The sequence below is a fragment of the Tinamus guttatus genome, unplaced genomic scaffold, assembly GCF_059628265.1.
Source record: "Tinamus guttatus ecotype Peru unplaced genomic scaffold, ASM5962826v1 Tinamus_guttatus_pri_ptg000242l, whole genome shotgun sequence".
Lineage (NCBI taxonomy): Eukaryota > Metazoa > Chordata > Aves > Tinamiformes > Tinamidae > Tinamus > Tinamus guttatus.
This window is the reverse complement of record NW_028288776.1, coordinates 4,476,268-4,598,163: the sequence shown is the minus strand read 5'-3', so window position 1 is coordinate 4,598,163 and position 121,896 is coordinate 4,476,268. Positions and strand designations below refer to the sequence as shown.

The 121,896-nt window shown below is 38.2% G+C and overlaps 4 protein-coding genes and 1 long non-coding RNA gene across 13 annotated transcripts; 3 read left to right on the top strand and 2 right to left on the bottom strand.

The window, feature by feature from the left end:
* The first annotated feature begins 590 nt into the window (after positions 1-590).
* On the top strand, positions 591-15,235 carry NEXN (nexilin F-actin binding protein). 5 transcript variants are annotated; one of them, XM_010226621.2, is made up of 13 exons: positions 591-675; positions 1,971-2,162; positions 2,302-2,383; positions 2,470-2,618; positions 3,895-3,936; positions 5,013-5,207; positions 5,287-5,460; positions 7,201-7,386; positions 10,841-11,038; positions 12,345-12,566; positions 14,133-14,318; positions 14,687-15,047; positions 15,158-15,235. In XM_010226621.2, exons 1-13 carry the CDS (start codon positions 649-651, stop codon positions 15,169-15,171), a joined length of 2,028 nt encoding a protein of 675 aa, XP_010224923.2. In that variant the 5' UTR covers positions 591-648; the 3' UTR covers positions 15,172-15,235. The 5 variants fall into 5 exon arrangements, with proteins under 5 accessions (XP_010224923.2, XP_088382207.1, XP_088382206.1 ...); XM_088526081.1 differs by lacking the exon at positions 1,971-2,162; XM_088526080.1 differs by lacking the exon at positions 3,895-3,936.
* On the bottom strand, positions 6,201-17,408 carry LOC148594476 (uncharacterized). Its single transcript, XR_015913463.1, has 2 exons — positions 16,572-17,408; positions 6,201-6,703 (listed from the first exon to the last, which is right to left on the bottom strand). It is a non-coding gene; the product is annotated as an uncharacterized LOC148594476 (long non-coding RNA).
* Positions 17,409-18,237: 829 nt separating this feature from the next.
* FUBP1 (far upstream element binding protein 1) lies at positions 18,238-39,543 on the bottom strand. Of its 5 annotated transcripts, XR_015913462.1 has the most exons (22): positions 39,307-39,542; positions 38,213-38,303; positions 37,130-37,192; positions 36,273-36,311; positions 35,870-35,909; positions 34,948-34,997; positions 34,783-34,854; positions 34,477-34,534; positions 32,463-32,625; positions 32,286-32,384; positions 32,098-32,199; positions 31,328-31,430; positions 31,142-31,242; positions 30,824-30,965; positions 29,523-29,683; positions 29,091-29,245; positions 28,901-28,980; positions 26,883-27,011; positions 26,363-26,437; positions 21,536-21,681; positions 19,882-21,161; positions 18,238-18,987 (listed from the first exon to the last, which is right to left on the bottom strand). XR_015913462.1 is itself a non-coding variant. In XM_088526084.1 (21 exons), exons 1-21 carry the CDS (start codon positions 39,418-39,420, stop codon positions 21,153-21,155), a joined length of 1,944 nt encoding a protein of 647 aa, XP_088382210.1. In that variant the 5' UTR covers positions 39,421-39,543; the 3' UTR covers positions 18,238-21,152. The 5 variants fall into 5 exon arrangements, 4 of the variants coding, with proteins under 4 accessions (XP_088382210.1, XP_088382208.1, XP_088382212.1 ...); XM_088526084.1 differs by having other exon boundaries at positions 18,238-21,161; positions 32,146-32,199; positions 39,307-39,543; XM_088526082.1 differs by having other exon boundaries at positions 18,238-21,161.
* A 359-nt stretch (positions 39,544-39,902) lies between these two features.
* On the top strand, positions 39,903-59,158 carry DNAJB4 (DnaJ heat shock protein family (Hsp40) member B4). Its single transcript, XM_088526089.1, has 4 exons — positions 39,903-39,944; positions 54,567-54,852; positions 57,204-57,778; positions 58,584-59,158. The coding sequence occupies exons 2-4, from the start codon at positions 54,642-54,644 to the stop codon at positions 58,815-58,817; spliced, it is 1,020 nt and encodes a 339-aa protein (XP_088382215.1). The 5' UTR covers positions 39,903-39,944; positions 54,567-54,641; the 3' UTR covers positions 58,818-59,158.
* A 6,866-nt stretch (positions 59,159-66,024) lies between these two features.
* GIPC2 (GIPC PDZ domain containing family member 2) lies at positions 66,025-88,561 on the top strand. The gene is made up of 6 exons (XM_088526092.1): positions 66,025-66,276; positions 74,337-74,522; positions 76,969-77,149; positions 78,794-78,903; positions 79,767-79,848; positions 88,318-88,561. Exons 1-6 carry the CDS (start codon positions 66,025-66,027, stop codon positions 88,470-88,472), a joined length of 966 nt encoding a protein of 321 aa, XP_088382218.1. The 3' UTR covers positions 88,473-88,561.
* Positions 88,562-121,896: the final 33,335 nt, after the last annotated feature.

Here is a 121,896-nt window from a genome sequence, read left to right as displayed (position 1 = left end):
ATTATTTGGTGTCCATTTGCTGGCTGAAGGACACTTACTGGAGCCACCAGTCTCGCTGTGAAGCAAGAGGGACATTCCCAGGAGCAGGAATTCCGGTTGCAGCTCTGCAGTGGTGGCAGCTGCCCCCACTACGGAGACACCCATCCTCTGTGCAGGGTGCGAAGGCTCCGAGGGAGCTTTGGCCTGGGTGCAGCGACAAGAGCTCCCCGGCCGGAGCGGCGTGGCCGGCAGCGCAGCACGTTCCTTGCTGCTGGCTGAAGCTTTGAGAAAAACAGTTTCGTAACCCTCTGCGTGGGTCAGCCGGTGCCTGGCCCCAAAGGCTGTTATGTGCCTTTTTTTTATTTTTTATTTTTTTTTAATGAAAATTAAAACCCGGTAGCTAGGTCTATTATAGAGGAACATGAATAGTGAATTGTAAGCTAGTCCTTTTAATTATTGTTCCATATTTAGAACCTAATTTCATGTCCTGGCAAGAGCCTCAAAGGACCAAATGAAATTGTGATACGCTCACTTCAGCTTATACAAACTTGCTTGCAGGAAGATGATTAAAGCAGCGGTTAGGAAAATAGTATAACCATGACTGTTTCTTACAGGTAAAAACTGGAAGCAATCTTAAATAGACCACGTGAAGATTGCAGTGCAGTAGCCATGAATGACATTGCGCAGAAGACTGAGGTATGTACTGATTATTTTAAAATAACGAGCATAGTGCCATGATTTACAAATGATGCTTGCAAAAAGACAAAGGGCTATTACAGACCCTGGTAAGGGACAGGCAGTTCTGCTGCAAGTCCAGCTGGCGAGCACAGGAAGGCCATTAGCAGAAGGACCCAGGAAAGGGCTGAGAATGTACCCTGTTGTTTTAAGAGGACAGGCACTTGAAAGGGACTTAAGGAAGTTCATCTGCTTTGATGGAATGTGTGAAATATGTTTTAAGGTTATTAAAAGATACGGAGGGGGAAGGCAAAACAAAATTAACAGTATGTTAAGAAAAATATTAAAAAAGGGACAGAGAAAATTCAGAGCAATGTTTTCCTCTAACTAGAAAATTTAAATAATGAGCTACTTAAAGTATTTCTCTTACCTAAAGATCCAATGAACAACAGGAACAAATGGAAATGCATTTTTATACCATCTACTCTTTGTTCAGGTAGAAAAAACGAAATAGGGAATGTTTTCAGCCAATTTTCTCAGTGTAACTATGCTGTATTTCTATAGTGACTACAGTAAAAAGGGACAAAAACCGAAGTACTTCTGAAAAGTGGGTATCTCCCTTATTACTTGGAACCAATACACACAGCTTCAGTATCGGCAAAGAACTATCCATTAGCTTCATCAACATGGGATTCCTGAGGGTGCAGCAATCTTGATACGTTAGATCGTATCACTGGACCTATGAAGTTCCCTAAATATTAAAAAGAGTATGGAAAGTATTTAAAGTTTTAAATGAAATAGTATCATTTAAAAAAAAAATTCAAGAGTTGCAGAAGAAAATAGACATACGTTACATTCGTCTTTATACTTATTTTAACCATGGGGCTACTGGCTCTTCTGTTTTTGTTTTCAATGCTTATGATTCCAAATATATATACACACACACACATTATACAATATAATTTTTAAAGCTGGAGAAATTAAGTATACGTGCACTTAGTTAATAGACTTAGTTACTGAGTTGTCTGTTACAATTACATAAAACCCTAAGTTTAAGGTTCAAAGGTTTTTTGAGGGGGGTTGATTTGTTTTTTATTGCTGTTTTATTGCAGTGTTTATTGCTGTTTAATTATGAATAAATACAGTGAAATATATTGAGATGCTTGATGGGTGATGGCTAGTGGCACAAACTTCATATCCCAAATGCACTTCTGTTTTATATTCTTATTGTCTTTCTAATCCAGTCTATAAAAATGTCTGTCCATCTGTTTCAACTTTTTTTTTCTTATCTTCATTTCTTCTTTATCTTCACCAAGATTCTGCTTTCCTCATCTAAACCAGTCCAAAAATCCTATGTGCCCAAGCTTCACAAGGGTGATGTAAAGGATAAATTTGAAGCTATGCAGAAAGCAAGGGAAGAAAGAAATCAAAGGCGATCTAGAGATGAAAAGCAAAGAAGAAAAGAACAATATGTTAGAGAGAGAGAATGGAACAGGAGGAAGCAGGAGGTCATTTTCTTTGCAAATATTTTGTTATATTAATATTAAATGTTATGTGTGACAATTTTTCAAATTATTTTAAGACTGTAATAGTGGAGTTTTATCTAAGGGTATAAAGATAGCTCACTTTTTGTATTTAATTAACTAGATGAAGGAACTACTTGCATCTGATGAAGACGATGATGCAAAATCATCTAAAATAGAAAAAGGTTATGTTCCAAAGCTCATAGGTAAGAGAGGAACAACTTTAAAAGACACACAACTCACTAGTTAAGTATTTGATCTAAATATTGAATTGTGCATTTCATATTCAAAGGAACTGTTAAAGGCAAATTTGAAGAAATGGAAAAGCAAAGGCAAGAAGAAGAACGGAAAAGAACGGAAGAGGAACGAAAACGCAGAATTGAACAAGATATGATTGAGAAAAGGAAAATTCAAAGAGAATTGGCAAAAAAAGCCCAGGAGGTATGTCTGTCTGATCAAAACAGTAAGGACATAATTATAAACTATAAAACGCGTACAAAGTTAATAGTGATCAGCAGTTTTAACTGGTTAGTCTTAGGTTTCTGATTGTAATGGTATACAAGGGATATGCTGGATGGAAGCATGGAAGAAAGTAAAGATAATTACTTAGAGTAACAATTTTTTAAAATACTGACCTTGAGTTATATATGAAACCAGGCAGGCATAAACCAGGCAGGAATGTGAATAGGGTAGAATGTCATATGCATAGAAGAGTTTATAGAATTCAATAAACTAATCTGAAATTATGTATTTATTTATTGTACTGTACCCACTCTTATTTTGGGCATTTTGTTGGTTTTAAGTTGGCAAATACAGTTCACTAATAGACGAACTGAGGCAAGTAAACAGAAATGCGAAAAAGGCATAAATACACAAAAGAAGATGCTAATTCCATTAAAATCGCAAAGCTAGTCTTTTATTCTTTCATCACTTTAGGAATTGTTACATATGTTTGTGAACAGGCTCACACTTTTGTTGACGACAATGAAGTAAATTGCATTTGTAGAATTCTGTATTCATACATCATATTAAATTCCTTCTGTAATTTTCTTCAGTATTGCAAATTCTGCAGTGAGAGTAAACATCTAAAGACAGTCTAGAACCATACAAATATTACAAGAGATAGCAGTACTTAATCTAGATTTGCTTTTGTTTTAAGAGGAGTCATTTTTCCACAACGATTTGAATAATATTTTCTACTTAACATGGTTATACATTTAATCTATTTTGAAAGACAGAAATATCTAGCATATAGAATTTTACTAAGTATGTTAGTTTTAGTATCTCAATATATCAGTTAATTTCTAATATTAAAAGATATACAGCTACAGGTTTTTTGCAGGGAGTTAAGTCAAAGACAGACAACATTGCTTGGATCAGAAACAGTGATTTTGCTTTAACTTTTTACACAGTTATGGAATGTTCACATGAAGAACAGACACCTAAATTACTTTCCTCAGTTTAGCCCCAAAGCATTAGGTGGGCTTGGGGGGGGGTGCTTTCAAGTATGATGTTTTGGTGTCAGGCCCCCCAGCTGTCCACCCATTAGCTACTCTCTATCAGGAGTTCAAACATACTGCAAAGGTTCAATCATAAAAATCTCTTGTCAATGTGTTTCATACATATCACTGATACAAAATGAATTTCCATTTTTATGTTTGCAAATCTAAGGCAAAGAGCCAAAGTAATGTAATCATATGAAATTCTCATTTAATAGATTGATGACTTAAACAATACGGGAACTGAATCAGGAGAAGAGGTAATCAGATTTTTTTAAAGAAACGCTCACCTACATTTTTATTCACTTTGTTTTATTGTGGTCACATGGGCTGGGGAAAAACGGGCACACGAATTTTTAATATTCCACCAAGGAGCTAAGAACTTTCTACAGCATACAAGATGTGTGTTTGAGGTCAACGTATTGAAAGTTAAAAGTGTCTAGAGTGTTAATGTGTGGCCAGGAGACATCCCAAACTTAAATATACAGAGCCACCAGAATAATTTATCAGTGCCATTTGGCCTCACTCTGAAGCTTCTAGGTTTGAAAAGTGTTATTCTAAAGCTCTTTGCCTTAAGCTTGAAATTAAAAGAGGATTCTGTCAATATGCAGAGTTTTGAACATCTTAGTCAACTGCTTAGACAACTCTTTATTTCTTCCTTCCTTTTATTGAAAATTAATTTAACAGAGGGGTTTGGGCTTTAAGACTTGCAAGTAAAAGTTTTATTTCAGAAAAGCCAAGCCCAAGGCCCCGCTGTCTTTCACTGACACAAGATAATCATGTTTCTACTGAAGTTTTCAGGGAAAAAAATCATGTTAAATTTATTTGACAGTATCCTTCATCATGGTATTGTGAAAAACTTGAGTGAAGTTTATTATGGCATTAATAGTTTCAAAGCAGCAAAATGCTTCAAAAAGTTGTTTGTTCAACAAACTACATATTCTCTGTCAAAGTATAGGCTTATTCTAATATAGCGTATCCTTTATAGAATACATATAGGACTGGAAGTTGAATATAGCTACAGTTGTTATGTATTCACAGTTTCACCTCTTCTCCAAACTACAAATATTTTTGTACAGAAGTTAAGGAGTTTGCTGGCAATCATGTTTAAAATATAACTCCTTCTTGATGATCTTCAGATAACACATGAAAACTAGTGATTGTCACAGGCAGATGAGTTTTATTCTTATCATTAATACCCAATACAAGTAATTCTGTTGGAAGCTTTGGTGCACACAGGTGAAAGTGGCAACTTCAGTAGAAAGGAGTTTGTCTAGAAGTCCTCTAGAAGGAGTTTGTCTAAAGTATCATAAATATACATAATCTTTTTGGACAGGAGGGGGATGATTCACTGCTGGTTACAGTAGTGCCTGTAAAGCCCACCAAAATACCTGGAAAGATGAAAATAAACCTTGAGAACACAGGAAAAGAAAGAGCGGAACAAACACAGAGAGATGATGAAGAAAAGAAGCTAAACTATGAGAGACACAAACAACCCCTTAAAGAAGCCAAGTGCCTTTCATTTGTCATGGTAAACTATTCATCTAAAAATTCTAAAGAAAAAAAAAATGTCCTATTCAAAATGTAACTATTTCCTTCGTGCTACACAGAGTGAGAACACAGATAATGAAACACAAGAGCCTCTTTCTCCTGGTAAGCTGAAAGTAACATTTGAAGAACTTGAAAGACAGAGACAGGCAAATCAAAGGCGGCAAGCAGAGGAAGAGGCAAGACAGCGTTTGGAAGAGGAAAAACGTGCCTTTGAAGAAGCCAGACTGCAAATGGTAAATAGCCGTTTTGTTCATGTCCTTACAGAATTTCACAGAAGAAGGAATTTCACCTTTACCTTCTTTCCTCTATCTGGTTATTCTTATAATTAATTCTTATTTCAATCTGTCACAGAGTTTGAAAATTGTATTATCGCTGATTTTAAAATACATGCTTTTGGCCGTAGTTCTAATTTAACAACCATATGGGTATAATGTAGACAATCTTTTAGTCAAACCAGGAAACCTCCTTTTGTATTACATGCAAAACTGCCTCCATATATTTTTTAGCATGTCAGAATTATTTTGTCAACTATAAATGTACCTCTATGGTTTGTTCTTTGATCACATTAGATTAATAATTAGTATTAATACTACCATAAGATGCACTAGAAAGTTTAGCTGTTTTTATTTCATCACATCTATATTTTCAAAATATTTGGAAGTTCTGTATTTAACATCAGTACAGTCCTAATCATTAAGTCCTTTATTATTTCACATATAAGAAAGGTTAATGAGTTTTGGAGTTCCATGTCTTGGGAAATATTTAAAAATTCTCTTTCTAGGGCTTTGTTAAACTTTAACTTTAAAAAAAGAGTAGCTTAATTATGAGTGAACAGTCCTAGACAAACAGCTCAAGATGACATTCAAGATGACAATATATAACATTAAAAAAATATAATATTCTAAAAAAGGAAACAAAAAGCAACAAAAATCCTACCCCCAAAAAAGAAAGAACTTTAAAATTCTAGTTGAAGTTTTGCTCCCATCTCCAGCCGTTATCTATATGTACCTATTTATCAAGCAACAGAAAACAAGATGAATTTATGAATTCTATATATAAGGAAACAAAACCAAGTTCCCCTCTTCTAGTCTCTATACCATGCAGTATCAGCTGATACCAGTGGTTGTCACAGTTTGGAGTTAAAAGTTTTCTTACATGAACAGTTTTAGCAGTTCAATTCTTTCAATGCCTTCTCCTCCTATGCATTCCAAATTCATGGTTTCTGTAATTCCCTTGTGTGCCCAACATACCAGTCCCAAGGTTGCTTGCAGGATGCAGAAATGTGGAGTACCAATATCAGTCAATTTCCTCCATTGACAAATTATCTGAGCTGCTTCCAAGGATGGTGCTTTCATTTTTTCCTGATTGCAGTTTACAAATCACAGGCTTCTCCTAGTAGATAGTGTCTACTGGAGACAAGCCACAGTGAAGAGACTGGCACATCCCCCTTCCCTTTCTTCAGTGATGATTAAAGGCCTAAGAAAAGAAGCAAAATAGTTTCTTATTAGTCCAGATGGCATTTAACTAATTTAGCTTTTCTATAAAACTCTACAGCCTTTTTTTTTTCCAATTCATAAGTGCAACAGGGAAAAAAACATACAAAGACTCCACAATAAAGGTTTACAAAAGTGATGTAAAGAAAGTAAATAGAGACTGATCATTCAGTCAATGATCCAACTTTGAAACCATGAAATAGATATTGTTTAGCCTTTTTCTGATAATTCTTTGTACCTTCAACCAGCATTAAAAAAACACAGAGGTTTTGTATTGGATTCTGAACTATATTTGTCCAGCAAGTTGCTCCTCCCTCCCACTAAAATCAAGGCGCAAAGATTTATTATAGGAAGCAAATTATTTTCCCCCAGAAGAAAAAAATACTAATACAAGAGCAGAGTGGAATTCACAGAATATGTAACTAGTAGAGAGAACTGCTATATTTAGAGAGGGCTTTTCTATTTTTTTCCCCTCTAAAGATAAATGAAAGTGCCGATGAAGAATCTGAATATTCTGTTAAGGAATTCCGCCCTGGTAAACTCAAGCTCAGTTTTGAGGAGATGGAAAGACAGAGGAGAGAAGAAGAAAAGAGGAAAGCAGAAGAAGAAGCAAGACGACGCATAGAAGAGGAGAAAAGAGCATTTGCTGAAGCAAGGAAGAATATGGTACAGTATTTAGTTTAGGATTTTACTTGAGTCTCCATCCTGAAATAGACAAAAAAGGCTCTGGGAAAAGACGCAGTTCAGAATGTGTATTAATTCTTCCATTAATTAAACTTACTAACAGTTGTTGGAGATTAAATCAAGTTAGTATGCCAAAATGTACCACAGAATACCCATTCTCATAACAGCACTAGAAAGGATATTAAATAAATTGTTTCCATCTAAGCTTTCTGCTGGATGAAACAAATTTGGAAAACAAAATGTTTTCCCAAGGAGGTTTCTTTGTGTTTTGTTTAGTTTCTTAGCTTTAGCTCCGTTTTCACTTCTTCAGATTAATCACCCTACTTTGAAGTGTGCCCACCAATACCAGCCAAGGCCAAAATAATGCTGTAGTGGAAAGGTTCTCCCTGAAAGTACAAACTCTGTAGTCATCTGTAGCCTATTAGGAAGTAAACTATTGAGAAGGCTGAACTCACCTAATTGATTATTATGTTTCATTGCTGGGTTAGGTAAGCATAAAAAGGCATCAGTTTGCTTTGAATTTGCAGTTAAGACAATTCTTGATAAGGTATTTTAGTCTGCAAATGATTAACATCTACAGATCCCTATGATTATTCTTTTTTATTTTCTTTAACTTTTTATTGTATTTTTCATATTGTATTTTTCATGCTTATTCCAACAGCTTCAAGTTTTAGCAGACTTTCGGGAATTAGCTAGACTATTATTTGTGGATGTTAGATTGGACAAATACCAGTTAAAACTAACTATTGTCAGTTTCAAGATTGAGTGCAAGACATCCCCCACAAAGCTGCAGAGCCACCTGCCTGCCTCGTGGTCTCTTTCTACACTTCTGCCTGTGGTTTGATTCAGAAAGACCCAACAGCAGATGATAATTTTATTTTCTTCCAAATTGAAAGTAATACCTGTAGCACATTAAGTGAAAGATATACACTGCTAACAGTGCTCCCTCTGGCTGAAGCTAGCCCAAAGACAATGCTTCTCCTCACCAGGTCTACTCAAACTGCTAGGCAAATTTATACTTGATATTGCACAGTAAGGGGTGGTTTGTGATCCATCTACACCTCCAAAAACACAGGAAAGAAAGCAGAAGCTTAGACCTCTAGGAAAAAAAGCAATCACTACTGCCCAGCACCTGTCATTAGTCTTTACGAAAAGTCAAAGTACCCACGTTCTGTCTTCTGCTTTGTGCTGCCTTCCTGCAAATCCCTTCTCCCTTACCTAGCACGAGCCTAAGGATCCAAGCAAGAAAGCTCTCCCTGATTAAACAGGATTTAATCCATTAGCTGCAGCATGGAGTCTGTAACTGAACTATTCACAACAGACAGTGAAGATGTTTAATAATGCAAAAAGTTACCTGAGCCCTATGCTGTCAGCATGTTCATTCCTGCTGGTTATCATTCCTGACTGAGCCCTGCACTCTATTTCCTGAACTGGAGACAGCAAGCCCAAGCCTCTCCTCCTCTCATCATTCCCCACATCTGCACAGATGTGCTGCTCAGTATTTTCAGAGTACCCCTGACATCTCTTCCAGAACCAGTACAGCTCAAATATAAAACACTCTATTCCCATTTAAGGACATAGTTTTTAGAAGCTTTTGCATATTATATATAAAATTTTGAAACTATACACACAGAAGTGACAATACTACTACTAGAAACAAAAAACACTTTCACATTTTTTGAAATTATCTCCCTACTTCATGGTTTCTTCTGCAACACACCCAGTTCTCACCAACTCCATTATTGTTATAACAGAGCATTCATCTAAGCACCAGTCAGTGTCTTTCTGTTAAAGATACTACATGAAGAAACCTGTCTTAGTATGAACAAAAATCCATTCTTCTTTTTATCAACCCCTATTTGTCCACTGAAAAATTGATCCATGGTGCTACAAAAAACAAATAAAAAAACCCCAACCAAACTATTATAGAACTGCTTCCCACTGCCCTCTATTACTGGATTGCAGAAAAAAATCCACAAAAATACATGATATTCTTCACAAAATACAGCTAAAATATTCTGAACCGTTCAGTGAACTAACCCTGAGAGTTACGCACCTTACGATTCCACTCATTTTTCCCCCTTTGCTTTTAGACAGCAAGAGGTTGACTGACTTTAAGAGCTTACTAACAGTGATTCAAAAACTAAGGGCAGAACAGAGACACGTGCTTATCCCATGCACATTTTTTTTTTAAAAAAAAAAGCTTAAAAATGTGTGCATTAGTCAAGTCTAGATTCCTGCTTCTCCTTATCAGTTAGGTTGTACATCTTTCTGGGGTGATAACCATACCGACTAATGTATCAACAGCAAAAAAAATTAATATTTCTTTACTGATTTAGCTATAGTTAGCCTCTGAAAAATCAGGTATGCATGTCCTATATTCATTAAAGAAAATACTTTACTCATCCCACTTCCTGACAATCCCAGCAAATATTTTTTTATTGTGCAAAACAAATGGAGAATGGAAGGAATGGTGGAGCTGAACTTCAGCTCTAAGTTTAACTACTCCAGGGGAAGCAGTGAAGGAAGATGTGGTGACTAACAGGAGGAAAGAGATTGGTCCAAAAACCTGGAAGAACCATGGAGAGGGGAGGAAAAACAAAACAACAACAACCCATTGTGAGGCAAAGTTGCCCTACTAGAGAGCAGACAAAACAGCAAACAAAACAGCCCTGAACAGCAGTGAAAAGTGAAGGTTACCCAAGCGCTGTGCAGCAGTACACAGGGAACTGCAAAGTGAGCACAAAGAATCATTTAAAATACTATTTGTGTATTTTCTACTCCTTTATAAAGCAAGTCAAAAATTTATCTCGAATGAAAGTCTTGCTCACTTAATCATTTTAGGATGTACTTGATAAATATAAAGTATTCCCAAGAGTAGTTAAGGCACATTTGATGCAGGCTTTTCAATGCTACTGATATAACAGTGCCAAAAAACATGATCGCTCAGTTCTAAATAAATATCTGGCCTCATTGCACATAGTAAGCAGCAAACCACAGTTTTATGCTGTAGCCTTGAGGAAAAGGAAGGGAGAGAGAAGGAAAACTTTGCTCCTACGTCCTACAAAACAAGCTGGCTACATAATTTGGTATATTCAGCTTTTGTATAAGTCAAGTTTCCTGTAGGCAATTTTTCCATTATGCTTATTGGGAATACTAACTTATCAGAGTTCAAAAAAAAAGGAACAGGACGCAGCTTACCTAGAGAAGATGACACGTTTGTATTGCAGTGTTAGCAGCAATGACGTGTTCTTATACAGGCATTTTAGCTAATGACAGTCTGAAGTAAACAGCAGTGAATTGCTTCAGGTCCCAAAGCTCCATTTAGAGGACCTCTCACCTGGTTAGCTTTACATATGGGAAATGCCTGAGGCTTGCTATGATTTTATCCCAAGTACCTGCAGACTGCATCATTAATTATCTACATTTCCAGCAGGTGCTGGATGATGAATCACCAGAAATGTTTAAAACAGTTTCTCAAGAATCTCTCATCCCTGGTAAACTGGAAATTAATTTTGAGGCGTTGCTGAGACAAAAAATGGAAGAAGAGAAGAGACGCACAGAAGAAGAGCGCAGGCAAAAGTTAGAAATGGAAAAGCAAGAATTTCAACAGCTGAGAGAGGAAATGGGAGAGGTCTGTACAACAGAAATGTTAAGTGTCCTCAGAATAAAAATGTAATGGTTCAAAGTTTGATTACAATGAAAAATTCCTTGTAGAGTAATTTTTATCAGAACTTTGATTCTTACTTGAAAAGCATGAAAGAAGAATGAAAAACATATCAAGTATAAGATTCTTAATGACTACTCCACTAGGAAAGTATACTTCATTCCTTACCAACCTTTAAGTGAAAACACAAAATGTCAGATTTGTAATTTTACCTTTTTTTTTTTTACTGTGAATTCTGCAAATTCTGCTGTATTACTAAAATGGTTATTTACAGGTTTTAGATAATACAAATATCTAGTTCATCCCAAATCAGAAGCAATATTCTAATCTTTGTTATTTTTCCAACTTTTTTTCAGGGAAATGTAGTGTTAAGTAATTATAAAGCATTACAGTGGCCCCAAGTTTTGGCCAGTCACTGTATCAAGGGTATGGAGACTGTCCCGGTGGATTTTAAGAATCACATACGATTTGCTTCACATACCAAAGGGCTAAAACATCACATTCATGAACTTCATACTTCAATTTGATTTGTTCGCAAGTGGCAAGTCTAAAAATATTATTCGCTTTTTATATTAATTCTGAACACTCTTCTCTCTTTTTAGAGAGGCTAGTATGAGTAATAAGGGCTCCAGCTTGTGAACTTTTCAAGTAAATTTTGCATTACATCCGGGAGAAGAAGGGAAAGACAGGGACATCCTACCAAATGTATATCCATCTGCCAGTCAGAGGTAATAAATGAAAAGAGGGAAGAGAGTTAAGTATCAACAGTTAGAGCATCAGATCTGGTTCAACTACAGGAACTGTCATTTCAGTTTCCCAGCGATAGCATCCTGAAACCTCTTTGCATTAAAAACAAACCCAAGTCCCACCACAGTAACAACTAGGTTTGTGTTCACTGGAACAGCTCTGCATGTATATTGTGTTGCTAAATATCTGATTTTCCAAGGCTGAAATCTTGAATAAAGGCTTCACTAAAGCAACACCCGAGAAGTGCTTTTACTGAAGGCAAGGGATTTTGAAGTCTGTGTCTAGTTTAGAAACAAGGAATTTGGAAGATTTAGGGTGGAGAGAAGAAAGAAAGAAAGAAAGAAAAAAAAAGAGAGAGAAAAAAGAAAAAAGAAAAAGCAGAGGGGAAAGATCCTCGCTGAGAGATTCAGAATACCTCCAAGCTAAGAATTAAGTATATTAAGCTACACTTATTTGTGGTAGTAAAAACACATAGTGTAAATAACCTGGACATTTTTGATCTTCACATTTTGTAATTTCTCTACAGTTAGAAGAAGAGTCTGAAACTTTTGAACTAAGCAAAGAATATGAAGAATTAATGAAGTTAAAAAGAAGTGGCTCCATTCAGGCAAAGAATTTAAAAAGCAAATTTGAAAAAATAGGACAATTGTCTCAAGAAGAAATACAGAAAAAGATTGAAGAAGAGCGAGCCAAGAGAAGAGCAATGGATGAAGAAATAAGAGAAAGGGAAGCAGAAAAATTCCAAGAGGTAAGCGCTGTTCTGTGCACATGACACTCAACAGAGCCTTGTGATCACAAAGATCATCCTCCTCCGTTGCAAGAGGGAACTTGGCTAGGAGACTGGTGACCCAGGGTGAGTGACTAATGCTACTTCTTTAGCAGCCTGCTCTGTCTCCAAAAGGATTCTCCCCCTAATTTCCTATTCCCTCCTTGAACACATGAGACAAATCTCACCTCAGTGTTCCGCAGGGATAGGAGCATCCCTTTATTACCAGTCATCTGCTTACGAATCTTTTCTGCTTCAGGTCCTCAATTCAGTCTCGTAACAACTTCAACCTGCCAGGCCACCAGACTGCAGCAGCCATGTTAGAGAGCTTATGTGCTATTAACGGGCACAGAAATTGCTTGTCCTTCTAAACTCACTCATTCTCCACTGAGCGAGTGAATTAAAAGCAGAACAGCACTACCACTTACAGATGAAGCCCTTGCCCTTTTTAAGGTCAGAGAGAGGATCTTTAACTTGCTTCCCCAGGGCACAGCAGGGAAGTAGGACTGCTATCCACACTTTTGATAGGAATCCTTCTCTATCCTCTCAGAAGGGGAAAGCAGGAGGTGGAGCTTTCCCTTTAACAGGTAAGACAGCACCATCCTCTGCAACCTAAACCACGACTCTTGAAGGAAAGCTCATGTGTCCACATGGCAGTACAGGAAACTCCTAACAGGGATAACTCCTATCCAACCCTCACTTAGAGCCATATCCATACCACGCCAGCACTTCTGTAGGCTGCAAGTCTATGCTTTATTTTGATATTTTAATTTAGTGACCAGCACTGCAACTGTGCTTCTATATAAGATCAACCTGCATCTCGGTAGTAAGATACTAAGGAAGCAGGAAGCAGAATTCTTCCTGGCACAGGAAAAGGGAGCACTGAAGCATGTCTGCCCCCACACACTCCCTACCCACTTTGTAGGATTAGCAGTAGAGGGAAGAAAAAGGAAAAGAAAGCAAACCTAAGAGAATTAGCACCCTTTTTTTGAAACAATAAATCACACAGCATGCATGCAGCTCAATTCATTACTTAGTCCTTTTTCAACAGTCTTGCAAGAAGTGGCAAGTTCTTTAAAAAAACTCAAATGTTGTTTTCTTAGTTTATTAATTAAATTTTCTTTTTACCATAATCTCTTCTGTATTTAAAGTTCCAACTGAATCCAAAATCAAAAGGTACTTCTACAGTGGCATGATTGTTAACCACTGATACACTGCAATCAGAGTGGGACATTCCAGAAACATGTCTGAATTTGCAGTTTAGGATTTTATGCAGTTCCAGCATTTCTTGAATCCAGTTTTCAGAGTCAGTCATGAAATGAGGTGTTGTAAGGTAATCCTTCTTCAGAGACTAAGGTTCATCCTTCCTTGATATGTCTCGGCATCGCACAACTCACGATAGACATTAGGAGACTTGATTTTAAACGAACCTGACATGAAATCAACCTCTGAAAATCAGCTCCATTGAATAAGAACTACTTTCCAACTCAACTAGTTTGTAAATTCCTGTAAATTTTAAGATAATAAAAAGCCTTTCTTCTTTGCAAGGATGATGAAGTAGATGTGAGACCAGCCAAGAAATCTGAGGCTCCGTTTACTCATAAAGTAAACATGAAGGCCCGTTTTGAGCAAATGGCAAGAGCCAGAGAAGAGGAAGAACAGAGAAGAATCGAAGAGCAAAAATTACTACGCATGCAGTTTGAACAAAAAGAGATTGATGCTGCACTACAGAAGGTATAGATTGCAGAGTACCTTTTGTTCATAGCTGGGTGTCGGTTAACTTAGTGAAATAGATGTTTAAATCACCTAAATGAACACTGAAGGCGACAATGCCAGAGGCATTGTGAAAGTCTGAAAAACATATATATATATATATATATATATCTTCACGCCCATATTTGTCCCTAGATTCTGGCCTCATTAAAATCCATTTTTCCAAAGAATTTACTGCCTGTTCCATTTCTAGATTCAATTCCTGGTTATCCAGTGAGCTTAGGCACAGCACCTGCCCTCTCAAACACCAGAGTGTTTCTGCAACCAGATACATATCGCTGTTCTTTATGTTGCTACTTCAAATATTTTAAACCAAATTATTTTAACAGAAAAGAGAAGAGGAAGAGGAGGAGGAAGGAAGCATTATTAATGGTTCTACTTGCGAAGATGAGGAGGATCAAGCTCGATCTGGAGCTCCCTGGTTCAAGAGGCCACTGAAAAACACGTCAGTGGTTGATGGCGAACCAGTGAGATTCACTGTTAAAGTGACCGGGGAGCCCAAACCCGAAGTCACCTGGTGGTTTGAGGGGGAAATGCTGCAGGACTCTGAGGACTATCAGTACATTGAAAGAGGAGAAACCTATTGCCTTTACCTGCCAGAAACCTTCCCAGAAGATGAAGGGGAATATATGTGTAAAGCAGTCAACAACAGAGGCACATCTGCTAGCACCTGTATTCTCACCATTGAAAGTAAGAGCTAATATTTTACTTTGCTTAACAATTCTCAAGTACTCTTCTTCCATCCTTCCTATTTTGAATATAATTGATTAATCTTTTTCTTAACCCTTTTTATTTTCTAGCTGATGACTACTAATGCTCTGCTTTAGCTGGAACCTTTCTTCCTCTCAAATCTTTCTTATTGCATCATCTCTCTTTCTCTGATGGGGCCAACTAAAGAAAAAGCAGGGAAATACATTGATTTGCCATTTCCTGCACCAGATAAATCCGCGAGCTATGCAAGTGTCTAGGGTTCCTTGCTCAAATGAAATTTAGTATTGAAGGCTAAAAACAAGAAATCAATGCAGTAAAAATCAGTAAAGAAAAAAAGACACCTGAATTATCACAGTGCTCCCACATTTGAAGACCAACTATTGTGTAATAGTGTAAATCTAAATAAACAATCAGGAAACTTATGTTGTAGTCCAAAATGCTGGTATATTCTGCATGAACACTAAATATTTGAGCCAGAAGCACTGAACTGAAAAGGAAATACTTATCGGTGGAATTTAAAAAGTGTATTATTTCTAAACAATAAAAGATTATGTAACTGCTTATGTTTGCTGTTTTGTTTCAAATAGTATTAATTTTTTAATCCAGACTTACACTTAAATCGCAAATCCAAAAGTAAATACAATCTCTGTAAGACTTGCAGTAATCTTCAGAGTATGAGAATTTGCTTATTAAAAAGTCAATTTTCCATTGCTAAAATGCACATCAACAGTAGGCTACACAGTATAGGCCAATCATAGCAAATTTAATAGTAAGTTTCAAACTAAAACTACTAAAAACAAATAAACAAACAAAAGCCTAGTGTTTCAACCTTCCTCTCTCTCGTTGCAGTATATTTATTGCTGCATCTCCAAACTCTGTCTGTCCAAGCTTGCAATACTATTTTTCTCCAAGTTCTAATACCATCATGCCTAGTATCTAAATGGTTCAGCATAGGCTTCTGTCAGACCTTTTACTAAAAAATATCAAAATTTTGAACTGAAGAACAGATGTAGAGCATTAACATGAGCCAGGGGAAGTTGCAGATAATACACACTCACTCCAAAAAATGATTTAAGAGGTTTTACATAACTCAGTCTGCTGACTGCTCCTTGTACAAAGTTACCTTATATATTTTTTCTTTTGCCTCAATAAAGTAGTTGCAGATTCTGAAACATCCTGAAAAAACTCCCTGATAAGCTGTATGCTATTTGAGTGAATATTTTTAATAGCAGTATTAAGAATATGTTTAACTTCATGTGGGTGATGTTCATCTCACAAAACATTAATTGCTGCTATATTCAGTTTTTCTGAAGCTGCAATTTCAAGTTAGTGAGGGCAGGGGTAGGAGCATAAAAGAGACAAAAGCATTGCTATTATTATCCATTGGTTTACATTTATTGAGAAAAACCATACAAAAAAACATTATACAGTTAACGTGTACCCATATTACATACAATACCAACGCAAGCTCAAAACCACATTTTCGTAAAGCATTCAATTTACCTCAAGTCCAAGCTGCATCTCCCTAAGACACTGTTCCCATCACAGTTGCCTTTTAAAGCCAATCTTCTTTTTACACACCGGTAGTTTCTGCAGAGAACACTTTTCTCAGGACGAAAATGCATTGCACATGCACGCAAGAGAAATATTTGTGCAGACATAAGATTTTTATAAGATATCACTAGGGAAGAGGGAATCCTGTCAGTTTTATCCTTTCTGAAAGGCTCAGATCCCCCTTCCTCCCACTATGTCCAGAAAAAAAAGCAAAATAAAAAGCTTTTAGCACGCATGCAATGAAAAACTTAGAAGCTACTTTTGTAGGGAATAGGGGAGAAACAGTTTCTATCATCCAATCCAACAAACCGCTAGTAAAAAGATGAGATATTTGAAGAGAGACTGTGCAGTGAATAATGATATTGTCTGCCTGAACAACTTCAAATACATGGCATATGATCATGCTAGATAAAAGATTATCCACCTGGCATTTTATTTCATGTCCTGTCTTAAAGCATATGATGCAGGAACTGGCATGAAAAACATGTTTCCTACTTTGAACATTATGCTTCCCTTTTAAAGTTTTGTACTCTTCGCATTCTACTATTTGTGGGACTCAAGGGAAGAAAAAACAGGAAAAGTTTAGAGACACCTCTGGGCAAGATCATTACACTTCCAAGAAAGTCCATTTTTTCTTACTGAATCAGGAGAGCTCCAGTAACATTTTCTGTTCTCCCAAGAGCTGAGAGTTTGGGGACAGAGTAGAAAAAACAAACACTATGCTCAGTACAAAGCAGCATGCCTGGAGCCCCCGCAGTGAGCAGCCTGGAAGTTGGTCTACCTCAAATGCTAAGCTCATCTCAAGCCTTCTACACACTCACAGTATTCTAGCAAACTGGCTTTTGCTTCTCTATTTCCTCCCACTGGCTAAATTTACAAGTAAAAGGCTGTTAAGATATTTTAGGAACAACAGTTGTAGAAAAGGCAGCATGTAAAAAAATAAATGAACAAATGACTCACCCCAACACTAAATTCACAGTATCAAAATCCAAATGGTACACGCCTAACTTGTCAAAAATGAATCTGAATGATATATTAAGCTACAAATCATCAAGTATGAAGTGGCTCGAGAAACTGAAGTACTTCAAAAATTCAATATATCGAGCTTAACTGTTTAGAAGAATATAAATTAGAATAGATGGTTTATATTATTAAATCACAGTTAAAAAAGCTTAACAGATTATGGAACATTTATGGTCAAACAAATAGTACTTTAAAGAATGAAAAGTGATCAAAACAAAAATTATACCCTACACCAGTATGTATGGGATACATTTCAAATCTGTTATGTTTTTGCCAATTTTACCTTCCACATGGAGCCCTTCTATGGTCCATGCTCATCGGCTCACCAATGGCAAACACTCAAGGGATTCCTCTTACTGGCAGTAACTATCTCAGGACCTGATTCTATGAGCTATGATTTGGTGCTTGCAGCATCTTCAGCACTGTGTGTGAAAATGAAGGCAGTATTTTTGAATATTTTTCTTTCATGTACATAAAAGCAGGACTTTTTTTGAAAGAGAAGCAGCATATTCTATGAAACAGAATAATCAACAGAAAGATTGAATAGATGCTGCTTTACTTTAAGCTAAAAATAAAAAACTGTACCAGACCATCTATAAGACATACAAACACTTTTAAACTGGCAAAATATACAGCAATTCAGTTAAAAATATCAAGAAACAGGAAATGCTGACTGCTATATAGATATTAAAATATTACTTGCTGTACTGTTAACATTTAATTGGTGCACATGCTTTTTCAAATAAAACATACTAATCTGCAAAGTTCTAGAATCTATTTTCCTACCAAGTATGAATAAACAAACAAAATTATCTAAAGATTCCACTAACACACTATAACTGTAAGACAAGTCATCAAGTTCAGTGATAATGAGTTATATTCTCTATACTTAGGCCTTACTTGCTGACAGGGAATAGTGCCCTACTATATAAGAAAACATTTCTGAAGGCTGTTGACGTTTCTAACCAACGTAATTCCTACATATTTTTAACTTTTTTGATTCTTTAATTGCAACAAGTAGCTATGTGAGAAAAAAGTAACAAAAAATCACTTATTTTGATTAAGTTTAATTACTTCAACCTACTCAACTTTTCTAAAAAAGATACATATTTACCTAGAAATATCAACAGTTGTTTAAAAACTTAAGACTTTCCACTGAAATGGAACCGTGAGTAACAATGCATTTGGGGAAAGCAGCTGATTGCTTTTCAATACACAACCACAAAGATCTCACAGGGACAACATTAATGTACTGAAATATATTAATTTATATACTTCCTTAGGTTGTGCTTACCTGTTGCTTTTTTGCAGCAGAACCTAAGGTGGAAGGTCTGGGAAGGCACTGTGAAGTATAAATAATTGCACTGTTTGCAATTAATAAGATTTTATACTTTAAATGAATCAAAATCAACAGCCTCCATTTCGTGAATGATAAAGAATCCAATGAATTTAAATTCTGCTCAGTTTAGTACATAATATATGCACCATTCTACAAGATTATCTACAGAATACCATGCAAAATATCTGAACTATTAAACTTCATACCCTATACTCAAGATAGCAAATACCATTCTAGCCTTGTTTAGAACTACCAGAATAATTTCTAATTTTAAAAGGGATAAAAATAATTCCTTCTTTCTACATCTACAGCACAATACATACATTGCTAATTACCTGGATAAAACTACTTTAAATTTTCAACCTTAACTTTTTGTTCTCTGTGTAGCCACACTAAAAAAAAGTTAATTCTCAAAGCAACAAAATGATATTCCAAAAGGTAAAGCAAGTAACAGTTAGAAAGTTATTTTTAAAAAAACATGCCTACAGCACTACACATCTGCAAACTAACTGAAGACAAACAAGTCCTGTCTGACAAGTGGTTCCAAGAGACTTCAATGTAACCATACACATACTTAAACAAACTGATTACAGCTCTGTCTCAGGTGTCCTAATGAACAAAAGACTATTACTCAGATAAACAGAAACATGATTTTCTTTAGCTATTGCTAAACGTTTCAAGAATACTTACCCACAAAGCTCACATTATGTGTGTAAATATATACATATGTATATATGGCACACCTATGTTTCTGAATTAAGAAGCAATTATGAGTTCTAAGATAACCAGCACTGTATTCCAACATAATATTCACACAAGTATGGCATTTTCATTATGTGGAACATTGACAAAAAGATACTGTTGCAGTTCATCAATTTGTCATTCTGATGTACTTACAGTGCAATGCTCCTTGAAGGAACAATCAAGGATGATACACAGCACAGTCCTCCTCACCCCTATAGAGCTAGTTCTATACTGGCTGGATCAAACCTGCACTTCAACAGACAATGGCAAGACAGACTGTATTGCATGTAGTCTAATATATGCAAAGAGCCAATAAATATGCAAAGAGCAAACATAGTCTTTCAAGAGAATCAGATTTTTAGTATGAGCATTAGGGCAATAAGAAGGTTCAAGTATATAAAAAAAAGTCATTTGATTCAAAGACTGGACTTGAATATTTACAAAACCGAAGTTATCTGTTCTGCAGGAAGTTCTCAACTGCTCCCCAACACTCAAACAAAACAGCGTTTCAAGAACAGATGCAATTTTTTTTAGACTGCTATGCATACCACATTGACCGTTCTGCACTGAATTGTGAAGTGAACTACTTAAACTGAAGGCTTAAGCACAAACACTTAAAATAAGATTTATAACTAGTTTGAAAAAATCCTTAAAAATAGTTAGCAGGAACAGTTTTGAAGTCAAATATTCAATGAAGAACAAAAATAAACTATTATAGGAGCTGTACAAGTCTCAAATAGTGGTTATGTATAAAAGGAAATTTCACTGTTAATGCAATGGAAGTATGCCAAAAGATCACCTTCTTAAACACATGCAGCTTTTAATCAAATAGAAAGAAAATTAAGATTACTGGTGCTAGGCAGCAAAATACAATGAATGAAAGAGATCTTCCATCTACAACTATTCTGCAAGAGGGGAGAAACATGCTAACGACAAGTTTTTAAACCCAGCAAGACTTCAAGTAGGGGGAGGGAAAAACAAAACCAAAAAACCTCACTTGTGTACAGGTACCTTAATTCGGCATTGCAAATCAATCCTATAATTCTTTACATACCCACATATCCAACTTACCGACACAGGAGGTTTCATATTATTTATTGTAAAGCACAAAACAGGCATTTTAAAAGTGATAAAGTATACATTGAAAAAGTACATTTATATCACAAAGCATTGACCACATAATAATTGCAAATACATTTGCTGGAATGTGTACATCTACACTAATACTAAAAACAAACCATTTTTCATTTCTACACAGAAATATTACCTCCTATCAGTAGTGATAGATATTTTGTACATTTTCAAAAACACTATTTTTTAACCAAACAAAATTAAGATCTTCATCAAGGCGTCTGCATCCATACATTTAACAAAGGTTTTTTTCCCCCACACAATGAAGCAAATACTGTATTGTCCACTTCTTATTATTGGCCCTGTGCAGAAGAGATACATAAGAGATACACAAAAAGTTAAAGAAAATCCTTTAAACCGAGCTAACTCAGGAGTGAAGCCTTTAAGAAAGAAAAATTGGTTAATGTAAATGGTGGTGGCTTCTTGCATGGTTTTCAAAACCCTGGGAGGAGAAAGTTTTTCTTTTAAAAAAAGAAAAAAAAACAAAATCACCAAACGTATGGACAGAACTCAAGTTACCAGGTAAAGCAAGTCATTTATTAATTATTCTGATAGCTAGTTTGCTAGGAAATAAAAAAAATGCATACTCCAAAGGTAACAAAGCAGGAGACATGCAAAAAATATCCGTAATCACTGAAACAGAAGCCAGCCAAGAAGTACTGAATCAAGGGTGTACCTGTGGTGCGGGGGGGTGCTGCGGCATTCCCTGTGGGCTCGTCTGCGCGTAGTAGGCTGCCTGCTGCCTGTAGTACTCGGCCCAGGCCGCGCTGTAATCGGGCTGGCCGCCCGGCGGGGCCCCAGCGGGCGCAGGAACCGCTTGACCTACAAGGAATTACAGTTCAACAGTACAGCATTCTTGCTGCAATAGACACGAGAACACTTGAAAATAATCCCACCGCTGACAAAGGCTACCTTGCGTTTTGTAACCCCTCTCCTAAGATTTTGAATAATCTTGTGACTACCCTTTTTTTTTGTCTAAGCACTATTTTAATGTAGTGATTCCCATGTAAGGAAAACCTGAAGGTGCAGGTGTTTCCACCTTCTTGAATCATGCTGCAGAGCAAAAGTCTTTGAGTGGGCTGGTCTAACCAACTTGGAACAAACAATTAGACTAAAATACAGATCACCAAGGGAGATCACTTTTGGTCTCCTCTCTAGAAGGACTTTACCCTTATTGTACAGGCTGTATTTCATAATTACCAGATGCCAATTTATTAATTCTCAGAATTTTGACATCCTTAACGCAAATCCTGGATTAATGCAGATTATGTTTCGTTTGATTAATGATTCACTCTACCATAGAAGACAGTCCTGCAACTTCTTCTTCCAAACCTTACTCAAGTTCCAAAGCCTCTAGGAGCAATAGTACACATACATTCAACTATAGACTTAAAATCGATAATCTTTCCAACAAAATCAAATTGCAACATAAAAACTTCACAGAAATGCCAGTCTCTAATGTATCCAAAAGAATATTGTAGCCAACACTTCAAATCTCAGCCATGCTATTTGCCCATGGAAGCCTTGACCCAGACATCTTTGCTTCTTTTAATCCAATCCAGAATCACTAACACCTCCTTGGTGAATTCTTACGGCAAAGCTGCTTTGCCAGTTAGCACAGCAAAGGATCCCCATGACTATTAACAGCCCTACATCTGCAGACTTGAATACATCCAGACAGAAGGGTTTAAAACAAAGCTACTATATAAGCAGCTACTTAACATTCCAAAAAAAGACACTGCAATACTGAGATGCTGTAATCAAAGCTTTGCTTCTGTTTCTGAGCAGAGCTGAGGGCTGTTTTCAATCTTAGAGTGAAACCACATCACCTTGGAAAAATGAGTAGTCGTCAGCACTTATTCAGACCCAAGCCCACTGAGGAACCTCACAGGAACATCAGTATCAAAACATCCTGCTAAACTGCTTAAGATAACAGATGGAAGCATTTTTAATGACCTTCTACACAGAAAATTCAGCTATTCACATTCTTACATGCATTTTCCCAATCATCTCTAAAATCACTTATGAACAAAGGGTCTGAACATTTGGCAAAGTACTATCCGGAATGCATCCAGAACAGAATCTTCCATTTTCCAACCACAGCTGCAATTTACAGTTAGGTTTTCCATTCACTTTTTCTGTAGATACCATTTGATTAAAAACAAAGACTTCTCCATCACTTTGTGGGTTACATAGTACAGCATCTGTTATCACAGAAGAACTAATTCAGATTTTCTCAAATCTTAAGAGCTGAAACCACACAATGAATGTGGCAGGATTTACACTTCCAGTCAATAATTTAAAAAAAAAAAAAAGGTCTTTAATAGCATTATCAATTATCCCAGGGCACACTTTTTGCAAGTCTATGGAATGATGAGATCACAATTCCATTTATAAATGTGTAGCTCTGCTGACATAAGTTATGACAAAGTTAGGGCTTTTTCTGTACATTATGACACGGCATTTAAGAGCTAAATCCAAGGTAGAGCTAAAATTTGAGTAATACATCAAATGTAGAAAATTGGATGGCTACTGAACTCCTTTCTCAAAGAGATTTAGGAAAAATTTAAGTAGCTGTTCTGTTCCCCTATGTAGCACTACAAGCAATTCTGAGCCTGCGCGTGCAGTTCCGCAGCTTGCACAAAACTGCCTCTCAGCACTCAGGACTGCACTGAGACAGCGCGTGCTCGTCAGCAGCCGTGTTTACCGGCCAGGCCTTATTGAACAAGACTATAAACTACAAATATGGCAATACAAGAAACACAGAATACTTCCCAAGACAGAAAATGCCATATGCGTCTACAAGCTCCTGCATTTCTCACTCAAGAGTGGTGAATCTAGCAAGTAGAAAGCTTTTCCTTTCACTTCCACTATTTTACTATGGAAGTCTTGAATTAAAAGTGTCAATCTCACATATTTTAGAAAGATTAAGTGTTAAAGATACCAACTCCTATGATGACATGCAGATCATTTACTCAAATCTGCCTGTATTTAGTGGAAACTGTTAACTTTGGGAGCTCTGTAGGCTCCAATTATGCAAATCTATTTCAACTCTTGTAAGGGGAAAGAAAAATAGTACGTCTGCAGTTGAGGATAACAGCATCTACATATCTTCAAAAGTTAAATTGAAAGCGGTGCTCGTATTAGCTGTTAATAGTGAAGGGAGATTTAAAGCATTTTCTGTTAATTTATGGAACATCACACACAGAGTTCGGGTCACCTCCAAGATTCGCAAGCGCTAAGTTTGACTGTGTGAAAGCAATTTCTTTTTTCTTTTTTTTTAAAAAAACAACTTATTTAGTATTGAAGCAATACTTCCAGGAAAAAAAAAAAAAAACACTGAAAAGGAGGCACTCTGGAGAACAGTATTTTAGCATTCTAGAATCAAGAGAAATGCATGCATTTTTACCTATAGTTGTAGGATTTTTTATGTTTTTGATGGGCTATTTAGTAGTGCTTTAGCATTCTGGGGTCGTTCATACTGAACAGTCAAAATTTTACTTATTAAAAAAAAATATCAAGTGTCAATTGCAGTATCACAGCAACTCACCCAACATGGTTCTGACCTTGCTATATGGAATACCAAGGCTAGTTTTCTTCAGCAGCAAATATAAAACTACTTGGGCTTTGGAAACTGAGGGAGTTCAGCTCTTTGAAAGAGCATAGATTATTTTACAAACAAGTGAGAAAAGTCCCAAATACTGTTGAAGAATGTCCTGCAACTCCTCCCTTTCCCTTTCTGCAATGAGAAGAGCACTGCAGCATTGCAAAAAAAAAAAAAAAAAAAATGCAAATAATGCAAATTGCATCCAAGAGCCTGAAGACCACAACAATTTGCTGGGAATTCCTTCCCATTTGTCACCTCTTCTACTTCTTAACACTGTTAAGACAGGGAAAAAGCACCACCTAGAGCTGATTTAAAACTAAATGGGGAAATCTTTGCATTTCATGCTTACTTCTTCCCCGCTTTAAGCGCATCTTTCATCTCAAAATTTTTAGCATTCTGAAGCAGCAGAAAGTTCTCATGCTTGACATATTCAAGTTATAAGGTCCAAACATCATGAGATCTCCTTCCATAGGAAGGACCCAATTTAATCTAGAAGAAAATCTAAGATCAGAACTGCTTTTCTCTTTTCACTGATTTGCGCTCTGGGGTTTTACCTATCTTACATTTTAAGAGCAACTCCTTACATTGCTCATTGTCTGCCCTTTTTTGGCTCATATTCCTTTGGGGGCTTAATCTTCAAAATTCCATCTCAGGCACATAACCTGAGAAAACACTGGCTGATATAACCAGACTTTTCTTTCCAGGAGTGACAAATCAGAGTCCCTATCAACAAATGTAATCATCCTTAAAAAGTCCTAATACTTAGTGTTCAAGAATGCAAACTTATCTATCAGAGGCATTTAATAGTGTTGTCAACAAGGACGAGAATAATGAAAAAGACCATCACACTTCTGTTGAAATTTTCACAGTCGTATGTCAGAAATAATTCTTGAAATATTTTTTTCTGTTTCATTTTTATCACTTCTGCTATGCTAAAACAACAAATAAAGTCAATGTGTCTGGTCTGTAATCAACTCCATTAAATGCTCGAAACAGGAATAAAACTTGCTATTCTGCTACTTCTGCTTCTTAATGTAACAAGATAGAAAGGAGGAGCAGGTAGAAGGCAAAAAGGAAGAAAAACAAACAAACAAACAGATGCTTTGTGCCTGCTTAGACAGATACCAGAAAAGGCTCAAGTATATAAAAACCCACTGGCCTTCAGTATACCAACATAAACCACCCATATTTATGGGAGGTGGACAATATGATCAAAATATTGACCTGCAAGGAATTCTGATTTAAAAGATAAATAGCACCTTTGACCAATGCACGGAGACCATATCATTCTTTTCTTATTCAGTAAGTCATAAAACAGTTAACATGCATGCAGATATATTTCATTTGTAAAGTTAGTTCAAGCAATAAACATACTCAAAAAGCTAGCAGCAATATATAAATTATGATTTAAATGTTCTGAAACATTGCAAAGGACACGAAATAAATGGAATGTACTCATGACACTGGAACAACATGACCATATAAAGCCAAAGTTAAAATAACTGTGTGAAGAGCATTAGGTTACACAAATGCCAAACAATGAAACAAGCTTCATAAGAAAGCAGACCAAAATTGAACTCCAAAACTTAAAAATATACTTTATAAAAGCATGCAAATGGAAAGCTCTAAATGTACTATCTCCCAGGGATCAAGTGAAGGTGCTTCACACATACCAACTCATTTTTATCTACAAGGTATTTTTCCAAATCTGATCTCTAATACCCAAGAGTGCCTTAGTCTACAATTCCTACGAAGTTTGGTTTTCAAATTTCAGAGCTTCTAGCACTAGAATTCAAAAGACGGATGGATGCAGCACTTTATCTTATAAGAATCTGAAATTAGATATGCAAGTCTCCTCTAACAACTTTGCAACGACAGATAAACGTGCACACATACCCATTTTCTTGTAGTACTCTTCCCACGCCTTCGTATAGTCAACCTGCCCTGCTGGTGCTGGATTTGGCTGATCTCCTGAATTACATATAATAATTAAAAATAAATGAAAATCCCACCACACTAAAAGAAATCACAAAAATTCATTGTGCTTTCAGAATTTAGGAAGTGTGTACCACTTACAGCAGAAAACAGCTACTGGAAGTTTAGGTTTAGGCCTTACTCAGACAGAAAAGTTATAGTAGTACAACTAAAGCAATCATTTAAAGTAATGCAACTGTTTAAACAGGTAACAATTCATAAAAGTATGGCTCATTCTACTTTTACCTATACCTGCAGTAAGTAGAAGTTATTAATTCAGATAATGCAATCTCATTCAGGGAAACATCTGTTTGGAATTGCACTAAAAGCAGCGTTGACAACAGTAAGCAAGGGTTTTCCCCAAAGCAAAAAATAGCTACCAACACATAACACAATAATAAAGAAGGACCTTGTCCCTGCAGCAGTAAGAAATCTGTTTTACCTTGTCCGTTAGTTTGGGTTGTAGCTGGTCCACCAGGAGGGGCTGCAGGCGGTGGCTGTGCTTGTTGCTGATAGTAGTGAGCATAGTAAGCTGCCCACGCGGCTGAATTGGGATCTGTACCTGGCTTACCTGTGAAGTGAAACAAACATTTATAAAGCAATAGGGACAGAAAAGTTGATTTTAATTAGCGGTGTTCTAAGTGCTCCCATTTACCTCAAACAAACAAACAAACATCTAAGATAAGTAAGAAGTTCAACCTTGTAAAGTAGTATCTTCTTTGCCTAACGAACTATCAAGTTTGTACTGTATTCTCTTTTAAAATATTATATATTAAAAAGAGATAAAATTCTTTATAGAATCTTTACTACAACAGCATCTTTTATTAAATAAAGGTAATGAGCAGGAAGAGATTTTAAAATTTAAATGTTCATTTTACTGAATGACAGTAACAATGAATCATTCCAGCACCAAAAGTTTGAAGTTTCACTTTTTGTAATCTCAGACTAATACCACTGACAATCACAGGCATCCCCAATGACCTCTTTCTGAAATAGAGGAACACAGACCACACAAGGGATTTGCCATGTATGTCACTTAAGTTTTAGGATAATGGTAAAATACAGAAACGCATAGTATCTTAAGAATGATTCCCACCCATGACTAAGACCTTATTGTTCATTTACAGCTTTTTAGTCCAACATATGATGATTAGCAACACTTCTATGAGGAGAAAAAAAAAAAAAAAAAGAGATAAAATCAGACTTACTAGGTTCAATGAAAAATAAGGGGAAGACTAGAACAGCTACAAATGATACACTTGTTGGGAAGTTAATCTCCCAGCAGAACAACACAGAGGTGGACTACATTAACAAATGAAAATGTACTTTTATTTTATTAGAGAAAATAAAGTTCTATAACAAGATCTGCATTCCTAAATAATGACGATTTGGATCATCACAAACTGATGATTTGGATGGATAACATGGATGAAGAAAACCAACTAAACAAAATATAAAAGTGAAGGATTGGCAAACTGAAGAAATAATCCACCGGAAAAGGCATGGGGGGTGGGGGGGCGGGACACAGGGGTGAGGGAAGTAGGGGACTAGCAGAGCCCACACTTTTTTTTTCCCCTCTCTCTCTCTAGAGAGAGAGGGAACAGACTACTACTTCATGAAACACTACCAGACAAGCTGGATGTGATATACAATATAGATTATAATATCAATATATTAAGAGCAACGTTAACTAGCAGTGTTTTTTTTCCTTATAATAGTATTGTCACTGCAAGCAGTGTGTTTAAGAAAAAAACAAAACCAACAACAACAACAAAAAAACCACCACCAAAAAAAAAAACCACCCACCCACTATCAAGGGATAACTATCAAGTCAGAGATACTTCCACAAGGGACAAGCAGTTACATACCTAACTGAACATTTTTCTTACTGAACACAATGCAAAGCAAGAGAAACCACATCTACTGAACACCTTGGGATAAACAGAAAACACTATCTTTGCTCATTGCCAAAACGCAATGATTCTAAACAGCCTCATCTAACATAAAACTACCTCACCAACTAACACAAAACTCTTCTAAGGTTACCTGCACATATGAAAGCTACTGCCCTAAAAGTGCACACAGCTGCGATTCATTAAAAATCTCAAAAGAAAATCTGACTTGCAGTTACTAGCTCTGCTTTCAAGTGATAAGATCCAGGCGTGATTCAGAAAGAAAACATCTCTGAAAAAAAGTGTACAAGCACGCTTTGTTTTTACTGAAACGTGCAAGTCTTCTGTACCGAACTTATTCATTTGATACTAGCCAAAAAACAAACCAATTCCAACTGCATAGGGAAAAATGAATTAAGATTTATAAGAGGGAGATACATCAGAAAATCTGAAGCAAAAACAGATATCAGTATTTACCATATCTAATAGATCTTGATATGGTAAAGTGCTGAGAGGCAGAAAATTGCAGATTATATTCATGCTTGAGTATAACTGAACCGTTTCTTACCTGGATCTGGCGGATTTGGTGGCTGCCAGTGTGGATAAGCATTTCCCCATCCTTGTGGAGCATATGGGGCTGGAGGACCACTATTAAACAAAAAGATAAAAACAAAAATAAAACCAATGCACAGTGAACACCCATCACAGGATTATCCTAAAACAGACAAGCAAACAACAACAAAAGAAGCAATACTTACTGAGGTGCAGGACCAGGAGGCCCTGGATTGTAAGGAGCAGGGTTATATGGTCCCATAGGAGCACCAGGGCCTGGGGGTCCAGGAGGCCCATGCGGCCCAGGAACAACTCCATGGGGTCCGTGAGGAACTGGTGGACCCAGGGGATTAACTGGACCCTGCAACAATCCAGGATAATTTCAGTGTTGTCAAATACTTTCATCATCCATAACAAAATGGCTATTTTCCAGAATGCAGCATTAAGAAATAAATCAAATAACTTTTTAAAAAAATAGCATGCATTTTTTCTTACTATAAGTTTTTTGCTGCTTTTATAATATCAATTAAAAAATGCACATTAATGCACATCAATTTATTACCTGATGAAATAATTCAGAAGTAAAGTGTCCTCACTTCTGTTCTCATTATAGTAAGAGTATAGAGTTGTATACTCACTCCAATCTTTTCCTCTATAAGTTGTCGTGCGTAATCTATTTGCTGGGGTGTTCCACGGATAGTAAACATCTTCATGTTTGGATCTGCATTAGGTGGAGGATTTCTCTGAAGTTCTATTCTAGCACCAGATTGCTGGCTTATACTTTTGATAGTTTCACCACCTACAATAAAATATACAGCTTTTATCACTTAGTAAAACAAAACTACTAAGACTGAAATCAGATAAAATGAACCACATGGAAACTGGAAGATACATAAGTGTCCTATTTTTATGAGTCATAAAAGAACATCCTAATAATAACAACTTTCCCTTTAGTGTCGCTAGAAGCTTGTTTACAATAAACCATTAAAAATATTTTAAAGATGATTTTCTTATTCAGAAAGACACACAAAGAATTCCTTCCAATGCTGTCTGATTTTTTCCATTCATGGAAAAATGTGAAATTAGACATGAAGAGCAACCAGTACCTGCAGCTCTCAAAAATACCACCTTAAGGACTAAACTCCCTAGAAAAGAGCAATTAAGCACAGATGACCAAAATACTTGAAACTGATCAGCCTAAGGTTCTTTTTTTGCAATGCATTTCAACTCAAAAGATCAACTTCCTAAACTAGCTTCTCTTCTCACAGGTTTCTGAGAAGTTACATGTATCATTAGTAGACATAAAGTTCATAAACAGAGGTCATCGGCTCTTTTAAAAATCCACCTTCCAGGCCAAGAACTGAACTATGACAGTCTATTTGCTGTGCCTGGAAAACACATTACAAACAGAATATTAAGATAACTCAAACATTTCATTAGGAGCATCTAATGATGAAATTCTTTGATAAGTTAACTATTTTGATCACACAAGGAAAAGGAATAGCATTTCACTGTAAGAGATCTTCACTGGAATATGTAAAAAATAGTTAAGAGATAAAAACAGAATCAATAACACTAATATAATTAAATAATACCAAATGCAAGTTATTTATAATACATGACATTTAAGAAACTACCAAACACTACAAGGTAACTTAGTATTTATTACTTTTAAGTACATGAGTTATATAAATTGAGTGGTTCTTGATTTTTAACTACAAAGGTGTAAGCTTTGGGGAGGAAAATATTTCCTAACAGAAAGACTACTAGGAGTGTTATGATTTAACTGGATTATGTTCCTCTGCCTTATATGAAACTCTTCACAAAGGCTTCTCTTAGGCAAACAGACAGGCTAGAGAGATATTTCAAGCGGAGAAGCTTAAACCTTTTCAAATACGAGCATATACACACACACACACACATATATAAGATATATTGCCTTTGCCAATGATTAATCCAGTTTTGCCAGTAGGAACAATAAAATTGAATTCCTGCAATCCACCAGGAGGCCCCATGTTCCAGTTGCCTTGACCTCTACCCCTTCCTCGACCACCAGGTCCTGGTCCACCAGGGTTACCAGCCTGAAAACAAAAAAAAACCCCAAAAGTTAGATATTATATGCTTACTTATGCACCTTAAATATTTTTATATACATATATATATATGTATATACACACACACAATTTTAGCTATATACTTTCAGTTATACACTTATTTGATAAAGTTTTAAGTTTTTCTAAAAGTAGGCATTACCCACCTGAACACTTCGAAGGAGATCTGTAATAATTTCTGCAGCATGTTGACATCTATCTGGAGGCCCCGTAATCTGGGCTATTCTATCTGGAGTTGTTCCATCATCTGAAATCAAAACAATCTTATTCCAGTACATGTCAACCAGTAAAATTTTTACCAATATACAGAAGCATATGGGCATATTACCAACCTGGTTTAAATTGGATCCTAACACCAGCGTCATTCTGTATCTTTTTTATCATCTCTCCATTTCTTCCAATTACAATACCTACAGCAAAGCGTGGTATTGGAACCTTGAAGAGAACAAATTGTTTCAAAATGTCAACAATGCCAGCACTCCTACCAAATTCACAAAAATCAAAGGTCACATAGTAGAATTTAGGCTTTTTTGAAGTGTGAACTTTTTAAGATCTGCAGTAAAAAAAAAAAGAAAAAAAATCACAACCTTATAAATACTAGTGGAAAACATCAAAAGAAAGGAGGGTGCTACAAAGGGCAAGTTTTCACCATGGCAACAATTCCAGTGGGTACCATGTTTCTCATGGTCAACAAACAACTTCTGGAAGGCCTAAAACAGACAGTATAGCAGATCAAAGTTCCAGCCTCACCTCGATTGAATGGTTGTGATCTCATGACTTTCCTAAGAGGTGGAACAAAAGATCTTGCTGCAGTGGCCAAGATCCAAGCTCTATAAGGTCATCCATCATTATGTAATCAAAAAAACTTACTTGCTTCCTTATAAAAAGAAGCTCCCAGCTAGCCAAAGTTGTTCAAAACGGCTGGTAACGTAAAATGAATGACACACACCATTTAAAAGCGCAATTCAACATCGATTAAAGTAATACTTGCAACACAACCATTTCTGAAATCTGGTTAACAACTTTCAATGGTATTGACCAGCTTAACACTTTAACATTAACATATCAAAAGACAGTGAACAAGTTTTTCAACCATGCTTACGTCTATCCCTTCATTTCCTCCTATTCTTGACCCATATTCGTTGCGCACCTCTCTAAAGCCACCTTGATCACGAATTAGCTCCAGCACCATTTCCTTGGCTTGCTAAAAGAAAAATGAAATTTCATTTAAGTATCAAAGTACTTAAGTAAAAAAAAAAGAAAAGTCTGCATGGTGGAAAGACGCCTTACTTGAACTTTATAAGGATCTCCAGTTATCCTAAGGGGCTTGTCTGCACCAGTATTCTGTGGACCATCTTGAATCATGACCATTTTGACACCTGCTCGCTCCTGTTTAACAAAGTGGAGGTCAATACCCACTCAAATCCAGATCTAGTATTATCATGTGTTTCAAAAAAATAGCTATACCTGTAATTGCTTAATTGTCTCTCCACCTTTCCCAATAACTAATCCTGCTTTACTTGCTGGAATCATTATTTCTTGGACTGCATTCCCAGGTCCATCACCATGATGAAAGCCAGGTGCAGGTCGTCCCTTTTCAACTATCTGATCAAGTAATCTTTTTGCTGATCTGTCAAGAAATATATACAGTCATGAATACAGTGATTCGTAAAAATCCTGCTTACCTACGCTTGTTCTGCTTGGGGAAAAAAACAAACAAAATAAATCCACTTTTTTCATTATCTTAATAGTTTTATTCACTTAACAGTTAATTGAGAAATGTATGAGGTGCTGTATCATATGCTTCAGTGCACTCTGTCCAGTTTCCCTAAATATCTTTAAAGAAAGAATAATCTTGGATACGATTATGTGAAACTCTCTACAGAAGTCGTTTTACCTCTTTATACCAGGTCTCTTTCCAATGTGTATTATTCCAGTGTCTAAATAGTTAACAAATTCAACAGCTTGTTTTACAATTGGGATATTACCTCTTCCCTCGCCATCTGTTTTTGCCTTACCTTTAAAATCACTATCTTCTAAATAAGGAATCTAATATTTTCATTATTAGGGAACAAAGAAGAAAGAGAAACAATATGTTGAAAGGTGAAAGCATCACAACATTTTTATTCTCTGCAATGAAATCATGTGAAAACCTCACATTCGTCAACTATAACCTCTCCCAGGCATTGTCATCAATCTCACTCATTTGCTTTACTTCCTGATATCCCCTACAACGTAAATGGCCTGATGCCGATTTATTTGTTCTAAATAAGGAAGGATTAAGTTACTTCCATCATCATATTCTAATGTATCAAACAGTATCTCCCTCTATGCTGAAGCAGGTTGAAAAGAAGTACCTAAAAATTAATGTACAGCATATATTGCTCTGCAAGAAAAATAAATATTTCAAATAGAAACTGTTTTTTAACTGTTTGCTGCTAAAGTGAAACACACCACCTTGGTCAGATAAAATATCAAGGTCCACAAAACAAAGACCTTTGTCACATGTAAGCATCCACATAAGAACATAAAAAGACAGGCCTCTGTGAAAATTCAAATCCGTTCAAAAATGTAGGCAGATTAAATATTCTTCTCTCTCAGACTCAATCAGTCTGAATCAGGAACTTCTTTAAAAAGATCAAAATCTAACTGTAGAGTATTTCCAAGAGAATGTAGCAAATGGTAGACCTAAAATGAGTACAGTTCTTTATGAAATGTTATTTTATAGATGAGCAAAAATAGTGTAAGACAAACTTAGCTTTAACACCAAGTATGGAGACAGCTGCTGCTTGATTCACCATGTACTTATAAGCATTACCAGAATAACGGCCAATAACAGGTATGTATTTATCTCTTACATAGATCAGTCACAATTTGAGCAAAATCACAAGCAAAATCATTTGTTAAAAACTCTTCCATCCAACATGTGGTCAGAATAAGCTATTATTAGAAAGAATATTCCTACAAAGAAATAACTTCTTGAACAGGAGCTCACTTAGCTGTAATATAAGTGGTGACTGGCACCTGTCCTCCCGAAGGGAGATTTGTAGCTACAGGCCATATCTAAAAAAAAAAAAAATGAAGTGGGAGCAGCTAACAGAGAAGGAACTAGCAAGCCTACTACACTCACTAGAAAAAACAAAGGCATAGCAGCAAAACAACAATAATGCATTTTAATCTCAGACTAAAATCAGTGCACCAAACAATCTATAACAGGATGCAATCTTGGAAAAAAGTTTAAATCTGGTAATTAAATCCATATTTTTGTCTTGCAATTACATGTATCATGAGGGATTTGACAGCAGCTTCGGGTCCCAGTTTGGTATGTATGAATTTAGTTGTCACTAGATTGCCTCTAAACAGAAGTAAAATAGGGGAAATGCTATATTTACATTCTTCTTCCTCCCTCCCCACCAATCAGAAAAAGAAAAGAGGAGTATTACACAGTTAAGGAAGAATACACAGAGTTTGTTTTACTTACTGAACAGACTCTGGTGTTCCAGTTAGCATACAAGATCTTTCAGGCAGGCCTCCACTATCTAAGAAGGTTGTAAAATAAAACTGATTTAACAGTAGTATTAAGGCAGAAAGAGATTATGAAACCAAATATGATACACGAATTATTGGAAAATAGGAAAAGAATCATTGTATCACAACACTTCTTTGGACAGTAATAATTGCAATTAGCACAAAACATTCAAATATACCTTAAACGAAGATACAAATAATAAGAGACAAGGATCAACCTTCTGAATCTGCTACCAACAAGTATACCAGAAATAGTTACCAGGCGCGATCTGTATTTTACATCCAGACTCTTGTTGTATGCGTGAGATCTGTTCTCCACCTCTGCCAATTACTTGAAGAAAGAAAACAGAGAAGATATTTTTTGTATTAATAGCACTTGCTAACATCCCTCACCATACTGCAGCACTAGATTCATACTACTTACTAAATCCAACCATTCCATCTGGAACTTTGTACTCCTCTGTCATCACAGACCTGCACAGGTTAAATGCAAAAGGAAACAATAACCATTCAAAGACAAAACTAGCTTTGTATTTAGATATATCTTCCAGTTAACACAGAAAAAAGTTAACTGCCTCCCCCAAGGCAGCGCAATTGACTCTCACTAATTTTAGGAGCCTTATGCAAACAAGGCTTTCACTGAAACTAGGCTATTTTTCAAGGTAAGACACAAGCTAAAAAAGTGAAAAAATACTATTAGTAATAGAAATTGGGATATGGCCATTTAAGAGTTTAAATCATGGTATGAATGGATAAATATTTTCCTTCATGCTTTTTATTACTGTGAGGGCTGAGAAGGCCAGTGTAGTATTAAAATATTTCAGCTGTGGCTCACTGAAGTATACCGAAAGTATAAACAGATATCAGTATTTCATTTATCAAAATTAGGCTAAGGATTGGAAGATTTTCTGCATTTGGCTCTTCATGGAAGAAACAAGTGGAGGAAAAAGTTGCATAGATGTAGCTGACAGAACAGTAAGCTGTGCTTAATTTGCCCCCCCGCCTTTAAAAAAAAAAAAAAATCTGCTACATTTCTTTCTTATTTTCACTTCAGACCTGCTCTCAGCTTTTGTTTATGGTAGCTATGCTCAAATACTGAAAGAGCAACACATTTTTCTGTATGGTACAGGCTGCTAAAGAAGGCAAGAGAGCATGATATGAACATTTCTTTCACATGTTCGACTTGTGGCTGCTGAGGCTAAATAGCAACATACTGCTATACGTCTATAAATATAAAACATCCCTCTAATGCAGCAACATTGGTCTGCCATCAGAATACGTTGAGTTGTTTTTCTTACTAAAAAGGAATGTGGTATATGAAGTGTAGTACAGATGCAGACTCTTACCTTTGTTGTTGATGCATTGGTGGTAGCTGATTTCCGAAAGCTACAAGCAAATATTTTTAAGATTAAACTCAAACAGAATTATTCATAATCAAGTCTTTTTTGGGTTAATAATAAATCGTATCTACTTTGGTAGAAGTTGCTTTTTTAAGAAGTGTTATCACATGGTATAAAAACACAATTAAAAAGATTCTCGACTATGGCTAACATAAAATTCTATCAGTTTTAGAAAGCAGACCCAAACTACTTCAAGAAACTAAGAGATAAACGAGTCATTCTTTTGATTTCACCGATCCAATACCACCTACCAGGTTACTATTTCAAATTCTTGTTCTGAAAGTTTTATGCTTGTTTAGGCTTACTAGCAAAAAAAAAAAAAAAAAAAAAAAAAAAAAAAAATACTTACAGTCATTCTGAGGAGCAACTTTCTTAGCATCTGGTTGATCTGCAAAATTAAGATTTTTTTAAACGTTTGCCAAGAAATTCAAGAAGTGTTTACACCTTTTAGTGTGAACTGTAACTTTCCAGTGCATTTTAGTCCCCCTTTTTTTATTTTTTTTTCCTCAATTTCAGGAAGCTGATCATCTGAATAAAAGAAAGAATCTCACGAACACTCAGCATTTGGTTAGTATCGTTGAAAAGATGTTAGGTTCTTCCACATATCTATTAAGCAGTTTAATAAAAGGCACTTTTCAGAACACGCTGTAGATTGCTCATAGGTGTCCAGTCACTGAAACTTAACTATGACAATGAATAAAGTTCATCTCTGTTGGCTGCTCAAGCTAATGATGCTTCTATAGTAAAAAAAAATAATAATAAAAAATCAAATCCATATGAAACTTAACATTGATTTAAAGAAAAAAGCTTTCTGACAACGACCAGAAATCTAGATCAAACATCTAAAAAATACAACAATATCACATAGCAATGTAATCTCACTCTGAACATTGATATGAGATCCCTATCCAAATATCAAGCATTTCATAGCATAAAACTTCAAAAAAAAAGCAGATTCAAAGCAACTACATCACTACCATCCAAATCCTTTTGTACAAATAAAAGGCACAATTAACCTATATCTGAGAAGATACACTTCAGATGCTTTCTTCCCACCCCAAAATAAAGGTTATATGAATCACCATAATTTATGTGCAGCAAAAAGTCAGACACATATTCCAAGATATATTTGTGTCAATCCAGAAAGATTCACTAGTTTATTTCATGTTTACATACTAAACACAGGTAATAAATAAAAATTCCTGCCTTTAAAAGGAGAGGGCATTCCCTCCCAGTGTGTTGTACTGCTCGGACTTGTCCAAGAGCCATCTACACATAAAATAAAAAGAATACATTACATATATCATCTGAAGCATCATTAGCTCATTTTTTTGTATATTAAAAACCTCACCGTTAATAGAAAAAACTTCATTATGGGACACAACAACTCCTGATATAAAGCCTTAGTTACAATCTGTAGACTGAGTTTCAATCCTCTTAAAGGAAGAAAAAAAAAAAAAAGCATTCCTCTTACGTCACACCTACGAGAACATTTAAACAAGCTCAGATTTCTCTCCACAATTTAGTCAAGACTTTGAGTCTATATTAAACATATCAAACCCTGTTAAGTTCAAACTAACTAACAGAAAGAGACGCACACATTTCAAGAGGAAACTTTACTGCATTACAAAGCAAATCCAAAAAGCTGCAACAAGTTGGGATATTTAAGTATGATCTTGTTCACACACGCTCTATGCTTAAATATTAGTGAGCAAAAACACCTACAAGATAGAAAATCTACTTTCCTGTCTTTTTTTAAAGTCCTATGCTTTTACAATGAAATGCATTAACATGTTTATTTGCATCTGTGCAGTAACAAAGCATATGAAACAAACCAATTTTGAGAAGTGACCACTTCCTGCTTTAATTGTAACCTACGAGCTGTAATCAGCCCTATACAACAAAGGGCTGTAATGACATAACCTGCATAAAAGGCATTGCCCAATTATGAATTTATCCACCCATGCCCCTGGCACATCTTTTCCTCCTTACTGCATTAAAATTGGTTTAAAACATTTTAAAATGGGCTTAGATTCACTTCAGATTACAGTTACACAGCAAAACGGCTTAAAAGAATTTTCCTCTTTTAACAGAAAATGAAAGAGCATGTTGCGATCTACAAAGGGAACAAAATGCTTTTATCCTGTGCTTTGAAAAAATAAAACAAAAACAACAACAAAAAAACACCTGCAATCTTTCTGGCACTGTAGCCAAGACATAACAACAAAAAAAAAAGACAAAAAAAAAAAAAAGGCACACAGAAAACAAGCAACAGTAACGAAGGCATACCTCCGTCCTCAAGAGGTCTTTTCTGTCCTCCATAACCGTAGTCATTTGAATTCATTGATGTGCCAGCATCTCCTCCAATTTTTGCTGCAATCTAAACATAAGCAGAAGCTGTGAGAACAAATTCATTCAGGCAGTCCTTATTTACTTCAGATCTTTTGGACAATATCAGTGTTTGAGACAACGTGCATATTAACGCACATTACTACCGCTCAAAAGAGGTAAATAAATTTTTAAAAGAAAGGTAAATAAAAGGTTGCTGCTAAAAACAGTCCCATGAACAGCCATGATACCTTCTTCTCCTCAACGTATTCAGGAAACATTTGTGCTCATCCTTTAATAAGGATTTCTTCCTATACTCACTTCCCCCGCCACCCAAGAATGAAAAAAAAAAAAAAAAACTCCTCTTCGAACCGCAGCAACTTTCCTTTTCTCTACAACAGGCTTCTCCTACTTTACCTGTACTCTGAGAAAGCCTGCACTATAAAGGAGACAACTTGCCTGCTAAAATTATTTTAAAACCGAAAAGTTCCGACTATACTTTTTTTTTTGAATTATTATTCCCGAAAGAGTCGCCGCTTATCAGAAAGACAAGATAATTCAGCCCGACAAAGAGCCTGACCATTGCCTGCAAAACTACAAGTAAAACTTACAAAAAAAAAAAAAGAAAAAAAAAAAGGAATAATAAAGGAAAAGCCACAGCGGCCGCCTTGGCGCCTTAGGCCCCAGCCATTCCCAGCCGGCCCGAGCAGGGCAGCGGGCACCGAGGCGTCCCAGAGAACACAATTCGCGCTCGGCCGCGGGGCTCCTGATGAGGCGGCGCGCTGCGAGGCTAAGATCCCGCCCGGCCGCGGGCCGGCCCCGCGCTTCGCCGCGCTGCAAAGCGGATCCCCTCGGGCCGCGCGCGATGGCGGAGCGGGGGCGGCGCGGAGCTCCTCGGCGTGCGCGGGGCGGCGGGGAGAGCACGAAGCTCCCCGCTCGCCACCGCGCTCCCTCCGCGGTGGAGCCCTAGCCTCTCCTCAGGCCTCTCCGGGACCGCCCGCCCGCTCAGCCCGCGGCGCGGCCATGGATGCGGCGGAGCCGCGGCGCACACGCACCTGCCTAGCCCTCTGCAACGCGTCTTTAAAGGCATCGTTCACTCCACCGCCGCCGCCGCCGCCTCCGCCAGGCGCGCCCGAGGCAGGAGGGGGCACCGTGGAGTAGTCCGCCATGCTCGCGCCGCCGCCGCTTCCTGCCCCGCTCGCTGCCTGCCAAGAAAGAAAGAAAATGGCGGCGGGCGGGAGCCTTTCACATTCCTGCGCGGCATCGTGCTCGGGGGGGGGAAGGGGGGGGCTAGGGCGCGATGCAGCCTCGCGAGACCTGCGGCGGTGAGCGGCGAGATTTCATAGAGGTGCTGGAGGAGGCCAAGGAAATCTCGCGACGTTTAATCCGGCTCCGCTACGTGAGAGTTGGGGGGGATGGGGCAGGAGGAGCGGGGTCTCCCGGGGGTGCCCTTCAGGGGCGCGGGGGAGGAGGGGGGGCGTGGGCAGAGAGAGTTGAGCGCTCGCGAGATTTCCGCAGCGGCACGGGATTTGGAGCGCTGATAGGGCGGGTGACGTCACGTGCGCGCAGTGCGGGGGGTGGTGCGGGGGGTCACGCGCCGTGCCGTTGCACTCTCGCGATACTTGCGCGCGGCGCCGCGGGGGCTCCCGGGAGCAGGGGTGGCCCGCTGAGCCCACCGAGGCGGCGTCACGGGGTGAGTGCGTGGGGGCGGCTCCGGCCCGCGACTCTGCCGCCTTCCGGCCCGCGGAGGCCCCTGCCGACCGGGGGCTCCCACGGCTTTCTCTGTGGGCTGGGCAGCGGCACGTGAGGCGGGAGATGTTTGGTGCCGGGGGCCGCTGGCGTTTCCGCCAGTGACGCAGGAGCGTTCGGAGGAATTGGCCGAGTGCCCGGCGGCGAGGCCTGGGGGGGCCAGGCGCGCTGACAGCCCTCGGAGCGGCAGGGAAGGGCCGGGAGTTTCCCCTTGCCTCGCGCAGCGGCTCCGCAGAACGGGACGTGGCTGCCGTTGGGTCTGGGCGGCCGTTGGACTCAGCCTCGCGGTAACGAGGGCCCCGCGAGTCGGGTTAAGGGCTGTACGCCCGCATAAGGTCATGCCTAAAGGTCAGGGCAATATTAAATAGCGAAGATGTGCGTTCTGTGCTGCTCCGAGGAATGTTGTGCATGTTCTTGATCTTATTTATTTATTTGTGTCAAACCGAGGCTTTTTCCCCGGGCACCTGAGTTGAATGTTTCCTCTTTTCCCTTAACTGAAGTAAATAAACCTTTTTAAATTGAGTTATCGCCAGTTATTTGAATTCCAGAACTTTTGTTCTGGAGTTTGCCTAGCTTTAGGCAACACACAGAGAGGGAACAGCTCTGCTGAAGTGGAATAAGAGAATTCTTTCTTGACCAACCTACAGGGCCATTGCTGCTTTAAGAAGTTCCTGGTCTTTTGTTGGTATTCTCTCTTATGGTTGTTTATGTTTGGGCTCATTCTAGCAGATGAATAGGCAATAGGAAAGGCTGTCAAAAACACCTTGAGGCACGATATTGCTGCTGCTGAGGTCAGAGGATCCTGCATTTCCAGTTCGGCTGACACCAGGGAAGAACACTTAAGACCTGTAGTAGCCCTTTCTTTTTCCCAAACATAGTATAGGTTAGTAGTATAGACATGCTTTTCAATTAAATTTACCAATGGTATTTGCCTCTGAGACAGTGAAATTAATACTGGTTGCTGGTCTCTGGCTTGTAACTTCAGAACTTTACCAACTTTTTAGTAGTGTTTGTGGTAATTTCACCTTCTGCTAAGTAGGTTTTTCATAGCATGAATATCCAAAAGAAACCTTGAGAGGAGAGATGCAGTATATGTGATTCCTCAGAACTCCTCCTTCAAGAACTTTTAAGTTCTTGAAGACAGTGGCTTTTTCAGACATTTCAGTTGGTTAGGACATCATATTTAGCAAGTATCAGAAGAGTAACATCTCTGAGTATTACACCCTTAATTACTACTAGCCTTATTTTTACTGCTTTTGTTTTGATTTCTTATATTGATCTCTATCAACAGCTAGTTGAGCTTCTATTTGTTTTTCCCTTGATGTGGATTAGAACCCATATGCTTAAAAAATGGATGTCTGCGTTTCCCATCTATGTGGATATGCTGCTTACTAAATCTTCCTTCAGTTGAGAACTCCTACGGGATTAGTTCCTTCCATTAACCCTCTTAATGGGAGGGAGAAGGGGGTGGAAGGAAAGATCTAACTCCTTGGCAGTGCCACATTCTTTCAAGTGTGTTGCTGATTGCTACAGTAGCAGGTCTGAGGCTATTGTGCTTTCCGCTTGCAGAAGGTATTCATTGCATGTTTACTCAAATCCCTTCTGTATTAGATGAAATGGCAAATATTTGCTCTGTGCTGTCAGAACAAGAGAGCTTTGGCTTTGCCATGTAAAATGAACTTCAGTTCTGTAGTAACTTGCTCCATTACTGAAGAAAGACATAGTAAATGAGTCTTGCAGTTTATCTTTCAGAATTTTAATAATTGGGTAGTAGGTAACATGAATGGACTATATGGCTTTTTAAAATGTCTTTTAGTATTTCTTTTGGAGGTTGTAGGAAGGTGGTTTCCCTTTTGTGCTTAAACCTCTCCAATATTGATATCTGTATGGTTTTCAGGTTTAATTTTTTTCAGTAATTATCAGCCTACAACACTTTGATAGGTGTAATTACTGAGAGACAGGTATTTAAAATGAAAATCTGTAGAGCCATAAAACTTGGTAACTATATTAACTATAGTCAATATGTATACTGAATGTGTATAGTATGTAGCTAACTCCTGACTTAAGTCATAGTCAGTTCTGAAACGCTTTTTTTCAATCAAAGCTATATTGTATATGGAGGAATCTCAGCTTCTACCAAAATATATCTCTACCTTCCATTGAAGGTACCCTGGCACAGAGAAACAGGTCTCTTCTAAATCAGGTAGTTCAGATGTTTCAAAAGCATAGGTGTAAATGCAGAACTTGCCAAAAATCTTCTGGACTGAAAAAAAGTGGTTCATTAGTTCAGGTAACAGATCTCTCAGAGGAATGGAATATTAACTAAAGAATTCAGTTTCTTATAGATTGACTCTAGGATTCTGTGTATCTTTCTTTCACTTTGCCTCCATATGCTAAACACTTGTATGAGAAGAGTGATAGCAGTGTGTAAATATCAGAAGGATCGCTGTTGTAATAGCTGCTCATCTGCCTGCTGTGTTTTCTGCAAGTCATTGCTGGTCTGGGGAAGTCTGCAGTTAGTTTCTGGAAACTTTTCTCTTGAAAATTGGAATCATGTTTCCCGAGTTGGAAAAGTAATGTGCTCTGTGAGTGTCTATTTCCTGAACCCCTGTGTGTACTCTTAACATGTAATCACAGTGTGGAGACTACATTAGGTTGAACATTGCAGTTTCAATGTTTCAGATCTTTCTTTCCTGAAATTTCAGAGCTGCGGAAAAAAATAGAACTGTGGTCTGAGGAATTACGTGCATTCAACTTTACTTCTGAAGTGTTTGCAGAATAACATCCCATGGTAAGGCAAGGGCAAAAGGTGTTCTTAAATATCCTTGCAGGTTAGTTGAAATCACTTCCTCATCTAATTGTGTCAGCTGATGTTCCTGCACTTGCAAAAGGTGTCCAGGACTTGGATTACTATCAGCAAAAACTCTGAAGAAACTACTGAGTGAGAGAAGTTTTATCCTTCGCTTTAGATCTAAACAGCTATTGATCCAACAGTGTGGATGTGCTTGTTGAAGAAATGACCATGAATTTTACATCCACAATTCTATCTGTAAGCAAATGTATTAATGGAAAATGGTAATATTAAAGTATAATTTAAATAGTTTACAAAATCTATACAGTGATCCTATTTTAAAACTCTTTTGAGATGAGGATCAAGGAGGAACAGTTGAGGGTTGAAATAGTGAGATAATTGAAGAATTCATCTGTTCGTATGACCCAAGTTGTGGCCGTCTGTGTTTTCCTCCTCAGCAAATATTTCTATTGTGCCTATTTCCTGCCAAATGCAGAGGCATGGGTTCCTGTTGAAGAATTGCAGTGCGTGGGGAAAAAATATTTGTGGGAGGAGATGGGGGTGTTGAAAAGGGAGAGATGGGGGTGTTGAAAAGGGAAGGCAGCTGCTCTGTTTCAGCTGCTGTCCTGTCTGCCTTTAGTCAGTGACAAAAATGCAGCTTTCCTTTTTGGCTTGTGGGGAGAGCAAAAGTGAAGCTGTTTCCTAAGCTCATATCTGGTCCCCTGTATGCCAACTTGTATATAGTAAGCTTAACCAAAAAAAAGAGGGGGGAGGGGTTAGGCTTGAGTTCAATCGTGTTGCTTTTCTTAGAAAGAACAGTTTGACTCCTATTTAAAGAAAAGCTATATTCGCATATTGCTTAGAGCATTTATATTGTGCATTTTTTTTTTCTTGTGAATCTAACTTGATATATCTTTGATTAAAGTCAAAGTGGGCAGAAACTGCTGAAAGGGTTTTTAATAGTGAAGCTTAAAAGGAGGGAAAGAAAAGGAAACTTTCCAAGGTTTCAGTTGAGGTCTACCAGTGAATTGCCTTCTGAGACAGTTGAGGCAGTTGGCCTAGTAAAAGATTAATCAATATGACACAGTCTCTGAAATTCTGACTAACTTACAGATGGCTAGGGAATTAAATATAGAGATAAAATGCAAAGCATGTGTTTCTTCCTAAATCCAACTGGTGTGCACAGTGAGATAGTGAATCACTATACGGAATAAATGTAGTGCAAAGAGAACTGGATAATATTAGTCAGCATGATAACATGATCGTCGGCCTTCAAGGCCATATGTGTTCAAGGGAGTTGGATGTTTTGCTGTCAAAGTCATGGGAAGGAAGGTGCTGAGAACTCAGAGAAGCTGTTTGCTGTCAACATCTGCAGAGCTCCTCCCAGATCAGAAACAATCTGGATAAAAAGCATGAAAACCCTTGCTTGAAGTGTAACAAGTGGATGATAGAGCTAGGCATTGTGCCAGTAGGAGTATGTTTAATGGAGAAGAGCAGAGACAACAACTGAGGGGCTACTAAAGTTAAGACAAATGTAATGAATGCAGTAGTAGCTATAAGGGATGGAAGCTTTTCCTGCTTTGAAAAGGAGTTGGTGCAGTTCCCTATTGTATAGACGTAAGCCTTAGTAATATTTCTCCTGGTATTACTTATTACAATCAACACTATTATGAATTTGAGTATTTTGCATAGGAAGATGCTACTACTTTTAGATCCTCCAAAAGAGGCACATATTTTCTCTTGAGAAAGATAACTCTTTTAGTTATGCCTAGTGATACTTACAGGACAGACCTCGCCACAGACAAGATATGTCAGGATGTGATGGCATGACTAGAGGTTCATCTGATGCTGTATCAACTCGGGATTCCCAACATTGGAGGGGATGTAAAACTTGATAACTGCCTGTTACCTTATCTGTGATATCAATTTAAAAAAGACTTTCTTGAGTGTTCTTGCCTTTCTTTTGGAATCCAAAAGAACCACCAACTCCTGGTGCAGAACAGTGAGTCAGAACATTCTATTTTTAGCCAAATTATGCTTATATCATAGAGTTAATAAAGTAGTATATAAAGGTAAAATCTTTCTCATGTTGAGAAAGGAAAGATAGAAAAAAGCTCCTAACTGTTCAGACTATAATTATGACAAGTAAGAATGAAATGAAAAAAAATCCTTTCAGTATTTGTTGCTACACGTAGGTTTTAGGGAAAGTACATTCACAAAATTCACTGAAAATATATAAGAATATTTTGTAATTGCTAATAGACCAGATGCAAAAAATAACTGTATCTGTTTAGTATGTTCTCTATTGAATCATTTTTCTCTTTCATTTTTCCGTGTCATACCTTTTCCTCTTAGCCTGTACTGTTTCATTTAGGGGAATACAATGATTTAAGAGGTTAACTGCAAAATAAGCCCTTGTACCTTTCTGTTTTCCCAGATCACTTCTAGGTTGAGCTAGGGGGAGGAAACCCAAGAAACTTGATTTGAGCTATGGAATGCAAGTGAAACACTCTTGAAAACTATTGGGCAACTGCTTTGACTTCTATTATAGCACATTCTGATAAATACAACTGGTATTTGCCCTTGTTACTGTCTTCTGTAGGTGAACAGATGGAAGATCTTGTTGTTTCAATGTAAATCGAGTGACTTTAGATATGCTGACATATGTCTCCTTTCAAGTTAACCAGGGTTGTTCTAATATGCCTTTATCAAATTCTTGCCTTTAAACAGCTGTTCATTGCTCGCCTTTTCAGACTTGCCTGTGAAGCTAACTCTATGAATCAGCAGCTGGGTGGGATTTTGACACACACTGGAAAAAGCATTTTGTGTGACCATCTCCTTTTGCTTATATAAGAACAGTCATCATGTGTCTGTAGCAAAAATGTGGGCAGTTCCTTACTTGGCAGCATTTGCCAACCACTTCGTTTGAATACAATGGCAAGTAAAAACAAGATCCTGCAGGAAAGAAACTGCTGGTGGACACTTTCAAGTGGATTTATTTGTTTTGCTGTTTCTCTTTTCATCAAGACTGAGAAAATATTCAGTTATTTTTGACTAGAAACTCCCTTTTTGTTATTGCAGAAAAAAAACAGAATATGGATAGAGATTGTGCAAACATCATATCACCCTTCACCTGACCCCTGTATATGTGACCCATAACTATGGTCAGCATCAGATCTGTTCCATTTCTTTCTCCCAGATGTTCTCTGTACTGATTAGTTAACTATGCTGGAAGACATAAGAAACAAAAATGTCTTGCAAATGTGACTACTGGCTATTTGTTGTTTAGTTATGAAGCATCACTGAACCAGTAGTGCAACTCTAGGTGAGCCTCTTGGCTCTCAATATATCCTCAGGTAGAGGATCTTTCTTGTTAGGAAAATCTTTGTTCTATTCTGCTAAACAATGTTCTGGAATGGCAATGTGGTTTTATTATGTTATTTTTTTAATTTGAATGAGTCAAGTGCAAAATTGTTAGGTGAGACTCATTGGAAAGAAAGACTCTAGGCTCAGGACTGAGTCATGGCAGTACCAACTTCCCAGAGATTTTAAGCAAGAGCTGACTTGTAAGGACCAGCCTTATTTTGCTTGTGCTCTGAGTTCTCTGCTGCCTTTCTGTTGTGACAACAGGATATTACTGACATTGTTTGGTGGGAAAAATACCCATAGGATTCCACTCCTGTGAGTGCTGAAATTGCTACCAAAGAAACTGTTATAGTTGTAGCTAGTGGGTACCTTCCTGTTCTTCCTTAGGGGAAATACTTAAAGGGGAAGCTGATCATTAAAACATATAGAGGTATTAATTGAAATAGTCTGCCTATCCTAATGTTTCCCAGTGATAAGGTGATTGTGAAAGCTGTGTGTGAATGTGTGTGTGTGTATATATATATATATATATATATATATATTTAGGATGCCTTTTAAAAGCATTTTCTGGAAATCTTTATCCATTCTGTTTTCCTCGAAGGCCAATCAAACAGGACTGTTCTTTTTCCATTGATCAGTACATAGCACTGCTATTAGGTCACAGTTCTCCCGCACCAGGCTTCGTTTGGTGGAAGAGTTGGTAGGAAGCCAGTCTTGGTTCCCAGGCTCTCTGGGCTGCTGGGCCTTGTGTCTGGCTCCAGCACAGAGTAGAGCAAATGCTACTTCTGTCAGTGCCAGCTGGCCGTGGTCCGGGCACGGAGAGCAGCCTATAAGCTGCCTGTTCGGTGCCTATACTTGTAGGGAAATTTCTCTGCTGCAGGAGTGGGTCCGAGTCCATCAAGTTCTGCTGTCATCTTTAGCCTTACTTTTACTGAAAACAGTAATATTAAAAAAGGTATCTAATAACACTTGTAAAGATGGTTGTAAAATGACTGTTTCTTGTAAAGTATCCTCACCCCCATTATTTCAGTTAGGTAGGAAAGAATACCAGGATACTGAATATTCTTCTCCTTTTTAATGTTTACATAATACATACAGAACTTCATGTGGGAGGATGTGGGTAGAAGTCTATTTACACATCTCTTTAAGCTTTTTTTTTTTTTTTTTTTAAGAAACACTTCTCCCCTAGATCTTCTGAAAGAGCATAGGTGTGACTAACACTTTGTTTCGTAAGACAGATGGAGGGGGTGGCAGGAAAGAGGAGACTGCATGGCTGCTAGTGGTATCCTGGCTTGGGTTAGTCCGTTTTAAGCAACGTTGTTATTTAACATTTTTACCTGTTCTGTAACTAAGGTAGCTTGGGAAACATCTGCGAACTGGTACGCAGTCGCGTGATGGATCTAATTCTTCATTTGTATAAGTGCTGCTTCAGATCCAAGTTCCTTGCGTCTTGGCTAAATTCCTCAGTGATAGCAGTTTGAGCCAAAAGCAATTATACAAATCCAAGCTTATTACAAGTGAAATTATTCTGTTGAATTTTACTACTGGATGTTTCTGCTTCTTTTGCTCGTAGCTGGTAAACTGTATAGTATATTCTCCAGATCTTGTCAAGATATAAAATTTTAGGCTGTGAAGCAGCACTTCAATCTCCTTAAAGATGCTTTTGGTAACAACAGTGAGAACTGCTTTTCTTCCCCTCTCCTTACCAGCACTGTACACATGTACGTAGGTGAGATGTTCATGTTCTGGGTGGAGGTAACATGTCATAATTCACTGGCTTTGTAATAGTGCAAAAAAAAAAAAGAGGGGGGGCTCAATCAGTTGAGGGAAACCTGTTAACTGTATTGATGGCTCAACAGGGTCAACATGCAGGTCATGCGACTTCTGAAGAAGAGTGTTTTTACAGAAATTTTTGTGTGGGTAGGGACTGAAACGAGCAGTGACGCTTGATAAGGAACTGAAAAACGCTTGTGGAATCTGTGTTCTTTCAAAAGGGGGAAGCCTTATTCTGTACTTGAAAATACTTCGTGTTTGTGTCGCTCAGTCTGGCCATACTTCAGATGTCTCCTTTTGTCCTTTCCTAAGTAATCTTTGGTACTTTATTGAAGTATTGACTTACACCACGATAAAATGAGGGTAAGTTAGATACATTTTCATCAATATTATGCATTGTAATTGAGCTGTAAGAACTTTATCTGCTTGTAAAAGACTCATTTTCTCTCTGCAGTGGAAAGGGAGGCCTGGAAATTTCTTTCAAGTAGAGGACGCAATGAGTTAGTAGACAAGAATTAGGTGTGAGAAAGCAATTCTTTGCTAATGACACATGCTTATATGTGATGAAGTATCGAAGTATGTATGAACACATCAGTGTTTAGTCCTGTTTTAGTTTTGATAGCTGTAACAATATTTAAAATAAAATTACCTGAGGTTTGGATTAATTCTCTCTGCTTGTAGCTTTAGAAAAGAGATGGGACTGTTTGCTTTTTATAATATGTAGTGGAAGTGATTGTTTTTTGAAGAGAACCTGGTGGTTAAATTTTACACAAATGAACGTTAATGTTAAAGTATGGTTACTTTGACTTAAAGATCTAGCTGATACTCCATTTCTAGCTGGCCTATTGTTTCAAACTCACAAGAATATTTAGTTTTTAGAATTTTCTTCTGTGTTCTGTTAAATAGATTTTTTTTTCCCCCCTACATAAAATTGAAGGCTGCATCGGTCACAGATTTAAAATGCATTTGAAAGTTGACACACGAGATGACAACAGTATATCTGATAGCAGTGTGCATTCTGAGAGTCAACGCTCGAATCTGAGCTGTGAATTTACGTGGACTCAAGTGTATATTTAAAATAAGATTTCCTACAGAAATGTCTTATATGAGCTTTAGCTTGTTAGAAGGAGCATAACTTCACACATTCTTCCTGGAATATATTTCTATAATTTTTTGTGTGTATGTGAAGCAGAATACCAAAAATCTTTCTTTTTTTTTTTTTTTGTTGAAGATAGGGATTGTGCAACTTATAAGTGCAATAAATTTATCTTGGGAAGCTCTGTATTCTACTCCTTCATTTACTACTCCATCTTTTCTTAAATGCTCCCAAAAGTCAGACAAGATGTTCCAGACAATACAAGCAAACTTTTTATGTGGTAAAACTCTAGTAGCTATTTTTCCTGTCAAGTACTGTTTGCGGTGATTTAGGTATATCTCTAATGCAAGTTAGCTATTTTCATAATGCATGATTATAAATTACCTCTCTAAGTCTGTTATTTTTATTGTGTCAGCAAATCAGAAGTCAACGAACCCTGTTAAAGTAAGCTTCAACTGTCAGTGAATTGTATCAAAATATCTTAATGTGTGTTTTCTGTCAAGTCTTCAAAGTGCTAAGAAAACTGCACTCCAATTATGTGCCTCTAGGAAAGAAATTGGTGTATTTCATTCACACAAACTAGGATAGAAATTTCATGGTGCATTTCAACTGGAATGGTTTAGACTAGAGCATCTCAAACAATGCCTACCATGAGTAACTAAGCAGTTATTTTGTATTTCACAAGTATGCTGTTTAGCAATGGTAAATGGCTGTTAGGTAACCATCTGTTATAGCTTGATAATTCTACTGTTGTTCATACAAGCTTTGCATGTATTTCATATTTCACTTTCTAATGTGATTATTAATTTAAATATGAAATTGAGCCCCATAATATTTGTCTGCAATAGGTCTTCCACTTCCAGCACAGCAGCACATCTCTGGAGAGAACTGAAGTAAAAAGTTGATAAATTTAGTTATGATTAAATGAAGCTTGGGCTGTTAACTGATTCACAAGAGGTGTTACAGTCTGCACATGTCACTTCATGTTGCTCTGGCTATGGGAAAAAAAAAAGCGTTTTCAGCTATCTGTCACTTCCCCAGACTCCAAATAAGTTTCTGTAGATGAATCCAGCTTCTGAATATTTCTTGAGCAAACCACTGTGACACATGCACAAATATGGTTTTTGTATGTACAAAGTCTTATTCATCTTATTGGAAATATAGATGTAGCTCAGTCAGCTAGGTGCAGTTAAAGATGCTGAGGCTTTTCCTCTGGAAAAGTATTTGGTGCTGTTGCAGAGTATTTACTATTGTATATGGATGTGTTTGTTTCTGCCTCTGGTAGACAAATGTCAGCTTATTCCATTCGTTCACGTGGCCTTGCAAATATTATGATACTTAGTTGGGAAAGAGCTTTTTCTGGCTGGGGATTTGGCTCCTCTGCCTTGACATTTACGTGCACATGTATATTTATAGTTGTGATCTGTGTGGAATTTGCCTTTGTGGATTTGTTTGCTCTTTAACTTGCTCTGTGATCTGCCTCTGTGTGGGGTTTTCTTGGTTTTGCTGTTTTTTTTTTATTATTCCTTTTTCTGAGATTAAATAGGTAAGGAATGCTTAAGTGGTTTATTTTGTATTTTTTTTAAAGGAAATATGAGTTTTTTCACTGTTTACTTTTCTGCAGGATAATGACATAATTCTTAGTCTTCTACCTAAAATAACCTTGTGCAGGTGCTTATTACAGAGTTCAAGTTCAAGGAATTATTGTGAATATTTCTTTGGTTGTAGCCTAACTTCTTTGAACAGTTTCTGTGAAGGATTCTTTAAAAGAGGGATTAAAATTTTAAATAAAGCAACTATTCCAAGATCTGGAGGTGGAATAACCTTTCTCACACTGCTCTTCCAAAGTCAAGTCACATTGTACCCACCTATATGCACGTGAGTAAGGCTCTGGTTCTTGAGAAAGTGTATAGGAAAAGACAATATTTCAGTAAAGGAATAATTTCTTTAAAGTAACAGGTGAAATGCTGAATCTGAGTAGTGCCACTCAGCTGCAGAAGTGGAGAACTGTTGAAAGACAATTTTCAGCTTATTTGTGTATATTTCATAAGCATAAAAACCCTCTTATGTAAAAAGCAAAGTCTAGTACAGTCCTAACTGCTACCTTTTGTTTGATCAAAGAACAAATAACATTCTGTAGATAAATGATTCAGTGATTTCAAAAGCAGTCTTGTTCAGTCTTTCTGAATGATGATCAATGATGACTTACCTTAAACTGTTAAATTTCTTTAGCAATATGATACAGTTGAAGATGCAAATTCTTTCCAGGTGTTTCCAAAAAGCTTGAACTTCTTGTTTTATTATTTGTGTCTTGGTTTACACTGTAGACTAATTGGAATTTTCAGATACTGGAGAATACGTGCTGACTTGCAATGCTCCTCCAAATGCCAGCTTGATAGCCCTCATCTCTTTATAAAAACAGGTAGTTCCTGTAACTCAAAATTCCAGATTAGGGATTGATTTTAAATAGATAATATTGAGACAAAAAGCTAATAATCTGTATGCTTGGTAATTACCTAGTCAGAATGTGCTGTTAGGAGCCATGCAACATGCCAGTCAAGGAATAAATAGAGCAGTTCTTGTTGTGTTGCTTTACTCCATTTGATGCAGACATGTAAGGCTGACTTGGAGATGTAAGGTTTTGACAACCTTCAAGGCATCTTCAGTTCAGCTGTGTGTGACACGAAGGCAGCTGCTGATCTCTGACAAATAAGAGGCGTAGGGAAGAGCTGAACAAATGCGTGTATACGCTGCTGACTCTCGTGTATACCGAGTACCCTAAAGTGACTTGTAAGAATTGCAGAACATGCTGTCTATCATGAGACCTACTGGCTCCAAATATGTAGTTGGTAGCTAACATGTCTTCAGGAATATCACATAGATGAGGAGCAACATTCTGGCAGAATCTAGGAAAACAAAAATAATACACAGACTTTATTTGAAAAATAACTGTAGAATTTTCTGTGTTTTGTATTGTGTAGAAGATGTGGTCTTGATTAAGTATGTTATCTGGATAAGCAGGTGGATGGTGTCTTTCCTCCTTTGACATCTTAATACTTCAGCATCATAAATGCAGCGTCAGAAGCTGGCTTGCATGAATTGCAAATCTGATTGTAAGCCCAGAATATTCATTTCCTTGCGCAATGCAGGTACCTCAAAGTGCTGACCAACCTCTGAAGCAGAGGGTGGCCGAAGTGCAGCAATTCTGGGAAATGGTCTTACTGACAAATGTCCCTGAAGAGGAGGAATATCCCATGGTAGGGCACAAACTCTTCTAATATGGGGCGATTGGCAGAATTAAGTAGAAATAAAAATTTACAACCTACTTAACAGGATTCCGCTGTCTGAGGAAGTGCCAGTAGGATCTGGTGCTGCCGAGTGATCATTAGCACCATCCGATGCTTGTACTGTGCTCACTGGTAGAAAGAAAACTTCTGGTAATTTTTCTTTCCACTTATTCTGAAGGAAAGTTGTTTCTCACCTACATATTAAAAATTCTTTAAAGGAGGGAGTGTCTGATTAATTTGTAACCTACCAAAGGTCTGTCTTTGATAAAAGATAAAGGCATAGAACATCCTTTTGTTTTAAAAAGATACAAGGAAAGGGCATACCATGGGCAGAAAGAAGCAATTTGATTGCTGGAAGAAGGTGCTCAGGTTATCCCATTGTCCTTGGGAGGTTCCAGGCTGTAAAATCTACAGGAAGCAGAAGCAATGTAGTCTTGCTGTGGATCTCACTCAGGTCTTTCATTTTTTAGGGAATAACTAATTAGGGTGTAACTTGGCACTGTCTGAATAGCAGACTGTTCAGAATGCCTGAGCATTGCTCACAGCGGCTGTCAGCAGGAAGTCTCGGGGTAACTTTTTGTGCTTGTCAGAACTTGGTCTGTAAGCTTTGACATAGTAGGGAAATAAACTTTTGGTTAAAGAGATCTGAAGTTTTTAATTCAATGAAATAGAAATTAATTTGCTTTACTACTTAACCCTGGCTAAATTGGAACTCTTAGGATATTTTGATGTTGAAAAAGTAAATTTGTATTTAATATTCCCAAAGGAAAAGTTCTTATGCCTTGCTTTTAGTACTTGTGTTCTCTGACATTTCTGTTGACCAGAGGTTTTGGAAAAACCTCATGAAAAATACTGCTCTGGGAGTAAGTGCTGCTGCAGCTGCTTTGCCAGTACTGTTACCCACCAGCATGACAAAACAAATATGGGGTACATCTCATGTGCCTGCTGGTGGGATAATTCAAGCAGTGTAAATTATGACCTGTCATGGGCACCTCAAACTATACAGCAGGAGCATAACTGAGCAAAATAAAATAACATTGTGTTGCTGGTTTTCCTGCAACATTGAAAAAGCATCTCCATCTTGTTATGCTTACAGTGGTGAAGCTGAATTGCCGTTTAGGTTCATAGATCATGATGCGGCAGGGTGTGAAAATACCATCTAAATCAAGAGGTTAATGTTCCCCACTTGAATTTGAGGGTACTTTGGCTGCTGTGTGCTGTCTTCCTTAAACAACGTCTTGTCTTTAGGAAAAAGAGAACTGAACCTAATAGAAGTATCTTCCCCCTGCTTTTAGCATGCCCAGAGCTGGTATATTTTAATGTATCCTTCCTGGAAGCTACAATAATCAGTTGTAAAGCTTGTCTCCTTGACAAGAATAATGTCTTGATTTGTAATTTTCAACTCGGGGCTGAAAGAAATCTTGCAGGCTGAAAACTGATACCATTCCCTCTGTTGAAAGCTGTTTGCTTGGTATTTTGGTACATGTGCAGTAGTCTTGGTATATCTTCTGTGTACAGAGAGAAAAAGGACTGCTCTGCTGAGTGGCTTGAGCTGAGCTGTACTAAACTGCTTTGTATGTTGGCTTAGATTTAGTTTCTTACTGCTTGCTGACTGGTGCCTGGCTCTAATTGACTCTGTTTTAGGGAGGCTTAATTTTATTTTTAAACAAAAGAAGTTAACTTTTTGAGCCTTGGAACTAACTGGAATGTAAAGCACTTTGTAATCCTTGCTGGCAAAGGTACAAAATCATGCTGGTGACATGTTGGGCACACTGTTATTTACAGCAGTTTCTATAGAAACTGCAAAGCCAAATACTGGCGCCGTTCTCGTGAGGGCTGCAGCCGCCTTCTTGAGGCAGTTGTGCGTTTAGACCTCCGTGGTTTCAGCAGGGCGTCCTGGCCCTGTTCTGCCCTGTGACACCCCCAACCCCGCTCGCCCCTCGCGGGGGGAGCGGTGGAAGCGAAGGGCTCTGCGTGATTGTGCGGGAGCGAAGGCCGGGCCGGCGGCCGGGGAAGTGACGTGCGCTGGAGCCGCCGTTCTAGAAAGAGCGGAGACACGTAGTGCGCGTGGGAGGGTACTGCGCCGGGCCCTGGCCTGTCCACTGTGCGTAATTATTTATAAATGAGCAGCGGGGGAGGAAGGGAAGAGGGACAGGCTTCCCAGCGTTTCCTTAGCGGATCGGAGAGCTTGCTGATTTGTAACAGTTTTGGTTGTTTCCATTCCAAATTTGATTCTTGTTTTTCTTCCTGCAGCATCTCTACATTGCTAAGACACTGGATACTGGTTTCTTTGTAGCAAGAAAGAGATAAATTCCTCTAAAACTCAGAATGGGGAAGGATTATTATTCTATTCTGGGAATTGAAAAAGGGGCTTCTGAAGAGGATATCAAAAAAGCTTACAGAAAGCAAGCCCTTAAATGGCACCCGGATAAGAACAAATCTCCCCACGCAGAAGAAAAATTCAAAGAGGTTGCAGAAGCTTATGAAGTGCTGAGTGATCCCAAGAAGAGAGACATTTATGATCAGTTTGGGGAGGAAGGTATGTATTTCTCTACTATGTGTGTGGTTGCTTTAATTATGTTCATAGTGCTTTAATTATGTTCATAGTGATTTGAAGCTTTAGTTTTGTTTATTAACTTATATCATTACTCAATACTGAGCTAATTTTGATTTTTTTTTAATATATTCTTTTTGGATTTTTAAGATTTCCATTGTTTACTTGGCAGATAAAGTCATGGAACTGGAAAGAGCTTGTGTGATCCATAAATAGCTTTCTGGAGTTTTTTTCTTACTGCTGTCTTAAGTTAACCTCGCGCTTCTTGAAATGTAGTTGGAGAGAGAAATGATCTTTTTAAAGATTTGTCCAAATGGCAGAGCGCTTGATCTGGGCAGGGCTGTCCAGCAGAAGCCCAGGTGTCCTGTCCGTAGTCGTCTTTGGCCTCGTGCCTGGAGAGGAAAGAATTTGCCTGATGTCATGAAATACCAGAACAATTTTTTAGCTTTAATTGTAAACTGTGATAACATGCCAAGAGAATGAGGCCTCAGAAATCTCATATTTAACCTAAAATGGTTATCTTGGAGGATGGCTTTTTTTTTTAATTTAACTGACATGCTTTTCCCTTAGGTTTATGATTGAGCAATAGAGGAAGGAAATAACATTTCTTCCCTTAAATGTATGATATCAGGAATTCCAGATGAAACGATTACTTCTGCTGTAAGAAGTAGATCTACTTACTGCCATTCACTCAGTGCCAGATTGTTCTTTTTTCTTTAAGCTAACAAAGTAGGGCATTCTTAAATTGTGGTATTTGAAATAAATTGTGGTTCTTATGATTAGATAATGAAATTTGTCTCTGTCATCCTTAGAACTTAATGTAGTAGTTCAAATCTACCAATTCATGTAGAAAACTTTCAGCTTCTACAGTTTACTCTAATTTTATTATCTTTTCCACTGTGAATTAGAAAAAGAAACCTAGAATTGCAAGTGTTCAGAAGTTTTAATTATGCTCCGGAAACATTCTAGTCAAATAAGATCAGTTAAGCTACAAGAGATCTTTGCTGTTTTGTCTGTCTCCTTCCCTCTTCCTTACTCCTTTCTGTATAGTACTATGAAACTCTTTACTCTGTGGATCTATTTGCCTTTCGGATTCCTCTGCAGTAGCTCATCCTAGCCACTTTCCCAAAATATCATTTTAGTCACTTTTTCCAAGGACCTTGAACTAAGGCATATAAACCAGTGTGACCCTTGGCTTCCTAGTATTGCTTACCTGAGGCCAGAGAATCAAACATAGATTTCTATTTTGTGCACAAAATTAAATTAAGCTTTTCATAACAGTGAATCTGGAGGTATTCCTCAGTAACTTTCTAAGCTCCTCAATTGCTTTTGACGATGTAATTAGCAGTTGTAGAGTAAAGAGGAGGAAACCTCTGTTGTTTTTGCCTGCAGGAATGTGTTGAACCTTCAGTAAGACCTTTCGGTCAGCTCTTGCAGAAGATGTCCTGCTGTTGCCATACACTGGCAGATCAGATCCCCTGATGTATTTGTGTGATATTAAAAGTGCAGTGACATAAAGATGCAGTAGACGTTGCTAAGTATTTCTGATACAGACTAATATTATATGGGACACATTCTTGTGTTTCATTTGATTACCCGTGATAGCTGGTATTAAGCTTATGCAGACAGGTATTACAACACTGAGCAAAAAAACAAACAAAAAAACTTCTGCAGTTCAGATTTACAGGATGTATATGCTTCCTTAATGTAAGCCCTGGAAACAGAGTAATATCTCTAATGCTGAGCGGTTGTAAAATAAAGAAAAAAATAAAGACAAATATCAGTTTAAAAATCAACATCTCTGGCAAGACTTCAAGTTTTTAAGTTTTAGAAGACGAAGACGTAGACTAAGTTTTTAGTCTTATAAGTTGTAGGAGAGGGCTAAGTGGTAGAGAGAAGGTAGAGATCACCAGTCATGAAGGAGACACTAAGAAACTGATCTTAGCCAGATTTGGAATGTGGGAACAGAAAGTACAAAGGATTCAAGGACTCGCCATCATTGAAAATCACTGAGAACATTTATCAGCAAGAAATGGAATGTAAATCTCTGAGAAAGAAGAGGTAGAGCAAAGGTTTTTGGTTTTTGCACGGAGAAGTTGACAATTTTCTTGACTATGTAGGTTTCAGGAACTTTCAAGCTGTTTCTCTATGTAGCTTGATGGAAAAGGGATATAGAGGCTTCTCAGCTTTATATTGTAGCACTAATTGATACCATTTGGTCTGATAGTGAATCCTTTTTGAAGAGTTCTGTCATTATACTGCAAAAACCTTTTTGACTTGCAGATTCTGATATTCCTTTCTAATATTCACTTACTTTACTTATTTGTCTTATTTAGGTCTAAAAGGAGGAGCTGGAGGACCTGATGGGCAGGGTGGTACCTTTCGATATTCATTCCATGGTGACCCACATGCTACATTTGCAGCTTTCTTTGGTGGCTCAAATCCTTTTGAGATCTTCTTTGGAAGGAGGATGCCTGGTGGCAGAGACACTGAAGACATGGAAGTGGATGGGGATCCCTTTGGATCCTTCACTAGTTTTAGTATGAATGGTTTTCCAAGAGAAAGGAATACAGTTGGTAGCCAGTTACGTCGTAAACAAGATCCCCCTGTCATCCATGAACTTAAAGTGTCATTGGAAGAGATATACCATGGCTGCACAAAAAGGATGAGAATTTCCCGTAAAAGGCTGAACCCAGATGGTAGAAGTGTCCGAACAGAGGACAAAATTCTCACTATTGAGATAAAAAGAGGATGGAAGGAAGGCACCAAAATTACTTTTCCGAAAGAAGGTGATGAAACACCCAACACAATTCCAGCTGACATTGTTTTTATCATTAAAGATAAACCTCACTCACACTTCAAGAGAGATGGATCAAATATAATCTATCCTGTTAAGATCAGCTTAAGGGAGGTAAGTCTCTTTTGACACAACTCTAAAAGTTCAAGCCTCTTGAGATGAGGGAGGAGAGGGTATTTAATGATGATGTGGCTAGTATATTCCTTCACATAAAGACAGACAGACTCATTGCGCTGCTACATAATAATGTTACCAGTGTATATAAAGTGTGGAGCATCAGGTGAAGTTGGAAGAATCAGAATACCATATCAGAGTAATGAAAATAAATCACTGGGTAAAGCAGGAGAAAGTCTTTTTGTTCTAGTGATGGCAGTCCTAATTAATATATGTGGGCACACCAAGTCTATCTTTGCTTTTCTTTGAGCATCACAAATGCCCACCTAAAAAGACTATCAAATTTAATGCGCTTACGATTTTGGATACTTATATATTATTTTGCTGTTTTAAGTAATGTAGATTGATGGTGTATTAAGTAAATCCCTGTACAATGTAAATAATAGAAGATTTTAAATTTCCAGTGGAAGCTGAGAAGTTTGACAACTGTCAAAACATAGGGATTGAAGAACTGTGGGAAGTGTGTTCACTCTGCTTTTCTGCCATGCTGCTTGGTAAAATTTGGAAGGATATATAGACTTAATTGCCTTCCAGTGGCCATTCTGTAAAATGGGAAGATTGTAATGCTCGGTGGCACACTGAAACATTCCTTTAAGGGAGGAAACCTCTTGGAATGTTGTCATGTGAGCAGCATGCAGTGGAAATGCTCCTTTTACAATATACTAGTCTTGTCTCAAATGCCCATGCAGTTGGTGTGTGCAGTGTGAGCACTTCCCTTCTCTCACGGTCCCTTTTCTTTCTTTAGGCTTTGTGTGGCAGTTCAATACACGTGCCGACAATAGAAGGAAGAACCATACCCATGACAGTAAATGAAGTTGTAAAGCCTGGAATGAGGAGAAGAATTATAGGATATGGCTTACCATTTCCCAAAAATCCTGACCAACGTGGAGACTTAATTATAGAGTTTGAAGTAATATTCCCAGATAACATATCTCCAGCATCTAAAGAAGTACTTAGGCGAAATCTTCCTGTTTCATAAAATGAAGACTGTATATGTCAAAACTATTTAAACAGGACACTGAAGATGCAGAAGACTGACAAGTCTGTGCTTTAAAAGTGCAATCTGTAACAGCTAGTGGAATATTTGTTTTTTTTTTTTTTTGGTTTTGTTTTGTGGGATGGGGGGGAGGGTTTACTGTAATGCTGCATGAGAAGAGGGTTAAGTCATACAGATGACTTCTGCAGTAAAATTTACAGGGAAAACCACTTTTATTTTAGATTCTTCCTAATCAGAAAAGTTTATTCAGTATTTTGCTTAATGTAAAATGTAACCAGTTTTTACAAAGACAGTGCATATATTTCTGATAAAGTGCTTGAGCCTCCAAGTAATTTATTTCTTATAACCCTACAATATTTATGACTTTACACATTTATGCAGCAATTGGAGTTCATAAAGGAAATATACACATAATATACACAAATATTTAAAGGAGAAAATGTTACAGATACCATTTTTGTACAGTGCACAAAGCATAGGCTGGGAAAATCAGTTTGGCTTCGAGATCCCCCAGGGAAATATCTTCCTTATTGTCCCAGAAAGGTGAGGACTGCAGTGCAGGTCTAGCAGAAGGCATGTGGCTTGAGGAGAAGGAGTAGTGAGGTGGCTGTTTGCTGGGGGGTGACAGTCCTTCTGGTCTGTGCCTGAGTTGGCAGCTTTCACTCCACAGTGTTAAAAAGAATATCCTGCAAATGAAGTTCAGCCTCTCCTGGCTGCAGCTGATGTAATAGCTTGGAGTCTGTCTGTGCTTGAGTGGAGAGAGAGAGAATGTTTTAAAGTGAACGCTTTAAAAACACTTAGCTACCACAGGTAGTTTGAGAACAAGCTGATCTCAAATACTCGCTGTTTTCAGGCCAAACATTCTGCTACTCCCAGGAGGAGGGAGAAGCACAATTCTAGCTAAAAGAAAGTTACCCAAGAAAAATGGGTTGGGGTGGGGGTGCCTGTAAACTTTAATGTGCTTTAGATCAAGTCTTGGAATGGAAAGTTTTTAGGAGTTAACAGAATTACTCATTCTTAGAAAGAAAACGTGCGTAGGGAAGTGGAGAGCCCTCTATAGTCTAGTTTTATAACACAGTAATAGGGCTGGTTCCCTTGATTGCAGCGTGGTTTTGGTGAAATGCCTTGCAGATATTTTTTTCATTACTTGTGGTTTAAAACTGTACTACAGTGCTTTAACACTTATAAATCTTATTTTTTTCTTTATAAGAAGAATATACGTATGGTTTGCTATTATTCTTTTGCCTGTGGAAATGTATTAGTTGCCTGTTCTTTTGGCTTGTCAGATAACACTGTTATCTTTATATAAATGACTTCCTGTAGGAAAGTAAATAATATGGTAATTGGGATTTAATTTACAATAACTTATTAATAAGCACAAGAAGAATCCCATATCAATTGCTCAAAGGAATAGAAGATAGTTTGAGTCAATTTTTCAACTGCAGATCTTTTCATAGTGTCAACTCCGTGTAGTTCTAGGTCTACAAGGATCTAAAAAGTTACTGGAGTAGTATCACAAAGGGAAAAAAATCTGCTGCTTAGTGCTTTTGCATATTGTTAACACTATATATATTGTTTGTGTTTAAAAATTATCATTTCAGTATGTTCTGTATTGCATTTCTTATTTTTTTAAGTAAAAAAATGTAAACTTGTTTTATAACTTTCTTTGATTCTTTGTTATGATATATGCTATAAATTACAGGCGTTTAAAAGCATATTGCTAAAAGTGTTTGTCCATTCAAAAGCTAATAGAATTGAATGTTTTGTAGGCCAAGATTTTAGAAGCATCATCTAACTTAAAAAAAAAAAAAAAAAAAAAAAAAAAAAAGCTAAAGCAACTAGAAGTATTTTTATATCAATCTTCAAATAAGATGATTGGTGCTCAACTGAAATCAGAGTATCTTGTACTGTGCAGTTAGAGCAACCTAAGTTTTTTCTGCTTTCATGCTTAAAGTACAAGAGATTGGTATCAAAGAGATTGGTATATGAGATTGGTATGAAACACTTGTATTTCTTCATGGAGAACAAAAAAGAAGTAAGCCTTTTAAAAAATACATATTTTAAAAGCTATGTTTTATTGATTTATTGATTATTTGTTGAAGGTTGTGTGAGAGACAGAGGGAAATACTCAGTCACCTGATATATCTTTATCTAAATGTGTGGAAATAAAATTGGCTTTAGTAAAGCTGGGGAAAGAGGAGTCCTTTTTAATCTCCTGAAGGTTGTTTAGGTGCTGTAGAAAATAAAAGGAATCTGGTTATTTCAGAGAAGATCATGCAACAAGTCTATGAAAATCTGTATTTTTCTAATTCCTCCAACATCAAGCTTTAAGGTAACCTCAAGCTGTTGAAGGGTCGGTCTATAACATCTCCTTTCTGTCATCCACTCGTGTTCCCTAACAACTATGCCAGTGCAGGCTTCCTGATGTCATGAGCAGACTAATATTTCACTCTTCCACTCAACCCTCTTTGTATTTTCTGTGCTAAAAGCTTTTCAAAACCTATTTCGGGTGCAATGAGTGTTTAATGTGACCTGTTTACCTTATGGAAATAACCTCTCCAGCTGGGGTTTTGTCTCTGCTGCTGTTCTTTTCTAACATTCAGGGTACTTGATTCTAATTGCCCTTTTCAGGATGGAAGCAGTCTTTTCTTTTGCATGTCCTTTTCTCATATTCACATTTTTTGTTTGTATTTTGGGTTTTTTTTATATTACCTGCAGTCCAAGCATCACAGAACTACTGGAGTTTAACACCCTAGGTTATAGTGGTCAGTCAAATGAGGATATCAATCTTCTCATTGTGAGTTGAGATAATTTTAATATTCCTCAGCAAATGCTTGAGTCTGGTTCTCAAAAATTCAAGTGTAAGGAGTTGATCAGATTGATGCATAGTGCAGAGAATGAATCAAGTTCTTGGAAAAGTTGTACTTTGAATGCTGAGGAGGCAAAGCACAGGTAAGGAAAATGGTCTGTAGCTGATTTGGCTGTTAAGTGCCTGTCAGGGCACTGCACAGATGTCAATGTGCCATGATAGTCTCCCTAACCTGCATAGTTTTGTTTAGAGACTGGAGGAGGCAGTATCAGAAACTTCTTGGCCAAGAATCAGTTCTACTTGGTAAGTGCTATGGGTTACATGCTTGTTTAAACTACTCTTTTCCATATTACTGAGTCACACTGGGTTAAGTTCGAGACTTAGGTGCAATTTGTTGGTATTTAGTTTCAGCTGAAACATAGTGCTTTTCATAACTGTTTTTCTGCAGCCTTTGCAGAGACAACATGATCCTTCACATATTTTCATTGTGTTATTCTTAATCTAAAGCCAGTGAGTCTTTCAAAATGTTTTAGTCCCCACCAACCCTGTGGAGTCTTTTAAAAATATTTTTTCTGCTTCCCAACTTATGTGATGATGAACTTTTAAAATCAGATTGCAAGTCTATAGCATGCATATATCCACGCTAAGATGCTGCCATGCTAAAGAAATAAAGCCCTTAGCCTGTGTAAGGACTTTGCTTTGCTATGGAAAACTGGTCTGTAGTAGGAAAAACACAGGAGTGATCTGCACGATTGGGGTTTTGCCTGTGCCTCTTAATTCAGTATTTTCATTGAACAGTCTGTGCTGCTGGTAAGCGCTGCAAACTCCTAATTTGGCAGAAGGGTTAAAATGCTCCTCTATTCAAGAATATGATCTAACTTAATAAGGGTTTCCATTAAATGAAATACTGCCACCAGCTGCTAAAAATATGAAGTTTAGATGAGATTCAACTATTGGCCTGAAAAGCTATTATTTTTCCTTATTCTGGGTCTAAAATGTATGTTCTTACAGGCTTCTTTTTCCAAAGAGAAGCAAAACTAGGGATTGAGGTTCTTGCCATCTCAATTCTTGCCCCCTTTATGAGTTTGTATGAAATTATTCTTGTTATTTTGCCTGCAGGGTTTCAGCAACCTCACACCAATTGGTTGGCTTGTTTGCTCCCCCTAAAACCCAACAGCAGAGGAGGGAGAAGAAATCAGAATATTAAAAAATGCCTAAGGTGGCTAATCATAATTTCTTATTTCTCTTCATGACGGGAGGGAAAGAAAGGCTGTGTTGTTTCCTTGCCCTCGCAGGCGCTTCCTCACTTGATGAGTGCCTGTGTATGTGGTTGACATGGTCACATAATAGCAAGTAGTTCATAGTGTGGTTTGAGAGAATGGTGTGCATGAGTGACTGGTGTCTGTATCAAAGGGCAAAAGGAGTGGAGTGAAATGCAGAAGGGAAAGGAACATACTGGTCTCGTGTGGTTGTGAGGAAGAGCAGGAGTGTGGCACTGAAAACTCGGTTGGTTGATCGTGTGTGTCCCTGCAGAGCCAGAGTCACTTCTGTCGGTCATTCACCTGAGCTCCTACTTCAGCTCCTGTGGCAAGGGTTTTGGCAATGTTCATGCCCATGTTTTCTCTCGTCTACTCTCCCTCCTCCACTTACAGTTTCATCTGCATGAACATCTAAGATCTGGAGGTTACTATGGACAGCTAATCAGTAGTGGGCCCCTCATGAGTTGAAGTCAGTAGAGTGGCTAGATGCACTCCATTCCTTTCTAGCATGCACATGTTACATGGTGGTCTGCACAGGCAGGGTGTTTCCTTGGGGAGAAAAAAGTTTCTAACCCTACCAGTGAAACTTGCCTTCAGACTGTCATCTCGAGGTGAAACTTTGTGCATTTGAATTCCTCAGTTGTTTCGAGTAGGGGAGATGAGAAAAAAAGACAAATTACTGTCAATATCATTAAGAGATGGGTTTTCCAGTTAATAAATGCTAGTGCCCAGCAGCTGACACTGTTCTTGCTGTTTTGCTCGCTGATCAAGCCATAGGGCATCAGTGTTCATACATGTACTGCGCTTGCTGTTCAGGCCTGACAAGTAGTAGCATTGGTCTCCTTGTGAAGTACAATCCCAGCTCTTGATTTCTCAGATCAGCAGTGAACTATTTCCAGGTAGCGAGAACAAATTGTTTATTTCCCTCAGGCTCTTCCAGTTAACTGTTCTGCTACGTAAAGAGTGGGAGCAGAGGGAGACTGTTGCTCCCCTTGAGTCTAGATGCGAGCACGTGGCTGCCCTGTGCGTCTTCTGCTCCTCTGTAAGTGCTGGCCTGCCCAAGGGGGAAGCTCCAACGATGCTCTTGGCGGTTATGCCTGGTTACTTTTTTGAGGACAAGTCATCTTCAAGCTCCTCCTGCCCTACATAATTTTAAAAAACAAGCAAACAAAGCACCTGGCCATTACTGTGTGCTCCAGAAAGTGTCCAACTACTCATTTACATCTAAAGAAAGACTCAAAAGACTTGTAAAATTTGGTAAATGTGCTTGGTTCCCTCCTGTTGCAAACAGTCCTGTTTGACCTCTAATCCTATAATGGAGGATGAAACACTGTCTTTCTGAAGGGGGCTTGTTTTGTAGCATCCTCTGATCTTTTAAAAATAGTTTTTAACATAACTTATAGGACCAAGAAATTCCTACTTTTTATCAGCATTATTAATTGTGACTTTGATCTCATTTTTACTTCACATTGTTTTTATTAGAATAACAAGAGGCAAAATATAAAAATATAAAAAATATATTTTATATTATGTAATATGTTATATTTTGTAAAAACAGGTTCTTCATTATCTGATTATACCAGAAATCCTTTTAAGCAGTTGCTCAGTTTAGAACATAGATGGCCCGTCTCATATAAACTTTCAGGTAATGGTTCACAGTCATATATATATTATTTTTATATATATATATCCCGCTATTAATATTTTGCAGTAGAGTACTGTGGCATCTGAGAAACCAAGAAATGTAATAAATTGCTATGTGCAATAGAAGGAGCAGAACCTCCCCAGCCCCCATTTTAATCAGCATTTTTTTCTAAAGCCATGGATGAATAACACTTTTATTAAATAATTGTCATCATGACAATGTCATTTATTAAAAGTATGACTTAATTTTTGTGTCCCAACTGTCCTGAATTGCTGGAGGGTTATTTGGCTGTACAGTAATTAATGTTGCAAATATTTCCCAAATGGCCGCACACCCAAGGACTGCTGGAAACAGGAGTGATTGCAGGAGGTGTGAATGTGGCTTGGACTCATTATCACCTTTGTTTCTTTGAGGTGCTCAGCAGGCTGACTCATTTCTAGCCCTACGGATGATTCAGTCCACAGGCTGATTAGATCTGAAAGTCTCAAAGGTTTATAACCTTATACCACAGCTGCTGCTTGCTCTCCCACCTCTTGAAAGTCCAAAAGGTGCAGGTGGGAGCAGTGGACATGAAAAATGGAGAGTGTTTAACTGTTTCCAGCCAAAGTGGGAGTTTGCTAATGACCATATCATGGCAATGATATTTTAAGTTTGGAGTTTGATAATTAAAATACACTTTTTCTTCCTCTGAGTTTATTCATCTTACCTGGTGGAAATTACTGGTAATTAATACTTCAGTTTTTAATACGGTTTTCTTAAATAAGAATAGATGAGAGGCTTTGCCCTCCCACATCCCCTGTGATGAAAAGCTGCCTCTCTGCAGGCCCTGGCTGCTGTTTGGTAAAACTTGCCCTCGTGTCCTGGCCAGGCTCAGCCCTGCGGTGGAGATGGGGGAATTCACTGAGGTGAGTGAAGCTGCCGCACAGAGGAGCTAAAGATCTCACTTAGTATTTTATAGAATATTTTTTCCAAATGACATGAAAGTCATTCGTTATAGTTATAAACATACTACATGCCAGGAAGCCTACTTTTCCGAGTATTTGCTATATTGTTGCCCAGTGGGCTGGGAGGCCTCCTAAACTTTGCTTGCATGATTATTAGAGTTTTTACCGAACCTGGGACCCTCAGAAGCCCTCTCTGTGTGATGGCAGCGTATAGGAGAGCTGGCAGAAATCTTTGGATACCGTCTCCTATAGCATGGGTATAAACGTATGCTGATCAATGTTTATTACCTTATTGTGAGTAGGATCTAGAAATTCCCGAGGAAGTGAGAAGATGGGGCACTACGGCTGCACAGGACGTAGTCCCCGCACTCGAGGAGAGCGGGGTGAGAGGGGCGCTCTGCGCGAGGCGCTCGGTGCAGCCGCGGGTCCCCGGGGCGCGGCGGGGCCGGGGCTGGACGGCGGCGGCGGCCGCTCGGGCCGGGCCCGGGGCGGCGCCGAGGGCAGAGTCCGGCGCGGGCCGAGGAGGCGGAAGATGCCGCTGGGGCTGCGGAGCAAGAAGAGGGGCAGGAACAAGGAGACCTCCAAGCTCGTGGAGAGCGAGGCGGCCCCGGCGCCGCCGCCGCCAGCCCCGGCCCCCGCGCTGCCGCCGCCGGCCCCGCGCGCGCGGCTCCACTTCCACGCGCAGCTGGCGCACGGCAGCGCCACGGGCCGCGTGGAGGGCTTCGCCAGCGCCCGCCAGCTCTACGCGCAGATCGCCCAGGTCTTCGGCATCAACCCCGCGCAGGTAGGGTCCGACAACCGCCCCCCGCCGGCGACACGCGTGGGGCGGCGCCGTGGCGCTGCGGGGCCTTCCTGGCCGCCTCCTGGCCGTTTAGGAGGGGGAAAGCAAGCTGGTGCCTCTTCTGAAGTAGCGACTTTCCTAGAAAGCGAAGGACTATTTCATCTTATATATATATATAATATATATATAAATCAACTAACTTCTTTGCACAGCCCCAAAATTAGTCATTTTATCTCAAGTAGCTCCAGGATTTTAGTTAACCCGGCATTGACTGGGTGTTTGGTGCAACTTAATGTGTTAATGTGTGCAGGTAGTAAGTGCAGGGTCAAGCAGTGAATGTCGTGGGTGGGGGGATTAATCCCAGGGCAGGGGATCACTGGTTGCAGTGATTCTTTCTGGTTTTAAATATATATTATAAATATATATTTAAATATATATTATATATACACACGCATATATAATCTCCATGAGGATAAATGTACAGAATGTTGGCAATAGGGTAAAATGCTTTAAACCCGGCTTAAAAAAAAAAATGCAAATGAATATGATGCTGAGCTGTGGAAAAAAGTTCTGCTTTGCCAAATGGTTACTTTTAAAAAGACAGTTGCTGAAGGGAAGCCTATTCAAGATATAATAGGATTTATTTTTATTTTTTTACACTCAGTTGCGTTTTTGATCTTTTTTCAGCCGAGCTTGAGCGTTTGTTTGGATTGTGATTCGTTTGTGTTTGTGAATGCATTGTTCCCCTTAGTTGAAAGGCAGGGCCCCTATCAAGTTCTTCCTACTCCGTCCTGTGAACCTTAACCTCTCAGTGACAACTTACAACAAAGTGTTAAAGTTTTGTCCTGCTTTTTTGTATGTTTTGTTATGTACGTAATATTTTTATGTGCTTTTAACTTTAGTATTCATGCCTGTTTCCTTTTAACTGCTACAGACTTTGCTCAGAGAGTTTGCTGTGGTTAAGCCTTGGAGCACTTTGAATAAATTATGGAAGTGGCTGCAGACACAGTTTAACCAGTCACTCCCGCATTAAGTAATTAAGACCTACCAGTACCCTTGCCAGCCTTGCACCTGCATCCCAGACCGTCTCAGGCACTTCCTGACCTCTTGCTTCTCCATTTTCTTTCCATACGGAGCTTCTGTTCCTATGTTATCATCTGCTCTGTTTCTAGTTGCAGTTCTTACTTTCAAGCCTTGATAGTTGTCAGATCACTTTTCTGTTGTATAAAATGAAAACAGTGATCAAAGTGACTTCCTGCTACAAATCTGGACTGGATTCTCGACAGAGAAAGTGGAACAGGATAGAACAGTGGATAGCAAGCAACAATTATGGAAAGCATCTGAATATAAATGGTAAAATATTTCATATCTTGAAGCAGTTTTGCACTGAGGCTGTCTTGTTTAAGGAAAGGTTATGGTTTAGCTCTGCATAAATAAGTTATGTTTCTTTGCTCAGAAAGAAACTTGATATTGGCTATAAGAGAAAGTTGCACTCGAAACTAGTGAAAAATATTACAAGACACTGTGTAGATTTGTTTTAGCTCTGAGCACGTTGGCAGGGCATTCATTTGCAGTCAGTCTCTAATGGCCTTACTTCAGTGCACCTTTGCCTGTCATACTTAGGACAAGGAAATTTATATATTTTGTGTAATCACATGGCCAAAAATATTTTTAAGGAATAATTGAATCATTGGCACAATTTAAAATGCTAAGATTTTTTACGTGTGCTTTTTACAAAGCTGAGAAAGCAAAAATACTCCAAAACTTGGAAGTTCAGTGCATGCCTATGATTGCAAAATACTGGGAGTAATTGGTAAGTATAAATAATTCTAGTGCATGAATAGCAATAGTCTAGTGGCTGAGCAAATGGAAAAGAGCAACACGTGGGGTTCATGGATACCTAAGCCAAGGAACCTAGCAGTAAAGGTAGTATTTGTATAACACAGTGGAAGATCTGACAGGGCTGAAGACAGAGTGACTGAAAAATTGAAAGATCAAGTGATTCCTTCATGGTCCAAAGCACAAGGATTTTGCTGTAGTGTGTTTTAAGGGAGGGATGAACCAACTTTCTGACTGGGATGCCACAAAGTGCATGGAATTGTTAACAGCAGAGCTTGTTGGAATGCAAAGTGTAGGCACCTTAAATGGCATTATTTATTAATTAAAGCTGCTTTGGGGATGCTGGTATAAGAAATAACACCTGAATGTGGACCTCAAACTGCAAGGCCCTGAGGTGCTCGAATCCCATTTGGAGCTGTTACCTGCCTAGGAACCTTTGTGTGACCTGACTGCTCTGGAGCCTGTGGGCAGCGTGAGACCCGAAGGCCTTTGGGAAGGAGCGTTATGGCCGAGATCTGCTCCGCAGCGACCACGGTGGAAAAGAGGAGAGGGGCGAGGGGGAAGCTCCACGAGGAGAGCGCTTGGCAAGCTGCGGCAGAAGCAAGTGACCTTAACATGATATGGGTTTTGCCATCGGTGTGGGCAAAGATGTGAATCCATGGGCGTGTTTTTCCTTAAGTGTTTCAACAGCGCTTGCATCCTTGTAATCTGTCACTTCCTTCGACTCCCCTGGTTACAGCACCCTTGTTTCCTCTTTGTATTACGTCCTGCAGGAGCAGCTGAGCTTCTGCTGGAGATCCCTTTCCAGGGTCCTTGGTTGACTCCAAAGAGTGATGAGGGAAGCTGGTGTGAAACGTGGCATTTCCTGGATAGGTGCTATGGGTCAGTGCAGAGTGAAGCGCTTCTGTCAGGCCTGCCTCAGGAGCAGGACATGGTGGGGAAATGTCCCACAACACGGCTGCTTTGTGTAGCTTTGAAGGAATGTTAAATACAGGTAGCTGGAGTTACGGGTTTTCATGTGCCTTCCCTGAGTTGGACTGTTCTCATCTGAACTTCTGCCCTCCTGGGCTCCAGCCCATGCTTCAAGTTGCTGACATGGATCCTGTGCTGAAATCCCATTCTTTTCCCCACTATTTGCCATCCTGTGACCCATGTGGGCTTCTGGTGCTGGAGGGAGATGCTACCAAGTAACATCCCATGGAGAAGTTGGCTGCCACTGCCTTGGTCTCCCCCCCCAGACTCCACGGGAGCTCTTTGCTTTTCCAGTGCTCATCTTTTCTTGTCCGTGTTTTTTCCTTCTCTTTCTCAAGGCAAATGCCAAATGTCTCAGTTCCCTTTTGAATCTGATGTTCAGTGTGTATTTCTGCCCACCTCTTTTGTTTACCCAACATTTTTTTTTTTCCTGGCCCAAACAGAAAGCCCTTTCCGCAGGGAGAGGGAGGAAATCCTGCTTCTGGCAGCACATCACCACTACCAGCCCTAGTTTGAGATGGATCATTTTGGTCTGGCTTTAGCTTGGTTTCTTTAGCAAGGTTTCTGAAACAGAGTGCTAAATAAAATGGATAATATTCTTTGTACTGACATAATACAGGTGCCTCCTCTGTCCTTCCTATAAAGGATCGAGAATGATGGTAGTTGGGAAATGTATATGCATATGGTCTCGGCTGCTTAGGGTTGCTATTCCTACTTCTCTGTTTATAGGGAAGCGTGGCATGGGATGTTACGTTCTTTCTTAGGGTGGAAGTGCCAAGTGCAGCTCATACCATAAACTGAATAAATAAGCATTGACTAAAGCACAATGTAGATGTAGTCAAGTGCTAGGTGGTGGTTTGCTTCTGTGGGTGTGCACAGTGGGGTTTTAAAGTATTCAAAACAGCACTAGAGATGTGAATATTAAAGTTTAATGGTGGCAGAGCAATTCCTTGACCAGGTGATATTAAGCAAATATTACAAAATATTACGTATTATAAGTTACAAAGGCGCAGCTAGTGGGCTTTCAGCTTGTGCATTCAAAACTTGTTCTCTTGATTACTTTGTTTGCTTTGTAAGGTGAAACGTGGTGGGGCTGGAAGTTGAGCAGGGTGGAGCCCATGAAGGTTGGGCTTTCCTTTAACGTGGAAGGATTGCTGTTCCATAGGGAAACTTGTGAGGAGATGCAGGAAAAGGTTAAACGTCCCAGTAGTACCAATACCAGAAGGGGGGTCCTCTTTCCGTAGCAAGACTCCAACGGGGCGGCTGCGCCTGCGCCCGGGCTGCTGTGCCAAGAGCCCGGCCACCTCCTGCTCAACAGGGAGCCAGGGGGGAGGCTGCATCACATCGAGCTCTCACGCAAGGGTTTGATGAAAAACTGCTCGATTTGAACGCTTATGAAACAGCATACTGAAAAATATATGTCCTAAATCAGATGTCTGAATTAAAAAGTCTGAAGCACGTTTTAGCAGGTCAGAGAAAAGGGTCAGCTTGTGACAGCCTCATTTCTAATACAAAAATTCTCAGAGCTTCAGCATATCTGCTTATGCATGGAAACAAGTTGTCCATGATCTCATCTCTGGATTGAAGACTTCAGAGGAACAAGCTTAATAGCCTCTCTGAACCTTTTCCTTGCCATGTTATGGCAACCTTTTTTTTTTTTTTTTTTTTTTTGCTTGCTTCAGGTACTTCTGTTGCCCTAAGTGATGCTTACATTTGATAGCTTGTTGTATGTGTGATGCTTGCTGTGTTAATGGTCTGCTTCTCAAAAACTTTCCAGCCATAAGGAAGAATTTACCCTGCAGTTCTTCTGCACGTGCAGTGGCAAAATATCAGTAAATTAGTAAATACCTCTTGTGGTACTGGGGATGAGTTTGGGTTGTGTCACTGGAGGAGTGCCATGAGCGTGTTGGTGCTGCGGGTCTCTCTGCTGCCATTGGGTAGCTCCTCTGTTCCTCCTATGAGGAAAAAGTGAGTAAAGCAGCTGGAAAATGCTGGAAAGTAGCTTGTAGTGATGTCATTGTATAATGCCACCTGGATGTATACAGAAAGGCATTATCAGATGTTCTGCCTTGCTTGGTAGCAGGAGTCCTCTTCCCCGCCTTGTTAAATAGAGAAAGTGATTATGATTTCTTTTATAAAGTGGTTTGAAATCTGTTGATTAAAAAGTACTTTTAATAGCTTCCGAGTATTTCATCAGTCAAATTGTTTTTTGACTTCCTAAGATGTAGGCTTAATTTAGAAGATGAGAATGTTTAATATGTTTGCCTAAATTCATGCAGTATCATATTGTATATCAAACATACTTTATATAACACAAAATATAACCTTGTTTTTCTTGGCAAACGCAGTCTCCTATTTGAAAATACTGATGCAAGGACTAATCCGTTAGTAATCTTATCCAAGAAATCTATTTTGTAAGGCTGTGCATCAGCCCCCGGTATCTCTCAGCCAAGTGACACTTCCTGCTGCTCCACATGCTGCAGCAGAAGAGCTCTCCTAGATGCTCGGTGGCCGATGTAACAGCCATGGTTTGTAAGAGCTTGCTAAAGTCGGCACGAGATGTCACAGCACGGCTATGCTGAGCTGGGGATCAAAGGGCTCTGAAGGGTGGGGAGAGGGAGAAGATGTTATAATGAAGGTGCTTATGTGTTTGTTTTTTCCTGTTTTGCTTCTGGGTAGGAAAATTACTTTGAGAATATATTCAGCCTTCTTTTGAGTAAATGAAAAGTGTGCTATGGTAACTGCTGTTGAATTTTCAGTATTTAAGCCATTCTTAGGAGGTACCAATATTAAACTTATACATAAGTTATGTCCAAAATGTCATTTTTGCATTGGCAGTTCTCAGTCATGTACAAATAAAGCTGAGCCGTAACTGATACGTGGTGTAACTGTATAGTGTCCTGGGTAGATAGAGCTTTAGTACCTTTGTGCGTTATCTGTTCTGAGAAAGAGAAACAGTTGCTTGGTAAAGAGGATAAAGAATGATTTAAGTTTTATTTTTGCCTGGCTGATGCTCTCAGCCTCGGGGGCAGTGCAGAACTGACTCACAAAATCCTGCAGACTTGCAGGCGGTGGTGGGGATGCCATCCAGATGAAGGTCTAAAAAGAGAAACTGGATCAAGTTTCCAAATATCACATTTCTGCTGCGTTGCCAGTTTTATCTATTCAAAGGTGTGAAAGTAGTCACTAGGTGATTGTCTCTGTGCCACAAGGTGACATGAAGGATACTGGTGTCTTCCAAAAATAAAAATATGATGCATGATGTTCACTGTAGAACAAAAAAGAGCTAGAGTTGTGAACTGACAAAGTTAGGCAGCTTGAGAGAAAGCTAAAAATTGTATATAATTTTATGTATGGTATTTTTAAAAATCAAGCCCTTTGAAAACTGCTTGAGTGGGATCTTCTTGGTAAAAATAATCTCTAATAATAATCTTTAATCCTAAGTATTACTATTTATAAAGTAAAATTTAAATTTCTACTTAGCTATTTGGAATTTCTCTAGATGATGGTACTGTAGGAGTGATGCTTATCTGAAATTTTGGTATTACTTGAGAGAATATAACTAAGATCGGTTCAATGAGTGTTGCTATGTTGCTATGAATCTCACTGCTGAAGGCGTTAGGATGTGGTAATGGTTTGCAGGGTGTCAAGATAAGCAATTAGCCTTTCCTGCAGGGCATTAAAAAAAAAAAAAAGCCACCATCACATCTTTTTTTTTTTTTTTTTTTTTTTAATTCATTTAAAAATGTAAGTCATGGATAAGTAATGGGTAGAGTCAATTCCAGGGAAAAAAAATGAAATTTAAATATTCTCTGTGAAATATAAATAGTATCTGCTTTGCAAACTTTTGAATGCATTTTTTCATAGGCTGACATATACTTATTTTTTAGTTCTTGCATTAATATGGTGGCTCGTACTTTTTTGTTTATCTACTTATTTTTCTTCCCTAACCATGAGTTGCTCTGAAAAACTGATTTGCTGGTGTATGTAACAGGTTAGACACCAGCTTCTGCTATGACCCTGCTGCTGAATTTGCTTTAATGACTCATCCTTCTTGATTTAAGGAAATCTAATTTAGAGCTCATATGGGCTGATACAGGATCCAAGTGTAAACTTTGTGGGCGGCCAAATGCGTAAGAATTAAATATCTAGCACCAATAAAGAAAATGCCCGTTCAATGAGTGGGGTTGGTACCTTCTTTAAGGGTCTGTAAACTGTGATCTACTTCAGAATATTAATCTTCATTCACTTGGAGAATGAACCTGTATTTATGCTTTCAAGAAAGGCTAAAATATAATTAAGCAAAGATGATGACTGAAATGGCAAATATCCTTATGCTCCTACAACAGGCCATCCCTTGTTAATACTCTTCTCTTACTTTTTTTTTTTTTTCAAAATATCTTGATATTGTCAAACGAAAATAAAAAGGTGGCTGCTTATATATTAAAAAATCTTGAGTTGGTTTGATTAAGATGAAGTTTGTTCAGCTTTATGTCACCAGGAGTGTCACTGCTGTTCAGCACAGCCTTTGAGGCTATTTGGGATTTTCAGTGCTGCATGTCGTTGCTGATATGTGCATGCAAGCACCGTATATACGTTTGTTAGCAAAACGTGCTGTCTCTGTTCGTGTTTTCCTGACTCTCCCATCTTGTTCTTAACGTACATCTCGAACGCCGAAGGCAGCAGTCGCTATAAGGCTGCCCTGCTCAGGGCCGTGGTTGTGTCCCCCATTTCCCGAGAAGGGCTGTGGCCCTGAGGGCCATTCATCCGCTTCTGATGGAGCTGGTGCCGTGGGGCTGGCTCATAGGTGCTCATAAATGACCATGAAAAGGACATTTCATACCAGTCTGACTCCCCCAAAGTCTCGGCCAGGACAGCTTCCCTGAGGTCTCGTTTGCTTGTTGCCAGTTGCTCCAAAACTGGTGCTTTGTGGTGCCCGTGGCTGGAGCTCCTGCTCTGCCTGCCCTCCCTCCGCTGGCCCTGAGAGGCTGCTCGTGCTGAAACGTTTTTCCTATACCTCTTGCCAACGCTTATCTGTGGAGTTTGAGCTATTGACATTTCCCAGCGCATGAGGGGCTGTTGCCTGTTGACACTCCTGAGTCTGCTCGACATGGAGAAGGATTATTTCTTTGGCTACAGGACTTTCAAAGCAGCCAGAATTGCACCCGCCTCTTATCTCCCCACCAGCTAACCCAGTTCAAAAACCCCATATGTTGTTTAACTTTAAGATAATTTATTTCTCTCCTGCACAGATCATGTTTTGCACTTTGAACACTCATAAAGTTGATATGGACAAGCTCTTAGGAGCACAAATTGGCCTTGAAGACTTTATATTTGCCCATGTGAAAGGACAACGGAAAGAAGTGGAAGTTCTTAAAAATGAGAATGTGCTCGGGCTTACTATCACGGACAACGGGACAGGCTGCGCATTTATAAAGGTAGACTTAATTACCTGCCAGATATTAAGCTTCTTTAGAAGCTTCTATTATTATAGCAGGCTAATTATTATTTTAATGATCCTCTAGAGACTTCTCTATCCTATGTATAGCAAGTAAAAAAATATATATACTTTTTTTAAATGTGTCATTCAAAACAAGTTCAGCTATTTCTGTGCTGCACGTCATTCAGACGGTTCCTTTATTCGCTGCTCTGAAGTGCAGCTCAGCTCCCAGTGTGACCGTTTTCTTCTCTGATCTGCCCTGAGGGTGGAAGGTGTTAGATGCTGCTTATATCCATCCACCCCCTCCTCCCTTTTATGGTGATTTTCTGATGTCTTTGCTGCCTATTGAACACCTGTGGCTTGTGTGATAAGGAGATTGCTGCTCTTCAAGAGCGCTCGATGCCTGCTCGCAGTGCAGGAACCTCCCTGCTTCTGGAGAACATGTGCCAGCACAATGCGTTTTCACCTCTCCAGCCCTGCCTCAGATGTGTAGGGTGAAATAAGAGGTGCTGAGATTATTGGTTGACACACTTAATCGCAACTGACTTAAGTAGAAAGTATGGGCATAATTCCTCCTGTAATTAATCATAATTCCTTCCTTTACCATCTTCTGTGTGACCTCCAGATAGTCCATCTTGAGACAAATGAAGACTGAGTAGAGGTTGCATTTTGCATCCATTTTGTAGCTAACTTAGCTATAAAATCGGATGTCACCTAGGAACAGGTTTGCTGGCTTTTGCAGTAAAAAGCATGGTTAAGATGGCCCTTGGTGAAGTCCGGGCACGGTGGGGTTTCAGCAAGCAGTTCAGCAGAGCTGTAGCCCAAACTGCGAGTTCGGGGATGAGAACAGGGTGTCTGTAGTGGCAGCTTGCAGGGCTGGGGGCCTGGGGAATCACCAGCAGTTCTGTCTCCGTTTAAGGCCATAACCTAGGCCACACTTGCACCTGGCACCAAAATCCGTGAGTTCTTTTGCAACAGGATCTGATGTTGTTTGCCTCAATAAAACCAGGACCTGGTGTCATGCTGCTGTCACAAATCTGCCTTGTGTGTACATAGCCTGATGAAAAGCTGTGTTATAAATTCAACATAGTCATGCAAGGAGTAACACTTGAAGCATTTTGTAAATGCTTAAGACTGCTCTGTTACAGCATGATGTATAAGCAGATCGTGTGAAAATGGAATAGCAAAGGGAATTACAGGCACGACTTGAAATACAGATCCCAGTTTCTAACTGGAGTGTAAAGCAATTGAAATAGAGGCATCTCAATTGCACCTTAATTGCTGTACCAATATAGCTTGGCTGTCTGTCACTTGCAGTGGTGGTAATAACTATGTCATATAAAGCTTTGAGTACTCCACAAATAGTCAGTATTACTTACTGTGCGGTTATTAGGATCCAAGAAAATAAGAAAAGCTAAATGGGAATGAATTTAAACACTAATTATAGTGTGGTAGGCACCGTTTTGAACTGTGGCACCTCATAACAGGGATGCATTTGGGGCCTGGGTTCTTGTGCCTGCCCAGTGCCCCTCTCCCTTTCCCATAAAGACTCTTCAGTTTTAATCCAAGTTAAGTGAAAGAGAAGTGCTGTAAAGAGTTAATGCAGCCTGAAGTTAAAAATTGACTCGCTATGCGGCAGGACAAGGAGCACTATCACACTTCCCACCGGTGTGCGTGGATGTGGGCGCACGTGGGCTCTGCATGCAGATTTCTGCAGTGGCTCTGCTCTAGGCTGGTGCTGCAGGAGGAGGTGACAATGTGTTCATCCCCCTTGTCTCGCTGGGGACCTTCTCAAAGTTTGTGTGGAACAACCTCAGTCTCTATGTAAAAGCACATGATTCAGGAAGGTTTTTGAAAGAAATTCATATGTCTGCAAAATAAGATGTTGTAGTATGTTAGAGGTTTTCCATGAAGTGTATTACACATGTAGCTCCATATGTAGCTCAATAAGGAAAATGATAAAGATAAGGCCTACCCGAGAACACACTGTTATTGTATGTAACCTTTTAGTGCTTCATACTTATTTTTCTTTCCCTGGGCCATATTTGAAAAGAAAAAGGTTCTCTTCCTACTCTTGCCAAGCTACTAAATTTAAGGATTAAAGCTAAAATATTTCTATTACTGGCACATTCGATTTGAGTTTGCAAACACAAAAGTGTTGCAATTGAAATTGAAATTCTTAATTTTCCAAATTTGCATCCTTTATTTTTACTGATGGTTTTATATTCAATACATATTAAAACTATTTAAAAGTAATGCTTTCTAAAACACGCTTTATAGAAATATTATACCCAAAACTCACGGCTGCCATATTAAGTGTAATCTTACTGATGTTTTTAATTGATCAAGGTCTCGAAACTCTGTGGTATCACTGGCTTGTCTTTTAAAGAAATGTTTTTATTTTGGGTTTCTTTCTTTCTTTTTCTTTCTTTTTCAAACAATAGCGAATTAAAGAAGGCAGCCTAATGGACCAAATCAAAACTGTCTGTGTGGGTGATCACATAGAGTCTATAAATGGGATAAATGTGTCAGATTGTCGACATTACAAAGTTGCCAAGATGCTAAAAGACCTGGAGAAAGGTCAGATATTTAAGCTGGAGTTGATAGAGCCCATGAAAGCATTTGGTGAGTAGCTGAATGCCGTCTACCTTGTTTGCTAATAATCCTTTCGTGCATTCACTTCATCAGGTCTGGTAAAATTGAAAAAAAAAGCTACTAGTTTAACTTAGAGTCAAAATATGTGATTGTTTTTTAATTTTAATTTTCTTTTTGATCTCTTTTCCATGAGCCATTTATATTTTTCTATAATAAAAATAGTTTAAAAACTTGTTATGAGCATATATATACACACCTGCATTGACACAAAATTTGAAATAATCTTCACTGTAATAGCAAAAGTTTGAAATATTTATTTTCCAAATTCTTTTTATTTGTTACCAGTTTGATGTCATACACTAGTTTTGACACTTGGTGTCAGAATAACAGCAGAAATTGAAAATGAGAGGATTTGATTTTTTTTTTTCTTTTGTTTCTACTGCGAAGAATGAAGATTATGAATTAATCTCTAATGTCTTTAGAGGTGAGGTCACTTTCTTGTTAACATATAACATAAACATTTACTTATTTATACTTGAGTAGTACTAAAAGTAATATTTTGTATATAACAATCTTTTTAATATAAGTCCATAATTTCTGTTCAGTGCTAGATCTGCTATATAGTTTGTCTGTAAAGATCAGAGTAAATCAGCATTTGGATGGTGGCTTCAGCCATTAGCTAATAGTACTTTAGTAAGATGATTAAGATATCTTTTAGTCTGCCTGTTTGAGAGAATCCTGCTCATTCCACGGCAATATGTTTTATTTAAAATGAAATCAGAGGCAATCAGAACGTCTTGGAAAGCTGCATTTTATTTTTTTACCTTACTGAAATTAATTTGCAGATTGCAGTGCCCAATGTTAAGTTGCTTAAAATGTCTTGACTCTTACCTTAGGTGCAGTTGAACTTTAGGCATGGATTTATAAAAGAGCTAGGGTTTAAGGTGCAGTACTCTGATTCCAGAGAGGATTATGAAAAAGATCCAGATCCTGTTGCACAGGTAGGTGCTGAATTCCCAACAATTTCAACAGAATCTAATTCCTTTAAACTTTTTAAGAGTCTAGACATGAGACAAATCTCTGTGTCAAATTATGAAGTTTTTATTTATTTTCCTTCCTACCAGCAGAGTATGGAATGAATATAGTTTACTTTCTGGGATGGTGGTAGTATTCCCATAATGGTGATGGAAGATGCATGAAGACCAGCATTTTAAAACAAGTCTGATGGAAATAGTGAAAACTTTAAGCATAAGTTTAAATTGCCCTTGAAACCATCAAAAGATTGAGAGAGAAGTGTTGATTATATGTCTACAGACTTTTTTTCTTTTTTAAAATATAAGAATAGTTAAAATTTGTTTTTTAGCCTTGTTTAGTAGTCTGCCTTTTGACACAATTATGATAGACACATGAAGTTGAGTACAACGTCCTTGCAGACACTTTGGTCAATTAATACTTGTGTTTAGTGCAGAGGAATGTGTTTCAGAGGTTGAAGACACGGTTATTATCCACAGAGATGTAGTGAATAATAATTCAATTTTTATATCTCTCCAGGTGATATTTAGAATAAAAAGTAAAGGTAATATAGTAATCAGCCAAATTAAATGCATCGTATTTGACTAATACTTAGTTTTGCTTGGCTTTCTTTTCTGTGTTTTTGTTTTGTTTTGTCTTTAGAAATGTTGGAACCAAGGTCACAAGGTGGATCTCTGCCAGAGGCTAAAATTTCCAGAGGGAGAGAAACGCTTCGACTGAGAACGAAAGGCCCTGCCACTGTGGAGGAAATGGTATCGTTATCTTGGGACCTGGAATAGCTAAATTTTCTACCACCTGATTTACTCTTCCCTGAGGTTTATAATATAAATCAGGAAAGAAAAATCTTGTATGGTACAAAGCTTGTTGGACTGCTTTCTGCAGGGAGGAGTGTTTATTTTAAGTGGAAGACCTGGTTTATACCTAGATGAACATAGCCTTGGTTCTGGGTGAGGACCAAAGTCTACCAGTTTCTTTGTGAGAAAGCATACAATAACTTATGCACACTTATACACACTTATATTATGTACACATTATGCACTTATGTACACTTCCATATTAAGCGCTATGTAATAGATTTAGGTTGGAGGGACCTTTACTTAGTCAAACCTCCTGCCTAAAACAGGTCTAACTTAAAGCTAAATCAGATTGCCCAGAGCTTGCCCTGTTGAACCTCTGAAATCAATCAAGGCCAAGGGGAAATTGGGCGGGATGTCTTTGCACGTGTGTTCAAGGGCTATTTGTTTGCTTTGGGATTTTTTAAATTTTGGTAGATATAAGCATCACGAGATTGTGGCTTGTGAGAAGCATGACTGACCAGCTTGCTATCCAGATACTTGGTGCAATATTAAACCAGATTAGACTGAGGAGTGTTAAAAAAGCACAGAAGTAGGAGGAAAGGATGAATGAAGAGTCGGTTCTGTGAAAGTTACTATTTTTGACACTATAAAAAGGCTAGAAAAGAAGGGAGAAGTGAAATCTCTTTTACTAATAGGTTTTGTAAGTCTAGATGGGTAGGATGGGAACTGGTGCAATCAGCAGCCAGGTGCTGATTAATGTGAAATTTGTTGAGATAAGTATAGTTATGGTTTTACTCTGTTTCTCTCTTTCAACAAAGCCATCAGAAGCTGAAGAAAAAGCAATAAAAAAGGTGGACGAACTTCTTGAAACATATATGGGGATAAGAGACATTGAATTAGGTGAGCACTTAAAGCAAGCATTACTATGTGATTAAATCACTTCTCATTTTGTGCAATGTAAAGCTATTTTAAGCATTTTAATCTCTGGATGTTGAGGCCTGGTATGAAAAGAAGGCCGGATGTTGAGGCAAAATTTGTTCTGTGTGGGTTCCTAAAAACTCCAATTTTTCTCCAGATATATCTCTCCAATAAAGAATCTTTCACTACAAACCTTGAAATTAAATTAATCCTTTATTCTTCCCATATGTTATGCATTTCTATTTCATAGAGTATTATTTCCTAATTTACTGTCATCTCTGTTTTCCTTCTGGAAGTTATTTTCTAGTGGAATTTGTATGCATTATGTCTAAGAATTGTTAAGGACAAGCATATCTATTCACTTTTATTCAGGCTCTTTTGTTCCTTTACATAGATAAATCAGATTCAATCACTAAAGTTCAAATGTGACATCTTCAGCAGTAAAAGGGCAAATATTTAGCAGTGGATCTGACAAAATCCTTGAACAAGTTTATCAAAATTTCTGAAGCCTGTAGTCTGAAGAAACATCGGAAATGTTCCAGAATATTTGCTAGCCATCAAAATCAGCAATTTATAATGAAAAAGTTGTTCAATCTTAGTATCTAAAGCTCCTTAAAATGCATGTTTAATTGCATCAAAAACGTTCTTGGCGCTGTTGTCTCTCCCTTAGCCTCACGACAATGAAACTTCTCTTTGTAAGGCACGAAGCCACTAATGTTTTGCAGTCGAGTTGAATAACAAGCTGCTCTGTAGGGAGCTGTGGCTGGATGAGGTCCTCAGGCGGTGCTGAAGAACCTGTAATGCCCTGGAGTCCCTCTCTTGAGACCAAGGGAAAGGTATTTATTATGGTAACATCTAAAAGTCAGCCAAAAATTAGGAAGGGATAAGCTAAATGGAAAGATACTGAAAAGAAACCTGTCTGAGAGAGAAGGACAGCCAAAGCAGAAGGCATCGAGAGAACAGACCTGGCATGAAACAAAGACTGGGCAGGCAGCACCGAGGAACATGGACAACAGGAGATCATCTGAATAGCCAGAAGTCCTGTGCTGCTGGCTGCTCCTGCTGGCATGTATCTAGCTGGCAGCAACTTCTTCTTTTTTTTTTTTTTTTTTGTGAGGAAAATAGTAGGTAAAGTACTATTTGTTCTCCAGCTGAAGATAGAGATGGGATCCCCGATACGGAATGGAGAGGAGTGCTGGCCAGAGCTTCTCTTTCTCAGGAAATGTCTAAACTTTCCAGTTCCCCCAAGCTTGAAAACTTCTCAAAAACTGTTTCAGCATCTCTCACATGTGATGCCTCTGGCATGTAGTATGTTCCCTGGAGCCCAGTGTGGTGCTGGTCTCCATCGCAGCTGGTGGATCCCATGTCCTGTGGTTCCCTGCAGCCTCTGCTGATCCATCCCTTGCTGGCTCAGGTGTCAGGGCTCCTTGGGCTCGAGCTGGCTGCCCAGTCTTGGAGCTCCTTTTGTCATGAATCTCAGGGCTCCTATCCTTGCTGGTACCCATTCTAGGGTCTCCAGATGCCTGGCAGTACAGGCAGTATTTTGGAGGTCTAATAAGCAGCTCCAAGGGTTCTGGTTTCAGTGTCTATAGCCTTAGGCCTTGAGATCCTAGGCTATGGCATGGTTTCTTGGGTTACCTAAAAGTTGTGCTCTGCTTTGGGGCAGGGAAGAGAATTCCCATAGGAGCTGGTGTTTGCCCTTTTTTTTTTTTTTTTGGCTCTCGGTACCATGGCTTTTGTATGGTGGACCGAGTTTAGTTCTTGGCGTGTGTAGCTGAGCTTGTCATATGGTCATAAAGCACCTGGTGGAGCTCTTCCATGAATTTTCTAATTCCATATATCTTTTAGAGTGTCTCTTTGAAAATATAAAAGAATGCTTTGCAAGAATGCTCAAAGAATGAAGAAATCTTTGTCCTCAGAGCTCAGCTCTTCCTTCCAACTGGGTTTATATTTTGCTCCTCATCTCTTCCTACTTTCCTCCCAGAAAGGCAGTGAAACAAACAGAAATTGCGATCATCAAAGACCCAGTAGCATTAACTTGCACTTTTAATGCCATTCCTGAAAGTTCAAATATTAGAATCAGTGGCCACAGGGTGATGACAAAAGAAAAGTATTTTTTATTATTTTTAAACAGTTAAACAGCTCTAGGACTCTTTAGGAAAGGAGAGCTAATCACCTGTCACAAATCTGTTCAATTAACATATGTCATTTTTTTTATATACTAGATGTGATCAGTCACTCATGAAAATGAAATATGAGGAAAGGATTCATTCAGAGGATGCCAATCACCATTCAGCTAGAAATTTCACTCATTACTCAAGGCAGATTAGCTGAAAATGCAAGTCATCACAATGCGACAGCTGACAGGTGATTAAGATCTCAATCATTGCTCACTCCCATGCAGTTCTGTTTGTCAGAAGCTTTGGTTGTCAGTTAATATTACTCTTTTATCTCCACAAAAATGCCACTTGCATAGTGTGATCAAATTTTGAAATACTGCCCCGATTTTAAGCTGGTATTAAAAAAAAAAAAAAAGGGAACAATAATGTAAAATTACAGATAGAATTAAAGATGAGATAAAGCCCTTAATTTTTGCATAGTTAAGTATCTTGACAGTTTAAAGAATGGCTGACTACATCTACACACAAATACCCAAGCTGGAGTAAAATGCTTGGAAATCGTTTAATGGAAATGAATCCAATTACTGTTTTTTCTGACACAGCTTGTTATTTTCTGCAATTCATGGATCTAAATGGTGTCAAGATTTACATACCTGCCTCTGTAATGCACTCTTACCTTTTCACCTCTCTATTCCATTTTACTGAAAAATGAAGTTTGTCAGCAGAATGTACCTTTGGCTCTGGAGACGTCTTGTTTGGGTGTTTTATCGGCACACTAGAAATTGGGCCAATTCAGCCTTGTTTAAAACATTAATTGGTTGCTGAGAGCTGAAACTAATGGAAAGATATTTAATGCCAGTTCATTCCGGTAAAAGAAGGTAAATATCTAGCTGTTCAGGGAAGCAGTGACATTGAGGGTTCTTAGTGTCATTTCTTGTTTTAGTCCTTGGTGCTTGAATCAGGATGGGCTCTGCTCGATACTAAAGACCCTGGGAGGGAGAGAGCCTGAATCTATAGCATACAACCCTGAATGTTACTGATGGGAAGAAAAACTGTGGCAGAGGCAGCTTCCCTTCCAAATTTTGGATCCTATTCCTGTTCTCTTAGTGTTTCTTTCAGCTGTTTTTTATTCATCTATCGGTTTCACTTCAGTCTATTTACTTCAGTCTAGTCTAAATGTATCTGACAAGTTTAAAACTTTTGTCACCAAATCTCTTCTCTTAGACCTTCACTCTACCCCAGAAATACTGGATACTTTTTTTTTTTTTTTAAATTACTTTCAACTACTTTGGCTTAATTGACATTCTCACTGAATGAATTTTATTTTTTTTTTCTGTTCCTTCCCACCCCCAACCTTTCTTCTCTAAAGGACTATTTTTGCCTCATTCTCCCTCAGATTTCTCAAGTATCATGCTAAAATAATAATACTAATTACCTTGGATACAGGCAGACCTCCTGGCAATGTTACAGGTAAATAAATATTGACATTTCTGTAAAGACTTCTGGAAAAGTTGACATGTTAGAGGATGGGGTGTAGGTAGCAAAGACCTGTAATGTGTAATCAGTAGAAAAGGCAGGTGGATCACTGATCTCGGACCACATGCTAAATGTGTCTGTCCAAAATGAAAATAGAGTTTTCTTGAAAGATCCTTGAGGTTATTCCCATCGAAATAAGTTAAAATAAACAAACAAAAAACTAGCATCCTGATTTATTCATGTTCTAGGAAGCTCAGTATTGAGAAGTTGAGAAGACTTCTGACTTCTGCTTTTCTTCTTCCTCTCTTGAGTTTGCTCAACTTTTCACGTGTAAATTTATAATTTTTTTTTTCAAGAAAAAAAGAAAAACTTCTCAAGTATAAGCATTGCCTGAATCAAATTAAAAAAAACTATATATATTTGTATAGAGATGGGGCTTTCCAAGCGCAAACTTGGAATAACTGTTCTCTTTGTTAGAATAAAATTTCCTGTAATGACTTGCTGTGCAGCTGTTACAAGAAGTAGTTGGGCAAAGGGAGGGGAGAGAAGGAAACTTGGCGTGGAACTCTCACCCTCTGAGAAACAAAATTTTCTTCAAGTTGGCAAGTATTACAACAAGCTTTGGCAACCAGGGCCTTTTTGATTTGCCTGAAGAATTATGCGTTGCAAATTTCTATGTAAACATGCATGTCGTGCGCCGAATTTTCCAGCCTGCTGCGAAGAGGCAGACATCCCATGAATGTACAAGTGTCTATATTAATTGCCAGTGAAATAAGGATATGTATACCGGGTGGTAGAGGAGACCTCTTTAGAGTTTCCATATGCTTGAAATCAGTCCAGCTTTCTGCATACATATATATTAGTGGCACAACCTGCCTGTGAAAATCGGAATGATTCTGTGCCTCTTGCGTTGTGCTTGCTCTGTGGTAATGTAGCTCTGCTGACACGAGGGGTCAGCACTAAGCTACTGAAAAAGTACCCACTGGTAGCGAAGCCCTGGTATCTTCACAGAGGGCTTCACCGTTTGAAGTGAATCTGAGAAGGGTGTATTTATAAATGTAGAACTTAGGTGTAGTACTTGCACAGTGCTGGTTGCAGGTGCTCGTGGCATTTGAGGAAACACTTCTATTTCAGGCTGCTGCTTTCAAATGAAGTTGACATCCGACTCGAAGTCTAAATTAAGGCAGTTGGGCAGTAACACTGTGCCATAAGGTTGTGTCTTGTGTTGCTGCTGTTCTCTTGGACAACTGTGTCATATGGCTCTTTTCATATATATCTTGGTTAACTTTTCATTATCCTGGCTAAGTTTTTTTTTCTCCTGCACTTCCTGTTGGAATGCTTCCCTAGATCCTACCTTCTCTGATGGCTACTTCTCTTAATATCTTGAGAAAATATGTCCATAGATGTTTGTTCTTGTATTGTAGTTGTCATTCACTTTGCATAAGTCTTCTCTCTACATCTTCTCCGGTATCTATACACAGTAACTTCACATCTTGATTCATAACTGGAAATTTGTCAAGTTTAAAGGCCGTCACTTTGTTTCCTCCAAGGTCACTCTATAAGAATTTTCTTTTGCTACACCTTCTGGAGTAGAGAGTGGTGCCTACAGGACAAAGACTTATCTTACGGTTGTTGGGAACAGGAGTCCCTTGTTTATGGCCTGTTTCCCATCCAGGCCCCTCTGAATCAGTATCCCAGAGTCTTCACAGGGGAGGTGGAAAGAGTTGGTATGATGGGACGAGGGTTTCTTCTGGCAGGAAAATGAATGATGAGAGTTCTTGAGAACCGGTAATGATGCTCAGGAAGCTGGGTTACATTTGAGCTGTCTCGATAACTGAAGATTTATGTAAATTTTCTTTGGACTGTGTTGTTTGGCAGACTGAAACTCTGTTTTGAATTTCATGTCTGAATGCAGTTAAAATCAAAACATAAAATTTGTTCAAAACTACTGTTGCTGACGTCTTCAATATGGCACAATTTTACTCATAGCTTGTTACAAGTTTGCATAATAGCAAGCATTGTTTGCCAGAAGTTCATAAATGTTAGTAAACTGGGGCTTTCAGGTTAATAATATAACATTAAATGTATTTTAAAAACCTCATAGCAGGAGAAATCTATCTATCTTATACCGGAGAGAGCTGGCCATGCTGATACAATGTAGTGCACAGTAGACTGCCCTGGCAAAGGTGGTTTTCTGTGATTTTAGAACATCTTTCCCTTTTTCAGGCCCTTTAGTATATGCTTTCCATCTGGATATTACTCTGAGAAAAGGCTAAAAGCTATCAAACCCTGCAAGTGTGACACTGGCATTTGGTGTATTCCTGGAGAAGGTGACGGTTACCTGATGTATAAGAAATGACACAAAACATCTTTCCCTTTAAGTCGTGTGTATGAAATAATTGCAAAATGCAGCAGCCTCTCTGGGCTGCATCTATGGTGCAATGACCTCTTCAGCTGTGAGTACCAGCAGAGGCTGTGGAGCAGCTCAGGAGATAAACTGCATCCAGCTCTGCTGTTTGTGCCGAGGCTGGTTTAGAGTCCGTCATCCCTCAGGCCAAGGCAGCCTCCTGCCCAGGGCTTCTCCTGGCCCAGCTTAGCTGCTCCCCTCCTCCCTGCCAAAACCTCTGTCTCTTGGAGGTGCAGGGGCCACGATCCAGGAGCCCTCAGGGTTTCATATGTGCTAATATCCCAGTGCCACTGGCACCCAGTGTTTGGAATAGAATTTTTCCTGGAATCAGGGAAATTGGCCGGTGGCTGAAGATCAGGAATGACCATAGCAGCAACAGACTAAGGCCTCAGCCATGACCGTAACTTAGCCATGTGCAAGCTAGTGTCTAACTCTTAATGAATTTGGATAGTCAGTGGAGAAAATAGGAGAAAATACTGGACAGCATGAGTGTCCCAGGTATCGGTTTGCCTCTGTTGTATTGACAATCTCTACTTCAACTTTCCTCAAGTGCCAGGAGGCTGCTGGTTGCTGGTGGCTCCTGTTGCTTGTCCACAGCAGTGGGTACTGTCCTGTGTCCCTGCAGGAGATGACCCACCTGGCTGTAATTGCTGAGAATTCCAGCAGCAGCTTTGATCTATCAACTTCCCACTAGCACAAACACAAATTTTCACAGCCTTTAGGGTGCTATAAATTAAAGCTTTGCTTTTCAGAGCTGGAAGTAATAACTGAAGCAAACCCATATGCTCATGTTGGAACAGTTGTTAAACCTTTACTTTGAGTCTGAACTCTACTTTAGCCAATACTGAAAGAAATATAGATCCAAGCAGAAGAATAAACACAGCCCACAGTTAATGCCTCAGTTCTTTTACTACTCCGAAGTGGTTTTTGGTGGTTTAGGCTGGAGATCCCCAGAGCAGCCCGGGATTTGTTCATCAGATGGTTCTCTTCACTGCCCTGCAGCAGCCAGGTCTCCGAAAGATTGTGAGCTGGATTAGGTAGTGCAGCGCTACACTTAAAATAGTGCAGTGATGGCTCCCTGCTCCCGTGTCTTGCGAGTCTGGGAAAGCCGAAGGGTATTGACTCTGTAGCCTCTGCTTTTGTTTTTGTATCATGGGTATTCTGATTTCTGCAGACTTCTTAACCTTCTTGAGAAAGTTTCAGGAACTTGGTAATGTTTTCACATTGGACTGCTTTATTTGCCCCTGAAATATTTATGTTAAAGTCTTTTTCTCCAATAAAAAGTTCTCTAAAACTTTCCACTATTCCTTTGGTCTTAATCTTAGCATACACTTCTTGCAGTGTATTTGATTTCTGTGCATTCTTCCTTTGGAAGTGATAGCTGAATCGAAAATTCAGACATAATTTCTGTAGCAGTAACCATTCATTTTCTCCTGAGACACTGTATATATTTCTGACAGGCCATAATAATAAGAGATGACTTAAAGATTTTTTTTTTCTGTAGATTTGAAAGTATTTTTTAAAAAATAAGGTAATTGTCCTTATTTTCACCATGTATATTGGGAATCTGAAACAGTGAAAAATTCTGTTAACCTCTTTAAGGTCCTGTGACTAATAAAAGAAGGGGGAATAGGTCAAAGGTCTTTTTAGAGCAAGCTGCTTTCATCCAGGTGCATAGACACTGTGTCCAATATCTAAAATTTTCTGTGAATTTTACATAGCTCATGAGTTGAATCTAGCATCTGATCTGTTTTTTTTTTTATTATTATTATTATTTCCTAGAATACATAGGGACCTTAAGTGTTTTCTCTAGATCCATTTATCATTACTCTTTTCCAAGTGCTGGTAATACTCGATATTTAAGCTGTGTGTTTTTCGGAAAAAAGTATGGTTGCATGTTTTTATTATGCAGCCTGTTCATTTTTTCCCTTGTTCAATCCCTAAGGCTTCTTGTTTTCTGTGGTAGGCTTGGCCACTTTAAATTGCGACTTTTTGGACAGAAAAAAAAAAAAAAAAACAGTTTGCCTTCTAATCTTATAATTTAGATCAGCAAGCTCATATCAAGCTCATGGAATCATGTTACCCCAGAAGAGGAGTTGTGCTGACCCTTGTCTTTAGACCCAGGCCTGTGTGTCTTCAGTAATGAGTGCTATGTATAGTTTAATCTCATAAGACAAAAATGATAAAAATTAAATCTCTCCAAACAGGCAGAAAACTATATCATTAGTATTGCAAAGAAGGTCTCCCATTTTGTAGAGCAAAACCGAGCTACTGCAGGGAGAAATAAATACAAAAATCATAGCAAATCCTGAATTGTATAGATGAGCATTAAAACTCCCTGAGATGCCTGTAACTGCTCATGGAAATGTAACTTCTAAAAGCACTTTGTTCTTATGTTCTAGCTGTCTTTTTCCTGGTAACTACGTTGTTTCATTATTTCTTTCCTAGCTGCAACAATGGTGGAAGCTGGAAAAGACAAGAAGAACCCGGATGAGTTTGCAATGGCATTGGATGAAAGTCTTGGAGACTTTGCTTTTCCGGATGAGTTTGTCTTTGATGTATGGGGAGCAATAGGTGATGCCAAGCAAGGGCGACTTGAATGAAAACTGGGCAATTTATCAATCCCTGTTTGAAAATAGAAAATTGTTTTCAAGTATATATATATCAGAATTTTTTACTGATGTGGATCCATGATGCCTTATATTTATATTCTTAACAAGTACTTTGTTTTGCAAAGGTTTCTGGCAGAAGTTTGGAGGTATGCCCAAAGATCTGACAACTGTATGTTGAAACATTTATATGCAGAAACAAATTATATGCAGAAATCATTGTGAAGACAGGGAAAAGGATATATAAGCGTATGTATATGGATCTTATGCAAATTATCTATTTATAATTGTGCCCATAACTTGGTATCTCTGAAGAGTGTTAGGCATGCACCAAAGAGTTTGGATTTTATGTCGTCAAAAAAAAATTATAAGCTCAATGAAACACTACCTAGCTATACACTGTAATTCCCTGGTCATCTTTTGTTCTTAGTTTGCAAGCACACAAAACTGTGGAAAACTTGGAGCCTCAGGTTTTCTTGCGCTATTTCTGGAAAAGCTGAATTCGGGGACCAAAAATTTCTTCTGAAATGTGAGAGGTGAAATCTTTGAATGAGAAGGACCTTGTTTTCACCTTTGTTTTCCTTTGGGTCAATACATGTTGTCTACATACTGCTAAGAAATACTGAAAACGGATAGAAAGCTGCTGCTTTACTCTCAGATGCCATACTGTTGCAATAGTATGCAATATTAATTAATATTGCGATATTAATTTTGATTACTATTCCTATAATTGAATAATAGCTGTTGGGCTGTGCTGTAAGCCATAGTATATGACTAATCAAGTGCTTAACTTGTCTTTGCATATGCTAAATGCTTTGCTGAGATCAAATGAAGCGATTTTTTTTTTGTTATTTTCTTCACATGGCGACATAAGAGACACATTTAAAAGGGTGTTCGAAACTGGAGGTCTTTTCATGCAGTCTGTCGTTGTTTACATTTTACATCTTGCTTTAAAATCTCAGTCGCAGATGGGATGATATGCATACCTAAAACCTAAAAATATATTTAATTCACTTTAGAGGCTTGATTTTCAAATTATGTTGTACATAAACATATTTCCTTTTATGATAATATCTTAAGTATCACAGATTATTAAAAATAAACTCTCTTTCAATAATCCACTAGGCCTGTGTTTATATTGCTGTTTGCTTGGTGTTGAATCAAGAGCCATGGAATACGTTTTGTTTTTGTTTATAACCAGGTTCATTTTCAATTTTTGCTGTGTTTGGTTTTAATCAAGTCAGACGTCTGCTTGTATGTTTAGAAACGGCTATCTACTTGATTGTTATATGGATTCCAAAGTTTTTAAAAAAGTGTGTGTGTATATATATGTATATATATACGTGTATGTATATATATGTATATATATTTATATAATGCATGTTACATTTAGCCAAATAGCATATAACAAGTGCCCTCCACAACAAAATAGAGCAAGATTGTGGTCCTAACCTGGGAAGGTATCATCTAGTGTTTTTATGTTTGCACAAGTGTATAAAATAATAGATATTAAAAAAAGAGTATTTTCTAAATCACCTGCTAGTTACTTTTCCTCTGAGGAAAATTTGAAAATTCTTTCACTGTCTTTAGAGATCTATCTTTAAAATAAAGACTATGCCAAGACATTTCTACCTTCTATGTTAATGTACTAGTCTAAAAGCAACATTGAAGCACTAGTGGAAAATTACACTCCTAAGAGTTTTTTTTATCTGAAAACTGATGGTTTACTCTGTCTCTGGGTAAACTGCAGCTTCTTTTAAACCTCTTATGGTACCGTTGTATGGTTGTGTCAGTCTTACCAAATGGGCTGTTGCCTTTTCTTCTCTAGCTTTTGCATGCTAAGTGCCTATGTTATAGTATTATAGTATATATAGTATAGTATTATAGTAATGATGATTTCACACTTTTAAAGATGATAACATTACAAATTACAGATATATCTTTAGTATGTCAGATGCTATAGTGAAGTCAGAAGAAGAATAGTCTTAGTGTTCTTTTTTGCCAGGAGGTATTTCAGAAAAATTAGATTTCAAGGTATACTTGCCCCTTTGAATTAGATGTCAAGATACTTGTCCCTTTGAATACAGCTGCACGTTTGCCATGAACTCCAGAGCTCCACTGTTTAGCAGCAAGAGCTTAATCTGATCTTGATTTTCATTATTGTTTTCTTTTCCAGTTCTACTTTGACTGTTTGTAAGGCCTTTTGAATTTAGAAGTCATTATATTTTGAAAGGTCTATGATATATATTTTTTATGAGAAATAGGAAAAAAATTACAGGTTTGAAAAGTCAAAAATAGTGAACATCATTGCTAGCTGGTTCTTAACCTTTCGAGCCGCAAAGAGATTTTGAGTCTGTGGTTCAGACTAGAGCTCGTTCAAAATAAATCCCTGCTGTGAAGAGGCTGAGTCCTCAACACCAATATTTTCACCCATCAGAGCTGCTTCTATGGTGCTGTGATTGATGACTGAGAGCGTGCTCACGGCCAAGGGGCACCCATTGCCTTGCCCTGTTTGTGTATAATAGGAATGTTGCCTCAGGAATATAGCTTGAAGATTAATGCTTAATAAGTAAGTTTTATAACTGTGCATGCTTTTCTTTCTTGGAAATTATCTGTAATGTTTTGGTCTTTGGAGGAAGAAAGGTTTGTCTGAAACCAATGGTTACAAAAAATGGTTCCACGAGACTTTTTTATTGTGTTTTGCTAGGTGTTGTATCTCTGAGTGAACTTTCCATGGAGACAGAGGGAATGAAAACAAGACTTGTTGTAGTATTTCCATCTAAAATACATAATGTCTGAAATGTTGATCACTAAATATGTTTTATGTTGACTTGTTTCTTTTGTGCTCTTTTAGGATGAATGATTATATTTTTATTATTTTATTATTTATGTTTTTGTGGTACATAAGCTATATTAATTAACCACTTAAAAATACCATATTACAATTTCAGATGAACTCTAATTGGAGAAATATATTGCATCAAAAGACCTGGATGATATGTAAGAATGCCAGCTCCTGTCTGATGAAAATCTTGGTTTATTTTCCTTTTTAATATGGAAATAAGTTAATGGAATAGTAAATGGCCAGGCAGGAAAACTTTTGATTTGATGGAAACAGCTTTTAATGACAAATTTATGATCACAAGTTGTGTTTTTAATTCTACAGGTGATCTAACAGTGATTTGTTTAATCCTTCCACTTAAGACATTTTTTTTCCAATAAAAGCACCACATTCCTCTCCATATGTACAAACTATTTCTGTTTTGAAACAGGAAAGAAAGCATAATTATTGGATATAATCCCCTATACTTCCTTCAATTTTGGACAAGCAGAGATTCACTAACCAGTAAAGTGGTGGTAAAACAATAAGCTCTAAAGATTTGCCACAGTTCAGGGAGAGCGCACGTTGTGACAGCATGTGCCAGGCAAGGCTGCTGCTCTCGCAGAGCCATCTCTAACCCATTGGCCTCTGTGCCTGATGTTTTGTGTTCATGGTTGTTGTTTGTTTGTTTTTTTTTGAAAGGAATGATACCTGAGATATTAATTATATTTTTTCTTAAAGTAAGTTATCTGTTGTGACAAGTAATTGTAAAAGTAATTAATGGGCATATTCAGGTAAGTAGCCTATATAGACTCTTCCACTGCATCATTTTTTCCAAATAAAGAATTATTTCACTGTCCAGCTCGTGAAAACCTTGTGGCTATCTCTCTGCTCTGGCTTTTCTATTGATAGAGTGGTTTTCATTTGTGGAAGTACCTGCTGAGTTTGATGTGCTGGTGCCGTAGGTGTTATTAAGGACAAAAGCTTTTTGTCACTTCCACGGCTCGCGTCCTGGCACTGAGGCTCTGTTCTGTAGCAGGGATGTGTGAAACTGTGGTCTTGGTTCTTATATTAGTGAAAAACAGCACATGGCATTTGTATCTCTTAAATCTATTTCTCTCTTTTTATATTAATGTATTTGTGTACAGCTGAATTAGTCACCCTAAAAGAAGGGTGTGTTTATCTGTGGTAGGGCTTCCTATTCTCAGTGCCTGCTCTGGTCTGTTAGTCTGGAACAGGAATGTGGTTTTGGAGCAAATCATCTTCATTTACTGCACATGGATTCAATACACAGAGCACTTTTGATATTCATGAACTAAATGTCTTTTGCAGGAAACTGAACTGGAAGGACTGTCCAGGGGTGAACCAGATATGTCCTCTGGGCAACCTCATTCTGCATACGTGGTCCCAGGACTAGGCTACATCTAGCCCTAGCCCAATATATCGATCACATGCATCTCCATGTCCTGGAGCTCCAGAACCAGCTGCTCCAGTCTAGGTTTTTTTGCACTGATTCTTTAGATATTTTAGACAACCAACTTGACCTTGGCCATATGTTCTCAAGTTGCTATGCGGAGCTGCCAGTATTTCTTTGAAGTTGCCCTGGGAGCTTTTAGAAATCGATCAGTCTGCAGAAAGTTACTTCAGTAAGGGATGTATTGTGATTGAAATGGTGAAATTGTGCTTGTTATATCACATAAAAGAACAGCTTGTGTTTATGTGCCTATGCTATTTGTTAGCTTGTCTGCCATAATCTGAAAAATTAACACTTTACTCTCCCAGTTAATTTGCTGAATTTAAAATAAGTGATAGCAGGGATAATTCCTAGTAATAGTGTATTAAGAATTTCTTTAAATAGAAAATCCATGCATATTGAAAAAATTTCCACTTTAACTACCTGGAACTGTGGATATTTTCTTTATATTATTTTCTTTATACTCTCTTATAGTGCCTCAGTTCCCCACTCAGTGTCATACAAAACCTCCTAAATTAAATTTTTATTTAGATTGTCAAGTTTTTAAAACATAGATCATTACAGGTCAAAATAAAATGTTGTTTGAGCAAAAAGTCAGAGATTCATTTAAATCCTAAGATTGCAGAGAATTAGATGTGGAGACTCAGGAAATATTTTGCTCCATTTTAACATTTTTCAAGTACAAATCTTTGTCTTATTGAAACAAATTTATGACATTATTGAAAAAGCTTATCCAAGTCAAAATTCTGTCTTTCAGAATTGGTATTTTTCGAGTTTTTGCTGCATGAGCAAAACAAAATCATCACTATGACATAAGAGAATAATCATGTAAACAATGTCAAAATGTTGGAATTTTGCCTACAATGAGGATTTTGTTTCCTATGGGTATTTTTGCAGAGAATCTTAATTAATGAGCTTAAGTTTTGAAACCAGTAAGCTTTTTTCTAAATATATCCAGGTGAGTTAAATTTTTGATTACCAGATATAGGAACAAAGAGAAAGAGTAACACAAAATGTAACTTCTTTGATAAGAATACCTGAAATTACAAATGGATGTTTTGCAATAGCATGAACAAATGTGGTAGTGAACAAGTTTGCTTTCTAAGACTATAAAAGTAAAGGCTGAACGTGTCCTTTCAGCAATAACAGAATCAAAGTAGCATGTTGTTTCAAAGTTAGTATGTTCTCATTATCTATAATGTACCAGGAAAGAAAGAGAAAAACTACAGTGAAAAACAAATGTTCAAAAGTTTTAAGTGTGATCTCTGCCTAGGAGGGGAAGCGTTATGAATCAAGGTGAAGATCTAGATAAATGCAGTTCCTGTATGGACAGTTTCTCATTTGATAAGGAATGAAGTAATATTTACCTATTAATGCTATATTCACTTATCTAAGATTTTAAAGCTATTTGTCTGTTTTATGTAGTGAATTGTGTACTGTTTATTGATCAAGCAACTCTCTAGGCCAGGTTCTAGGCTGAAGTGAATTGTCAGTAAGGGAAGATTCACGAAGCTTGGCTAAAGTTGATGGTTTGGTCCATAAGGTGTAAGGCAGCCAGAGCATAAAACAACTCTGAGTTAATGCTGACAGTAAAAGTATGGAGCTAAAGATTTTATCAGAAGACACTCAACAGCTGATCTTGGGACTGACCTCATTTATTAGATTTCGTTTTTCTATTTTTCTCTTTTTATAATGACCTTGGCACAAGAAATAGGCTTAGGTTAATGAGATTACCCAAGACAAAGTTGGAAAGGCATCATGAATAATGGTGAAATATTATCCAAGAAGATGGCCTTTAAAACTTGACTAATAGAATTTTAATAGTATAAAATGAAAGGTCATAACTTTGGGGACTAATAACTGAGGGAAGATCTTCATTTCAGCTATTACATGTGGAAAAATACCTTGATATACTAGTAATTCATAAGATGACTCTGAGCCACTACAGAGCTGCATCTGGGGAAAGAAATGACTCTGAGGTACATCCAGAGAAAGTATCACTTAATTTCTGTTATCCAGGGCTATGGTGAGGTCTTACCTGTAATAGTGGGTTTAATGCTCTGTTCAAGAAAAATTCATTTAAACATGGGCAGATTCAGGAAAAATTTCTAATCAGGAAATTTTTAAAGGCTAAACTGAAGAGCTTTGTCACAGGAAAAATGAGAGAAAAAAAAAAGTGTTAGAATGGCAAACTCCTTGAAGGATGATAAGGTTTTCAAACTAACAAACAACCTTGGCAAGTAGACAGATAGATATCAGCTGACCATGAATAACCTCTAGTCTGAAATACCTGGAAAAGTTTCTAGCCAGCAGGGCAATGGAGTGGTGGAAGAGCATTCCAGAGCAGTGGGGACAAAAACTGGGCTTGTTTAAGGGCAGAACTAGAACCTTGACGTTTCTGACATAGACCTGAATGGTCCACCAAGTCCTTTCCTGTTCTAAGAATTGTTTTGACTGTGATATCAGGTGTTTTAAACTTTCCCAGACTCATTTAAATAAGGAAACATGTGGAAAAGGTTTGATAAATTTATAAAGGAATCTTTTAGGATTTGACTGAAGGAACTTGCCTTTTTGGCCAAAGTACAATGCCAAGGAGCTGGTAAGGCCAAGGTTTTCCCTTTTCTCAAGGAAACGAAGTGGTATCAGGGGAGAAAAGGAGATATTTCTGGACTAGGTGCACCGTAGTAATTTTCCTGCCCTAGGCAACTGCTGAATTTGTCTGTGCTTAGAGCCAGCTTTGCGATTTGACAGTGCAGGGAGGCAGTCTGCCAAGGTTGCTTCTTATCCCTAGGCACAGCTGAGAGCACTTCTGGTGTTCAGTGGTGTTCAGGTGGAGGCACCGAATTGCCCCAGGCCATGAAGAGCTAAGAGCTGCATAGCATCTGGCTATGGATAAAGTGAAGAAAGGGTGCAAAAATATAGAAGCTCTTAGTCATGCTGTGAACTGTTGCTTCTGACGTTATTTTCTCTTTTCTCTAAATTGCATCCCTTCCTAGTGAACACAGTATGTACCCTGAGATTTGTACCTTGCTAAACCTGTCCTTGTATTATAGTCCTTTCAAATTTGTCATTAGTCTCCTGAATCACCAGGGGAAAAGAAATTCCTAAGTAAGTGGCTTTGGATATAATCTGTATTCAGCTTTGTGTTGAGCATCCATTATTTTTATGACCATAATAAAATGAATGAGTGTAACAGCTGCATTGGGTTTTCAATTAAATGCATTAATACATATGCCAGAAAATAGCCTCTCCTGATAGTATTTATAGGGAAGAGAATATTTGCTGAAATACATTGCAAATCATTATTATTGTCTTATTCACATGATTGGAAATGTTAGAGCAGAGTTACTGGTGTGCTGCTTTATTACAAGCAGCTGGGATGTGTGATAATCAGCCTGACCATTTTTCAATATTTCTAAGTGACAAACATTTTTATTGATCCAAAATGTAGCTTTACATTCTTGATGAATGAGCCTGTAGGCAGTGCTGGTTATGGTAAGAAGGAGGTTAATGTTCACAGGAAGTCCTGGACGCACAGCTTTGCTGCATTATTTTTAAAATAAATGTTTATGGCATGGCCAAAGTGTATAAATTCTTGGTTTGTTTACACAGCTCAGAGATGGGGGTATTTTCTTTGCTCATTTTTTTCCAAACCGTTTTCTCAATGTGTTTTCTTCAGCTTTACTCCATGTCTGAATCATGCCTGTGATAGTTCCTTTTGCTTACAACTTTCAATCCTTCCCCATGGCACTGACCTTGCCACTGGACAATAAGGGGACCACTTTGTCCACCCAGGTTGTTTTTTGTCAGTCTTTGCACTACAGCCTTTTTTTTATTCTTTTCAACTGTGTCTTATACTTAGGGCTTCATTGTTCCTGCCAATGAGTCTGAAAGAAAGGTGCTTAGCACACTCCATTTTTATGGGGTCTGTAGCTGCTCCTGTACGTGAACGATCGGTTGTCTAGTAGCTGTTAATGCGACCACTATAGAAAACTTAACTGCAAAAGTCATCTCTGTATTGAAGTGTGGAAGTTGGCTGATTTTTTTTTTTTTAAATGCTGTATTATCTTCTTCAGCTTTAAGCAAATAGGTGTTTGGAATAACTTTTATTAAAACTTGGCCACATATTCAGGGTAAGTAATAAGGCCTAATAACTAGCAAAATGGCCAAATGGGTCAGTGGTGGTTGGTGTATAATTCAACCATTTTAGTCTTAGCACTAAATTCCTTTTATTGAACTATTTTGCTGCAGAAAGAATTGAATCTCATACTATTGAGAGCACTTCCATAAATGAATGAAATAATGAACTTGAATCACTTGGACTGTGAAGCTGATGGCAAAATTGCAGTCGTCTTTCTTCCCCGTGCTGCTTCACCTCCCATGATCTCATATCCAAGATCCTAAATCTTACTACTTTATCAGATTAGTGTTCTTGTAGAATCAGGGATGAGTAACAAAAATTTGTTTCTTGTAGCTAAGATTTCATGCTGTTTCTTTATGAATATTGTTATCTTTTAATCTCAACTTGTAGAAGAAATTGTACATAGCCAAAAAAAAAGAAGATAAGCTGCAGCTGTGAATGGTTCTAAGAGACGTTCTTTTGTCACAAAGATGACAAAAAGTTCTCAAAAATCACTGTATAAAAGTCTTTAAATTTCAAGGCTACTCAAAAACAATAACAAACAAATTTAACTTCTTTATTCCTCACGTGTCCACTGCACAGATAGAATACAAGGCCTGCAGTACTTTTAAGTGGACAAAGAATGCAGAATTTATGAATCTGTAAGTTTATTTTCTACAGTCCACTATGAATTATTGGCAAGGGAGAGGCTGGCTGATGGCAGGGTTAAGCAAGCTGTAAATACATATATAAACATGTTAATTTATGGAACAGAGACATGTATTCTCTTTGCTGGCCACACACATTTTTCTTTATTGTTTGCAGTGTATTGAACTTGGATTTCCATTTCAGGCTTGCACTGTTTGACAAAGCATATAAATTTACAGGCAAACGTATGCCCTGAAAACTCTATAATCTGTGTTAAATCTAGCTGCATACTGACAAAAGCATAACACAAAATGAATAACTAGGATTGAAAAATAGAAATTATCAGTAGATATTCTAAATGCCTTAGAGAGTAAGAATTCTCAGTATTTTGGCAGGGTATCACAAAATACATAGGACTGTGTTAACTGCACAATTTGGATCTTCCTTCAGAATCCCAAGTCATTTCCCTAGACTCTGTTTCCCCTCCATTCAGGGTGAACAGCCCTGGCTAGTCAGTATGATTGCAAGAAAAAAAATTACTTTTGCTTACAAACGTATGGGAACAAAGAAGCTCTGCTTTGTCAGACATGCAAGTCCTTGAAACCGTGGAATGACGCTTCTCTCTTGGTCAGGATTGAAAGGATCTTTTCAGCAGTTTCTAGCCTATGCCTCTTCACTCAGACTTCCCTCCAGCTTCTTGTAATTACCTCCCCATTATGTTTGTGTGGGATGAGAATTCAAAAGATGACATCACTCGGCCACATATTGTGCTATGTATGACTAATCCAGAGTTAACAATGTAGCAATTAATTCTTATGTGGCATTTTATTTGTCACTTAAAACTATTTCCCTGACTCATAGAGTAACTCATAGCCTGCAGAAAAAATGTCAGTTCATTAGAGCTGATCAGCAGTTATTTTTTGGCTGCTATTCCCACTGATGTCACTTAGACTCATTTATTTTAACCTGGTTCTGCTATTTCACCTCTCTTCCCTCCTTCCTTCCTTCTTTAGTGGAAAATCTGTCTTGCTTCCTGGCAGAGTAAAGAGGTCAAATAACATTACTAAAAGCAAATCAAAAATGAAAGTGTATGCAAATATATATATATATATATATATATATATATATATATATATATATATATATAAAAGACCTTTCTTTTTCAATAAGTCTGCATGATCAACTGCAAAATGGCCAAAATAAGGCATACCTCTGTGCACATGCTGCTTCTGATCTCCAGCTTCATTGCGGAAGACACCTGTGTCTTCCACGGTGTCCTGTTTGGAACTTAATTGCCTTTCCCATGTAGAAGTTCTTCTGATTTCTTCTAGAGTTCATGTTCCCAAGAATAAACTTTTTCTTTTCCACCTCTTTGCCTGAATCTGTTTTAGATGGTGATGATGAAACTGAAAAGCTCATGATCTCTGCTTTGCTAGAGAAAAAAATCTGGTCTATACCAGATAGGGTAAGTACATATATAAAAATATATATGTGTATATATAAGTACTTTTTTTTTTTCTTTCTTACATGGGAATTCCGGAGTAGCATGGTTTCACATCATAGGTGGCATGAACAGTCAGAGGCAATGTTATTGTGCCTTTTCCAGGGTGTTTTGGGGGGTGGGTAAGGTTCTGTTGTGCAGGTAGGCCCTACGCAGAGCAGCACAATGAAGCTTTTCGATGCCTCCTACACCTCCTGTGAAAGCTCAGAGTCCTTTCTGTCAGCAAAAGCTAGCCCTGTCACCATGAGCCTTGTGCATCTAAGATTCTGATGAAATACATCACATTGCCTGCTAGCAATCTCATGGAGGCAAACGGAGCAAATGAGAGGCAAACCCATAATTATTCAGGTAAAAAAAGAACTTTCCCTTCTAAATATTACTGGAAATAGGAAATAAATGAGAGATTATAAACAGGTTGCAAATGTTCTTGTACAACAGCAGAATCTTCATGGAGCAGGATCTTTATAGAGCAGGATCTTTGTAACACAAACTGATAGTTATCAGCACCCTGTACTGTAAGTAAGATTCTGCACATACAGTGTCTGTTTAGAAAGGTATTTGCAACATGTTTAACTGTTGCAGTGAACCTTATCTGAAATGGCAGTGTTTGGGATGGCTGGTTTTTTTCTTTTGACAAATCCAGCCTGATAGGTCTTCAACTGAAAAAGTCATTCATCAAAATCAAGTTTTCTCCTAGAATCATTTGACTCAATTGCATAGCTGAAGATATGCTGCTTATAAAGGGATTTACACACCTCTTCAGCCCGACAACAGCCCTTTGCTTAGTGGTAAAATGTACAGTCAATTTAATGGACCAAATATTTCATTGAATATTTCATTCAAAGCAGAATGGCTCGTTTTAAGAGAAGGTCTAATGGTCTCAGATGTGCATGCGGTAGGATATGGAAAGCTGAGGTTCAATTCCCCGTTTATAGCCATGGAAAAGGCAGGTCACAAATACCTCCCATGCCAACAAGTTTATTTTCGGAGCAGATGTGTGATTGTCTCTCTTACAAGAACTTGGGGCTGTTCTGATGGAGAGTAGAAAAGAAAAGTTAAATTTTGGTTTTCTTTTTCTTCGTTGGACACAATATTCTACCCAGTTCTTGTTATAAAGCTATGTGAGAAGGCTTGCGGGCAAAAGCCCAGAAGAACATCAGACCATCTTCCCAGAAACAGTGCTGGGAACATACTGCAGCCAGAGGCTGGGACCAAAACCATTGACAAAGGGAAAGAAAAGTAGGAGAGAGATTAGAGAGATATGAAGCATCAAAAACACAAAGGACAATTAGAAAAATGTGCTCTGGAAAAAGGACGGTCTGCCAAATGTGTGAAAGTGAACCACATGCAAATTAATAACAGGGTTGGATAAATTAAACAACTGCCATACAGAGTATTCTGTTTAAAAAAAAATTAAAGGTGTGTTTTTTATTAGAGCAGATACTGTGAGAGATGAAATTTAAGGAGGTAAGAAGCTAAAGGAAAAATCAATTTTTCCAAGTTAGTTTGTTGAACTTAGTTTGCCAACTTAACACAGAAATACTGTCATGGATCCAGTCAGAACAACAAAATGACTTTCAGTCATTAGGGCAATTCTAATCACTTGCATAACGCCTTAGTATTGATCTAGCAATTTCTATATTAGTCTCATAATTTCTCTCTGAGCTCTCCTCATAGCTCTGAAAGGTGTGGATAGTGACTTTAAGGTCTTCAGAAGACAGAGTATCTACTATGTCAACAGGTAGGATGCTCTGGTAAGTTAATTCTTTTCATCTGTTAAAAAAGATAAAGATTTGACTTTTTCATGGCTGTCCAATTTTGGCTGCTACCCCTCAAAAAAACTCACTGTGTTTTTTCTCTATTGTTAGATTTGTCTTCCTCATTTTGACCCATGCTGCCATGTGTCACATTTTCCTGTTAATGATGATAATGCTTCTTTAGGTGCATCTATGTGGTGGAAACAGAATCCTCTGGATTCTCCTGATTCAGCCATGGCTCCTAAGCAGTTGTTCGCTTCAAATATGTTTGAATCCTCTCTGTTTATAACAGTGAGTCAATATACCACCCTGAAAAGATCGGCTTTATGTCTCTGGAGAGCTAAACTGAGAGGACATTCTCTTCATTTGTGCTAGTTGTAAGATTACATTTGGGAAACGTGATCGATGATGTGCTGAGAGTCATTAAGGAATTAACAAAAATGACAGTATGCACTGTAGATGCTTGGATTTCTTTTAAATTCTTTCTCTCAGTCTTCCATGGAAATTTTCCCATATTTTCAGAAACGTATTCTAGTTGACTAGTACATTTAATAGTCTGTAATCCTGAAGACAAAACTTGGTGAACTCATGTTTTAGTTAATTATTTGATTTGGCTTTATGTGTAGTAAATGTTCTGTAGCTGTTTCTAAGTCATTTTGTATCAGTCTAACATTGCCAGAACAATCACTTCTGCTTAGCAAGCATTGTGTAGGGCACAAGAAAGTTTTTCGTCTTGCTTTCAGTGATGAATAATACTCCTGAAATTGTCAAAACAGTTTCAAACCTATGAACTTTCTCTTCGGCCAGGGGTTATATGAAGGTCTTAGGAAAAGGACAAGTTTTTTTTTGGTCTGCAAGCATAACATGTTGAAGGTTCTACCTCCTTGCTCCCTCCTGCTGGTCCTGTCCCCAAGGCCATGGGCTCCTCTCTCTCCAAGAGTATGTCTGGGAGCCCCTTGAATGCAGAGGTTGGAAACAGCAGCTCTGACCGGGCGCAGGATTGTCAAGCAATTAAGACAAGCTTTCCAATCAATTTTTGATCCATTTCTTGCTTGTATTCTTCAGTATCTTTACATATCTAAATCAGTTCCTCTCTCTTCTGTTCCAGGGTTGTCTTCAACCAACAAGCAAGTGCCACATGTCTTTATTAATAATGACAGCTCACATATATATTATAAAAAAAGAAATGTTCCAGGGTGCAATAGGGAAAATCTGCTATTATAACACCATCTTAAGTATGATCCTCTAGATCATCACAGGTCTTTAAGTCTGATCTTAGGCTTGGGTGAAGGGACAGAAGTGGACTTGATTAGTCATGGATTAATGACCTACTCTCACTCGACAGGTTTTATGAGAAGTAATCTTGTCAAGGAAGCATGATATCTCCCTTGGTAGGGTGAGGAATTAGTTGATCAAGGGAAAAGTAATTGATGATATATAGTCAGACTTCTCTAGAGCATTTGACTTGCTACCACACAACATTTTGATTAAGCAGCAAGGAAAAATGGAAATCAGCATAGCACAAAATAGTAGATAAAAACTTGCTGTTGCTCAATGTGTGCTTGTTAGTGGGCTATTTCTGAGTGGCTGTTATTCAAAAGAAGTTGCATCTTAATCCTCTGTTTTAACATTTTCAGTATGGATTAGAAAGGCAAAGTTATGCAAAATGAATAAATGTTACCCAAAGTTTGAAGGAGTAGTAAATGCCCAAGACAAGGGTGTTTGCAATGGTAGATGGACAGTTTGGTAACATGGATGTATCCTGGCAGGGCTTTGCTGAGAAGCTGTTGCTTGCCCATAGCACAGCGTGCCACTAGCTCTCAGACACAGGGCTAACATGTACATTGCTGCACAGGCTGGCCTGTTTTTGGCTCACAGTCACATAATGATCACATCTTGGCTGGGTACAGCCAAACAATACATATTTTAATAGAGTGCCTGCTAAAATCATGCATCTGGAAACAAAATATGGAAGTGTTTTTCTAGGAGAGAGAACTGCCTTGGGAAGCAATGACCCAGCAAGGGACTTTCTGGGGTAGAGGGAGCTCCCAGTGCAACATTTTAAAGGGTTTTTCTTTTTTCTTCTTTTTTCTTCTTTTTCTTCTTTTTCTTCTTTTTCTTCTTCTTCTTTTTTCTTCTTTTTCTTCTTTTTCTTCTTTTTCTTCTTTTTCTTCTTTTTCTTCTTTTTTCTTCTTTTTTCTTCTTTTTCTTCTTTTTCTTCTTTTTCTTCTTTTTCTTCTTTTTCTTCTTTTTCTTCTTTTTCTTCTTTTTCTTCTTTTTCTTCTTTTTCTTCTTTTTCTTCTTTTTCTTCTTTTTCTTCTTTTTCTTCTTTTTCTTCTTTTTCTTCTTTTTCTTCTTTTTCTTCTTTTTCTTCTTTTTCTTCTTTTTCTTCTTTTTCTTCTTTTTCTTCTTTTTCAGAGAAATAGGATTTTTTTCATCCTGGAATAGGGTGAACCACAGTGTAGTTGTTACTGGAATATCACATCCAGATCTGGAAGTTTATAAACCAGGGAGGACCAAGAGAGAGACTCTGAGATCTGGAAACCTTGTTTTATAGTAAGATTCAGCAAAGTTTAATAAGGAGAAGATAAATGATCAACTTGATGTTATGTGAAAGGGAGATTTGCTAACTAAGGCCCTTATGTCAAGCTGGCAGGGCTATAATGAGATCCATGCAAAGAAATTTAAGTCTAGGCAATTCAGATTCCAAGCAGGCACGTTGCTAACAGTGTGAATGATTTGTCACTAGAATGATTTAATAAAAACTGTAATAAATTCCCCCTATTGGACATTTTAAAATCAGAACTGAATGCTTTTTTTTTTCTGGAGGAAATGTTCCAATTCAAACAAGAATGAATACTTAAAAATCCTATGGCCCAGGGGGTCAGACTAGAAGATTGCAATAATCCGTTCTGCCCCACTATTGTGCAAAAAGTGCTCAGTGGTTGATCTGTGGACTTTTGTCATGAAAAAGAATTATTTCTTTAGCAGATTCAAATTATATCAATTTAATATAGAGCTACCAAGTCCTCCTCAAGTTGACTCTAGCTTTTGCATGTAAGAGGAGTGGTGGCCCTGACCCCTTTTTTCCTGCATGTACATTTTATTTCATTTGAATTTCCTAATAGGTCTGGAAGTTGATAATCATACTTCTTAAGCCAGTACGAGGCAATAATGATAAAAGGCAATTGCTAGATTCATTTAGCGTTTTTAAAAGTCCCTGTTAGCAGGATGGCTATGCTTTTGAATGGAGGCAATATAAAAGGAGGAGTTGCTTTCTTCTTCCCCTGTGTCACAAACAACATACTGAGATATTACCACTTTGAAAATGCCTGTAATATAGTTACTTGAAATATTCTCCATTCCACACTCGGGGCATTGTATGTTAACTCCGCTACCATTTCCCTGTGTTGCCTTAGAGGCTGATGCTATGAATCCTAGTGACTACCACCCGTTTGCACGTTCCCAGCTTTTTGGAGTCGGACCCGTGTTCCGGCACTCAGGACACCTTCCTGCCGGAGCTTTAGCAGCTGGAGGGGAGTCTCCACAGGCCTCCCCCAAGAAACCTGTTCATCCAAGATCTCTCAGGTTTATCTTCTTGATCTTTGGTGAAAAGTCAATCCTACGGTGTAGGATTGGAGCCAGGTCTGGTGTATCAGTGAAGTTGCCTAATTTTGCTGGACATCCTCTATCAGGGCTGGAGTAGTCACTGCCATTGAAAGTTATGCCTGCCCTAATTAAGCACCAGGTACAATGGCTGGGCGTTTGTCTCAAAATATACGATAACAATCAATTTTTCTCCATTTTATCTAATTTTGAAATGCACACAAATTTCTCGAGTCTTTATTCTGCTAGTTGCTTGTAAATGTCTGACCTATAACAATGACAGAATATGATTGCTTGAAGACGTATTTCTATCATTAGTTTAGTGCATTGTTGGCCTATTTACAGTGAACGTGAATTGCTGTAAATTCAGAAGAGTTTTGAGTACTGAATACGTGTACTGTCAAGTTAGCAGTATTTGCTGTTGCTGGTAGTGACAAACTTTTCATTAAATAATTTATTTCTCTGTAGGTAATGTTTAGCTCCTTTTGCAAATAAATGTTAAATTATTCAGGGACTGCACATTTGCTTTGCTCACTGCTTTAGAGGTTGGTAAATGTTTAAGAGGAGGAAAAGGGAGTGTTTTTTTCTCCATTACTCTGTTTACAAGGTTTAGGAACTCCTCCTATTCAGCAGATCAAAGAGATTTGTAAAAACATATCTAACAAGTTTTGATGAGAGAGGTAGAAGTTATTCAGAGAAAACGCAGATTCAAAATAAAATGTTCCTTGACAGCACTGAGGGTAATTAACTGCATGCGACATAGCAAACATTGGTGAATTCTCCCTTGTACCTATTAAGATCAAGATTTTTTTTAAGCAGGTGTTCTGAGTCAAACTAGAACAAATATGGGTCAAACCAGAACAAATCTTCTTGGCTTTTTATGTGTTATAGAGACTACTTTGTAACTGATCGTTAAACAGTTTATTTAGCAGACAAAGTATGTAAATTTAATATGGATCTTTTGACTCTACAAATTGTGACTCTACTTTTCATGCTGAAAAAGTGGGAAGCCTGACTTAGTTTTCTAAAATTACATTCAAATTCTTTTTAGTTCATGTGAATTAGTTAATAAATCCAATGGATAATAAAGCTTTTAGTGTTGTGCATACATCTTAAGGGAGTTATATGGCAATAATAAGGAAAAAACAATTCCTGACCTGTTTTAGCACAGTTTATACTCCATAAAAATGATCATATGCCTGCTCAGTGGGCTGCATCAATTTGAGACATGGATTGAGCATCAATACTCCAGGAATCAGTGTCCTGGAATATGCTACAAAAAATGTGGATCAGCGCCTCGGTGGCAAAATGAAATGGTAACAGACTGCAGAATCTGCCATCTGCCCTTTGCTCTGTAAGTGTGACTGTCATGCATGTGGTTTGGTTAGAAATTCTTAATATTTGCTTATTTGATTGAACTTGGCTCCAAATGAAAACAAATGCTGTTGCATAAAGCACAGTGGTAGCAAGGTGAGCTTAAGAGCTGACAGACAATAAAGAAAACATGAGAAGATAAGAGTATTTTTTTCACACATTGTCAAGGACTGCTAAATTTCATTTGTGTTTCTTACAAATCATAATCTTTTAACTGGAGATTTAATTTGAGCAATTTGGTTGTATTTCTAGATGGAGAAGGCTAGAAGATGGCAATATTTGAAGTGCTGTCTTTCAGACCTTATGCCTCTGAAAGAAAAATGAAGAAAACTGCATTATCTTCAGTGTAGCTTTATAGAGCATTGAATCAGGGTTTGGTCCAGAATGCCAGAAATGAAGAGATCATCTTGAAATCTTTTGTTATTAGTGTATGTGCTGGGGCTCACTGGGAGAGGTGGTCTGGCCATGTGTGCACTGTCTTTTGAGGGCACTCTCTGACATTACCAAATTGGCAGAAGCTTGGCCATGTCCACTTACTTGGGGACTGCAGCAGCAGTCACCACTAACTTAAATTCTTTAAATGGTATTTCCAGTAAGTGTTGTTTTTTTTTTTTTTCCAGACATCTAGATATGAGGATAAGAAATGGAAATATCATTTATTTATGTAGATTATTTCTGGGACTCAGGACATAGAGAAGACAACTACCAAAAGCTCAAACAAAAACGATAACCTTGAATATGGTTTTTTATTTATTTATATGTTTTTATATACATATTTGAATATGTATTAGTCACCCATTCAAAAGCAACTGTATTTTTATGACAAACAAGTTGCTGAGTTCATTTTTGTCTCAACTTTTAAGCAAGTGAATGTTGAGCCTGGCTCATTGGTGTTAAAAACATCTGAGAGAGGAAAGGTAAGAGGCCTGGCTTATGGTTCATCTCTTAGGACTGTTAATACATTTAAAAATAGGTATTCAGTGATTAAAATAACAGTAAAAACAATGTAAGCAAGTCAAAGGAAAGGTGGGAGGAGACAGCCACTGCTGTGCTGCTGTGGTACAGGACTTTGGGCTAAGTAGCGTTTATGACAAAAAAAAAAAAACAACAACAAAGAAAAGTTTTTTTTTTTTTTTTTTTTTTTAAAAAAAAAGGATGAAGAGGGTAAATTTCACTGTTCTTATGATGTCTGTAGTGGCACTGCCTTAAAATAGCGCTATACCAGCTATTAGTCCATCTCTTCTGAGTAACACTATGAACTAGCATTTCCATTCCCTCTAGGTGATATTCCATTCTCATGCCCAGCAGGAAAGTTTTTCTTAGAGATTGTCATAATTGCATTTTATCAAGGTCTCCGAGGCTTTCTGGGAAGGGTGTGTGTGCTCCAGAGAGGAGAGAGCCAAAAAGCTTCTCACTTATTTTATGCTGATAAAAGTGAATCTCCCCTCTTCCCATTTGAAATTTAGTTCTCTTAGTTCTGTTAAAGCTCTGTATCTTTGTATCTTAAAATTCTATATCTTTGTGTTTTGTCTTTGCCAATGAATTGCAGATAATGGAAAATACTGGGAAGCTACATGCACTTATTTGTTTAGATTTTCCATTTCTCTTTCCACCTCAAGGGAAGTAGAAACTATGTTTTGAAACTGACACTTCACAGGTGTAACCATTTCAACAGGGCAATGATATTGAATCGTAGTGTCATGTACTTTACAGCACAAAAATGTTTAGAATAAAGAAAATGGCATTGTCTACTGAAACTTCTTTTTTAAATTATTATTATAGGTCTTTCTTTTCTTTCTTTTTGCTATCTTAGTTTTTATTTCAGTGGTGTGGTGTGTCCATGTGGCAACAAAGTCAAAAGACCAGACCTTCCTACTAGTCAGGTGTGCAAATATGCTTTACTTAAGTAACATTTAAAGAGCAAAGAAAAGAATGATTTATAAGGCCCTATAAAGTGACAGGGGCAGGTGAATGGGCCGACTCACTGCAATTAGCAGGAAGAGCAGTTACAAATGCAGGGAAATAAATTGAGAGATATAAAATTGCTTTTAGTGGTCGGTGAGGCCTTCTTCCCCTCACCGATTTTTTTTCATTGAGTTGCTTGTGTTTTATTTTATTTATTTTTTGTAGATGCTAAATATAATAGTATTTAATGGCTTCCGCTAAGCTCTTATAAATGAAAAGTAAAATGTGTCTCAAAATGATGGATGGAGACATGGGCTAATGTGCTTTTTCAAGAGGCAAATATGTTCCTGCTTCTTCCTCACTTGCTCTGGGTCTGCTTTCTGTAGCACTCAGGCCAGCTGGGCTGTTCTCAGCTAAAAGCACTAAACAAACACATTTAATATTGACTACCTCTTTGCCTTCTCTACCTGAATCTTTAAAGACTCTAGAAGAGGAGACATTTAAATGCAGAAGGTACAAAACATTGCTCCAAGATATAGCTATATTTAAGTTTTGGAAAGGAAAAGAAAGGAAATCCAAAATTTCAACTAAAAAGTAGAGTGCTTTCTAGTCTGCCAAAGGATTTGTTCTGCCTGAAAAGTGCTTGTTAATGCTTCAGACCTATCACTCATCTGACAAACCAGAAGGGACGCAGTCCTCGGAAGCAGGCCACAGACAAAGCTATTTCTGTTTTCTATGCACTAAATCCTGCTGGGAAGACAGCTGTTATATATCTGTCCTAAAAGTAAGATAACATTGTAGGTCTTCCGAAAATGTGTTGGACTAAATCCGCGTAAATAAAAGCATAGTCTGATAGGCTTTTCAAGTTTCCTGTTTCATCAAAGAACAAGGCAAATATAACCACTTATTCTTAGGTTATCATCAATAGCCCATAGGAAGATGGAGATAGCCTCCAGTAATTAAATTGAGCCTGAAGATCTGTTATTTTCTCCAACATATATGTAAGGCCAGGGTTACAATGTTTTCGCTCACTCTTTATTTTATTTTTTTTAGCTATCTGATTTAATTTTGATATGCCTAATTTATTTACTCGTCTACATTCCTTTTTACTTAAATAAGATGAAACCACTTTGAGATCTGGCCCATGCTGTATAACCTTTCTGCTTTCTTTTCTTAGTGCATCTATCATTGTAAAATGGTATTTGTCTTTAGAGAGAAATCTTTCTCCAAGCCTGCCTATAGTTAAGAAACTCAATCAAATCCTCTAGCCTTTGAAGTATCCCCAGGAGAGACGTTTTACAAAGTCTATTTAGGTTGTTCTGTCTCTAAATTCCCAGATGTCTTTGTCCTGCTAACCTGGAGTCTCTAGAATAAATTCCAGATTATCTGGAAGTCCAGGGTTGAGGTAAATCTAGAAGTCCAGGGATGAGCTAAACTTCCTCGGTTCCATTGGTTTTAACGGATTTGGACTGGATCACAGATGCTGCTATTGACTACAGTTCAAAAAGATGAAGCAAATATTATGAATATGCATTTAAACTTGGCTACTTTTTTTTCAAGATCTTCTTAGGGGATAATATCTATCTGTTTTAAAGTACTTTTTGCAGAATATTTTATAAATAAAATGAATGGGAGCTGTGTATTGGGACAGGGAACAGTGAGGTAAATAACAACTCTTGGTTCCAGGTATGGACTGGCCCAAGAACGGCTGATTTTAAAATAAAGGCTGGGATGTTCAAAAAAGGCAAGAAGGAGGACCCAGGCAACTACAGGCCAGTCAGCCTCACCTCCGTCCCCGGAAAAGTGATGGAACGGCTCATACTGGCTGTTGTCTCCAGGCACATGGAGGACAAGAAGGTGCTCAAGAGTAGTCAGCATGGATTCACCAAGGGGAAATCTTGCCTGACTAACCTGATAGCCTTCTATGATGAAATGACCGGCTGGATAGACGAGGGGAGAGCGGTGGATGTCGTCTATCTCGACTTCACCAAGGCTTTTGACACCGTCCCTCACAACATCCTCCTGGGCAAGCTCCGGAAGTGTGGGATAGATGAGTGGACAGTGAGATGGATTAGGAACTGGCTGGATGGCAGGGCCCAGAGAGTGGTGATCAGCGGTGCAGAGTCTAGTTGGAGGCCTGTGGCTAGTGGGGTCCCCCAGGGGTCAGTCCTTGGTCCAGTCCTGTTCAATTTATTCATCAATGACCTGGATGAAGGCACAGAGTGCTCCCTCAGCAAGTTTGCTGATGATACCAAACTGGGAGGAGTAGCCGATACCCCAGAGGGCTGTGCTGCCATCCAGAGGGACCTGGACAGACTGGACAACTGGGCGGTGAAAAACCTCATGCAATTCAACAAGGCCAAGTGCAAGGTCCTGCACCTGGGGAGGAATAACCCCAGACACCAGTACAGGCTGGGGACTGACCTTGTGGAGAGCAGCTCTGCGGAGAAAGACCTGGGTGTCATGGTGGACGACAAGTTGACCATGAGGCAGCAGTGTGCCCTCGTGGCCAAGAAGGCCAATGGGATCCTGGGGTGCATTAAGAAGAGCGTCTCCAGCAGGTCGAGGGAGATGATCCTGCCCCTCTACTCAGCCCTGGTGAGGCCGCATCTGGAGTACTGTGTCCAGTTCTGGGCTCCACAGTACAAGAGGGATGTGGAGCTGCTGGAGAGAGTCCAGCGCAGGGCTACAAGGATGATCAGGGGCCTGGAACATCTGCCCTATGAGGAGAGGCTGAGGGAGCTGGGCCTGTTCAGCCTGGAGAAGAGAAGGCTGAGAGGGGATCTAATCAGTGTATATAAATACCTCAAGGGAGGGAGTGCAGAGGACGGTCATGGTCTCTTTTCAGTGGTGGCCACTGATAGGACTAGAGGAAATGGCCGGAAACTGAAACATCAAAAATTCCATAGGAACTTAAGGAAAAATTTCTTAACAGTGAGGGTGACAGAGCACTGGAACAGGCTGCCCAGAGAGGTTGTGGAGTTTCCTTCTCTGGAGATCTTCAAAACCCGCTTGGATGCAGTCCTGTGCCACGTGCTTTAGGTGTCCCTGCGTATGCAGGGGGGTTGGACTAGATGATCTCTAGAGGTCCCTTCCAACCCTAAGCATTCTATGATTCTATGATTCTATGTTCAGTGATCTTTTAGTTACACTGGCTTGAGACATTGAGTGCCTGGAGTAGAAGAGCCGAGATTCTAATTTCATCTCTATATTCTGTGACAAAAAAATGAAGAATAGATTTCTGTTGCTTGAGTTGCTGAGGACATCAGCCGTAGTATCCTCTACACACTAGATTTTGTTAACAGTGATGGCTTTATGCCCAAATCAATTGCATTGCTTTAATCCAGTTAGGATGTGCTTAAAGGATGTGATACTTAGGCATGGTCGTAATTCACAAAGATGGAACAGTTATGTCGGTCCTGGCAAAAGAGAGAATTCAGTTGTTCGATAAAGATAAAAATAAGAGTACAGATACTGCTGCATCTGGAAGGAAGGTGTAAATTTAATACACAGAGTTAATGCATTCAAAGGGAACAGACAGCCTCTTTCTGCAAAGCTCTTTTTGCAGCTCTCAGTTTTATTTAGCATCTCATTTCCGTCCTCACTTACAGATGTAGCCTTGGACTCAAATTTTTATTTCAGCCTAAACCCTAACTCTAGGCCAGTAAATATTGACTAAATACTGCTTGGAAGGAATACTAGCATCGGCCCTTAATTTGCTTTTGAAAGTGTTTGTAGCCCTGCATACAGCAGTAGGTCTTTCTATTAGCCCTAACCTTAACTCTAATCCTTCCATAGGAAAGGCCCTCGAGCTCTTGCCCACATCTCTTCCCCAGCATACAGAAAGAACAGGCATGTTAAGGTGCAAATTTGCTGCTTCTCTAGTAAACCTATTAAACTGGAGTTGAAATACGGCAAACGTCTAGATGGAGAGAAGGTAGCACTGACAACTACTGACTCATTTCTGTTATTTTAATTGTGTTTTAAAATTATTTTTGAAAGCCATGATAAGTCAGATATTAGAAAAATAATGTATTTTTCAAAAATTTAGAGAAAAATGAATTATGTTGAAATAAGCTGCTTTCTTTCCTTTATAAGACATTATTTTCCAGATATAAAAAAAAATCTCTTAGCTCTGATATGTGTTTCAATAAAGCATTCTATCAGCAGGAAATAATTGAAGAAAATATATAGTGATTATTTACAAGAATCTGAAACTGTCTGAAGAGGGAAATAGTAATTACTACTAGTGAATTGCCTGGGAGGACAACTAGCCTTAACTGGTAAGTGGGGCAGCAGCCTTAAAAAGAAGCATACAAATGCAATTCATTGCTCATGCAAAATTACACGATATTATCAATGTAAGGGAGTATTAGAATATTATAAATGAAGAACTAGGTGATGTTCGGAGTGGGAATACTAGGACAAATATTACCTAAAATAATTATTTTTAATCCAATTTCTTTTTACTGGAATTTATTCTGTCTATAGTGTTTCTTATTGGTGCAATTTATTGATTAATCTATATTTTTAATCTTATTCTGTAGTACATTCTGTATTTTAACCTATGAAAACATGCTTTTTCTGTCTTATATACTCACTCTCTTGCTCTCTTTTCTTGGAAAATTTACTGAGGTGATTAGCTTATTTTTCTCCTAGTCATGCATGCACATATTTGATGGACTATACTGTCCAAGTCAACAACTGCCAGGAAAGTGCTTAATGCAATGAGTTTGGGAGAGTTTTATGTCTGTTGAACTCCTAGGAATAAAGTTTTCACTTTGCACAGCATATCAGCTAACAGCTGTGTTTCAGGTCAGGAAGCAGCTCTAACTCTGTGCTATATGGAAATGATGGCTGCATAATGGAGGAACTGGGGGATCTGTACTCGCTGAATGTGCTGTATGTAATGGCAAGTCTATTACTAGAGAAGGAGAGAAGATATCATTATGAAGGCATTAAAACCATAGCAACAAATACATGGCATGATCAACACTAGTGGAGATGAAAACTCTTTGTAGTATCCACGATGTTCTCTTGCTTGCAAAATTACTTGAGTACCACATCCTTTATGGCTGTATGTGGCCTGGGAAGACTTTGTTTCTGCCCCAGCACCTCTAGTGCTTTGTAGAAAACAAATGGATCTTGAACATTTCCCTGGTGTTTAAGGAAAAAAATCACTCCCCTGGGGCTCCTCCAGCCTTCCTTTGCCAGTTGTCTTGACCCACAAGGTCACCTCTTTACCCTGACAGCAGAAAACCCTTGCCATCTGTAAGGCGCACATTCTTGCTCTCTGTCCTTTGAGGGACTTTACTGCTGTGCTTCTTCCCACTACTTTGTGTCCCAGACTGGAGAAGTCTGCCTCTTCTCTGCTAAAGAAAGCAGGACAAGGCAACTGGGAATGAGCAAAACTGAGAAAGGATGAGTTCTTGAGATGATGGAGAGGTAAAGGAAGAAAAGAGAACTGGTGAAGAGGCCATAGTCCTTTCAGTAGGTGAAGGAAATGCTATTTTGCTCAACAGAGAAGTCCTGATCCTATATTTAGCTCATATAAATCAATATATAACACAATTTAAGACTTAATGATCACAGAGCCTTGCATTTCTCTTCTGAGGCCTTGAAAAGATTTCCCTTTTACAGCTGGATAAAATGAAGTGCTGGCATGTTTTCACTATTTGCCAAAAACCAAACTGAATTTAAGGGATAGCATCTCAGTTTCCTGGCTATAAACTCAATGTCCTCTCCAAAGAAATAATTCCAGTAGGACAAGTTATCTACAAGATGGATGCTAAAAATGGACTGCCTGAAGATACTTCCTGAGATAAACTGGATTTGATTTTTTTTTTTTTTTTTTAAGGAAAAGGTCATTGCATTAATGGAAATAAAATATGAAGTCACAGAATTATTTCACACTTCAGCATTTAAAAGCATTAATTTATTTTCCAGTCAGATATAGAGAACCAGAGAATTCTCAGTGTGCTCATACTGCCTCCTGGGCAAAACTCTGTAGAGGTTTTTGTTTCCCATCTGCTTGCATTTTTCTTTAGAGGCCAGAAGTGTCTGATCTGTATCTACCTATAGATTCCAGTGCACGTATCTCATGTTTGTGTTCAGCTGAGGGAAATTCTATCCTGTGAAATCTGATGTATTCTGCCTCAAGACTTCTTTTCTGTTTTAGAGTTTTGCCTTTGCATTCAGCAAAAATGTGTTCAGGAGGTTTATTTTGACATTGGATTTTCTGACATTTTTGCTGTCATGTCCTTAGAAACTCCCAAACTGTTTGTGGTTTTGTGGCCTTTCTGCTTTATGGCAAAGCTATTGTGCTTATCAGGGAATTTCTCATTCCTGTTTCTGCTAGAGCTCCAACCATTTTAATTTTTGACCATAATATATGTATTTCTGTCACACAAGACTGATTAAGCACTAACTTGTCAATAAGAATATTAGCCAACTTGGAAAACAGTTCTTACAAAGTTCAACATGGCTAAAATGGTTGGGATACTTCAAACCACAGTTTATATATACTACAGTCAAATACCTTCATAATTGGTAAGCCAATTAAGAAAAGAGATACACTGGTAATGGAAATTTCATTAAAAAAAAAAAAAAAAACCTTAAGCTGTTGAAGTATGAGCTGAGTGCATATCCCAAAGGAATTATGAAACATCTGGCTTCTTGACTTGACAACCCGTGGTTCTGAAATGTGAAGTATCTGTCCTACCCTAAGATGTCATAACAGCAGAGGACCGACTTTGCGGTTGTGTTGCCATGATCTCATGGTGTGATAATCCTTCCTTCATCCTCATCCTGGGAAAGGCCCTGTTCTGATGACTGACAGCACACTGTAATGAGGGCAAGGATGGAAGCAATTTGGGAGGTCCTCATGTGGGATCAACAGAGCTCTACCACCACGGTACTATCGGGCACGCGTGGGTCACATAACTAAATGCTAATAGAGCCCACTGGAGATGGGAGGGGGGACAGGATGACTTCGTCTAGGCAATGCTTCACATAGTTGCCTCCCTGTTTTATGTAGCAAAACAATTTGTTTGCAAGATTAAAAATGCAGCAGTAAATAATTTTCTCAGTAAATAGCCTGGAGGATCCTGGATGAGTCATGGTTGTCCAACAGCACAACTATAATAAGCATAACTTCTCTAAGCATAACCATTCACAGCTCTTCTGCCAAAAAGAAAAAAATAGTACTCATAGTACTCCTAAAACAAGATATTTACTCTGTTTCTTATGTGCCATTCCTGTGGAATAGACTAAGTGGCTATGAGGTGTCCTTACTTCTCCTTAAAGACCACTCAGTACATCTAGAAGCTGTTATCTTTCATGATGTATCATCTTTTGAGATGTAACTTTCTCCCTTTTCCTCATCTTTATATAGTCTTCAGAGATGAATCTGCTAAGCCTTTGCAGCCCTACAGATTGTTCCGCATTATTATAGGCCTGATTCTTAGGACAACGACTACCCTTGATATGGTCAATTTGAATATGTCAAAGCAGCAATACTGATATTTCAAAGATTTTGTTGTTGTTGAAATTCCTGCTTTATTCTTATCGTGTTTGATGCAATGGTTTCCACTGAGTTAGTGACGTAGAACAATGGTAAATAAGGCTGTAAGTACCTTCACGAAAAGCAGATTTCTAAGCTGGATTTGATGACAAAAATATTCCTAATAATCCCATAATTGGTTATTGATTATATTTTTCAAAACAAAAATAAAACTACACACTTTTGTATAAGAAATGAACCTCTTGCTCACATACTCAAGATGATATTTCTTAGTGGCATTGTCCTGGAAGTTGAATAGGTTTGGGGTTTTGTAAGAGCTACTTGTTAGGATTATTTCAATTTATACTTTGAAATTATGGTTTGTTTATTTCTACTTCCACTTTTAATTTAAAACAAGAATTGCTATACATTTATATTTTATTTTCATAGAATTATCATTAAAATGAATATTGTATATGTGAGGTTTTGTTTTAGCATGTGAAGTTGTAAGACAATATTTCTAAACAAGATTTGGCTGCATCTGGACAAACCGGCCATTGTCCCTTGCCAGATTTATGGTCTTAATATGAAACATAATACTTGACATAGAAAAAAGCTATTTTGGCAAACGAACTTATTTTTTTAAAGCAGCTTTCTCTCTCTCTTTCTCTCTCTTTCCCCACCCTCCCTTTTTTTTTTTTTGTTAAACTGCTTCAGGAAGGGGAAGCTCAGTGAATCATTTAAGTATTGCACAAAAGCCATCATCATGCAGCCTACTGAGCAACTGGCTCTACTGCAGGCTTTTGGTCAAAGAAAGAAACATATTGAAAGGTTACTGCATTATTAAAGTACTTGACGTACAGCATTATTCTAGTGGGATAATGTGGTATATGCTAGTAGACCACAAGGCAGTGGCAATCATAGTATAGTAATAGTAATCAGGAACTGTGCAAAATAGAAAGGATGCATCAAAGATGTGGGGGGATGCAAACTAAAACTAGAGTCACTTTTTATTTCCTATTTTCTCTGAGAAAATGTAATTAGCAAAGCTTATGTGGAAAAAAAAATGAAGTCTTTTATGTCAATGGGAGATGCTATTAATTACAAGTACTGTAGCTCATCTCTTTAAAAGTAGTAGGCAATCACAGCATGTGTTTTTTCTTTTTCATGATTTTAGAATGAAAACACACAAGCTTTCTTAGCTTCAAACAAATGTTAACTGTTTTTTATTATAGCAAATATTAATAAACTGGATGAAAATTAGCCGTGTCCTCCCCTCAGAGAACCGGACAGTGGACACTGAAATTGGAATGATGAGTGGCTGCATATAACTCCTGTGCTGCAAGGTGCATTTCTGAGGAAGAAGCTGAGCTCTGAATAAAAGGAGAGGAGACAAGTGGTCTCCATAAAAGGATGGAATATGATTCCTCAGTGCAAATAAATCACCATGAAAGATGGAGCAGTAGAAAAGAGGATCTGAGACTGTCAAGGCTGTTTCCTTTTGCTAAGCTGTATATCATTTACCAATGAAGAAAAGTAGGTATCTTCAGAATATAGGCAGTACTGCCAGGTTTACCAAGTTTTCAATTACAGATTGGTCAAAAGGAAGAAATTCAAGCAGTTGGCCGTTTATGGATTACCTCAAACTGTTTCTTCCTTTCACTTTTTTTCTCTTTTAGCAACAAAGCACTTGCTTCATTCATGCGAAGAATGACTCTGCAAATGGTTCTGTATTTCTTGCTCTCCCTTGCATGAACAATGTGATTAACTTTAAAAGGACAATCACATCAAACTAAGAGCGGCTTTTCTAGAATGAAACTCAAATTATCAAATTTTATCATGGTCTTCATCTATGCGACCGCAACCAGACATTAATAGTTTGCACTGAATCTGTGCTAAAGGACAAACAAGAATTATACCTAAAATTCAAAACAATTCTAGAATGGTTTTAAGGATAAATTCTTATCCTTTCATATTTAAATCAGTAGAGTAATGATATATGTTAACACATGTATTTGATTTGGATAAATTTTCCGTTCTGGACCACCTCATATTCTCTCCTGAGAGCCAAGAGTGAGTGATCTCATATTATGGCTTTCCAAATGCTGCTAATTAAGGATGTTTCCTGCCAGGTGCTCAGCATGCTCTGCTCTTATTGCTCTCAGTTGCGGTTGAACGCAGGCTGCATTCTCTGGGACACAACCCTATTGTTTATGAGTTTAAGTTAGTATTGGCAAAAGGAATGTAGGCTTAGAAAAAAAAGTCACCACTGAGGTTTACTGTGAGGATCCCCTGAATTAGGACTCTTTTTTGCTTCTGTTTCTGTTTTTTGTTTTTCCCTGGGAATATCAAAGTTTGCATCTGGAAAACATCATTGTGACATAAATATCATCTGCCTATTAATTGCACAGAAGACTCTTTATACACTTCTTCTGGGAATTCAGTTTTATGTTAAAGGAGTAAGGATCTAAAGTCTCCTACTGACTTAACGGAATCTTTAGATCAGTCCATAATTTTCTTTTCTTTCTTGTAATATGGCCCAAAATGTTGTTTCAAAACTCAGGGTTGTAGCCAATTAATTATTCTGTAGTTTCCTGATAAAGCCTCAAAAATGCTAATCCTTGGATAGAATATTCTGTGTGGTTATTACTGACAGTTTCCTATGTTCCTGAAAGCCACAGTATGTGCTTTTTACTTTCCTTCAAGAAAAAAAAAATCAAAAATGTGAAATATATGAGGTTTTGATATTTTTTCACTAAACTGTAAGTGTGAGAGTTGTGGAAATGAAGAAAGGGGCAGATTTTTTGCTTCATTTTTTTTTTCAGCAAGATAGCAACTTGAGCTGTTGGAAAAGTAATCATAAAGGAACACTTAATCATAAGGGAAGACCTTCCTCTCATCTTCTGGGGACCTAATCTGTGCCCAGAGAACAAAGTCCTCCACAGGACAGCGAGAGGAGGCAAAAGCTTCATGGGATTCGTGCTTTGATGTATCGCAGTCCTGCACTGAGCAAATTTCCCTGCTGTTCTTGTGGGCTGGAGGTCAGGCACCAACCTTTTCCTCTTAGAAAAACACAGCAGAGAAGCAATTATTTTTCTGCTTCTGTTTTCTCATATACTCTTATTGAATGTTACATTTGCAATTCTTTTTTTAGCATTTCTACAACACCAGGGAAGGAGGTACTTCTTTTATATGGTGTCTGTCAACTGACAGAAGCTAACATAAAACAGATAACATAAAACAAAAAAGATAACATAAAACAAAAGAGAAATAAGGGAAAAGTATATATATATATGTTTTAAGTTGAGTTTTACCACTTCTTTTAATCTAAAAGCATGTTTCCCTTTCAGGGGGAGAAGAAAGGAAGATTTTTTCATCCCTTAGTGGTTAGTTCTGCTAAGTTGTTCTACAAAAATGGTATTTGAATTCCCAGGCTGGTTCTGTGAGTGCCAATGCTCTGTGGTTCACCAGCTTCAATTTCATAGGACTTGTTCTGCTAAACATGCCAGGGTGCTATTTTTCTCAGATAGTACAGAAAGAACAGCACAGGACTCAAAAAGCCTCTTTTCCCACTTCTACTGTTCATGTGAAAGTGCGCTTACTGTTTCATCTGTCTTTGAACGCAGTATCTGCTAATTGATAAAACATCTGTTAATCCACCAGGATTTTAGCTATTATTATTACTATTGTTGTTTTTATTGCGATTATATCAAAGCTAACAACTGAAATGGTCTTCAGGTGCAATGAAAAGCTTTAAAGAATAGTCTTGCAGAAAGTGATGTTTTCTGTGGTGTAGGTAGCAACCTTACTTTATTTTGCAGTATTCTGCTGCTATAGCAGAAAGATATTCCAGTGTGGAGGGGATATTGTTGTTTAGAGATGGATGTTGAACAGCAGAAGTCTTGGACAATAGAGTTGATTGAAGATTCATGACATTTTGGAAGAATGATGGTACAGGACTAAATGATTAAGGGATCTGGTCAATAACTAAAGGATAAATCAATGCTCAGGATATTGAAAAGTGAAGGCTTTACTTAATATACTGATATAGTTATATCATAAAACTTGTCTACTTGCTTATCTTTTACCTGAGTGCATGGACATCAACTACTTCATACCTTTCCTAGAGGAATGTTCAAGTTCAAATGCTTGTAAGTAACACCTTCAAGCTGTTTTCTTGAAACTTGATCCAGAAAGTTCTTCCATGGCCTTTGGTGTTTAAAACCACTCACAGGATTTCTTTGCCTATCTGTGGAGTCATGATTGGTACTGCAAAAAAAGATATTTGAATTTACAGCCTCTTTAACCTAGGCTAGATTTCCAGTGCTCTGAAGTTTAGGCTGGGCTGAGCTGCTATTTGTTGCAGTGTTCGTTCATAAGTTTTTGTTGTACTACCTCACTCGAAAGAAAACATGGTTTCTTTGTAGCAACCGTAGCTTAAAATAATCTTTCATGCTATATTATACTGGGTTTCTCTAAAGAGGTTTCTCCATTCTCATTTTGTATAATTAAAAAATCTTTACCCAAAGAATTGATCCAACTTGTTAGGTATCAAGCTGTAGTTAGGTGAGTACGATTATTGCTTTGTGGAATGTCATAATAAAACATGTAAAGTAAGTTAATGTTAAATACTCAGACCAATGCTACTGCATTACCAGAACAGTTGTTAAATTCTTTTTTCCTTTCACTGAACATTTAACTTAATTCAATCAAGGAGCTGTAATACATGTGGCTGGTCTCTATCAGCACCTGTGAGCAAAGTAAATGATGAAAGTTATTGTGCAAAGTTTTTCGTTTAATTTAAATGATTTATTTTTCAGATTTTAGCATAATGTAAAATGTGCTCACCAAGTTTGGATTCCTCTCAATCTTGGAAAGAAAATACATTGCTAAATGAAGGCAGACAGCTATTCTTGAGCTGTAGCTTCTTCAAAATACCCTCTGCGTTTTTGAAATCACTTTATAGTGAGAACTAGCAGGCTTTCCAGCACTTACTGGACCTATGCTCTGCTGGTAAATGTAGGGAACTTCAAGGAGCAAACATGGGTTTCTATCAGTTACAACCTCAGCAATGTTGCAACAGTCCCTCTGTAAAACCCAGATGCTATCTGCGATGATAAATAGATAGTGGTGATAAATATATAGTCCATTTGAGCAGTAGCAAAAGGCTATAGCTGTCTGTAGTTTAGCCAAAACATTGAGTAATTAAATGGGGCAACCTCTGACTTCTTGGAACAAGATAGAGTGATGCACTTTCTTAGCCACCATGTCAGTGCTGCTGGAATTTGATATAGTCCATGAGTTACTGTGAGAGTGGAGAGCTTCTGTGGTCTGGTGCCTGAGTGAGCCTTGGTTTAACTCCAAGCGGGTCTAATTGAGCCAAGTTACAAGTATTTTGTATATTTGTGCGTGGTAATATTGAGGCATACTAAAAAAATTTCTGGAAAGTTGTGCATTGGAGTCTTTCAATTTAAAGTAGTATTTTAGGATCATGATTCTACTCTTTGAAAACAATGATAACATTCCTGGTAACTTCGCTGGAATCAGAACATAGCTTACTTAGCCTGTCCCACGCTAGCCCAAGCATAGTCCCAAGTCCAAGCACACTCTGTGGGTATAGCATGGCTCATGCTTGAGCTTTGGTCAAAGACCACTGTTTATAAGAAGTGCTGTTGGAGAAGGAGAAGTACAAGGATGTTGTGTCAAATGTCTCATGTTTTCACACATCTGGACAAGACTGATATGTCACCTGGGTCTTCATTGTTCTGATTTGAAGGAAAGACTGTGTACAAATACGTGCAGTTTTTCTGCTTTTCCAAATGGGGAGGACTGGTTTTTGTCTGGGAGAAGCCTGGACTGAACTCTCCTACCGAACCAGTTTGTGCTGAGAAATCTCGTATATATTTTAATCAAATGTTGGGGAATACAGCTGAGTTCCCAGGCAACTTTGTGCCTGAAAGAGACAGGGATGGAATCGAGGTGCCTGCTTTTGAACCATACATCCTCTCTTCACAGGTTTATTGATCAGACAGGAGGTATCAATCATCCTGTGCTAGATCCATTTCTGGAAGCCATAATTTTGGGACCTTTTGTTTTTATTGTTTATTAGCCACAGATAAAGTAGCACTGTTTCTTCTCTAGAATGTGCAACTCGATAGATAACATGTGGAGCAATTTCAGGCACGATTCCAAGGGACCTTGGCTGCATCAAGTGCAGGACATTACTGATGTGTTCTGGAATTTGATTTAGGGCAGCTTCTGGGAGAATTTAGCAAAGCTGATGTCTGACAGTGCACTGAATCTCTGCAAAAGGAACATGTGCATCATCTGTTCTGCTCTTTGGATGAACCAGACTCTGCCATTGCCTGCTGAGCCTCCTGTTCCTTTGTCCTCAGCATGTGACTGTGTCTCTGCTTTCTCAGGGTGATTTATCCTTGATGGTCACTGCATGCAGGAAGTCCTGATAAAACTGTGCTTGTTGTGCCTTCTTTTCAGCTGTATTAAAGGAGAAGTGTCTGTCTGTGTCTCCCTATCCTTTTTTTTTTTTTTTTCTTTTTTCAAATGCTAGAGTCTTAGAGCCTTTAATATCATCAGTTCCTAGGAATGCCTCTTCCCTGAATGAATTATATAATCCAGCCCTTGTGTGGAGAGGCTTTTGGGAGCATCTTGTCTTTGAACTCACTATTCCTGGAAATGCTTATGACTACATAC

Coding starts and splice junctions, on each gene's coding strand:
- DNAJB4 (XM_088526089.1), top strand. CDS start 54,642: ATGGGGAAGGATTATTATTCTATTCTGGGAATTGAAAAAGGGGCTTCT. Junction 54,853..57,203: donor TGATCAGTTTGGGGAGGAAG/GTATGTATTTCT, acceptor TGTCTTATTTAG/GTCTAAAAGGAGGAGCTGGA. Junction 57,779..58,583: donor TTAAGATCAGCTTAAGGGAG/GTAAGTCTCTTT, acceptor TTCTTTCTTTAG/GCTTTGTGTGGCAGTTCAAT.
- NEXN (XM_010226621.2), top strand. CDS start 649: ATGAATGACATTGCGCAGAAGACTGAG. Junction 2,163..2,301: donor GGAACAGGAGGAAGCAGGAG/GTCATTTTCTTT, acceptor TTAATTAACTAG/ATGAAGGAACTACTTGCATC. Junction 7,387..10,840: donor CTGAAGCAAGGAAGAATATG/GTACAGTATTTA, acceptor CATTTCCAGCAG/GTGCTGGATGATGAATCACC.
- FUBP1 (XM_088526082.1), bottom strand. CDS start 39,420: ATGGCGGACTACTCCACGGTGCCCCCTCCTGCCTCGGGCGCGCCTGGC. Junction 34,855..34,947: donor AGATGGAATGGTTGGATTTA/GTAAGTAGTATG, acceptor TCTTTCTTCAAG/TAATTGGCAGAGGTGGAGAA. Junction 32,200..32,285: donor GAGATCCTTATAAAGTTCAA/GTAAGGCGTCTT, acceptor TTTTTCTTTTAG/CAAGCCAAGGAAATGGTGCT.
- GIPC2 (XM_088526092.1), top strand. CDS start 66,025: ATGCCGCTGGGGCTGCGGAGCAAGAAGAGGGGCAGGAACAAGGAGACC. Junction 77,150..78,793: donor AGAGCCCATGAAAGCATTTG/GTGAGTAGCTGA, acceptor TTTTGTCTTTAG/AAATGTTGGAACCAAGGTCA. Junction 79,849..88,317: donor GATAAGAGACATTGAATTAG/GTGAGCACTTAA, acceptor TTTCTTTCCTAG/CTGCAACAATGGTGGAAGCT.